The sequence below is a fragment of the Microtus oregoni genome, unplaced genomic scaffold (genome assembly GCF_018167655.1).
Source record: "Microtus oregoni isolate MIOR12 unplaced genomic scaffold, Mior012 000026F_ref0000081, whole genome shotgun sequence".
NCBI classification, from domain to species: Eukaryota; Metazoa; Chordata; class Mammalia; order Rodentia; family Cricetidae; genus Microtus; species Microtus oregoni.
This window is the reverse complement of record NW_024543085.1, coordinates 32,736,983-32,881,161: the sequence shown is the minus strand read 5'-3', so window position 1 is coordinate 32,881,161 and position 144,179 is coordinate 32,736,983. Positions and strand designations below refer to the sequence as shown.

The 144,179-nt window shown below is 41.3% G+C and overlaps 1 protein-coding gene across 4 annotated transcripts; it reads right to left on the bottom strand.

The window, feature by feature from the left end:
* Positions 1 to 52,785: 52,785 nt before the first annotated feature.
* Akr1d1 (aldo-keto reductase family 1 member D1) lies at positions 52,786 to 111,479 on the bottom strand. 4 transcript variants are annotated; one of them, XM_041675544.1, is made up of 10 exons: positions 111,339 to 111,479; positions 106,682 to 106,846; positions 103,559 to 103,675; positions 91,693 to 91,770; positions 78,042 to 78,164; positions 77,815 to 77,924; positions 76,894 to 77,059; positions 73,710 to 73,792; positions 53,314 to 53,337; positions 52,786 to 52,897 (listed from the first exon to the last, which is right to left on the bottom strand). In XM_041675544.1, the coding sequence occupies exons 1-10, from the start codon at positions 111,429 to 111,431 to the stop codon at positions 52,885 to 52,887; spliced, it is 972 nt and encodes a 323-aa protein (XP_041531478.1). In that variant the 5' UTR covers positions 111,432 to 111,479; the 3' UTR covers positions 52,786 to 52,884. The 4 variants fall into 4 exon arrangements, with proteins under 4 accessions (XP_041531478.1, XP_041531479.1, XP_041531477.1 ...); XM_041675545.1 differs by lacking the exons at positions 52,786 to 52,897; positions 53,314 to 53,337 and adding an exon at positions 63,720 to 64,457; XM_041675543.1 differs by lacking the exons at positions 52,786 to 52,897; positions 53,314 to 53,337 and adding an exon at positions 69,911 to 71,417.
* Between the last annotated feature and the right edge of the window lie 32,700 nt (positions 111,480 to 144,179).

The following is a 144,179-nucleotide window of genomic DNA, read 5'->3' as shown; positions in this document are numbered from 1 at the left end:
GACTTTCCTGATTTATTTGCATCAGTATAGAATGTAGGGGCTCTAGTTATTGGTGCATCCCATACAATGTGAAGATGTATCCAGATAGTTCTCTTTGTAAATTGAATTCTCTTGCTTTGGGATATTTGCTATTAATCTCTCCCAAAAATTACTACAAGCTCTTTGCCAGGATTTACTTTCTTCTCATAATTTTTCAATTTCATCATTATTAATAGGACCATAATTTCTGCTGGATTGATTCCTGCTAATTGACAAAGTCTCAAATTTCCTTTTAGAATTAACTCAGAGACCTTTTCCATATAAGTTTTTTAATTTTTTACTTGGTGTATGTGGTAAAACAGATCTATTCTAACACAATATCTTCCCTCTGAATTAAAATTCCTATAGGAAAATATTTGGAGGGTAATATGACCAGAATACAGTTAAGATTCAGATCCACATGATCTGCATGTACTTTCTGTAATCCTTTTCTATCAAAGTCAACTCTCTATCAGTTTCATCTAATAATTTTCTGGGACTATTTAAGTCTTTGTTACAATCTAAGGTTTTGTTAAATTAATCAGGTCTTCAAGTTTTATTCCAATAGTGGGGTGTAGATGATAAATGTCTCCTAGCAATCTTTGAAAGTCATTTAAAGTCTGCAATTTGTCTCTCTTAATTTGCATCTTTTGAGTCCTATTTTTTGTAAGCCTATTTTAATAGCATTAATAATTAAAGAATCTCCTTTTTGTATTTTTTTTTCAGGAGCAATTTGTAGTGACCAACAAGGCAAAAATTTCTTTACTTCTTCCAACATTCTTTCTAAACTATCTACATTTGAATCAGATAGTAAAATATTGTCCATGTAATGGTAAACTATAGATTCAGGAAATTGCTTATGTAACATTTCCAATGGCTGGCATACAAAATCCTGGCCCAGGATGGGGTTATTCAACATTCCCTCTGGGAGGACCTTCTATTGATATCTCTTAGCAGGCTGAGTATTGTAAGTAGGCATTGTGAAGGCAAAATCTTCTCTGTCTTTTTCTTGTAAAGATATAGTGAAGAAACAATTTTTAAATCAATAAGAGGCCATCCTTTAGGCAATAGAGAAGGCAGAGGAATGCCAGACTGTAGAGAGCCCATTGGCTGAATCATCTTATTAACAGCTCTTTAGATCTGTTATCAGTATCCATTTTTCCAGATTTCTTTTTAACAACAAATACAGGAGGGTTCCAAGGGCTGGTTGATTCTTTGATATGATGAGCATCTAGTTGTTCCTTTACCAGCTATTCTGAAGCCTGCAGTTTCTCTGTTGTTAAGGGTCATTGCTTAACCCATACAGGTTTGTCTATCAACCATTTTAAAGGTAGGACTGCTTGTGCCTTTGAAAGGTCGGCAGTTGTTGTGTCCGTTTCCTGTAAAACCTGAATCATCAGGGAATGTTTTTATAATATCTTGTAATATTTTCCCCAAAAACATACATTAATTTATGGTTTGTTTCTAAGATGGGGGAATATTAATCTAAGCATTTCATTGCTGTAACAAATCACACCACCACAAACTCATTGCTATGTTGGCTAGATATGGCTTTAATTTTTCTCTCTGTCCTTCCACACCTATACAACTGACACATCTCTTGCTCTGTTTTACCTGAGATGAAGTTTCGATTCCTAAAAACTAAACATTTAACTCCTGAAGAGGCCAATTTGGATACCAAGATTCTGGTGAAATTATTGTTACATCTGTACCTGTGTCTATCAGACCTCCAATGACAGTGTCATTTATTCATATTTTGAATTTTGGTCTTTATTCATTTGTAGAAGTTTGCCAACATACTCACTCTATGTTTTTTCCTGAATTTTTTCTTCTGTCTTTCTATAGTTGTTCTGTTATCCAGAGCAGTATAGTTTTTTACAATAGGTATCAGGTTCTAGAATTGCTCAGGGAAGACGTTTTCTCTACAATGGCAGAAAACAACTGAACCAGATTTGGCATAGGGGCCTGCAAGAGGTCCTTCAAGGAGTTTCCTACAGGCAAAGGATTACCTTGAATATCTTTTGTTGACATACTTTCTTTAGTCCAATGCCTGCCTTTGCCATAACTTCTGCATAAGCTAAAAGCGAGCATTCTGTTTAAGTTATGCTTAGAAAAAACAGTGTTTCTAGGAAGGCCCTTTTTTTACAATCCTTATTAAGGTGACCTTGCTTGCCATAGTTGAAACATTTGACATTTTATTTTTCTTCAAACCTCTGGAAATCACTTCTCCTATCCAAGTAGCAACATGGTCATGAGATGTAGGGCCCTGGTCTCTCTTATTTTTGTGGTGCATTTGTGGGGACAATTTATGATCAACTAACTAAGCTTTTTGTGTGTTTTTGTGCTAACCCTGCCCCTCCTGGTGATTAGCTGTAGGGCATTCACTCCATTGTTAATATGGTAATTTCCCACCTGCCTGGGCAGAAATCCTTGTGCTGCAGTTAGGTAGATAAGGACTTCCCAAAGGCTGAATAAAGTCAGCTGATCTCCTTTCGAATGACCCTGGTCTCTCTGTGTGTTCTTTTCAACCTCCAGGCCTTTGCCCCACTCGTGTTTGGTACAGTGGCTAGCGAACTGTACCAAGGGTGTAACACCAAATCGGGTGTTACAATGAGATTCAATCTCGCATCCAGTCCTCCAAGGGTGCTTACCTTGCCTTTAACAGCCTAATTATCCTCTTGCTGGTTTGTCTCATCCAACCTTGATATTGAGGTGGTGTCTAGTCTTCTTGTATCTTGCTAGGCCATGTCTGGTGGATATCCATGGGAGGCCTGCTCTTTCTTTGAAGGGAAAAGGAGGAGAAGTTGAGGGAGGAGAAACTGTAGTTGTATGAGGGAAGAATAAAAGTAAAGAAGAAGAAGCAAAAAAGGAGAAGGAAGAGGAGGAAGAAACTGATCAGATAAAACATGGACCTCACATTCACGAAGGTGGTCAGGACAGTCTGTTTATTTTAAGTGAGGTTTCTGGCAAAAGTTCTTGGGCACTTCAGGTTTACAGCAGGGAAAGGCACAAGGCCTTAAGCAAATGTTAACTCTATTGGCTCTATTGGATATATATATATATATATATATATATATATATATATCCCTGTAGGAATGAGCATTCAGGACATTAGAGTGGCCATGGCAAGGATGTCAGTGTCTTAGATTCAGGTGAATGGCAAGGCTTCCTTTGGTTCAAGTATAGATATTGACAAACTTGATCCTTTCCTAAAAGCAATATGTGCAGGGGACTCTCACCGAAGCTTCCTAATACCTGAAGACCTTGTGTCCCTACAGAGAATTCCTCTACAGAGATTCCCTAATCCTCCTCCGTGTCCGTGCCATTTCTAACAAATGCTCTGAATGTCTACCCTGCTGCTAGTGCATCTCCATCCGAGTGCACAGTCTGCCTGAGACCAGCTTTGTGTTACTTGTGTCTGTCTTTCTTAAGCTTCCATCCTTGCCAGGCAAGTTTCCAGGACCCAACCCCACAGGGCTCAGCAGAAACTCCTGATTCTCCTCTGGTGAAAGGCTGTACCCAGGGTCTAGGGTAGGAGTCTTCATTTGTTCCACATCCAGCCAGGTTTTCCTTTTTTTCTGCCTTAGTCCACAGGTGCCATCACCAAACTTCCACATATATGAATGGAGAGTTGGGGGTAAAGTCACACCAAAACCAAAGCAACTTCTTTGGCATATTTTGAGGCTTTTTTTTTTTTCAGAGTGCTTCCAGACATTTACAGAGATAGGGACTGGCTTTGGAAAACTGCCCTTCTGTAAAAAAAATAAATAAATAAATAAATAAAAATACTTTTCTATATTAATAAGGTAGCAATGATTACAAACAGAGATCAGCAGGTGAAGGGCCCAGGTAGTAATTATCGTTGGCGGCCTTCTGAGAGTTGCTTCTTGGAGAAACCACTTCTGTATAAATAATGGCCTTTGATGACTCCCAGTTCTTTGAGGAAACCTCACCTTATATAACCATCTCCCCAACCCAAGTCCGAGACTCTATTCTTTTATGTAATGCTCGACATTATAAAAACAACCAGAGCCACCCAGCCTTCCCCAAGTATCATTCTTTGTATGTAACTCTTGGGCATATGCTCATATTTGCATGTGCCATATTTCTGTGGCAGGGTACTTGAACTGCATGCATGCATAAGGCCCTGGGCTTGATCCCTAGTGCTACAAGAAAAGAACAATTTTTGAAACTTTTTTTATTGTTTTTATTGAGCTATATATTTTTCTCTGTTCTCCTCTCTTCTTCTCCCCTCCCTTTCTACCCTCTCCCATGGTCCCCATGCTTCCAATTTACTCATGAAATCTTTTCTTTTTCTACTTCCCATGTAAATTAAACCCATATATGTCTCTCTTAGAGTTCTCATTGTTGTCTAGGTTCTCTGGGATTGTGGATTGTATGCTTTGCTTTGTTTTTCCTTTTCATTTTTACTTGCTTGTTGCCAGCTTCTGTCAGGAAACTCACATACTGAACATTCCCAACACTTAACTTCCCAATAACTATCTAATTAAGTAATATTTGAGTCAGGGCCTCAATATATAGCCCTGACTGCCTGGAACTAGATACATAGACCATGATGGCCTAGAAGTCACAAAGATCTTCCTGAGAGTGCTGGGATCAAAAATGTGTGCCACCATGTCTGCCTGTTAACATTGTAAACAAAAGCTACCCAGGGAGGCAAGGGTTCATTTGGCTTACATGTCAATCACTGAAGGACATCAAGGCAGGAACTGAAGCAGAGATGGTACAGGAATGCTGCTCCCTGGCTTGCTTTCTCTCAAGGCCTGCTCAGCTTGCTCATCTACCCAGCAGTGATACTGCCCACAGCTCCTCCCACATCAATCAGTAATCAACAAAACATGTCACAACTTACTGGCAGGCCAATCTGATGGAAACATTTCCTCAGTCAAGCGTCCCTTTTCCAGACATCCTGAGCTTGTTGTGTTGATAGGAAACTCAACAGCATACCTGTGGATGCTTTTTGCTTTGGGTTTTGAGATGGGGGGACCTCACTAAGCCACCCAGGTTGACCTTGAACTCATTCTGCAGCCCAGACCGACCTTTACTTTGTGATCATTCTGCCACAGCCTAGTGAGTAGCCAGCCTCTGCACCAGACTAGTTTAGAAAAGAGAATAGAGAAACATCGGTTTTCAAAAATATACTTTATTGCTTGAATGGTTTAAAATTTGAATTTAATTAAAAGTTCTGATTCTCATATAGCAGGGTCCCAAGTATCAATCAGGCAGGGTTCCTTGCAGAAATTCTTATTGAGCTCCCATATTTCCTTGCAGTGAACACCTCATGAAAGTGACCCGCTGCAAAAATAGAAAGATCTGTGCCTCCTGACTCAGCTCTGGCCCATAGCTAAGGCCACATGTGCTCATTTCCTGGCTTTGTGTCATGGTTTCTGCAGCCTCGGCACTGCTCTAGGAAGGAAGGAACAGACAGGAGTTTCTGTTTTCAATCTTGGTCAAAAGTTTGAGCAAGGTTATTTTAGATATATTATAAAAGATATATAGATAGCGCGGGCCCCTTGTTCTGTCCTGCCCGGCTAGCTTATGCCCAAAATAATCACACAGAGATCTGTATTCATTAAATTACTGCCTGGCCCATTATCTCTAACCTCTTATTGGCTAACTCTCACATTTTGATTTAACCCATATCTAATAATAGGCCGTGGCTTACCGGAAAATATTCAGCATGTCTATTATTACCACTGGCGACTTCATGGTGGCTCTCTCTGACTCTCTCTGACTCTGCTTTCTTCCTCCCAGAATTCTGTTCTGTCTTCCCTGCCTACCTGAGTTCTCCCTATCAACTAGGCCAAGGCAGTCTCTTTATTTAACCAATGAAATTAACACATAGACAGAAGAACCTTCTACACCTGATATACATATGAGTGTTCAGTCCCAGAGCTTGGCATTATGGCTTGGGGTTCTGTTGGCCTTCTGCTCTACCCTCATTTCCTTCAGTCCAACTAGTGCTCAATGGCATTTATTTCCACATTTTAAATAACATCCAATGAGGCTATTCTCCACCTCAGCTTGTAGGTATGATTTGCAACACCCTTTACTGAATAGGGTACTGGAGCCTCTATAACCCGTCTACCTTTGTACTTCATGTTGCCTCTGGGAAATGAACAAAAGAAAAGGGGGGAGGGGAAGGGCAGTTCCCAGGGAGCTCCAGTTGTGCCTTTTGCTGGGCTGGTTAGCTGTCTACAACTTCAGAGACAGCAGAGAGGTTAGAATGTTGCAGATTAAGAAGTGAGTTGCAGTTTATCTTGGCCTATCTTTAGCCCCATAAATAGCCATTCCTGGCCCACTTCTGTGGGTGACTTAACAACCTGTGACTAATATATCAAATCCTTTGGAATGTATTGACCTAGCTGACAGCAGGTTTCTGCCTACCCAAGAATCCCATCAGGTAGCATGCATCTGAGAGCTACCTTTTCCCTCGGCTAGAAGCTGCTGCTTTGATCTTTTAACAAATGTAGTTGAAAAGTGCCTTGATTTGTGATCTTCTTTGTTCTGTTACTATATATATATATATATATATATATATATATATATATATATATATATATATATATATAAACCTCCATGAAATGGCTTCTGTGTTGGCAAATGGAATCTGGAGTGACCTAAATCTATGTTCCCTTACTGTCTTAATTACCCTTCTGTTGCTGTGAAGAGACATCGTGGCCAAGGCAACTTATAAAAGAAAGGGTTTAATTGGAGGCTTTCTCATAGTTTCAAGGCATCAGTGACAGGACGCATAACAGCAAGTAGGCCAGCGTGATGCTTTAGGGGTAGCTGAGAGTTTATATCTGTCCCATGAGCAGCAGGCAGAGGGAGACTGGGCCTGGCATGGGCCTTTGAAACCTCAAAGCCCACCTCCAGTGACATACATCCTCCAACAAGGCCACACCTCCTAATCTTTCTTAAATAGGTCCACACACTGAGGACTAAACATTATTTCTATGGCACCTATTCTCATGCAAAACAGCACATGGGTGATGACCTCCCATAACTTGGTTCTAGAGCAAACAATCTCTTATTCCCTTTGAGATTTTAAGGGTGGACAAAGGAAATGAGATAGTTCTACAACACAAGTTTAATCCGGGAGAACCTGCAGAGGAGAGATCTTTAGTTCAGAGACCAGAGAGATGGCTGCCAGTTTCCAGACCAGAGATGGCTACAGAGGAAAGAATGAGGAAAGGGGGCCTAGACTGTGTCCTGTGGCCTGAGATATGTCCTTTCTAGGAGTGAGCAGAGAGCAGGAGCAATGAACGAATGAATGGCGGATGCATAACTATCTCTCGTGGTCGCCATTGCTAAGACTTTGAAAAGTGAGGGATAGTAAAAATCCAGGAAAGCAGGTACTTTAGTTCTGAGAATGCTAATTACTGTGGTTTCTAGGAACTGTTGCCATTTAACCAAAACAGAGGAACTTTTAAAAAATGGCGTTATTACTGCCAATCTTTGTTGTTACAGGATATTTGTTTATACTGTGTGAAGATGTGTCACTGTGATTGATTTAATAAAGAACTGAATGGCCAACAGCTAGGCAAGATAGAATAGGTGGGACTTCTGGGCAGAGAGAGGACCCTGGGAAAAAGAAAGGTGAAGACTCCAGCGAGACACTGGAGAAGTTGGACATATGTAATTCCTGTGTACAGTTCACGCTACTCTACCTTTTGTGAGCTGGGCAAGGGCCTGGAGATTAAAAGAACACACAAGAGACCTGGGTCATTTGTGGGGAGATAATGCTGAATGTTGTTTATTCAAGTTTAGGAAAAACATTATATACCTAGCTGCTGCACAATGGAATTCCCCTCAGGCAGGTGGGAAATTACCAATCCCAAAGTGGCCCTATAGCTAACAACCAGGAGGGCAGAGCACAAGAACAAACAGGATGTTTAGCCAGAAAATGCAAGAAGATGTTTGGCCAGAAACTGTCCCCAAGCTGAACCCCGGGAGGAGGGGTAGACTCATGGGCCCTACAGACATATGGTACAAAGGAGAGGAAATCGAGCCCCATGGCAGACTGTAGATTAATCAAAACAGGTTAATTTAAGATATAAGAGCTAGCTGGGAGAAAAGCCTAAGATAAGGACAAGCTTTCACAATGAATAAGTCTTTGGGTTATTATTTGTGAGTTGGTGGCCCAGAGGAAAGTCCGATTACACTTTCTTTTCCTCAATAATATAGAAATTCACACACCCACACACAGAAACAAGGGCAAAGAACACGAAAAGATATTTCACAGGGGGAAATATAAGTGTGCAAATATGTAAGAGATATGTACAATTTAAAATTACTGCTTTCACTGCTCACATTAAAAACCTTTCTTTGACACTACCTACCATGTGCTGGCAAACCTCAGGAGAGATGGGTACTCTCCTTTTCTATCAGAATGATCGTAAGACAATAAAACTTATGGAGCCATTTGTCATTATCTCCCCAAGTTATAAATGCATTTATTCTCTGATCTGGAACTCCTGTCTGTGATAATACACACACAGAGAGACACACACAGACACACACATGTGCATGTGTGCATGTGTATTAGTGGCACACAAAATATCCTCAGAGCTCCCACTGTAAAGGGAATAAGAGGTAGTTTATTCTGGAGTCAAATTTGAGTGCCCATTATCTGGGAACACAGATTTGGGCTACCCAAATTCCATGTTCCAATATGGGAACAGTGTTAAGAGTTTTACAGAAGAAAGTCATAAATCAAGGCATCTTTAAAGTATGTTGGTGGTTACAACAAGATGGGGTAAGCTCTCTTATAGGCCTTAGATGTTATCTGATGATATTTTTAGCTTTTGGGTTGGTGGAAGCCGGTGCTCTGTTAAATGTGTAGATTCCAGGGGCTGGAGAAATGGCTCAGTGCTCTAAGAGCTTTGAGAGCACTGACTGCTTTCAATTTCCAACACACCATCTGTAACTTCAGCCCCAGTGGATCCAATGCCCTCTTATGGCCTCTGTGGGCACCAGGCATGCATGCGTACACAGACATACATGTAGGCAAAATACCCATACACGTGAAAAAAGTTTTGAATAGCTTCCAAAGGTAAGGGTTTTTGTTTGTTTGGTTGGTTGGTTTTGGTTTCGGTTTTTTGAGACAGGGTTTCTCTGTGTTGCCTGCCCTGGAACTAGCTCTTGGAGACCAAGCTGGCCTTGAACTTACAGAGATCCTCCTGCCTCTGCCTCCCAAGTGCTGGGAATAAAGGCGTGCACCACCACTGCCCAGTGTTTCCAAAGGTTTTTATCTACAGTCATAGATGTTAGTTCTGACAGAGGCAAGCAAGAACTGACTATTCAGGGGGCTGATGCCCTAGGTAAGGTGATTGGCCTCTGGACCTGCAGCATCCCAACCTTTCATATCACTGCAGTTTTAGTAAGTCTGTTGGTCTTTGCAGACACAGTTGCTTTCCATTTGTTCTCATTGACAAGGACTGTGTGTGTGTGTGTGTGTGTGTGTGTGTGTGTGAGAGAGAGAGAGAGAGAGAGAGAGAGAGAGAGAGAGAGAAAGAGAGAGAGAGAGAGAGAGAGAGAGAGAGAGAGTTTGCATTCCTTGTTTAGTGGGCTACAACCTGGAGCTGTCTGGGAAGCATCTTAAGAAATTATCTAGATCAGTGAGCATAGAGGAAGCTATCTGATGCAAACGCAGCAGACAGATCCATTTCTCTCTCCCCGGTTGTCTATAGATATGGTATGCCAGCTGCCTCAAGTTACTGCTTCTGTGACATTGCTCTACCAAGAAGGACCTCAACCTGGGTTTGTGACCTAAAGTAGACACTTCTAGGTTGCTTTCAGTCACAGTATTTGTTAGAGGGACAGAAAGGAACAAGAGTAGTATCCCATGCTCCCACCCCACATACCCATCCCACACATGCATGTGCATACACACAGACATACACACATACAAATCCCCATATGCATACCTTTTTACTTACACATAAATATGAATACATATGCACACACACATGTACACACATGCTTACACATGCACACACTTCTGTTGGGGGCCAGCTTCAACAAAAATACCTTTCTCCAGGGTAGAGGTATGGGATTTAGAAATATAATAAAAAAAATTATGAAGATGTGAATGAAAATAATAAAACAGAGAAACATATAGGATAGTATCAGGAAGGAATTCCAGTGAGTACTGAAAATTCGCCCATGTTTAATTTTCAAATACTTAAAATACCCTTGACCCCAAAAGGTAGGTAAGACAAAAGACTGCATTAACATGATACAAGGAAATGAATACCAACTGAAAGTCATGGGCTATATCCACAATTAAGCATTCTGTTGCTAGAACAAAATAAGTCATGCTTACATCCTAGACCAAAACATTCTGTAGGCAAACCACTTCCTTGGTGGAATCCCAAGTCATCTTCATAAAGAGAACTGGAACTGGAACTTAGTTGGATCCTTAGACTCTTGTTTGAGGTAGGAACAATCTACTTGGCTATTCCTGGAGCCACACCTGTTGACAATAACCTTGAAAGAGCAGAACTCTGTGCACAATGTCTAGCTGGAAACTTTGTTTGAAGTAGAAGCACAATAATCTTGAAGGAACTAGAGGAAAGTTCCAACTCTCTGACCTTCGGTCAACATGGAAACAGGCTAATATTTTTAAGCCTCCACATTCTTCCACATGCATACACCACACACATGGACATGCAATCACACATACAAATGCACAAACAAACACATGTGTGTAAAGCTATGAAATGAAGGATATACAAACATTTTCATATGAACACTGAACACAGAAACAACATACAATAAACCAATAAGATGTGTGTTTGCTGATCAAGATGGTTGGGGACATAAATGGAAACAGATTTTTATGCATGTTTTGAACCATATAACTATAATATCTATTATAATTCATTCACAGTACATTCATTTGGAAAATCAGAGCTTGCCTCTTGGAATGACACTCCATAAATAATCTCCTCACACCATCTCTCTGTATCCTCCCTCCCCCTTTTCCTCTCTCCATTCCTCCCTGTGATGTTGGAGGCTTTACAGACACCTGCTCTGGATTCTCTGGCTGCTTGCTTCCTTCTGCATTCTGCATGACTTGTTCACAGTTGTTTAAGGTTGTCTCATCTGATTTACAGCACCCTTCCATTCTCTGGAGCTTATCCCTCTCTGCTTATAGAGATAAGGAAAAGTTTTCATTTAGCTTCAGGAGTACAAAAATGGGTGGTCCCTCTGTGGCGATCTGAGAATGGCCTCAATGAGCTCATGTATTTGAATGTTTGGCTTCCATTTGGAGGACTGTTTAGGAAGGCTTAAGAGGTGTGGCCTTGTTGGAGGATGTGTGTCACTAGGGGAGGTGGGTTTTGAGGTTTCCAAAGCCCATGCCCAGTCCAGTCTCTCTCTGCCTTCATCTTGTGTATCAGATGTAAGTTTCCAGCTATTTTTTTTAGTGCCTAGCTCACCAGCCTGTCTGTCACCGTGCTTCCCACAATGACGGTCATGGACTCACCTGAAACTGTAAGCAAGTCCCCATTATTATATTATATTATAAAAGAAATAATGTTTTCTTTTATAAGCAGCCTTGGTAATGTTGTCTCTTCACAGCAACAGAACAGAAACTAAGACACCCTCTTCTGCCCATCATAGAGGGGCATGGTTAATACCTCTGTAACAAAAAATTGGTTAGTAAGAGAAACATATCACAAGTCACTAAAGTGCACATGCATAGTATACAGGCCTCACACAAAACGTGAGTATTCAGCTGGACTTTCAAAAACAATCAAATAACAAGATGTGAGAACTTGAAGACAGAGTTAGATAAAACGTAAATATCCTCTTCACTAGAGACAAGGAAAAAATGAACCCAGAAAATATTCAACAGCCCGGGTCACAACTCCTGTGGCAATAGGTGTGGGGTTTGATCTCTTTCAGTTTTCCCTCTTAGCTAAGGGCTTAATCTTTCCTTTCTTAATTAGTGAGATTTCAGACAGGAGATTTGAAGGCAGCTGTGCTCCTTTGTGGACCTGGGCTTCAGGTAAAAGAAAAAAAAAAAAAAACTGAAAGCTTTCCCTGCACCCTGTAGAGAAAGAGGATGGGAGGGGGGCATCAGACAAGCCTTGGTGCTGAGACTTTGCCTTACTCCGCCATCTAATTACCATATTTCCTGAGCTTCAACAGTATGGGAGGGGGTGGACAGAGAAACAGAGATGGGAGGGGTTCCTGTGCCCGTTGAAGTGTGTGTGATACCACCCGGATTACCAATGTTTGTATCTGTGGACCCATTCCTCTGCCAGGTGCTGGGATCCTCTGAATTGGTGGCCTTCAAAGACCATTTCCTACCAACACCCTGGCAGTGAAAAGGAACGGCTGCTGTGGAAATGTCACGCTAGTGAGCCTGGTGCTGTTTCCTCTCCACAACCACTTCCTCCATTGCTGGGCCGGTTTTAGGGCACAAGGTAGGGGTTTAGGATGTGGGGTATGGGGTGTGGCGTGTGCTCACTTCAAGTCCAAGACCTCTTTTCCTTAGCTAGGAGAATTGTTTTGTTATTTTCAGCAGCACTTCCTCAGGCTGCTTCCTGAATTGATCTTTGGATATGTGTATCTTTATTTGTTCTGTTTCCTCCTCTTTAGTCTTTTGTTCTGCCTCACGGGAGAATTCTTTGGTATTGTTTCAACCTTGCTATTAAAATATTTACTTCTATGATCATATTACTGATTTTTAACAGCTTCTAAAGGGCTCTCTTTATGTCACCTGTGAGTAAGGAGTTAGCAGCTGGTCTCCAACTTACTCTACCTGGCCTGAAAGGGAAGAGACCAAACATAAGAAAGATGCAACCAACTCAATCCTTAAAACTTGTAGATACAAACGAGATAGCATCTCTAGGCAAAAACTGTTAAACCTGTGTCAAAGCAGGGCACAGCTGGGTTGGAAAAACTGTTGGATACACAGGTCTGGAGCGTGACCCTTTATGGAGGTGTGACCCACTTGAAAATATCAGTATCAGCTATACAATTGTTGGAGCATAAAAAGGGAAATTGTGTGTGTGTGTGTGTGTGTGTGTGTGTGTGTATGTGTGTGTGTGTGTGAATAGAATAACTTCTCTGTATAACTATTGCCTTTTCTATGAAGCATAGAAGTATTTGAGTTTGTTTGCTCATTTAATTTATTTGAGATAAAGTCTCACCGTGTAGCCTTGGTTGGTCTGGAATGCCCTTTGTAGACCATGTTCGACTTGAACTCAGAGATGTGCTGCCTCTGCCTCTCCAGTGCTAGGATTAAAGATGTTCCTGCTACATCCTGTTTGTGTGTTAACTTTGAAGGACGGATGTCCTATTTTTTTTTATGCGTATGGGTGTTTTATCTGCATGCATGTCTGTGCACCCCATGAGTTCCTTGTGCCCACAGAAGCCAGAAGAGAGCACCGGATACCCTGAAATTGGAGATACAGATGGTTGTGAGCCACCATGGGCATGCTGGGGATTGAATGAGGTACTCAGGAAGAACAGCCAGTGCTTGCTATTGATGAGAGATCTCTCCAGCACCAGTAAGAATATTCTAAAATGGCAAGAAAGAATCCAACAATCCAAGGCAGCCTTATCAGACTGTCCTGTTTTCCATGTCAAGGTCACCTAGATCTTTTGAGTGATTAATAAAATGAATAGATTTTGATATAGTCAAGGTCTCTGAGTTTTATGTTTATTCAGGGTATCACTTTATAGATTCGGTATCTCCCCTCGTCTCTTAGAAGATAACAAATATATTTTCAAAAGGATTCCTCTCTCCAATTCTATTTCTCTCTAGGTTTGTTCTCTCTGCTGGGATCTCTCACACTCAAAGCATTTCCAAGTATTTAACGGACAATAGCTATTTATTTGTAGTATAGATTTAGGTACTGTGTGGATGAATTTGGCTTTTGAGAGTGGGATTTCATTGTAAGATGAGCACACAGGCCCTTAAGAGTGGATGTAGTCATTTGAATGAAAATGGCTCCTGTAGCCTCATAGGGAGTGGCATTATTGGAGGCGTGGTCTTGTTGAAGTAGGTGTGGTCTTGTTGGAGTAGGTGTGCCCTCATTGGAGGAAGTGTGTCATTGAGGGTGGGGTTTGAGTTTTCAGCCAATCAAGCCAGGCCTAGTCTCTCTCTCTTCCTACAGATCCAGATGTGCAACATCTGCTGTACATTCTCCAGCACCGTGTCTACCAGAATACCACTATGCTTCCTGCCATGATGATAATGGACTAGACCCCTGAATTATAAGCCAGTCCCAATTAAATATTTTGCTTTATAAGAATTGCCTTGGTCATGGCGTCTATTCACAGCAACTAAACCCTAACTAAGACAGTCAAACTTCCAATTTCTATATGTTTCCCTTGGGCATGGTCTGTGATGATCAAGAGGAAGTCTAAACTGTCAGGAAAGGGGACTCTAGTCATTTTCGGTTGTTACTATCAACATTATTGTGTTTCTGGAAAAAACAAATCAGGAATCTGTTATTTTTTCCAGTCTCAGAAGTCAGAGGTTAGACACAAGTGTGGATCAAAGTGGTGTTACTGCAAAGCACATTCCTTTCCAGAACTACAGAGGAAAATCTGCTTCTTGCCCTTTCCAGAGTCTTGTTCTTAGCACCCAGGCACACCCTAGCCCTGCCCCTTGGGAACTTGGCACAGTGTGTCACCCCTGACTGCACGCAGCTGCAAAGGTCCCTTTAAGAGACAAGCCCTGACTAGTCTCACTCTTTTCCTGCTGCTCTTCTGAAGAAACAAGCAAATCTCTGCCTCTCTCCCTTTCTTTGTCCCTCCCTTTCCCCTGTCTCTCTCTTCCCTTTACCCTTTTCTTAATAAAATCCACACATTGAACTTCCTTATTTGTTTTCTAAATCTTTCTTCCCCACCACAGGGCTTCCCAATGCCATGCTGAAGGCTTCCATGCTGGTAGCTCAAGCAACATGGCTTTCCCCCTCTCCTCCATCATCCTCCTACAGACAGCTCCCCTGCTCTGTGAGTTTTCTTTTAAATTCTGATTAAAGTTTTCGTCAAGCTTCCCTTTGATTCAACTTTAAATCATCTTAATTAATGAGACTAAGAACCCCAAGAAGTGACCTGTATTTCCCTGATATGATTATGGGGACACTGAAGAAGATATCTGCTTCAAAGGTATACCTCTGGTAAACCCCTCACTCCAACATGATCCATCTCTTATTGTGACCACACTCTAATGATGCCCCCAGATTCAAAATTCCACTGATTAGTTCAGAACCCTAATGATCCAACCATCTTTTGATGATTAGCCTACCAACCGGGGATCAGGCATTCAACACTTGAGTTTTTGAGGGACACAACCTATCTAATCCTTCTGTCTTCAAGGCCATGACAGTCAGTGGAGACTTTCTTCTCTCATCATTCAGATCCCAGTATTACTACCCCAATATTATTTTGGACCTGTGTGCTTACACTGAACTCACCCAGGCAATTCAGAGTTTATTTATAACATTATTTTTCTCTTACCATGTCATGTAACATAGTCACAGGTTCTGTGGATCAAGATAGGAGAACCCTTTTAGCTATTCTTCTGCCCGTAAGACATTTCTTGAATTTTATGTCTTTTTGTAAGGCAAGGGGTAGGGAGATGGGAAGTACTACCAGTTAGATAATATGTGGAATACTACTTATTTCCCCTTACGTAGATGCTGCTGTCTCTGCCTGCTGTCCCTAAGTGCAAAGTTCAAAACAAGATCTCTAAAGAGTGCATTTCCATTCTCTACCCACAGCATAGGAGAGGTAGTGCCCAGCTTTTGGGAACAGAGAGGCTATCTGGAGCTCCAAATGATTTTTCACTTTTGTTTGTTCCAAATACTTCAACATTTCTCTAGTGAAATCGCCTTTGACCAGCTTCCTACTCCGAACTTCACTGTTTAGTACCAGAACACTGTGAGATCTCATTAGCTATTTCCTGTTACTGGTTTCTTGCTTGACTGCACGCTCTCTGAGAGCGTATTCTGTATCACCCCATTGTTTTGAGTTTGTTGGAGCATGCTTTATGACCCAGAAGTGGTTCGTACTTATATTCTGTGTGAGCCTGAGAAAATGTGTGTTCGCGGATAAAGTTGCCAGTAAATGTCAATTAGATCCCGTTGGCTGATGGTGTTCTGTTCTGCTGTGCCTTTCTTGGCTTTCTGTCGGCTGGATTTGTGTGTTGCTGGACAGGGATGCCCAGTGTCCACTCACAGTGAGCTGAGCTATGTCTCTTGGCAGTTCTGTGTGTTTTGAAATGCAACACATCAAGGCATGTTAAATCTTGCAAAATTAACCCTTTCATCATTAGGTAATGCTCCTTTTGGTGTGTTAGATAAATTTTCTTTTCTTTCTTTCCTTTTTAAAAATTTGGATATTTGTTCTTATTCTGAAGTAGTCTTTACATGATTGGGGGTGGGGTGTTTCTGTGTACCTCTGGCTGTCTTGAATCTTGCTTTGTAAGACAGGTTGGCCTTGAACTCACAGAGATCTGCACGCCACTACCTCCCAAGTGAGTGTTGGGATTAAAGGCCTGCATCGCCACCACCAACCAGCTCTTTTTAAAGTTTTTATCCAAAGACACATGAGTGTTTGTTTGTTTGTTTGTTCTTTTAGCCTTCAAACAACGAAACCCTGCTCTACCAACCCCTCAACCGACAGGCTTGTGAATTTTGACAAGAGACACATACCATTTATGTGCCAAGAGAAAACACTTGCTTGGCTTTGACTTGCTGGTTCCACACCTCACCTATCGATGTGTCTACCATCACTTCTAACTAGACCTGACCTGTGCACATAAATCTCAGGAAACCTCACTCTCCTACTTATATGGCTTCTAAAGTATGTGTAGTTTTTTGTGTGTTCCTGCCCCCGCCCCTCACCTCTGACTCCTTTTAACATTATTTTCTTTGCTTATCCTGCAGTTTGAGCATGGCATATGTTCCCCTTGGATGATTTTTAATGTTTTGTTTTCCCTGTATCGCTTGCCATTTTCTGAGCTTCCAGGATCTGTGGCTGCTGTTGCTGTCTACCAATAATTTCAGAAGGCTTTTCAGTCATGCTGTCCAAGCTGCACATGTATGTCTTTTATGACTGTTCTTGGAGATTTTAAAAGATCATTCTGCATCCCAGTTTCTGAAGTTTTGTGTTAATACAACTTCAGGCTTCACACTTCTTTCCCAACTGTGTCCATTCAACGGTCAACCCCTCAGTGGCCATCGGAGTTTGGTTTGGTGCTGGAGAACTAACCTAGGGCATATGCAGGGTAGGTAAGCCATTTTACCGCTGATGTACACCCCCAGTTGTGTGCAAGATATTTTTCATATCTATTACAATGTTTTAATTTTTTTAATTTTAAAATGACATTTATTCTGTGTGCATGTGTGCATGCAGAGATTGGAGGATAGCTTGTGGGAGTCAGTTCTCTCCTTCTCTCCCCAGGGCCCCAGGTATTGAACATGGGTCTTCCGTTTCAGGTGTAGGCACCCTTACCTGCTGCACCATCTTGTCAATGCTCCCTTTGCTACCTCTTTAGGGATTCCATCCACTCACACTACCCAGATGTTCTCACATGTTGCCTGCCATTTCCATCAGAGCCCTTTAATGGAATTAGCACATACTAATTTCCATTAGTTAACATTTCTGACTTGGTTACTTTTTGTAGTTGTTGAAAGCTGACCAGGACAAATGGACTAGAAGGATGAGATAAAGGGCTCTTGTTGGAGGCTTTCTGTTGAGCTTTCAATAACTACAAAAATTTACAAGACAGGCTTCAGGCTTTTAAAAGAAAAGCGAAAGACATAGTATCAGAAACAGGCTCAGAATGACAGATGTTGAAGTAACCAAGTCAGAAATGTTAAGGGAGCATATGACAGAGAGATGAATGGCCAAGGTCTCCTATTTTTGTCACTCCCAGAAGAGATATTATTCCTAGAAATTCTGTTCCTGCAATCCCTTTTCAGATGTCCTAATTTACCACAATTAAAACACCTGGCAGTTTGATGTCTCCTCATTACTTTCGAAATTGCTTCTCCTACCCAAGATTCATCATTATAGCTAAACGTCTCAACATTCATCGTATGCTGAATCCATTCATCCATAGGTGCTGATCTAGACTTTAAAGGCCCAATTATCTTTTTGCATTCTATGTTTGCATTCTCAAAAGCTAGAGATTCAAGAAGTATTCGTCTAGCTTCTGGGTCTGTTACCCCTATGTCCAGATCCTTAATTAATCTTTGCAAAAAGTCAATAAAGGGTTCTCTCTGTCCCTGCTTAATTCTGGTATATGATTCAACCCTTTTTGCTGGATCTTATATTCTATTCCAAGCATTTAAAGCTGCTTGGTGACATAGACACAGTACTTCATCGTCATAAAGAGCTTGGACCTGTGGATCAGCATATTCTCCTGCACCAAGAATTTGATCTTGGGAAACCTCCACACCTTTTGCTCTTCCTTGCTGTTCCATATGTTTGGATTCTTCTCTGAAATAAATTCCAAACATCAAAGAAGATCCATTATCTAAAAATGCAGACATTAACTGATGGAAATCATGGGGGGTAGCTCTAGCATTAGAAGCCCAAGTCCTTATCATTTCCTTTACATATGAGGAGTGCAAGCCAAAATTAACAATAGCTTGCTTAATTTCTTTCAGATCATTCATTGCTATTGGCGTCCATCTAGCTTCTCTGACTCCCTTTGAGCCTTTAGAAGTTGACGCTTTGTCAGAATTAAGTATAGGGTATGTCGCTAAAACCCTGGGTAAGCCAGTTCTAATAGCTGGTGGAGGCATTGTATCCTGTCCTTGTGCCTTCTTACTCTGTTCACCAGCTCCAATAATTTCTTCAAGCATTTCAAGTCTTTTTTTATTGTCTCTTTTGAATCCTGAATCTCCTGACCTGCATGAGTTTCTAGTAAAGATTGTATGGTTCTTAGGAGTGCCATATTCTTCCTAAATGATAGAATATGCAAAAGAATACTAAAACCTAGTAACCAGTAAATTAAGTTATCCCCATAGTCATATAAATCTTGCATGATATAACCCATTGTATTGGTAACCAAAACAGTAAAATTTGTGTTGGAAATGAAAACTGCCATATTACCTATTATCCAGCAGGTGGCGCTGTTGCCAAGTCACAACGAAAATGGGGTCCTGTTTCAGTGTCCTCCTAGTATTTGTTAAAAACTGGGAAATGCAAGTTGCTCAAAAAAGTAAATGTAATTAAATCAATTCCGTACACGGAACCATAAACCCAGAATCCAGGGGTAGAGAAGAGCAACCTGGAAGCCGCTTATGCCTCCACATGACAGAGTCGCCCCGAGGGGTTGCTGTTTCGGCAACTGGCAACCGCGTGCTCTGGTTCGCGCCGCTTAAGAGCTGTGCTTGCAAGGGAGATTTGAAAACCACTCAGAAAAGAGCAAACCACGTGGGCAGAGACTACGGGGGCCTGTGGAGAAATCCACGTGGGGAGGCAAACAATACGTGGGGACTTGAAGTCAATCTGAGGTATCTAAAAGAAAAATATAAAGAACTGCAGCAAGAAAAGCCAGTGCGTGGTAATTTATATTAAACTTCTGGCTCCACACACAAGGCACAGGCCTCAAGGCACAGGCCGCGGCTGAGGAAGGGAGGGCTCGCGCCAAGCCGAACTCGCAGCCGGCAGCCGAGCGGGGGAAGGAGAGGTCCTAAAACCAAACGTTGGGAGCCAGGTAAAGGTGTAAGTCACAAACAATTCCACAGCAGTTTGGAATTATGATTAATAAGGTGATATTTATTTAAAGGGGAAAAAACTTACAGATAACCGTCCCAGACAACAGCCCTCTGCGCAATCAGGAAGGAGTCTAGTCGCCGGAAGCAGAGCAGGAAGTAAGAGAGAGCGAGGAGGGAAGACACCACTTTTTTAAAGAGAGACACCACGCCCCAATGGGCTGGTATCTCAGCGGCTATTGGCTGGAGGAGCGGAAGGACCTCCCGCAACAACATTTAAAAGTTAAGTTAAAATAAATAGCTTATTTTCCCTGTCTTAAAGAATTTCTTATTGTAAATGAAAAATATTGAAGGTTTATTTATTCATATGAGTATGCGTGTGTTTTGATGTGAGTATATGCCACATGTGTGCTGGGTTGAGGACGCCAGAAAAGGGCCTCAGATATCCTGGTACTAGGGTTCCAAACAGTTATGAACTTTCTAGCATGGGTGCTAGGAACTAAACTTGGGTCCTCTAGAAGAGCAGCAGAGGCACTTCTAACCATCGAGTCATCTTTCCAGGTCCCTGAAGATGAAATTGTAAGGTAATTTTATGAGCTGAGCTGTCTAGACTTCAGACTGAGAGAGGAATGGCACTACAGTAAAATTCAAGTTCACATTTTGGCTTTAAGTAAACATAGAGGCCATTTATTGTTTTTTGAGCTGTATTTAGGCAATTTTGGTTTTATCAGTTGTGTTGAAGTTTCTTGACTTTCCAGCAATAAGAGAGACCAAGTAGATCTCAGGGTGAGGGGAACTATCCCTTTCCAGGCCTTCTCAATTTTCTCTCTTTCCATCTTATCTCACTTCCATCCTTCCATAGTCTCTGCTGGACTTCTTGTAAGCCCTTTAATTTCAGAACCGTGAAATGATAAACAAAGGCATATTTAAGTTTTGATGAATTTATTAAAGGAAGATGCAATTCATAAATTGGATAGTAGATACCGAAGGAGTGCAAGGGTTAGGCTTTGCAAAATGTGAGCCAAAGATTCTGAGTTACACAGTGAAAGTTAAGAACCTGCAGACGGACTGATCTTGGTGAACTAGACCATCACATCTTCAGAGCTACGTGATATTGTAAATCAAGAGCTAAAGTGATCTCGGTCTGTCCTTAAGTCCCCTTTATAGCTACCCACCTCTCTAACTGACTTAATATCCTGAGAATTGCTTGCCTCCAACAGTATTGAACTAAGAATGTAGCACTGTTACGACCCCGAGGTTATGCAGGACTTCGCACCTTGCTGCAGCCCACCAACAATGTGCATTTTGTAAACATACTGATTCATATCTTTCTTTTCTGTGATAATAAAAGTTCATGGACTGTTGACACGGTGGAACATGTCATTCAAAGTAACTTGACTCCTTGTTCCAAGACTGTGACCTGTGACATTTGACTTAGAGTAAACCACTTGTTTCCTTAAAGCAGAGTTTTGTTTTACATCAATACTAGGTAAATGTGGAAGGGAGGCAAAGGAAATATTTGGTTACAGTGGGGCAGTAACCTTCTCTGGATCATTTCAGATGAAGGTCTCTAGTTAGAGGTTAGTTGGCAGTTTCTGACTGGCTAAGGTTAAGCTGTTTTCCATTTAGCTAATCATTTGCAAATAGAGTATTTGCGTTAGGTTTTGTCTTACCTTCACATGGACCCAGGCCATTAGAACCATCCCATCTATTGCTGTCATATTTAATTATCTTAACAGTGTCCTCTGGTCTAGCGTGCCCATTACTGATCCTGTTTTCACTCTGGCTCCTGAGTTTTGATTGGTACCTTTTGTCTTTTATGTTTTATTCCTTTGGCCTTTTGGATTTATTGTGGCTGAACTTCAAAAGTAATAGATCAAACAGTGCCACATAAGTGTGCTCAGTACTTTGAACTAAATGATGATGTAAGACCTCCCTCACTGGGCCTCTCTCTGACTTTATGGGTCCTCCTTTCTCTTGCTAAGCAAGTTACGAAAATCAAAATTTTTCTTCTCTACAGCAGATCGTAAAAACAATACTCCGCCTCCCCCCATACACAAAGCCACATAACCAGGAGATATTACTCTAACGTGGGCATTGTGACTCATGCCTGCAATCTTAGCAATGGGGAGACCGGGGATTAATTGGAGGTAGGCTTGAGGTACATAGGGAGACCCTGTCTCAAAATTTAAAAGTAAGGATTATTGAAATTACCTGGCACAAGTAAGAAGAAAACACAGAGCACACAACAAACCCACTTAGGAGTTTATCGGGGAGGGTATACAGGCCTGGTGAGGTTGGTATGCAGGGAGAGAGAGAGCTGAAGATGGTGTGTCCAGCTTTTAAGGGCTGCCTAGTGCATGCCTACAGGGGGATGACGTGCTTATGTCATAGGCAGATGACGGAACTCATGCATGCATGCACACAAGAGCTCAGGTAGTTATGACAGATGTAGGTGATGCAACCATGCAGGGTCCTTTAAGATCCCTGGGGCCATAGGCACTTCTGCCTGAGGGCTTGTTTGCAGTTGCATGTGTGGCCCTAGAACCCAAAAGTATCAGCCATGTTGTGGCTGAATCATAACAATTACTCTAACCCAGTGTTTCTCAACCTTCCTATTGTTCTGACCGTTCATTACAGTTCCTCATGTTGTGGTGACCCCAACCATAAAGTTATCTCATTGATACCTCATAATTATAATTTTGCTACTATTATGAATCATAACATAAATATCTGCTATACCGGATATCTAATATGTGATCCCCAAAGGAGCCATAACCCACACACAGGTTGGAAACCACTCCTCTAACCCTTCCCACATCCCTTACAAGAGGCAGCTATAATAAAAGTCCTCTGACTTAGGTTATGGAATGTAGGTCATAAGACCCTGAGGAAGGGTTCTGCCTTGTACCTCGGAGAAGGAAAAGCTTCACAGAGAAACTTGAAGTGTTTGAACAGGTCTTGTCCGAGGTCTTAGTCTGGCACTAACTGCATCCTTTCCATCCAATTCCATTTCTTCACATTTATTTATCCTGATCAAATGTAAGCACACACTGAACCTTTCCCCCATGGATCTTTGTGCCTTTGTCTCTAAAGTCTCTTGTGCTGCTTTCATGAAATGAATCCATTATATTTTTCTCTTGTTAATGTATCTTTTGTTGTAGAAGTGTCAGCTATGGCCCTTATGATGGCAGGAAAAGGATGGCATCTTTCTGCCTGTCATGTGTGTGTTATGTCAGAAACATAGATGAACACTTTCGTGTCCTCCCATGATGTCAGAATCTATTGCATGACAATAAATTCACAAGGTATGTTTGTTCTGTTGGCAACATTAGTGGCACTGTTTCCATTGATAGCCACTGAGGGTATAAAGGTTCTTTCATTCTCTCTCTCTCTCTCTCTCTCTCTCTCTCTCTCTCTCTCTCTCTGTCACACACACACACACACACACACACACACACACACACTCACACACATGTGCGCCAGAATGGCTTCAGAAGCATTAAAGATGCTGTGAATTCAAGGATTTTCGAAGAGCCTGACCAGAGGCAGACTGAGAACCTGACGGGGTTGCCTAAACAGTTTCTGTGGGAAACGGCAGATAAAAATCAGGGCAGAGTGGAGATCTGCTGGAGACTCCTACTGCTGTAGAATCAGGCTGCCAACTCAGCTGAGATGAACCTCAGGGTCAAGTTGAACTGTCAAAGCAAAGTGTGGCACTATGGGAGCTATAGAGGCAAAGAAAAAGACTGAGCCCAGATGAACAGGCAGGTGGGTGGCTGGCAATTCAAATAGGCGGAACGAACAGTGGGAACCAAGTGGGGCTGCTGCCCCTGGACAGTCGGGAGTTCTCTGCCCGTCAGTCCTCAGACGCACACCATTTGGTCAGATGGTAGGCAGGCTGGTGGTGCTGCCATCACAGTGTTAGCTACACTCCTCTTTGGGGATCCTGGTGAGGGAACTGCATCTTTTCTTTTGTCTGATGTGTCTCATAAGTTAGTTCTTGGAGCTAGTTTTCCTGCTATGATTTTTAATATTGCGTGTGCTCCTATAGTCCCATATACTATGAGAGATTTATTGACTCGTGCCTTTTGTACTTTAAAAGAATTAGTTATTTCAGTCTGTACATTATAGGTGTTTGTGTGCCTACTGAGTTTCAGGGTCATCCTGCCTCTGTATTTGCATTCAAAATGGAGTCAATCTATTGGTTTATACAATTTGGAGCAACTTTGGCCATGGTGCAGCTTGATGTCCACATTCCTCTACATGACTCATGTTGTTTGGTTTAATTTCCTATGCAGGCTTTGGATGGTTAGTGAAAACATCTGCATGCAATTGGAAGCCTTACTTGTCCTACCTACTTTTTCATAAAAATAATGATTAGGATTGAAGACATGGCTCAGCAGTTAAGAGCACTGGCTGCTCTTCCAAGGGACTCAGTTCGATTTTTGGCACCCACATGTTGGCTCACAATCACCTGTAGCTCCATTTCCAGGGCACCTCCTTTTGTCTTACTTGGGCACCAGGCATGCATGTAGTACATATGCATATGTGCAGTCAAAACACACATACACAGAAAATAAAAGTAAATAAATCTTTATAAAATAATCTAAAAATAGAGATCACTAGAGGGCTCTCCATTGCATGGAGAGAGAGGATGAACAGCGCAGCGGTTAAAATTTTATCAAGCTTCTTGTTAAATACCTGCATGTACAACATGACTATCATGATTGCTTATCTGATAAAAAGCACAACTAATCCTGTCTGACTTCCTCAGAACTCTATCCTTAGCAGGCTTTTGTTGAGGCCCAAGGCTGTTCTTTCGTAATGTGCTTGATGATTGTGCTTGAGGACTCAGGAGAGTCTTCAAGTAGAGGTGGTGCTGTGGCCGGGTGGCAGACGAGGGGGCTCAGAGAAGCTCTTGAATCTGTCAAAGGGAAGCTGCTGTCTTATTCAGGGCTGTAGAATCCCTGCCGCCTTTATGTGCGGAATTTAACACTGCTCCCAAGGTATGCATGAGCATTGCTCGCTGTTCGCAGCCTCGTCCTCCACAGTAAAAGGATCCCTTGCAGCCCATGATGTGTAAATCATATGTACACACACATGTGCTATTATGATTTTGAAAGACCCCAGTGGTGGGCAGTCTTTCAGGCTAAGGAGACCCTCCCAAGGAACAGCGAGATCACTCTTCGGATGCAAACAGCAAGAGGCTTTATTCAGTACACAGGTACCTGGGGCGACTTAGTCTCTCGAAAGACAAAGCGAGTCTGCAGACTGGGGGAAGGTCTTTTTATAGGAAAGAGGGCAGCAGAAGCAGATTACAGAAGCAAATGCATTGTTAGTGGTCAGTTGGAATGGGGCAAGGGGCACAGGTGGTTTTTCCTTTCCCAGCACAGATGTATGGGAACAGATATCCTGTTTCCCTTTTGTTCTTTCTTTCCTTTTACAGCACAGATGTATGGCAACAGATTTCCTGTTAATTGATGTCCTGTCCTAATCTATGGATATAAATATCCTGTTTTGCAGCCAGGGACCCTGACCTTACTCTGCACTTACAGTCGTTCGTCAAAAGCTTTGTGAAATGACGTTACAGCAGCTAAGCTGGGATCTTTCATAGGGGGAGTTGTCTCTTCTGTGAATTACTGATATTCTAAGTTGGGCCATATGTGCTGACTATAGGCATCTGGGTTCCCTAAGCAAACGGGATGTTCTCATGGGAGCAGGCCAGCTGCGGGTTCTGGGAGGGGGTATCCAGAGGGCCTTCCACTTTTCCTGTTTCTAGTTTGGCTCCTTATCGCTTGGGGCCAGATGGCTGACCGGCTGACCGCAGATATCTTGCCTGGCTTCTCCGCCCTTGTTCTCAAGTCGAACTTCCCTGCTCTAATGTTACTTGTGTTGCTCCAAAGTTTAAGCCTGGCATTGCTGCTGCTTAGCTGTTTGTCTATACTGTGGGGGTCTTTCAATTTTGATTTTGCTTCTGTTCCATGTGTTGTAATTTATGCCTGCTTTTCTTTCATCTTTATTACCTCTTTACTTTATCCATTTCAGTTCAGTTGCTATGTATTTTGTTCTATTCTTTCTCTTAGGACAGTCTTCTTTGGGTTAATAAAGGAGACTGAGAACAAATTACATGTGTGTTTTGAGCATTCTTTGATTTATGAAGGAAATCGGTTGATGGAGGAGGCTGGGAGGTTTTCAGTTTAGATTTATTGCTTTTCTTGGCTTGTTTGTAATACTGGGTTAATTCTGTTTGTAATACTGGATTACACACACACAGACACACACACACAGACACACACAGACACACACAGACACACACACACACACACACAGACACACACACACACACACAGACACACACACACACACACACACACACAGGACTATAAGAATAGCTGGATATTTTTGTTTTCAAGATGAGAAGGATGGCGGTTTAAAAACCGGTGACGTAAAACCCATTTGCAGAGAGAGCTATATAGAGACAGTGTTGGGATGAACAGAGCCCTGAAAATTCTGCTTTTGCTTTCCACTCACTTAGAGTGGATGAAGGGTGGTATTTTACTGCAGAAGTGGCCACCATTCATTATTTCCTAGTTCCCTTTATAGATGCAAATGATCCTTCAAATCATCTACACAAAGAGAAAAGGCCTTCCCAAGTCTAATCCTTGAAGAAAATCTCCTTGAGAGGTAAATCTGAGTTCCTTCAACAAGGAAAGAATAGACCAGGCTTATTTATCTTCTCCTGCGTGGAGATTTCTAGGCAGATCAGACAGACTTGAAAGCAAGCTCAGGGCTAGACATTCTTTCCTCTGCTTTTTGTTTCTTCTTCTTTTGTGAGGTGCAGTGGACAGACTTGCCCAGAGGCAAGAGAGCTCAGCAGTTTCTAAACTTGCACTTGAGGGCAAAGCCTGGTAGTATTGTAAAGACCTTTGTTCTTGATTGAGATAAGAATAGAATCCAGACAAAACTTTGTGGAGTGTTGAGTGCAGGAAACTGAATAGTGATTTTTTTTCCTTGTGGGAGGATTAGTAGCAGGAGGAAAGCTTTCCTTTAGGAGATTGTGATAAATCAAACTTGAGAAGCATCCTTTCCCAACAACCTCTCTCCTTTGGAAAGAGGGTGCTTTGTTATTCATGAGCAAGTTAAACAAAGATAGCTTCGGCTCCTTTAGTGGTGTCCCCTGACCTTTATTTACTATTGCAAGACCCCACCCCAATCAAAGGTGGCTAGCCTGCTAAGGACCAGTATTCCATAAATCTCTCTTGTGAAAATGTTCATGCAAAGGAGTTCAAAAATTTTTATCTCCTCCACCTGGTAAAGCTTTCGTTTATGCACAAGCCCTGCTGCCTCCCTGGAGCTTGATGCCCCACCTCCCCCAGCAGAGTGGTCCATCCATCCCTTTCCTCCTTCCTTCACTTCATGCTGCTTTCCAAATTAGCCAATCAGAAGCAGACTGCGAGGTTGAACCTCGGCCAGTGAAGAATGGCCAATTGTCCCCTTTCATTAGGGATAAAAGACAAGACAGAGGGCCATTTGTGCTGCCTGCTAGTCCAGTTTGGGTTGTGGTGCACTCTTTTCGCAAAAAGAAATCGCCTTGCTGAGTTCCTTCCTCGTCCGTCGTTCGTGTGTTTCTCTGTGCCACCTTGAGATTATTCTTTGCAGACTCTCAGTCTTTCTTAAAGTCAGATGAGGAGCCTTCTCCTCAGCGACGATGGAAGCAGTAGTATCCCATATGTCAGAATGGAGAATAGAAAATAATAACCCTGAGAAATTGCCATGAGCAAATGAGGGTATCTGTGGATTGGATTGTCTGTCTTGACATTCAGATAAAATGTTTCAGTATAGGTAGTGTTTTAATTACTTTTATTCTTTACTTAGAAATAGTTAGTTGACATTTGAAGAACTATATTTGGGAATGCTTTTAAGCATGCCATGTCAGAAACATAGACAAACATGTTCACGTCTTCCCATGCCAGAATTTATTGAGTAATCAATCGATTCAAAGGTTCAATGACAGGAATTTGTGATACAATCCCATCTACATTAGTAATCTGGTTGTGGCAAATGTAAGATGTTTTATTCCCAAACTTAGTGACTAATATTAACTATCATGTCTCACAACACACAGTAAACACATTGTTGTGCCCAGTTCGTAGGGACCCCAAAAGACCACCAGGAAGAACGACTCACCAAAATGCAAAAGCAAGGTTTATTGTCTGCACAATACAAGCTGGCAGGAACCTTGTCAAAGCAACTGATGCAGCAGCGGCAAGAGGAGGTCCCCTGCCCTTCTAGAGGGCATTATTTAAAGGCAAAACCTAGAAAATTCACATTAGCAGGGTGTGGGGTGATGAGTTCCTAAGGTTTAGGACTTCTGATAAGCTGACACTTGTCTAGGAGTGTTCTGGTGAAAAGTGATGGGTGTGTGCTGGCAGGTGATCCTAGCTACAATGGTTGGAACATTAGCAATTTCCTTTGGATGGTCTGATCCTGGGTGGTGCCTGGGTAGTCTCAGTTTGTGGTCTTATCCGAACCAGGTATTGCCTCAGGGTAAACTACTGAGACTCAGGCCTCTATTCAGCATGTCGTGACTGGGTCCTACAATATTTGTATATGTTTTAATATATATGGTTTAATGAATGAATACAATTGAAGAGATTGAATTGGATCAAAGAGTTTCAGAAGTGGTCCAGGAAAGAGTCTGTATTGTTAAGATAAAGAACCAGACCAATTCAAGGAAGAAGGCGCTGGAGCTGCCAGAACTGTGGTGCTGCTAGAGTTGCTGGAGCCAGGGTTTGAGAGTGGAGCTGTGGACTCCACAGGTAGAAAGCCCAGCTGGGTTTGAAGCAGGAAAAAGCATATCTAGCTACAAGTCTAGACAGGGAAACAGGTAGACAGTTGAGTAGCCTGTGTCAAGAAAAGGTGACAGAGCTGGGTCGAAGCTTCAGAGACAATCAGGGAGTTCTCTGTTTATTGGTCATACACACACACACACACACACACACACACACCAGGTGTAAGGTGATAGGTTGATATGGGGCTCCACACCACACTCTTTCCTTGTTCTGGTGTGTCTGAGAAGTTCTTAAACCTAGTTTCCCCGATATGATTTTAATATGCCTGTACAGTTCATCCCAACAAAGAATAAATAAAATATGGTGTGGCCCCCTTTCTCCTCCCAGACTGAGTTATTTATCAGACTTTGCTGGGTTGGTGGTACCTGACTGGTGGCATCATTTCTGTCCATCCAGGGGCTGCCATCATCCATGTCCCTCAAAATGAAGTCAACTGTGCTTGAAAACAATATAGTCTTCAAGGACAAGGCACAATTTCAAAAAGAAAAACAAAAATCAAAAGAACAAAAAAAAACACTTGTCTTGTACAAGAGAGCAGTTTAGAGCAACAAAAGTGCACATCTCATTTGAGACTCAAAACATTCTCTTAGCGGTGAGAGGCTATAAAATAAAAACCAGGTTACACATTTCCAACACACAATGACACAAAATATATATTCCCAGTTTAAAAAAATTGAAGAAGAACAGAGTAGCAAGGAATGATTGGACCAAAGCAAGACTAAATCCAGCAGGACAAACACGGAATCCTACAACTCCGTGTCCAGCATTTATTATTATTCATGATGAAATTGGCCAACTCCAAAGGGATTCCATAGTCCGTTTCTCACAGCATACAATGACCTTTTGGGGCCTCTCTGTAGTGACTCTGACCCTGCCCTAAATTTCCTGGTCGAGATGTTCTCTGAAACCATGGAACTCCATGACCCCTTTAATCTTACATCTATCATGCCTACAAAGCCAAAATTGCAAGGGTCTCTGCGACCACCATGGCCAGCAGGAGGCAAGAAGGGAGTTTGATTCAAACCAAGTGGTGTCGGTTTAGACTTTGAGAATCTGACCCCCAGAAGTTTATTTTAGGCATATTTAAGTATAGCACAATTTGGTGAAAAACTTCCTGGTGATAATGAACTTCATCTCATAAGCACAATAAAGCTAAAGACATGACTACATAGAAACTCTTCATAAATAGGTTCCATCAAAATGGTTCTATAGATTGAAAGCTCATGTTGAGAGTCTGGGCAAAGATCTCGTGTGGTCTCAGCCATACAGATGGTATAAAGGTTACCAGGCTATTGACCATATCTGCTTTCAGCCTTCTGGACAGATAACAGGTTATGTGTTCCTCCCTTTGAAGGAACAACCCTGTTTGACATTCCTGTTTCCTCTAATGCTGATCTGTGAACACAAGAACCCCAGTACACCCCTCTGTACATGGATGACATTGCCAAGCTACACTGCCAGTTTGACATGAGTCTGACCCCCCAATCCCCTGAACTACAGTTGTGATGGCCTCTATATGATGAGTCCAGAAAAAAATTTCTCATGGAAGAGCAGTGAGCCCCTTTAATTTAAGCCTTCTTCTTTCAAAAGAATTGGGATTTTTCACAGGATGGAGGGAGCATCCAGTGGGTAGAGTTTTTTGCCTTCAAGACACTTTTCTTATTTTCTCATTGCAGTGTAGGAGATTTTTTTTTCCAATAACAATTATGGCTGTTTTTTCAACACTAGCCAAAATGTTCTTCTGTCTTGAAATTTCTTCCGCCAAAAAAAAAAAAAGTTTAGTCTATTAACTTTCAATTCAACTTCACTCAAGTTCTCATTACATAGGCAAAATTAATCCGAATTCTCAACCAAAAGATCACATGGGTGGCCCCGTCCTAGTCCCTTTATTTGCCTCAAACTTCTTATGAGCCGGCCCTTCCAGTGCCCTCATTTCTCTCGGTGCTTTTGTCCTATAAGTTCCCACCAGAAGAGACTACTAAGCTCACCTTACAGTGTTTGAGGGACTTTCTAGCCTGAAGTTCCAAATGCTTCCATATTCCTACCATATACCAGCCCCAAGAGCTTCAGAACTACATGGGCCGGAGAGATGGTTCCTGGTTAAGAGCACTGGCTGCTCTTCCAGAGGTCAGTTCAATTCCCAGCAACCACATGGTGACTCACAACCATCCATAATGAGATCTGGCGCCCTCTTCTGGCCTGAAAGCATACATGCAGACAGACTACTGTATTCATAATAAATAAATCTTAAAAAAGAAGAAAAAAAGAACCACATGATCAGGTTCGTTACAACTGCCTTGTTCCCCAGTACCAACCTTTTACCTTAGTTACTTTTGCTGTTGTCTTAAAATATTCTGACAAGGACTAGATAGATTACTCAGTGTTTAAAAACACTTGTTGCTCTTGCAGAAGACCTGGATTTAGTTCCCAGCACCACATGTTGGCTCATAATCATCTGTGACTCCAGTTCCAGAGGATCAAAAGTCCCTTTCTGGCTTCCAAGGGCAGTGGACATACATGGTACACAGACAGACAGACAGGCAGAACACCCATAAACATAAAATAAAAATAAATCTCTTAAAGTACTATGATGAAGGCAACTTGTGGGAGAAAGGGTTTGTTTTGGCTCACAGTTCAAGGTTAACCCCTACATTTGGGAAGCTGAGGCAGGAGGATTGTCAAAAGTTCAGCTGGGGCTTGATTGCATAACAAGAGTGAGATTCTATCTCAAAGGGAAGGAAAAGTAAACACATTCATACATCTTAGGTCAGAGCAGAGTTTCGTGGAATTGTTTCTCTCCACCTCTAAGTGGGTCCTGGGGATCAAATTAAGGTTACCATGTTTGCACGGCAGGCTCCTTACCCATGGAACCATCTTGTTGCCTAAAACTGTTGTTAAAAGCAATGATTTGTCAGAAAACACTGGAAACAAATAAAAAGATTGGAGAATGTATTTGGTCTAATTGAGAGACAATAGAGGTTATGATTACAAATTACTGGACACATCTATCCATGGCAACACTCAGTATTACAGCTCCCACGTTGTTACATATCCATTACCTCGCTTGGTATAACAGCTCCCACGTGGTTACATATCCATCACCTTGCTTGGTATAACAGCTCCCACATGGTTACATATCCATCACCTTGCTTGGTATAGCAGCTCCCACATGGTTACATATCCATCACCTTGCTTGGTATAGCAGCTCCCACATGGTTACATATCCATCACCTTGCTTGGTATAGCAGCTCGCACGTGGTTACATGATTCGAGCATGTTCTCATATTACTGCCATGCATCTTCTATAATGCAACTGATAATAGCTCCTTGGAATGGCTTACACATGGTTCAGCTTTTCCAAATTCAATTTCTCCTTCCCTTCATCTCCTTCCTCCTTTTCTTTTTAAGCAGAAGATGAAAATAAAGTGAAGGAGCTGGGGCTAGGGGTGGGAATTATATGTTGCAATGAAACGAGCATCTTTATAATCGGCTTTGTCAGTGAGTGTACATACATATATATCACATACACGATGTTCCTCCTATTAATAGCTTTTTCATGAAATAGCGGGAAGTTGAGTTTTGTATCATATTAAATGTGACATCACTCCCTTCCCTTAAATAACGCTTGCATCCCTGGAAGATCCCAGATAAAAGCTATTTCCACAGGAGCCTCCTATTTACAGATTTTGAAAAAGGGTTTTCTTTCTACTCTTTCTTTCTGCAAGCATTTGGCAAAATAGTTAGCAATCAAAGTGAATTAAAATAGTTTAGATCAGGGAGCTCATGACTTAAGATGCTCAAGGGCTCACATCTGTAACGCGACACGTGGAAAACAATGGAATCGTCGTCACAGGAATAAAACCGTGTTTTCGTATGTCCATGTCTCTGAGAGTAAAAAATTCTGACTAGAGTGGAAAGAGGAGAAATCCACTCACTTCCATACAGCCACTAATAGCATGGAGTTTCTCTTCAGGCCATTTTCCAAGCAGGCAGTCTCCCTTCCTTCTTAAGAAAATTGATGGAGGAGGGTCATCTTTCTATCTGTTGATTTCATTGGTTAAGCAATAAAGAAACTGCTTGGCCCTCATAGGTTAAAACATAGGTGGGTGGAGTAAACAGAACAGAATGCTGGGAGAAAGAAGCTGAGTCAAGGAGTCGCCATGATTCTCCCACTCCAGGCAGATGCAGGTTAAGATCATTCCTGGTAAGCCAGTTTGTGGGTTACACAGATTATTAGAAATGGGCTAGTCCAGGTGCGAGAGTTAGCCGAGAAAAGGCTAGATATAATGGGCCAAGCGGTGTTTAAAAGAATACAGTTTGCGTGTAATTATTTCGGGTAAAGCTAGCCTTGCGGGCGGCCGGGTACCGGGGACGCAGCCCCGCCGCTCGTACTACAACAGAAAACTGTTCTACTACACATACGTGACAAAGTTGGAGCTTCTCAGGGGACTCCAAACCATAGCTGTTGGGTGTTTTAATTTATCATTTTCAATCTCTAAGCAGGATCTTTCACCCAAGCAATGCTCTGACTTACAATATGGCCCAGCTAACAGACAGTGAGAAAACACTGACTCAGAAGTTGAGTCTCAGTTCAAACCCAAAGCCTGTCTGGAACTTAAGGGTAAGTCTGGAGAGAATTCACTTCCATCTTCTTAACAGCAAAGAGTGCCTTTGGCAGCCAGACTTGTGATATACAGCCAGTCACCACGGGCATCAGCTGGCAATTAACGTAAAAAAAAAATCTCAGAGCTTTTGACTAGCATGAAAGGAAAAGGCTAGTTTCTGGTTGATAAATATCTGGTTTATTATCCACATGGCAGACAAAGAATATGCTGCAAGAAAATGCTGCCTATGTTAAATATTATGTATTGTTTGGAAGGCTGATGTGAACAGCCATCTTTGGTCTATAGATCCATGACGCTTCTTGCAGAATTCCCCCAGGCAGTTTTCAATATCATTGAATTGCCAACCATCTCAGGCCCTGAGCCAGGCATTCACATTTCCACATTTGTTCTTCATTCTGCTGAAGAGAAGATTCACACATTCCACCATGTATCCCCACCCCCTCCCCCAGGAAAGGTTTTTTTCCCTAGAGAAAATCAGCAGTGGGAAAAAGATATGGCCCTCTCGAGGATCAGTATCCGGAGGACTTTATGCACACAGTATGAATAATACACAAGAAATCAAGTTGATGCACCTGACCCAGGGCGTTTTTCTCCCTCCGACACCCGAATCTCCCTTCTAGAAGAAGGGATCCTGACGGTCTGAAGGATGAGAAGCACACTGTACAGCCATTTCAAAGCAAACCCCTATTGTGAACAAAGCCCTCCTTTGGATAAAAGATGGCAGCTGCAGAGCTGGAATGGTAGCTGGTTGCCATAGTTACCAAAGCTCTGATTTAGCCATCATATGCCACCTGGTGTTCTCAGCCTGAAAACGCAACTCTGGAGTGGCCTAGATTGGCCCTAGGACCATGGTTGTGGCTTTTCAGTGATAGAACCGCTGGGGCTCGCAGGTGTTCTATTGTTAGATCTGCCGCTAGGAAAGCTGGGGGTCATCCAGCATTATGAATCAAGCTAAGGGTTCCGCTGGGGAAAAAAATGACAACCGTCTGCTCTTTCTCTTTCCCTGTATGCGTATCTTCCCTCCCTTCCCCCTTTCACTTTTTCTCCCTTCTTCCCTACCCCCACCCACCAGCCCTTTCTGATCTAATTAACTCATGGAAAATTACCATATGGATATTTATTTTCCGAGGTCAGCCTCGGTGGTAGAGCCTCTTCCTGGCATATGGGAGGCTCTGAGTTCAATCCCTAGCACTAAAAATTATATATATTTATATAATTATATATATTTATATATATTATATATATATATAATTAAAAATAAGAAAAACAAACTGCCTTCTTTTCAGAGTAAATTTGCTATTCCTAACCATATAGTTCATGGGGTATAGCAGCAACAACAACTTAAGGTGCTGGTAACTTTATTTATTTATTTATTATAGAGCACAGATATGTATCAGTTTTTACAACCAACTCTTCTCTTCCTTTCTTCCTCCCCCACACCCCCTCTAGTGTTGTCACGCACCCTTCATTGAGCTACACCTCTAGTCTTCCTAACCTCAAAATGCTACAAGGCAAGCAGCATCCATGTGACATGTTTTAAAATATACAAAGAGGACACTGAAAATGCTTACTTTCTATTTTATGTGTATGAATGTCTTTCCTGCATGCATGCCTGTGCCCCGTGTGCATGCCGGGTGCCTGTGATGCCAGGAGATAACATCAGATTCTCTAGACTGGAATTACAGATGGTTTGAGCTGGAATGTGTGGGTTGGGAACCAAACTTTGGTCCTCTGAAAGAATAAGAACTGATTTTAAGCACTGTGCCTCTCTCCAGTCCCAATATTTTAATATTTGTATCTTTTATTTATGTTCAGATAATATCTAGACATATGGCTATCCTTAATGTAACTATATTTGACAAATCTTTAAAATGGAAGGCAGAAAACAGCCACTCATCTTGAGACTCTTTGGAAACACTTGCAGGTGTTGGTTGTCATTGCTTAGTGGTATCTGCATATGTAGTGTGCTGTAGGGTAGCAACGCTACAATGTCAGTCCTGATGGTACGTGTGGGACTTTGTGTGGATTTTCATGCTTATGGGAAGGATAGCAGTCAGAATTAAGTATGGTGGGTGATTCAGCACTGAAGGAACATGAGTTGAAGAAGCAGAACAAAAGCACTGTTACTCCCTGTAATTATTGCTGTTGTTTCAGAATGTATAACAATGTGCAAATAAAGAATATAGAGTTGCCTTTGAGATGGGTTAGGTCTGTCTCATCCTTCTTCCTTTTCTCCTTCTAATTATCACTTTTGTTTTTATCTTTGTATCTGCACGTATCTAAGTGAAACACAGGCATGCAGTGCCTGCAGAGGCCAGAAGAGGGCATCAGTTTCCCAGAACTGGAGCTAACAAATGCTCGTGGGCTGTCATGTGGTAAACCTGATAGGGAGCTTACATGGAGCAACAAGAGTTGTTAAGCACAGAGCCATCTCTCCAGCCCCCTAATTATGTATATTCTTAATTAATTAATAACTAATTAATTTGAGATGGAGTCTTAGTATGTTGTTCAAGCTTGTCTCAAACTTTTGGGTCAAGTGATTCCCCTGACTTGGCCTCAGCCTATTCAGGAGTCATATCACATTGGGCTTTACTTTTTAAAAAAATTTGTTGTTCATCAAAACCACCCATTGTTTTAAGTAATTGATTTGAAGTAAGTACATGCATTTTAATGTACAAAATGCATGTTGATATGTAAAGTGGGAAGGGAAAGAATTGAAAATCGCTCTTATTTCTCCCATATTTGAGATTTCAGGTGTAATTTTTCCTTCGCAAAATTTAACAATCTGTTGCTAAGAAGTCCAAATCAGTAGATTTGGTAGTGTCAGAACCCCAGCCAAAACCAGACGGTCCCTAGCTGATGTCCATTCTACGTGGAATCTCTCAGCGTCTAATGATGTAAAAGCCATATGCACTCACTGGTATCTCCAGTTTGCAGCTTCCCCTCCCTCGTGTGTGAGTTTTCCTGTTGCTGTGACCACCATAACCCAAATTGTGTGTAAGAAAGAGTTTATTTTGGCTTACAGTTCCAGAGGGATGAGAGTCCATCACGACAGCAAGTGATGGCACCAGGCCAGTGATAGGAGCAGGAAGCTGAGAGTTCTTGGCTCAGCTACAATCTCTAAGCATTCAAGTCAATTCAGGGAGCATTACCATTACTGCCGGTATTGATTGGACCAGAGAAAAATGAATCACATAGCTCACTGTTGCTACTGATGAACTTTGAAGACAATGCAACCCACTCTGTCAAAAAGACTTCAAGTTCAAGCATGTTTTGGTCGGTCTCATGGTCACAGGAACCAAGTGCTTTAAAGTCTGAAAGATTTATTTGTGCTTACAACTTTAGACTCTGTATGCTTGCAGGAGCTTATAGTATGGACAAACATCCAGTTCTTAAGTCATGGACAGGAAGGAGAGATGGTGTGGGGAGGGAGAAAGGAAGAGGGAGAAAAAGAGAGTGAGAGAAGGGAGAGGGAGAGAGATATTACTGGGGGCCCTAGTATAACCTTCAAAAGCACAACACCTACAGTGAACAGTGACCCACTTCCTCCAGCTAGGCTCCACTCACTTCCTCCAGCTAGGCCACACCCACTTCCTCCAGCTAGGCCACACCCACTTCCTCCAGCTAGGCCATACCCACTTCCTCCAGCTAGGCTCCACTCACTTCCTCCATCTAGGCCCAACCCCCAAAGTTTCCCTAGCTTACCTGATAGTGCCACCGTCTAGGGACTGAGCATTCAACTAGAGCTCGTGAGGACATTTCATATTCAAACCATTTCTTTTTGTCAGCTGGACTTGAGCCAAACAGGTACCACATCAATTCTGGCATTCCTAATCCACTCATGCTCTGAATTCCACCCAGTCTTGTTATAATAGACTATTTCTAGCCTGAAAAAAAAAAGATCCCAAAAGAAAATTTGCATTTACATCCTTTAAACAGAGTAATTTTCTCTCTAATAATTCGCGTACATAAAGTCATTAAAATTACACTTGTGTAATTTCGCAAGGGTTCCGGTGCTCCAGTGGTTCACTCACGGGCAGTGCTTGTAACATGCAGTATCCTTTACAGACCTTTTCCCTTGCTTTCAACCACTGTCCTTGTTTCCACCCCCACCAGGGAAGAAAACAAAACAGAGTGATGAAAACCTTTCAGTTCAGGGGATGGTGGCTACCAGAGGCTGGAGCCGGTAGGTGGGTGTGAGGGACAGAGGGCCCGCAATTACAATTACACAGGAGGAATGAGTAAGAACGTAAGGTGATGGCTATGTTAATTGGCTTCATTCAATTTTTCCACACTGCATATATATTCATTTCACTGTGCTCTACCTAATTATGAATGATTATACTTTATCAAAAGAAAGACTTCCACTCAGAGCATGAATATTGGTAGCTAATTTCTTCCTCTTCTGTATCCTATTATTTTGAGCAAGGTGAAATGATGACCCTTCCTAGATTTTTGGTTTTTCTATCTTTGTGTGGGTAATCTATGTCTGGGGGAGTTCCAATCTGTATAGACTAGCTGCCAACTTCTAGAGATCACATTTGGGAAGTGAGGGAGTGTCCATTACTCAGGAATTGCAGGCCAACAGTAGGGGAACAAAGATAGTAGTATTAAATTTCATTTGAGGGAGACTTGGACTCTTTTGGTGTAGGTAAAATTTTGCCCTTAATTTTTATTCTACTTAATACTATGTTACAAACATTTCCTGTGTTTTAAGTCTTAATGGTATAATTTATTTTCTAAGGTGACTTCTGTGTTATTTTGAGATAGGGTCTCACTGTGCTGCTCAGGGTAACCTTGAACTCATTATGTAGTCCAAGCTGACCTTGAACTGTGATCCTCCTACCTCTGCCTCCTTCAGATAAAAATTGTAGTGAAATGTTAATGACTATATGTTTCATTGTGATTTTTTTATAATTTATAATTTTCTTTTTTTCCTAAGCATTTATCAGCTTCCTACGGTCTTGATACATACTTTCCCTTCCAAGGACAGTCAGATTTGTTTGATATCTGCTTTGTTAAGATATAACTCATAAAACATATACATACTGCTTTAGCAATGTGAAGTCCAGCAGCTCTTAGCTATGAAGAGTTAAACAACCATCATCACAGTAGGTTTTGGGACATTCTAATCACTCTCTAAAGATATCTCATCCCCATTGGTGGCCAACCCTTTTTTCCCTGAGTCTCCCAGATTTTGCCTGACGTTAATCTGCTGTCTTTCTATCAATTTGTTTCTTCTAGATATTTCATGTCAGTGGAATCACTGTTATAAGTATTTTGGCCTGCCCTGTCACCTGGGTACCATATTCCTTTAAGAGACAAGCTCTGCCTACTCCCAATCTTTCCCTGGCCTCTGCTCTTTCCCCTTGGTGTGGGATTCCCCTTTGTATGCTGTGAATATGACTGGTTAATTAATAAGGAAAACTGGTTTGGCCTGATAGGGCAAAAGAATAGAGGTAGGCAGGGAAAACTAAACTGAATGCTGGGAGAAAGAAGATGGAGTCAGAGAGAAGCCATGGAGCCTCTGCCGGAGACAGACGTGCTGAAACTTTGCTGGTAGGCCATGACCTCGTGGTGATGCACAGACTAATGGAGATGGGTGAAATTAAGATGTAAGAGTTAGCCAATAAGAAGCAAGAGCTAACGGGCCAAGTAGTGTTTTAAATAATAAAGTTTCTGTGTGATTATTTTGGTGTTGAGCAGCCAGGAATCAACAAGTGGCCTCCCCACAACATCCCCTTTTCTCTCTCTGTCTGCTTTTCTTCAGAAGTGCCAGCTCTCTGCCTCTCTCCTCCCCCTTCTTCTTCCTTTTCTCTGTCCCTCTGTTGATTGCTTTTGGGTGGGCTACTCAGTCTAGGGTTAGTAACCCCCCCCCCCCCCGGCAGTTAGTTATTCCAGGGTCACGGAGAGGCACTATCTGTAAGATATGAGCTGAGAGAGAGGAAGGAGGCCATGCTAAGTTTGTCAGAGCCTCAGTTTATTAGAGACGGGGTACAACTTTTATAGTGTAAAGAGTTGGGGGATGGGCACAGGGGCCTGGGCTCTTGCTGCGTGGTTCACGTTGGTCACATGGTCCTCGTTGGTCACGTAGGCAGGAGGTTATCTTGGGTCAGGTCACTGTAGGCCAAGAAGTCACGAGTTGACACACCTAGTTCTCTAGATAGTTTGGAATGTGGGGTGGGTTCCGCTAACAGATAGCTTTCCATTAACAGCCATTTTGGGTGTGGGGTAGGCTCTGTCAATAGAATGATTCCTAACACAATTATGGGTGTGGGGTTCTCTGCAGACTCCTCAGGGTGATGGTTCCTGTAATGATTTTAGGAGGAAATTGGCTCCTAACAGATCCCCCTTTCTTTTGTAAAGACAGGCAGCTATTAAGTGAAGGGCATCAGGTCAGAGTCCAACCATGGTGTCAGATCTAAAGGAGAAGGGACTGGGACAAGGAGAGACCCTCCTCTCGAATGGTGAAGCAATTTACCTCTCCTGGGAACAGAGGGGTGCCTTATGATTCTTAGATCGAGTGGGGACCAGGTCTTTATCCCCCTTACCCATCCTAGGATTCCCAGTATCCTGTCTTAGGTTGGGGGATTTCCTGCCACAAGTCACCCGTCCTTGGAGCTACTCAAATGAAAGGTATCTAGCGAGATTTAAAGTAAGCAGATCACAGGGCACCCTGTCTTAGGCCATGTGGAGTGCACCCCTCGTGCCTGGCACCATGCCATTTTGAGCCGGTTTCTACAACCTCTATATGGTCTACTGTTCAGGTGAGGATCCACACTAACTCCCGTCATTGGGCCCCTGCGTCTATCATTAATGGAAAGACTGTGAGGAGCTCCTCAAACAAAATATAATGATATAATTTTGGGCACCAATAACTCCAACTTCCAGACAAGAAGAAAGGGCGTTTTCCAAACCCAGTATTCACCTTTTAGTCTGGCCTTTGGTATATCTCCTTCCTAAATGCCTACTCCACATAAAATTACGTGTGCTGCCTGCCAACAATTAGGGCAGTGTAAAAGGGTTCTAAATCTAAAATTTTTAACATATGCATTAAACCCAAACACTTTACAGCATGTGTCAATCCTTTCCCAACATCTATAAGCAGTTATAAGTATCAGGTCAATTGTAGTAAGAGCACAATGACATACATTGTTGTTATTAAATACTACCAGTTCCAGTCTCTGAGCAACAGTGACAGGAACCCCCAATCTTTCCCTTTCTTAAGTGAAGAGAGGTTAGTATTTTAATTAAAATGAGTTCTGTGTCCCAAAGATTAAAACTGTCAGATGTTTAGTCTGCATCAGAAGCAGCTTAGCATCTGTGCTTCAGGGCAGGTGGGATTCCTGAGTGAGGTGAGCTGGATTCAGCTATCTGAAGCACATCCTGGCACTTATCTCAGGCGGGTCTCCCTGAGATAGGGGCAGAAATGACACCCTGCAGAGTGGCCTAGCAGCTTCTGTTATCAGGCACTCCTCTCCTTGGGGGCAGGAAAGGCCGGACCAAGGACCTCTCCCCAGTCGCCTCTGGAACTCCTCTGTGGACATCTGCAGCCTTGACATCAGATCCAGCTTTTATTTTCTTTCTGTGAAAAAAGCATAAACATATCCTCGACCCCAAATATATATAGGTCGGTTTTTTTTTCATAATGCATTGTAAGGGCTTTTCCACCTTGCCCTAGCAAAGGTTATCTTGTTGTTATCATGCCAGATCCGTTTGCATCAGGATCTGCTTGCAACTTTTTATGAGTTGCTTTCAAGGAGCCTTGTTATGCTCCATAATTTTTTTTCTTTATTTTTAACCATATATGCAGTTCTTCCATTGGAAGAGCCATTTGTAAAATTTAGCATAAAATCCTTTAAGGGATTTTTTTTTTGCTATAACATTAGTAAAATACAGTTGTGTGAATTGTAGCAATGATCTGGGAAAAGATTATTGTTTTTTGGCCTTTGAATTGAGCAAAGACAATTGTCCAGGAATTAATTTTAAAATTATCAATGAATCTATTGTTTAGTATAAGAAGTATTGATCATAGTCAACATTTTGTCAAACCATTTTTCAGCTTTTATCCTGCCCTTTTGTATCAGACAGGCTACTGTTTTAAATTAAGAGTTTAATATCTTAACTGGCAAAACTGAGAAGGTTTAGCCATAAACAGCATTTTTTATAAAACTGTTGTAGAATAAGTTTTATATTTAATATACATATTTGTCATAGCTGAATTATAATTAATATACTGTATTTGTTGATTATTGTATACTTTACCTGTTGATTTATATTTTACCTGCTTGAGTACCTGTCTGGCAGCTTTCTTTAAGCTCTCTATTGGAAACTGTCTTTTTGTAAGAATTTTACCTAGCGGCTCAAGGTCCCTTATAAGAATATTATAACTAGAGCTTTAACCATTGGACATCCAACCAAAAGTTTGTAAGCTATCCTCCTCTTAAGTTTTAAGTCTGCCTTGCAGATAGGAAAATGGAAAAAGGAAGCATTTTTTAACTAATAATGCTGGCCTCATTAGACACCAACATGTAGAAAAATGAAAATAGATCTACATCCATCTCCATGTACAAAACTTAAGTTTAAATGAGCCAAAGGCCTCAGCATATAAAAATTATGTTGAACCTCACAGAGAAAAATTTTTGAAGCGCATTTTGCCACGTCTCAAACACAGCCTCAGTGGCACAAACATTTGGAGAAACCATAAATCTCCTGAACTGAGAAACTTTTGTATAACAAGGCTATATAGTGGGAAAAGATCTTTACTTATCATAAACCCATTTCAAAAATATATGAAGAACTCAGGAAATTAGTTATTAAAAATTTAATCCAAAAAATATTTGTTACAGACCTAAACTGAAAACTCTCAGACGAACTTAAAAATGACTGAGACACTTAAAAAATGTTCAAATATAACATCTTTAGCCCTCAGAGAAATGTAAACCAAAACTCTGAGATTTTTATCTTATCCTTGTAAAAATGACCAAGATTAAAAATTATTGCTAACAATTTATGCTTAAGAAAAGGTGGGTAAGGAAAAAAACCTATTGTTGGAAGTGTAAACCTACAGTCACCTTTTGATCACACATAGTATTGAAAAACCTGGACAAACCAGACTCCCCCAGCAGGAAGAGAGAATCAAAAATCCAGGACTAGCCACTTCAGCAACCCTGCACCAGGAACTAGTTGAAGGCAAAGCCAGACCTTAACCTCGAAAAACAGGTTTTTCAGCTGCTATTATCACAGTACTGTTTTAGGAACTAGCGGATTAACAACCTTGGGAGTGGTCCCGAGGCAGGGAGCTCCCCTGAGACCACCATTGGATTTTTGGAATTTATGACTCTCCCTACCATTGGGCTGTGGCCTCTTTTTTCAAAATTTTTTTCTCCCGGTCACTCAGGGCCGAACTCCTCCTGCACCAACCAAGGCCACGTGCACGACCTCAGCAAGGATGGTCTCCGGGCACGCGCCATCCCTACACCCGAGTGAGAGTCTCTCCAGCACTGAGGGACCCTCATTCTGTCTATTTTTTAAAATTAGGCAAATATCTACCTCAAAACTTAGCAATACTCCTTTTGGGCCTAAATACAAAGTTGTTTAACCATAAAAACATGTGCTCAGCCTTGCTTACAGCAGAATTACTTTATCCTTTATCATAGCCAGAATCTGAAAATCCAAATGTATCTCTTTTACATCTAGGATAAATGAGACATCATCCTTTTAAATATCCATGAATAACACAAAATATCTTGGAGTAACTTAAAGCAAGCAGAAGTTTTGGGTCCTGTCATCTCTGCCTGTGAAGGCGGAAATGTTTTTTTTTTTTTTAAACCATTATCATTTGTTAGAGTATAACTCTGGCCCTTGATAAATTTAAGAGGCCTGAGGCCTGAGTCTCAGCATTCCACCCTAAAGCCACACCTGGCAGCAGGAAAGAACCTCAAGCTGAAACAATACAACTCCCACCCAAGAGCGGGCCATACAAATGGAAAAACTTGTATAAGAACTTTAAATCTTGAAAGATCCCCTACTTTCTTGGGAAAGCAGAAGAAACACAGCAAAAATGGCAATTTCACTGAAAGCAATCTACAGATTCAGTGTAAATGTCCATTAAAAATTATAGCAACATTCCTCACAGAACTCACATATAGATTTAATGTAAATGTTTATTAAAATTATAGCAAAACTTTTCGTAGAACTCAAAAGAACAATATAGAACTCAAAAGAACAATCCTCAACTTTATACGAAAGAAATAAAAACTCAGGATAGCCTAAACAATTCTAAAAATCCTCTGAATGTATCATAATCTGATTTAAAAATTTTTTAGAGAAACACAGTACTGAAATTAATCTACCTTAGATATAAACTTATACACCTACAAACTAAAGATTTTTGACCAAGAAGCAAGATTTTTAAAATGGAAAAGAAGCATATTTACTGTCCTGAATGAAGCTGCAGCTTTTTGAGTCTAGATTTCTGTATAGCAAACCTGCCTGTCAGCTTTGGCTCCATATGGCAGGGGGTTAAAGACATAGGCTCTCTAGCCCTAGCAGCCAGCCTGCTTGGCAGGCGTAGCTGTGTGGATTGTACCCTAACTTCTCGCATCCTGAGGGACTCCCTTTTGAGTCCGCAAGCAAACACATAAGGCAAACATATAAGACTAATGGAGATGGGTGAAATTAAGATGTAAGAGTTAGCCTATAAGAAGCAAGAGCTAACGGGCCAAGTAGTGTTTTAAATAATAAAGTTTCTGTGTGATTATTTTGGTGTTGAGCAGCCAGGAATCAACAAGTGGCCTCCCCACAACATCCCCTTTTCTCTGTCTGCTTTTCTTCAGAAGTGCCAGCTCTCTGCCTCTCTCCTCCCCCTTCTTCTTCCTTTTCTCTGTCCCTCTATTTATCTCTCTTTCTCTCTCTTCCCCTCCATATTCCCCTGACCCTATACTCTTCCAATACCCACTAAATAAATTCTCCATACCCAAGCTCTCTCTGCATGGTGTATCTGTCTGTCCCTTACCCACCATTGTCCTTCACCCACCATGGGATCCACCAGGGCCACTCACACCGTATATCATAGCATTGGTGTGTGACTCGCCCAGGTTCCCTCCTGCCTGTGGGTGGACTGGTTGAGGCATGCAGGGATCCTGGACCAGAACTTCTTTCCAAACTCCCTGTCAGCTGCATCACAGTACATAACACCAGCTACAAATGGTAAGGTTCCCTCCTCCAGATCAGCCTTCACTGGCGTTCACCTTTGGCAATTCACCACTGCTGAGGAATGAGATCTCATTTCTTGGACTGTTGTCCCTCAGACTACTTGGCCCTGGTCCCAGTTCCCTATGCTGATGAGCCTCAGGGTGGTTTGAACCAATCACTCAACCCTCGCTGTGTCTCAAGATTGCTTGACAAGTTAGCCATTGGGTCTCATTCATTTTCTCTCTCTTTACCTCAGCTCTGGGAAATGGCCTAAGTGTCCCTTAGATACAACCTAAAGTGGCTGCCTAATGGTACCTTAGATCCCGATATTCTGCAGGAGCTTTCTAATTTCTGTCAGCGAACAGGCAGATGGAAAATTTCTATGTATCAACCAGGCTAAACTCTGCCCCACTGGCGTCTTCCTCCTGTCCACTCTTCCCTCCTCCAGGCTACCTTCCACCATGGCTAAGCCGGTCCGTGGAGGAATCTGTCTACCTGTCCTATCCATTCATGGAGCCACTGCTTTGCCGCTGTGGGTCCTGAAGGAGCTGGCAAGGCTTCTCGTGTCTGCGCAATAGCTGTTCCAGTCCCATCTCTGCTGCCCTTGCTGCCCGCACCTGCTACCGCCTCCACACTGGCGATGGTGAGGAATTTTCCTATCTATTTCTTGTATGAAAGAATGTGTGAATGATGTGTGGCCACACGGATGTGATTCTGTTCTAAATATATGTTTTATGCATCCTGTATTTATCCCTTGTTATTTCTGTTTAAAATCTCTGGGGTTTCTCCATGCTTTGCATCACATGACTGCCACCATCTTGACTAAGGGCAAGGACAGCTGGACAGATGACCTCAGCACCATCTTTGCTATAGGTGACCACATATCTGCCACCATCTTAACTAATGGCAGGTCAGATGACCTAACTGCCATCTTGGCTATGGGCTACTGTCACCACTGCCTGCCTGCTCTCCTGGTTTGATGGGAACCTGCCAACCTCAGCTGATCTGTTCTCTTCCACCTGCTAATAATCTCCGACTTTAATTCTCTGTTCTTTCTTTCTTTTTCTTTCTCTCCCTTTAAATGCCCTGCCTGCTTGTTACAAAGTGTCAGTCAGAGATAAAAAAGTCAGCGTTCTCTAGCTCACTTCTCATTTATGTGTAACTTAAATTCAACTGTGTATATGTGCATGCACTTACTGTTCAAAAAAATGTTTTAAGTCATCCTAATGAGCTCTGTTCATTTTATCTATTTCCAGACTAAGAATAAGTCTCAAATATTTTAAATAGATTATTTAAATTTTAAATAATGATAAATATATGGTTAAAACTGTTATATCACACTATATATGTGATTCAACTCTGCTGTAAAATATATTCTATATAATGACAAAAATTATAGGTTATAAAGATCTATTTCAGACTAACAAAAGCTAGCCTACAGCCTTTCCTGTAAGCTGTTCTTCACTGTTGTCAATTGCATCATTAAGCTTCTATTGCAATCTTTTCTTCTTTATCCTTCACAAGTATAAATATGTCCTGCTAAGTTAAAAACCAGCACCGCCAAGCTTGGACCCAGCTCTCCAGGCAGATCCTATACTATAGTCATAATTTATATATTCCCGATAAACGGCCCTCACATGCTCAGAGATCTGGGGAATATGGTATTTAAATGTTTAATTATTAAAAGGCTTTTTGTAACAGAGAGACAGGTTGGCTCCTAGCAGCACCACTCCATTTCCTCCAAAGAAGACAAAAGACAGATGGGCACAAAACAACACCCAGCCATAATTTGCCACAAGTGAAAGCACTAACCACTGGGAGAAACTGCCTTTCATCTAATCTCCTGAAGATCTCCAGACAGTGGATGGAGGAGAATTGGAGTTGATGCCTGACTGCTCAGACAAGTATGCCTGTCTTCCTACAGATTCCTAACCCATACAGTTTTCTGAAGCCTGGCAGGCCCTGCCCTAACCGCAGAAGGCAAATGTGACCCTAAAGCCCCTGCCCTCAATGACCATGGAGGACTCTGAGGCGTGGCTCTAGGACAGCTGTTAAAGGGAGTTGGTCAAGAAAACAAATGCAGAGTTCGAGACCAGCCTGGTCTACAGAGCTAGTTCCAGGACAGGCTCCAAAGCCACAGAGAAACCCTGTCTCGAAAAACCAAAAAAAAAAAAAAAAGTAATGAGAATGCTTGGAAAAACACTGGAATCAAATTATCAGTGGAGTTATGGAAGAAAGCAGTGTTGGCAGGAATGTCAGAAAAAACTGCCCCTCAAGAGACACAGCCTGAGGCGTTTGATGAAGGTGAACTGATGGTTATGAAGAGGAAAGGTACCTGTGAAGAAAAGAATGGGGATGTCGTGTGTGTGTATTGCACATACTACACACATACACACACACACACACACACACACGATTACACATGCACGCAGGTGCATGCAAGCGGAAAGTTTCCCATTAAAACACTTTGAGACATTGCATCCTTCTGCAGGCAGAGAGGACAAGATGTGGCTGTCTGCTTCAAACTCAGAGAGTGTGATATTTCCCAAGGATACTTGCTCTGAAGTATGAGTGACTTAACAACAGACGCAAAATTGTTGACACCATGCTTGATACTTTTCTTAATATATAAAGAAACAAAATCATTTCAGTATTTCTAAAAATTTTAATGATAGGGCACTAAGTAAATGTTCATTTTGTTTTTGTTCTTTCTGTATATATTTATAGTCAAAAGTAATGTATTTTTCAGTGTTTTAACAAAATGTTAGCCTCACAGTTACTCACACTTTTGCTTATTGTTGCTATGGTTACCATGCATGGTTTTAGCTTGCTTTTCCTTCTGTGGTCCTATCCTGTCATACAGAGAGATGAGTTCTTATAGTTGATGCAGTGTTGGTTATTGGCATCCTTTATTTGCATTCATCCTATTTAAACTACTTTGAATTGCTGAATGTGGGGGTACACATCTGTAGTAAGGAGCAGGGCCCCTTGTTTGTCCCGGCCATTCCACTAGCTTACACCCGAAGTAATCACACAGAAATTGTATTAATTAAATTACTGCCTGGCCCATTATCTCTAGCCTCTTATTGGCCAACTCTCATATCTTGATTAACCCATTTCTATTAAATCTGTATATCACCATGTGACTGTGGCTTACTGGCAATATTCTAACCTACATCTGTCTCAGGCTGGAAATTCATGGAGTCTCCCACACTGCTTTCTTCCTCCCAGAATTCTATTCTGTCTTCCCAGCCTACGTGAGTTCTGCCCTATCAATTAGGCCAAGACAGTTTCTTTAATAACCGATAAAAGCCACACAAATAGAGAAGGACCTCCTCCACCACATTCTAGCATATGGGGAGGCTGAGGCAAAGGTGAACTCAAAGCCAGCATGAGAAGCTTAGTGAGAGCCTATCTCAAAACAAGGGCTTAGGTAGTAGATATGTGGTAGACTAGGTTAGCACAGGAAGCCTGAGTTTAATACCTGGTACTGAAAAATTATACATTACTGATGCTGTTCAGCAATAAAATTTAATCTCTTTTGTCTAGCCCATAGAACGTGCTTAATTATATATAAAAGTTATAAATACATGTATGCACACACATACAAATTATACATGTATTGTTGTGTATATACTTATACGTACATATGTGTGTAGTATCTACATATGTGTATAAACTTGTATATTGTATATGAATTTTCTCCAGGTATCTCATTTGCTTATATTTACTCTAGGTCATGCATTTACACATTACTGAAGTAAATTTTAAATACTTTTTTTTTAGCTTGTAAATCATTATGAGGAACCAGGCGGTGGTGGCACATATCTTTAATCCTAGCACTTGAGAGACAGAGGCAGGCAGATCTCTGTGAGTTTGAAGTCAACCTGGTCTACAGAATGAGTTCCAGGACAGCACAGGCTACACAGAGAAACCCTGTCTCGAAAAACAAAACAAAACAAAACAAAACAAAAAATTGTCACTAAGCTGGCCATGGTGTGCACAACTCCTGCGATGGGCTAGAAGCAGAATTGGAATCAAGTGTCTCCTTAACAGGGTAGTTCTGGGTATACCACACCAGGCCATGCGGGGCTTAGTGGAATGATGAGAGCAAATGGCACATAGCCAATGCCACCTCCTGCCCTTGTTGTTACCCCTATAGCTGTCAAGGAGGAGCTACCCTGCCCCAAGAAACTCAGAGAAGAGCATCAGAGAGAATGGCTACATCTTTGGTACATGGGCCCTCACACATCCATTTCTACTACCAGAACCTTTAAAGAATTATTTGAAGATCGATTCAAGATGGTAGCCACCAGCACCCAAGGGACCACAAAACAGATCATAGTATGGGTCCTTGGTTCCCAGGGAGGCTGGGCCAATGAACCTGACCTACAGCATTGTGCTCCCATTGCTCCAGCTCATGTTGCTTGCTTGCCCTACTGGGAGAGGACTGTGGGCTGCAGGCCAAATGGTCATACCCAGTGAGCCAGCAGAACTCACCGAGGGCAGAGGGGGATGTGGCAGCCTGGAACTCTAGAGATCCTGCTCCTGGATACCCTGACCAGCCAGAAGATCACTCTGACCCTGGGCAACAAGAGAATATCCTACGAGAATCAAATAGTCTAGTATTTATGGTGCTTCAGAAACTAGAGACTTTGAACCAGACCACTGACTCACTGAAAAGGTATTTGCCTGGAAAGCTATTTGGACTATATACATATACATGTCCACTGAGGTGGACAGGGAGCCAAGTAGGGAGACAGGGTGGTGAGCAGCAGCCTGGAGCTCACACAGGCTCTCTAGACCCTCAATTGCCCTGGCTCTGAGCAACAGAAGGATGTCTGAGATGGAGAATTGTTCTTTTTTTTTGAATTAGATACCCCCAAATAAACCTCTATGGTCTGTGCTGCTGACAGAGGCCATGTTGCTGTACATGATGCGCTCTACAGTTGGGGCCGTGTGATGGGGGAAGCTCTGTTTACCAATTACCTTTAAGAAGTGGAATCTAGTTAAGGTGTGGCTACCTGGAAGAAAACTGGGGTGAACCAGGTGCGCCCTGCTCTCTCTCTCTGGGTGATTCCCACTGGATACGGCGGAACTCGGACTTCCCATTCTTGTGGCGTGAGTTCCCCCTTATAACAATTAAAAACACAATTGTTTATCTTTAAGCTGGCCTGGTTATTTCCCGAATGGAGCAAACAGCTACAGTTGGTGCCCGGTTCATGGGGCCGCTTGATTCTTTGGCAGATCTGGTCAGCTGTGGCATAGAATTCCTACACAGTGGCCCTGTTTAGCCACTACTGGCTGATTTTGGGGTCTAGCTTTTTCTGTGCTCGTGAAAGCTTAGGCAGTGTGGGGATGTGGGAGGCCGAGGCAGGAAAGGCTGAGGAGCTCACATCCAGTGCAGCCACTGCGGCCGCTGGCAACGGTCAAGGAGCGCGCACCCATCCCAGCTCTGCCACTGCCACTGGAGTGGAAGGCACCTGCCTCCCTCTGCCGATTGTCTCACGTGGCTGTAGAACAGTCAAGGACCTTCAAGGAGCACACAGTCTGTGATTTATACTAAAAAACTTCTTGATTTAAGCATATTTTTCAGCATTTAACCTAAAATCATATCTAAACCAAGCACATGGCTTCAAGTGCACCGTGACACCTACTGGCAGGTAACAGTTATTGCACCTACCCCAGCTGTTTAAACCATAGGTGAGATTTATTATTCTAAATATAATTCATAAGTTACTGATTTAAAAATGGCAATATGTCAGACAATCTAACTGTCCGAGGTTTCAATAGCCTTTTCACTTACACCGTGTGTGAGGTCTTACAAGATTCATATGAGGCCTCTCTACATCTCTGTTCTTATTTCTAGGGCTTAGTTTTGTCCTCGATATTTTTTTCTTAAAAATATGGTTTGACAATGGGAAAATGATGCAGTCGTTACAGACTGAATCCAGGCTTCTTAGGAAAGAAGTTGGAAATCTGAAGAAGGACAAAACCACCTTAACTAACAATTTTCAATCAGCTGAGATACTTTTAAACATGGTACAGATTGGTACAAAACTTCTTGAAAAGGAGGTCATACATCTAAAGGAGAATACAAACACTTTGAATAACAAAACTCAGTTGAATGAGGTGCTTTTAGAAGTGGTACAGATTGGTAACAAACTTTTTGAGAAAGAGATCGCACATATGAAGAAGGATACTAGGACTTTGCTAATAAGACTCGGTCAACTGAGATATTTTTGGAAAAGGTTCAGACTGATAATAATTTATTTAAAGAGATTCAACATGCTGGAGAAGGAAACAGCTGATTTGGCACATAAAAGTAATTTATTTACAGAGAGATTCAACACTCTGGAGAAGGAAACAGATGATTTGCCACATAAAACCCAGTCCAGGCAGTGGGTGCTGAAACATTAGTTGAGAGAATTCGCACTGTTGAATGTATTAATCAGACTCTGTCAAAGGGGTATGACAGATTGACTGATAGAATGTCTCTCCAAGAAGGTAATATGCATGCCATGAAGATTATGTCCAAGGATGAGACATTATCTCTATTGAACAGACTTCATATCTTGGAATCCTCAATGAGGGCATTAGAGCAGAATACTGGACAGGAGGTCCAGACATTATAAAAGGCAGTGGTAAACAGATTTGAAAAGATTGAGGAAGTTATCAATTTTGATGACCAGGAGCAAAAGGTAAAAAGGCAAAATTTAATCTTGTCAGTACATAAAACTCTCCGGGATAGCTTCCCCAGATTTTTACCCGCCTTTCCAGTAATAACATCAGAAAAAGTATCTGGCTCCAAATACCCTAAGGTTGTCAAGGAATATACATGGGAGCCCATATGTATGACTGATCTAAAAGAAATTAAACAAGCAATTGTGGCTTATGGACTACATTTTTCCTTTGTTAGGTAGATGGTCAAAACCTGGGCTTTCAGTAACAAAGCCACACCTCATGATTGGGCTCAATTAATATCAGCAGTATTAAAATGGGCCACAATTGCATTGGAGATGCTTTCTTAAAGAGGAAGCAAGAATTTTAGAGCAACCAGAAAAAGAGAAAGGAATTGAGATTTCCTTAGATCAAATTCTAGGTGAAGCACTTTACTCTTTATGATGACCACACCCTGCCCATATGTAGCACAGCTGCTTTAAAGGCTTGGGGCAGAATTCAGGAACCAAGAAAGAGAGTTGAATCATATCTTAGGGTTAAACAGAGTCAGAGAGAAACTTTTAGTAACTTTTTGCAAAGACTAACTATGGCTGTACAAATAGGGGTAACTGACCCAGAAGCTAGACATATAATAATTGAATCTTTGGCTTATGAGGAGGCCAACATAGAGTGCAAAAGGATCCTGGGCCTTTAAAGATCAGCTCAGCACCCATGGATGAATGGGTCTTACATACAATGAATGTCGAGACACTTGACCATGGTACTGAAGCTTGGGTAGGAGAAGCAATTTCCAATGGTAAGAGAAGAAATCAAAATACCAAATGTTTTAATTGTGGTAGAATGGGACATATGAGAAGGGATTGTAGACAATGGATTTCTAGGAATAATGGCTCCTCTGGGAATGACAGAAATAGGAGGAATCAGCCTTCAGGTATATGTAGGAGGTGTGGCAAAGGCCGACATTAGACCAATGAATGTAGGTCAACTAAAGATAGAAAAGGCAACCTGATAGCATTGGGAAACACCATGGGGGGGCCTCTCACAGGCCCCAGTGATGAATGTGGTCCAGTCATTCCAGGTTATACATGTCTCTCCAGGAAAATTAAAAAGTCCCATGCCTGCTGTCAAAATCAATAATAGTCTGAATGATGAGATAAATGTGGGGATGAGTCAAGAACTCTGGTAAGACAGAGGAAACATATATTCTGGGAGACTTCTATAAATGAACAAAGATCAAAGCTAAGAGTGTGTATAAATGGCATTTTTATTGAAGGCTTATTAGACACAGGTGCGGATGTAAGTATCATTACTCCAGAATCTTGGCATCTGAACTGGCCTCTTCAGGACGTAGATGTTCAATTCCTGAAAATTAGAACCCTATCTCGGGTAAGACAAAGCACAAGATGGGTTGAATGCATAGGGCCAGAAGGGCAAATAGGAAAACTAAGGCCATATATAGTCAATATTGCAGTGAATTTGTGGGATCATGACCTATTGCATCAATGGAATACCCAGATTAACATTTCTGCAGCCCCTAAAGCTTATGTTTCTGGGGAAAATATTAGAAGATATTACAGACAACAAACACCAGCCATTCGGGCTGTACCGAACACAAAGCAATTGATAGATTCCTACCTTTAAAATGATTAACTGAGAAACCAATATGGGTTATGCAGTGGCCTCTAGATGAGGAAAAGTTTCAGGTTTCAGAACAGCTGGTACAAGAGAAACTAGACGCTCTACAAACAGAAGAATCTACCAGACTTTGGAATTCTCCTGTATTTGTTGTTAAAAAAGAAATCTGAAAAATGGAGAAAGGTGACAGATCTTAGAGCTATCAACAAGGTTATTCAACCTATGAGCTCTCTGCAATCTGGAGTTCTTCTGCCCTCTCTGTTACCAAAGGGATGGCCTCTCATAGTTATTAATTTAAAGGATTGTTTCTTTACTATATCTTTACAAGAAAAAGATAGAAAAAAGTTTTCATTCACAGTGCCTACTTATAATAATTCTCAGCCTACTAGGCGATACCAGCGGACTATCCTCTCACAGGGAATGCTCAATAACCTCACCCTGTGCCAATATTTTGTAAGTCAGCCATTGGAAATAATATGTAAGCAATTTCCTAAGTCTATAATTACATGGATGACATTTTGTTATATGATTCAAACACAGATACTTTAGAAAGAATGTTTGAAGAAGTAAAGATAGTTTTACCTAGACGGGGATTGCAGATTGCTCCTGAAAAAAATACAGAGAGGAGATTATGTCAATTATCTAGGTTATAAAATAGGTTTACAAAAAATCAGGACACAAAAAGCACAAATTAGGAGAGACTGGTTATGGACTCTTAATGACTTTCAAAGATTTTTAGGAGATATTTCTAGTCGATGACTGGCTGTTGAGATAACACCTGATCTAATAATTCATTTAAACAAAATCTTAGATGGTGATAAAGATTTGAATAGTCCCAGAGAATTAACAGCTGAAGCAGAAAAGGAACTGACAATGGTGGAGGAAAAATTACAGGAGGCACATGTGGATAAGGCGAATCCAAATCTTAGCTGTATTCTAGTCATATTGCCTTCCAGAATTTCTCCTACAGGAATTTTAATGCAGAGGGATGATATTATTTTAGAATGGATCTTTTTACAACATAAACCAAGTAAAAAATTAAAAACTCATGTGGAAAAAGTCTCTGAATTAATTATAAAAGGTAGATTGAGACTTTGTCAACTAGCAGGTATAGACCCAGCAGAAATTATACTGCCTTTCGCTACTGATGAAATAAAAAAGTTATGGGAAGACAATGAACCAAGGCAAAGAGCTTGTGCTAATTTTTTGGGAGAAATTAATAGCAACTCTCCCCAAAGAGATAGACTTAACCTTATAAAGAGAACTTCTTGGATTCTTCCTCGAATTGTATGTGATGCTATACAAGTATAACTGGAGCCCATATATTTTATACTGATGCTAATAAATCAGTGAAGGCAGGTTACAAAGCAGACAAATTGAGTAAGGTGGAACAAAGCCCTTATAATTCTGTCCAGAAGGCAGAATTCTTTGTCATTCTTATGCTACTAAGAGATTTTAAAGAATCTCTTAATTAAATAGTTACTGATTCACAGTATGCAGAAAGAGTTATCATGAATATTGAAACCACTGAATTTATACCAGATGATACAGAATTGACTTCATTGTTTATCCAGGTGCAAGACATGATCAAGAATAAGCTTTGTGCTATGTACATAATGCATATCCGATCCCATACAGGTCTTCCAGATCCTCTAGCACAAGGTAATGCAGAAATTGATCAAAATATTGATTGGAAGTGTGTTGCAGGCTTCAGAATTTCATAAAAATCATCACGTCAATAGCAAAGGTTTAAAGAAAGAGTTTTCTATTACATGGCAACAAACTAAGGAGATCATAAAGAGATGCCCTACTTGCTCTTTCTATAGCCAAACACCACTACCTGCAGGGACTAACCCAAAGGGTACTCAAAGGAATGAGATCTGGCAGATGGATGTGTACCACTTTTCAGAATTTGGCAAATTAAAATATGTATACCACACCATTGACACTTATTCAGGTTTTCAGTGGACAACTGCTTTAAGCTCAGAAAAAGCTGATTCAGTGAGCACACATCTTTTAAAAGTTATGGCCATCAAGGGTATACCTGCACAAATAAAGACAGATAATGGCCCAACTTATGTCTCTAGGAAAATGAAACAGTATTTTGCCTATTAAAATAGTAAGCATGTTACAGGTATACCACACCATCCTACAGGTCAAGCAGTTATAGAAAGATCAAATAGAACTATAAATGATATGTTAAACAAACAGAAAATGCCCCCAGAAATAGATTACATAATGCTTTTTAACCTTAAATTTTCTTAATGCTAATGAGCAGCAGAAGGATATTAGATAATGAAAAAGTCTGCTGAATTAAATCAACTGGTTTATTTCAAGAATGTGCTGACATCACAATGAAAGCCAGGAAATGTGCTGTGTTGGGGAAGGGGTTTTGTTCTTTCCACAGGAGAAGAAAAACTGTGGATACCATTGAAATTAATAAAGTGATGGAGGAAGGTCATTGGTTAATTAATAAAGAAACTGCTTGGCCCTGATAGGTTAGAACATAGATGGGTGGAGTAAACAGAACAGAATGCTGGAAGGAAGAGGAAGTGAGCTCAGATGCCATTTCCTCTTCTCTCTGGGGCAGACGCGATGAAGCTCCAACCCAGGATAGACGTAGGCTAGAATCTTCCCAGTAAGCACACCTTGGGGTGCTACACACATTAATAGAAATGGGTAATCAAGATGTAAGAATTAGCCAGTAAGAAGCTAGAGCTAATGGGCCAGGCAGTGTTTAAATAAATACAATTTGTTGTTATTTTTGGGCATAAGCTAGCCAAGAGGCCAGGAGCCAGGCTGTGGGAAGAGGCCCGCAGCTGCTACTACAATAAAGGTTTGGTTTGAAGTGGAGAAACCTCTTGGAAAGGATGAAGACAGGGTTCTGTTCTTATATTTGCAGAAAAACACTCATCTTCCAAGAATTCAAGGGACCCTGGATGTTTGACTACTGACATTTGGAACAATAACTTCCCAATAAAGATCATCAAGAAAACCAAATATGTTCTGTAAGCATAAATATTGAGAATATATGTTTATATATACATATATATGTATGTATGTATGTATTTATATTTATAAATATATAGAGCTGGTTTTGGAGTTGGACACTGGCTTGGTCCCTCTCTAATTCCCAGTCTGTTGTTATGAGAAAAGTCCAGAATTTCTGTCTCATGTCAAGAGCCATGATATAGGACAAAAAGGAAAAAAGAATTTAGAACAAATCTTTACTTTTTTATGTCTATTTCTGTCTTTATCATACTTTTCATTGAATATGTATGTCTGTGTGTCTATATAAATAATGCTTAAGTTTTCCACAATGAACAATGAATTTTTCTGCAGCAATCTTTGAAGTTTCCAGGAAGAAGAAACAACAACTCCACCTGATTGATATGATGTCATGATACTGATAGAGCTACTTCAAGACCTGTTTTGGTACCAGCTGCACAAGATGGTTCCAACTTGATTAACTGAAATGGTGCACATCTTTTACAACATTCTGGCCAGACTGCCACAAAATACTCAGAGACTATTTGCAATCTTACCAGACAATAATCTTGAAACCTAACCATCATTTTACTTTCACAGGATCCCGTAGAAAGAACGTCACACCCATGACAGCTGGAAGTAATTCTAGAAGACGATGTCCCTCTCCCAGCAAAGTTTGTCCTCAGGATTAGAAACTTCATTTAGGGGTTGATTATAATTGGTATACAGTTGACGGTTGGAGGAAAATTTTAAAAGCTCAAAGATCTTTTATTTTTTTTTTTAAAAAAAAGGGGGGGGGGAGGAAATTGGATGATGGGATAATAGATTGGTTTGTGAATTATTATTTATAGACAACTACATTGGCATAGATTCTTGTACATTGATGCAAAGTTAAATAATATTGAATATTGTATGCATGCATGCATGCTTCTACCTCTGTTTAAAACATTTTTTATATATTGATATATATTTACAATATTACAGTGTGCATTTCTACCTCTAATCAAGATACTTATACATTGTTTACATTTGAAGGTCATTGTCCTCATTTATTGCACAGTTGTTTATTGTCTTAGTCTTTAAGTTATATAGGTATTAAGAATTATAGATCAATAGCCATCTATGTTTGTCATACTTATAGTTAGACTAATCAGGTTCTTTAGATACATAGAGATTATATTCTGCATAGATATATAATCTTCAACCACTTCAAAGAACTGTAGAAAATGGCATTTAAATAGCTTAGAGTTCTGTTGAATTGAGACATAATTGCTTCTGGCAGCACCGATCTATTTCTGAAAGAATGTTGAGAACGGAAGACACTCCACCTGGAGCTTATTGCCTTCTTGGCAGAACAGGCCTTTGGGAAAAGAAATGCCCATTCAACCGCTGACAAAGATACATAGTATCCATAAATGGATAAAACAGGACTGTCAAATCCTGCCAAGACAGGGTAAGATAGTTGTGAAAAGTTTCTTGCCTTTGAAAATGATCTGTCAGTCATTTTAGGTCTTAGCCAAAGTTGGTTGCTTCAGCATTGCAAATGAGACTTTGGGTAATTGTGCAGGCAGCCAGTTGTCTCTGTCATTTGCTGCACATTTTGGAAGTTGCTTGATTGCACTTCCTGATTACTCAAGTAATATTGTTTCCCTTCTCAGATCTTTGATGGGGTTGAAGATTAGATAGCCGTAGTTACCTTCCTCATGATTTAGCCAAGCTTAATTCTGATGAAAGATTTATACTCCTTGAAATACAATGTTTAGTAAAACTTTTGTTATGTGTTCCTTGCTTAATATTGTTGATATTGTTTGTAATTTTATATTTGGTATCTGTTCCTATTGTATATAGTTGTATTGGGTTTGGATCAATCTTGTTTAGACAAAAGGGGAAGGTGATGTGGGAAGCTCTGTTAACCAATTACCTTTAAGAAGTGAAATCTAGTTAAGGTGTGGCTTCCTGGATCCCAGGAAGAAAACTGGGAGGGACCAGGTGCTTGCTCTCTCTTTCCGGGTGATTCCTACCAGACTCAGCGGAACTCGGACTTCCCATTCTTGTGGCGTGAGTTTCCCCTTATAACAATTAAAAATATAATTGTTTATCTTTAAGCTGGCCTGATTATTTCCTGAATTGAGCAAACAGCTACAGCCATGGGGTTGTCTATGATCTTCGCTGTTGCTGCACACAGACATCATGTTGATGTCCAGGATGCAAGCTGCCACTGAGGGCCCTGAGGATGTCTGTGTTCCTCACGACTACCAGAGACCATGTGGATGCCTGTGGTCTTTGCTGCTACCTAAGGTCATGTGTATGTCCACCTTCCATGCTGCTGCTGGAGGCCGTGTAGATGTTCAGGGTCTGTGCATGCCACTAGCACCATGTTAGTATTTGTGATCCTTATTGCTGGAGAGGGCCATGTTAGATGTGGATGTCCGTGGTCTTGCTGCTACCAGAGGTCATGCTGAGGTCCATAGTCCATGCAGCTTCCAGAAACCATATGGAAGTCCATGACCCCTGCTGTCGCTGACTGTTATGGGCAAAGAAGCTTCTGTTGTTGTGGTATTGATGACCCCAGACTCATAATTAAGAATGAGAGACATTGAAGGTTTCTCCAACATCCTTCCCCCAAATCCCCCTCCTCCACCACCACCACCAAAAGAAGTAGTAGTCTAGACAGGAAGCCATTGAAGAGTCTTTAAAAATTGTGATAAAGATGCTGAGGTGTAGCTTTTCACAGTTGATGGCTTCTGGCAGAGTTGGAGTAGGATGGGTTGGAAAAAACTCAGTCATCTTTAAGGGGCTGACATTGGGAGTTTGATCATGCTCCATTGAGTATATGGGCAACACAAATTGTGTTTGGTATATTTAAAAAAAAATTGGAGGTCAGGGAGGCAATAAAGGTGGAGGGTGGACCTGGAAGGAATGGGAATCAAGTTTGATGGGGTGCATTGTACTAAATTCCCAAATAACAAAGGAATCATTGCAAATATCTTTCTAAAATGGGGCTAGAGAAATGTCACAGAGATTCAGAACATCTAATGCTCTTCCAGAGGATCCAAGTTTGGTTACAAGAACCCACACTGGGCAGCCTACAACTATATGTGACTTCGGCTCCAGATTTTCTCTTCTAGCTTCTTCAGGTATCTGGACTCATGCACATCCTCCCATTTTCACACAGACACATATGCATATGGATATAAATAATTGAAAAAATAATACGAAATATTTTAAATATAAAATATTTTTAAAAGATTATTTCTATGGAATAGTTCTTTTGTACACTGTGAAGATTTGCCACTGGGATTGGTTTACTAAAGAAGCTGACGAGTCAATAGCTGAACAGGATAAAGCTAGGAGGGAAGGGCAGAGTCAGGAGTCACCAGCCAGATGCAGAGAGAGCAGGAGATGAATGTGCCATGCTAAAAAAGATACTGACACATGGCAGAGTATTAATAAGGAATATGGGTTAACTTAAAATATAAGAGCTAGCTAATAAGCTGGAGTGGTTGGTTGAGCATTTGTAATTAATATTAAGTCTCTGAGTGATTATTTGAGAGTAGTTGCTGCAGGACAGGAAAATTCCACCTACAGATCATATCTTGCAATGTTGCCTAGGCTGTTCTTAGATTTCTGGATTGAAATAAAAGAGCCTCCTGATTCAGCCTTCCAAGTTGCTGGGACTATTGGCACATGCCAAGATCCTGAATTTTTACTGTATTTATCCCTTCAGATATGAAGCCTGTCCATCCTGATTTCTATAATGTCTGGGCTAGTTCACATACCCCCCAGCATTCATTCTTATTTGTTTTGTTAATGGCTGCCTTTGGGGAGGTGAGGGTAGGAAGGAATATAAATGCACTTTGGATTTGCATTTCTCTGATTGCTAGTGAGGTTAAACATATTTCCCAGAGTTTCTTGGTCATTTGTCTTTTGAAAACTGACTGTTCATTTCATGAGCCCATTCACTGAGTTCTTTTTCTAGCTATTACTATTGTCAGATAGGTGGCTTAGAAAGATTTTTCTACCGCTCGGTGGCTGTCTCTCCACTTGATTGATTGCCTGGCTCCTTTATTGTGCCGAAGCTTTCCAGTTTCATGAGGTCCCATCTGTCACTTGTTGATATTTCCTGAGCCACTGGATCTTACTACCAAAGCCTTCTCCAGGGTCTCTATCTTGAACTGTTTTTCATATTTTCCCCTGGTAGTTTCAGCTTGACATTAAGGTCTTTGATTTATCTGGCATTGGCTTTTTTTTTACAGAGACAGAGAAAGGGTTCTAGTTTCATTCTTGTACATGTGGATACCCAATTTTCTCAGCATAATTTGTTGAAGAGGTTGTCTTTTCTCTGATATATATTTTTGACATCTTTTTGGAAAATCACTTGGCTGTATATCTGGGTACCTCATATCTGGGTCCTCTGTTCTGTTTGATCAATCTATGTATCCATTTTTTGCGTTAGTACATGCTGATTTGTTACTATGGCTTTGTAGTATAATTTGAAGGTATCATTGGGACCAGATAACTTGTTGAACATTATCTAAATAGGGGAGTGAGGATTAAGAAAGAAAGAAAGAAAGAAAGAAAGAAAGAAAGAGACAAAAGACAGAAGATAGAATCGGGAGGGCTCTCAGTGAATACTGCAGTGGCCTCGAATTTATTTCTTATACCGCGTTTATACCCAAAGGAAAAAAGGGAGGGCAAAAGACTTCCCTATGATTGTTCAAGGAAAAAATAAGTGTAATCACCTCCTTAATTCTCAAAACATCTAGTAACCATGCCTTTTGCCAATCATCCTGTTATTTGGCCTTGAGGAGCAAGACATTTAGGTCCATGTCTTTGGCCAAACATTCTGTTAACTGGCCTTGAGGATCAAGAACAAATTTGAACTCTCTGACTTCAAGGTAAGTGGAATAGAGTCATTGTGGGCTCCCACAAGGTACGGTGATACTTCCAATACTATTCAGTGTGTGCGTGTGTGCATGTACATGCAAGTGTGTGTGTGTGTGTAAGCATACATAGGCACATGTGCACGTGTATGTGTTTGTATGTGTATGTAGGCCAGACTTTGACATCAGGTACCTTTCTGTGGGCCATCGTGGGTATACCTGTACAAATAAACACAGATAATGGTACAGCATATGTTTCTAAGAGAATGAAACAGTTTTTTGCTTATTATAATATAAAGCATATTACAGGTATACCAAACAATCCTACAGGTCAGGCAGTTATAGAAAGATCAAATTAAACTATGAAGGATATGTTAAACAAACAGAAAGGGACGGAAAATATCCCCAGAAATAGATTGCATAATGCTTCATTAATCTTGAATTGTCTTAACACTAATGAGAAAGGAACAACAGCAGCAGAGAGACAGTGGATAATAGAAAAAAAACATCTGAATTAAATCGGCTGGTATATTTCAAGGATGTGTTGACCTCACAATGGAAACCAGGAGATGTGCTACATTGGGAAAAGGGCTACTCTTGTTTTCACAGGAGAAGAAACGTTATGGATACTATCAAAATTAATAAAGATTCAGTTTGAAAAATAGAAATCTCTCAAGAAAGAGAAATGATAGCTGATCCACAGAGGTGACAACCATACAGGTGGTAAGGAAACCTCATAAGGGTTGGGGCATGGTTCTGTTCTTGTCTTTGCAGGAAAGTACTCATTCAAAAAGTCAAGAGACCCTGGACATCAGGATGCCTAAAGAGGAAAAGATAATTATCCAGATAGGATCACCAAGCAAAGAGAATTATGACTTATGAGGATAGGTCATCTGAGGGTAAGAATCTCTGAACATAAACTAGAATAATAGTCATGACTCACTTAACAATCAAAGCTGCCTTTGGAGTTAGACAATAGCTCTGTCCTTCTTTAAATCCAAGCATGTCGTTAAAAGAAAAATTCAGGGTTTCTGTCTCATGTCATTTTTTAGTTTCACAGGATCCTATAGGAAGAACATCACTCCCATGAGAGCTGAAAGTAATTCTAGAAGATGATGTCCCCTCTCCCAACAAAGTTTGTCCTCTGGGTTAGGGACATTAATTAGGAGTTCATTATAATTGATATAGCATTGTGGGTTGGAGTGGAAATTATGTAGGCTCAGGGATCACTTTTTTAAAAAAAAATAAGAGGGAAATTGGATGGGATGATAGATTACTGTGAATTTACAATAATAATAATAATAATAGTGAGTAATAGAGTGAATACTTGTGAGCTATTATTTATAGGCAATTTACATTGATATAGATTCTTGTATATTGATACAAATTCAAATTATATTGATTATGTTCCTACAATATTTGTACACCTAGGCAAAGTTATTTCATCATATTATATGCTTGCATGCTTCTACCTCTGCTTAAGACATTTTGTATATGATGCAATTTTAGGATATATTTATTATATTGCACTACACATTTCAACCTCTGATCAAGATAATTATACATTGTTTTATTGTTCTCATTTGTTGCACAGTTGTTTAAAGATTGTTTAATATTATAATATGAAGTCTTAGTCTTTAACCTATATAGGTATTAAGAATTATAGGTCAACAGTCATCCATTTTTGTCATACTTATAGTTAGACTAATCAGGTTCTTCAGATCGAGATTGTATTATACATAAATAGGTAATCTTCAACCACTTCAAAGAGCTATAGAATATGGCATTTAAATAACTTAGGATTCTGTTGATGTGAGACACAATTGCTTCTGGCAACCGATCTATTCCTGAGAGAATGTTGAGCACTGAAGACACTCCAATTGGAGTTTAATTTTCTTCTTGGCAAAACTGGCCTTTGGGCAAGGAACTGCCCATGCCATGACCACTGACAAAATGCATGGTGTCCAGACTAGACAAGCAGGATACAAGAAAAAAGACTGTCAAATCTTTCCAAGACAGAGTAAGACAGTTTTGAAAAATCCTTGCCTCTGAAAACGATCTGTCAATTACTCCAGGCCTTAGCTAAAGTTGGTTGCTCCAATGTTGCAAATAAGACTTTGGGTGATTGTCCAGGTAGCCAGTTGTCTCTGTCATTTGTTGCACATTTTGGAAGTTCTTTGATTGTACTTCCCGCTCACTCAAGTAATATTATTTCCCTTCTCAGGTCTTTGATGGGGTTGAAGACTAGATAGTTGTAGTTACTTTCCTCTCATGACTTAGCCAAGTTATTGATAATACAAGATTTAGACTCCTTAGGATAGGATAATTATTGAAACATTTATCCCATGTTTCTTGCTTGATATTGTTTATGCTGGTTGTAATTCTAATTTTTATACTTGATATTTGTTCTTATTGTATGTAACTTTGTATTAGGCTTAGAACTCTCTTATTTAAACAAAAGGGGGAGGTGCTGTAGGAAATCCTTCAGTAGGTAGCCTTGAAGTTGCCCACCCACTTGGGTGTGGCCTCTTATACTATAAATACTTATGTAAAGCACGGCTTCCTCTCTCTCTTCCTGATGCTGGATTTGGTTGCTGTTCCCAGTTTGAGCAGAGAACTGTGATCTGTGAGCGTACCTACCCCTAAATAAATAACCCTTTATTATACTCAGTTCTGAGCTAGTGTGCAATTTCTTTTTAGCATCCATATTCATCCTCCCTAGTTGTTCCCTATTTTCTAAGACAAAGTCTCTACACAAGGAGTTCACAGGTTCAGGTCAGCAGACTGGCCTGTGAGCTCCAGAGATTGGCCTCTTCTACCTCTCCAGCACTGGAATTTTTACACGGGGGATGGGGATCTGAACTCAGGTCCTCATGCTTGCACAGCAAGCACTTTAGAACCCAGCCGCCTCCCTAGGACCTCTCTGCTTCCCAGCATTATTCCTTTGGCTTAGGGCTATGTTGAGTATCAGAGTTCTTCAGTGCTGTTTTTCTAGCTCTCTTTTTTACTCCTTGTTGGAGACAAGGACTCTCTAATTTGCTGTGGAATTGTTATGGAATAGTTAAAGCAACATTGGTGTTTCACTGATAAAATCATGAAAAAGACAACAATCTCTGATTCCGAGTATTAAAACATTTTAATTTACACCAAGAGTTATCTTGTTAGGATTGTAATATAAGCCTTTTCCTGTGTTTGTTTGTTCTGTCACTGGTTTCTTTGCTTTCCTCAGGCCAGTGTTAGGAGGATAATAATGCTTATGCATGACAAAGTCATAATGGACTGGCCCTTTTGTAGCTCCACAAACCTCTTTAGTGATAGATCTCCTTGTTTCTGACTATGATCATTGCCTCCCTTTCCTTCCCTCTGTAATTGCATGCTTGCAGGGAACTCTGCAATCAGCTTCCCTTTGTTGTTGTTTTTCTTCTTCTTCTATCCTGTGATTCTTTTTTTAAGGTTTACTTATTATGTGCATAGTATTCTGTCTGTATGCCAGAAAAGGGCACCAGATCTCATTATAAATGATTGTGAGCCACCATGTGGCTGCTGGAAATTGAACTCAGGACCTTTGGAAGAGCAGCCAGTGTTCTTAACCCCTGAGCCATCTCTCCAACCCCTATCTAGTGGTTCTTTAAATTTACCCCAGTGTTTTGTTTGTCTATCAGATTTAGCACTTTATTTTCTCCAGGTATTCTGTTCTCTTACTTGTATTTTAGGTATATTGCTGTGAGCTGCCATGTGGATGTTGGAAATAAAACCCAGTCTTCTGAAAGAGCAACCAGTGCTCTTAACCACTGAGTCATCTCTTCAGCTCCCAGATGGAGTATTCTAATTGATTAGAAAGGAGGAATTTTTACCCTGCAGAACAAAAAAAAAAAAAAAATGAATATCAGTACCCCTCAGAGGTGTGTGTGTGTGTGTGTGTGTGTGTGTGTGTGTGTGTGTGTGGTGGGACAAATGTTTTTGAATGCAGCTCTTTAATAAATTATCTGTTCTCCAGCAACGCCTTCCCCTTCTCTTGCTTTCAGGACATTGTCTCATGTAGCACCGGCCAGTTTAAAACTCAGTTTATAGCTAAAAGCAACCTTCCTGATCCTCCTGCCTCTACCTCCCAAGTGCTCAGATTACAGTTGTGTGTGATCATTGTTATAATTTTAGAAAAGTGCCAGGAGAGAGAAAGACACCATGCAACAGAACTCAGGTAGAGAGGGTTTTTTGTTTTGTTTTGTTTTTAATGGGGGGAAGTGAATAGGAAAGAGGAGGGAGAGGAGAAGGGAGACCAGCCTCTGGATACAGGAACAGCAGAAGACAAGGGAAGGAAGAGAGACAGAGAGAGAGAGAGAGAGAGAGAGAGAGAGAGAGAGAGAGAGAGAGAGAGATGGGAGGTGGGCAGGGTCCTTTTAAAAGGGAATGTAGTGAATGTGCACTGCAGATGCCTTTAGTGGCTGCAACTGAGGATGGATCCTGTCAGAACCCCAAGATCAGGCCAGTACAGGTGCCTGAATGCTCACAATCATGTCTTGTTCTATGCAGTTCTGAGATCCAACCTGGGGCTTTATGCATGCTAGGCAACCAATCAACCCTCCACCCCAGCTGCCTACCAGTGCTTCTAGTTGACTGTAAGGCTGGAGCATGTCTAATCGTGCCCTTATATTTGAAGCAGTGATTCCTGTGCATTTTAGATTACAGTTTCTTTCATTTCTTTGCCAATTCAGTTCCTTTAGTCCTTGAAGTTCCGAATGGCAGCACTCCCTTTTTTAATTCAAGAGGTGACATAGATTTGACCTTCTTAATTTGCATAGTTATTTCAAGGAATCTGTGTGTGGGGGTGAGGGGAGTAAATCTTCATCTAAATGTACTCTCTGTCCCCATCTTTTGATAGCATCCTGCTATTCACTACAGTAATTTGCTCTTAATGTGCCAAGGAAACACTTTATAATTTTTTCTTTTTGCATTTACTATTTTTATTGGGATTTATTTATCCATCTGCTCTAAACTCATATACTAATGTGTGAAACCCATTGTCTTAGTGAAGAGTTTCGGTTGCTGTGAAGAGACACCACGACCATAGCAACTCTTATAAAGGAAAACTTTTAATTGGGCGGGGCTGGCTTACAGTTTCAGAAGTTTAGTCCACTGTCTTCATGGTGGCATGCAGTGGACATGGTGCTGGAGAAGGAGCTGAGAGTTCTACATCTTGATCTGCAGACAGCAGAAGCAACTGTCTATCACACTGGGCATGGCTTCAGCGTATATGAGACCTCAAAACCCACCTGCACAGTGACACACTCCCTCCAACAAGGCCACACCCACTCCAACAAAGCTGTGCCTCAGAGCAGCCCCACTCCCTAAGGGCCAGCACTCAAACACAGAAGTCTATAGGAGCCGTACCTATTCAAACCACCACACCCACCGTTAGTTTAATAACCTGCGAAAAGATAAAAGGCACAAAGAGGCATGGATAAACAATGAGGGATGTTAGTTTTCTTTTGTTTGTTTGTTTGTTTTGTCAAAGTTGTTTAGTCTGACAAGTGCTCATTTTTCTTGAACTTCCTCTATCCCCTGTGAACTGATTAACCAATCCCCTCAGATGTGAAATTGTGCTTCCATCAAAGGGATGAGATAAAGTCACCTCCTACATCAGTGATAAAAAAAAAAAAAAAAAACCAAACTATATAGGTTGAGTGTGCTACTCAATAGCCAGATTTAGGTCATAGCTCACCTTTTTTTGCAGAAAAGGAATTGTCTTCCTTTCACTTTGTGTGTTCCTTTGTGCTACACTGATATTATTCTTTTGCAGAAGATGGGATGTTTACATTAAGCACGGTGGCAATGAGCCTCAGTGGACTGATGTTCACTTACATACAATTAGCTGAAATCACGGCATGGGAATGAGTGTATTTTAACATCTATTAAGAGCTTGTGTTAGCAAAGCGTCACAGCCTCTGCCTGACTGGCATTTGGGGCTGGATAATTGTTGTAAGAACTGATAACTGAAAGGTATTTAGCAATTCTTTTGCCTCTGCCTCCTCATTCCATTTATATGTGCCCCCAGCCCCAGTTGTGACAAGCAGTCACAGACACTGCCAAATGTCTTCTGGAGCAGGCTGGGACATGACTGCCCCTAGTTAAAACCAGGGCAGTAAAGGAATTAAATCACTCAGTGTGGCTTCTCCAGTCTCAGAGGTAAAAACTGATAACACATGACAATACGTCCACTCTATCCAGCTCAAGACTTTAGGACATACTTCAAATTGTCCCGACCTCACAGTAAGAAGACTAATTCATGTTGTTATCTGAGCTCAGCATGACTATGAACCGAGGAAGATAAAACTTTCATATTGGAAATTAAAATAAAATAGCTTGCAAATAGCTATTAAATATTTACTACTTTATTTATTTTTATTATGTGTATGTGTGTATATGTCTGTGTAAGTTTATGCCATTTGTGTACATATGCCTGAGGAAGCTGGAAGAGGGCACTGGATCTACAAGAATGGGAGTTACAGGTAGTCGTGAGCTATCTGATGTGGGTGTCATCTGGAAGAGCAGGAAGTGCTCCCAGCCTGTGAGCCATCTCCCTAGCCATCAATAAACATTTATTAATCAAAAATTAATTAAAATAGGAGTTAAGGAAATGCCTAGAAAGAAAACGAAACACTACATTTGTAAAATCTTAACCACAACAGTACTTAGAAAAATTCACTGTGTTCAGTGTCTATATCACTAAACAAGAAAGAAAACCAAACTAAAAACTTTGGTCAAAGGGGTACTTAACCTAAGAAGTGAGGATACTGTTGGTAAGCAAAGAAAAACGGGAAAAATATGAGAATAAGAAAATTAAGTATGAATGAATGGAAATACAGAACAGGTTATATTTTTTTTCTTTTCTTTGTAAATTTATTCTAGGTGAAACCCAGAAAAAAAACAAGAAGGAACAAAGAACTTGATTAACCGCAAATCAATTGACAGCAAACTTGTAAGACTAAGAATAGAAAGAAAAAAAAGGCTATGGTGTAGGAAAATTAGCAGCCATTAAGGAGTAACAATGGAAGTGCTGAAGTCAGATCTTTGTTGTGTTCAGTGAGGCAGCCCAAGGAGCCAGCCAAGCACACAAAACATGTGTTGCATAAATTTGCAAATACACGTTTCCTATACCATAAAATAGTAGTATATTGTGAGAAAAACATGAATTTGCAAAATTGGTCTTTGATGAAAAAAATATATAGACTCTCAATACACAGATACAAAATTCTGAGGCAAACATCCATAACATGTTTTTACATTTATTATTATTACTTTACTTATTTATTTTTTGTGAATATGTATCTTTGTATGTGCATGCTTATATTTGTATTTGTCGGAGGTCAGAGGTCATTGTGAAGTACCATTCCTATTCCCCAGTCCTCTACCTCATTTTTGAGGCAGGGTCTCTCACTGAATCTGGAACTTGATAATTCAGCTAGATTAGTGGCTGGCCACCAGCCCTAAAGATCCACTTGGTTTTGCTTCCCCATTAGCAGGATTTGTTCTGCAGGTTCATAGTGCTATGGTAATGGAAATTGAATTCCAGTCCTCATGCTTACCTGACAAGCACTTTACTAACTGAGCCATTTCCTCAGCCTTGAAAATGCTCATCTCTTGATCTCAAGGTCCTGTAGGGTGTGATGGTTTGAAAGAAAATCACCCCTAAATGGAATGGCACTATTAGGAGGTGTGGCCTTTTGAAGTAAGTGTGGTCTTTTAAGGAGACAGGTCTGATAAGGATAGAAGAAAGGGGCTATGGAACCTGCCTCTTCAATTGAGGAAAGCCACTAAGTCAGGCATGTCTCAGGAGTATTGTAATGGTTTAAGTAAAAATGCTGCAGGTTCCCTGAGGGGCACAGTGGCACAAATGCTGCAGGTCCCTGAGCAGTGGCAGGTGGTGACAGGCAGTGGGTAGTGGGTCCCAAGACCACACTGTATGTTCCCAAAGTGGTGGCAGGCAGCAGGCAATGGGTCCAGAGAACAGTGAGTCCCAGGCAGGGTTGGCTGCAGCAGGCCATGAGTTCCAGGCAGGGAGCTGCGTGGTGGGTGAGAGACCTTGACTGGGCAGACAGTCCCATAAGGAGAGACAGATGGATGGGCATGCCATGAGATCATGCTGCAGGTCTCCGAAGATGACTGGTCCTGGGCAAGGAGCCATGGGCAGGTGAGAGACAGAGACATGGATAGGCACACCATGCAGAGTGAGGTTGGATATTTATTCAGTGGATTACAGAAGAGGAAGGGGAGAAAAGCAAAGAGAGAGAGAGAGAGGGAGAGAGAGAGAGAAACAGAAGGGGGAAGGGGAGAAGTGGGGAGGGAGAAAGAAGATACCAAAAACTGCCTCTTTGAGAGAGAGATGAAAAAGAAGAACTCAGGTTGGAAGCTGAAGATCTGCTTGCCTTGGCAGACAGGGAAGGGAAGTGGACGTAGCTTGTCTCTTAAAGGAACAAAGCAGACCATTACAGGCATCCCTGAATGAAGGCCTAGAGAGGCCATTGTATAAAGCTGTGAAGTTGAAGCTTAGATTTTTTGGAGACCCCAAGATGCTGCAGATGCCAGAGCTGTGGGATATCTGCCAAGGAAAGCTGCTGGCAGGGAATGGAACCAACCCAAGAGAAAGCAGTGTGTTGCTGTCAACAAAGTTGAAAGGAGCTGGAGATCTGAAGAGCACTTTGATGTAAGACATGGAGATGCAGAGTTTGGAGTTTGCCAACTGGTTTTCAGTTTTGCTTTGGTCCAGTGTTTCCTCACTATACTCCCTTCCCTATGTTTTGGAATGTTAATGTATATCCTGTGCCTTTACGTGCTGAAAGTACATAATCTGCTTTTTGATTTTGATTTTACAGTGGATTACAGTTATGAAATCATCACATGAATCTCAGAAGAGACTTTGAATTTTAGACTTTTAAATAAGTTTGAGACTATTAAATGAGACTACAGGGGACTTTTGAAGTTGGACTGAATGAATTTTTTGTTTTTGCATTATTATATGCCTACAAGACTTTGAAAAGGGAATGGAATCTGACAGTTTGAAAGACAGTTTGACAGGTGCAGGCTTCTATTGTTTTTTTCCAGTAAAATTTCACAGATATTGCTTAATTGCCCCTTGTAATCATGTATGACAATTTATCTACAGTACTGCCAACCAGGAAAATCGACCCAAGTTTTGAGTCTTGGTCTGATTAGCCACTTAGGCAGAGTAAAAACTCAACCTCAGGCCCTTTTCAGTTTACTTGGATGAAGATGCTTCCTCCAACCTTAGAAACAGAACAGAGATAATGTAGTAGAGCAAATCATCATACTTTATTAATTATTGTAGATAAAATATTTTCCACAGAACAGCATTGTTGACATTTACACTGAAAAAAAGTGGTTCATGAAATCACATTTTTAACTCATAATTTGTCAAAAATGTTTCTCTTTGGGCAATTTAATTTTATCTATTGTTATTGGAAGAATATGATATTTGAAGAATTCTACCCATTGAAAGTGATCTAATATAAACAAATATACTATATTTTTCTAGTTAAATTAAAAATAGGTACAGTTGTAATTATTTAATTTGCTTCTCAAAAATTTACATATAGTAAAATTATTCATATTCTTTTAGAACTTGCAACTTCATCAAAATTCAGAGAGCTACCCCAATATATTCTTAAGCCCTTGTAAAAGTAGTTTTTAAAGACCATATCTTCTAATATTTCTCAACTCCTCCTTTAAAACTTCATTCATTCAAAATCACCATCTCTAGGCCATTTAATGACAAAAAGCTTGAATTGTATCTGTTGGTTGTTTCTAGTCACCTTACATAATGGTTTTCTTGATGAGTATGGGCAAGAATGATTTATAGTAGAGTACAGTATGACTTTCCAGTCATGTGGTGGCTCAGGCCCTTAAAAATGTAATAGAGACCAGGGGTTCAGAATTAAAGTCCAGTATTGGTTGCACAGCATGTCTGTGGGCAGCCTGGACTACATGAAACCTAGTCTCCACTCCCCACAACCCTGAGCTAGAAAGAATTGAAGAAAGAATCAGTGCTTTCTATCCTTCAAGCATAGTAAAAGCTGATTGGGCATACTAGGTGGGAACAAAGGAGAAAACAAAATCATTATGGCTTTGCTGATCATTCCCATTCCTGCCCTCACCAGGGTCTCCAACATGCCAGGTAAGCACTCTAGTAGAGCCCAACAGCCCTTGCCCAACCTGCTATATGTTTTTTCTTTAAGACTTTTCTAGACTTCTGGTTCTCTCTCTACTCAAGGTGCATTAATCATTATTTGCATGTGGATTTCTGTCTTGGGTGTGTCATCTTGCAACCAATGACCCAAACCGGGTCAAGATCATGGTCAGCACCTGGAAGCATGCCAGATACAAACTTCTTTGTTGTCCTGCTAAAGGCTAAGCAATGCAGACTTCCTATGATAGTTTCATATTCATGAGTCAGACTTTGCTCTTATATGCCACTTTTGAAGTAAAGTTTAATGTTCTCCATCAAAACCTAGAAGACATTGATCTAAAAATATTAGAAAAGCATTTTTCAAAGAACTATTCAGGCAGATTTAAATCTTTTTTTCTTCTTCATCAGAGCCTATTTGAGTTCATACTACACAAAAGTTAAGCATGGTGTGTTTTATTCAGCTTCATCTGAGGATAGCCAGACCCCATTTATTTCCATATTTGGAGAGGAGGATTACCCAGCTCAAGATCCTGAATGAGGGAAAAAAACTGTTTTGAAGAACTGTCTGTGTTCAGTATTCGTCATAAAATGGGTATTCAGGATGGTTCTTCCACCTGCCAAAACAATTCCCCAAGAGGAAGACAATTTACTCTAATGGTGGAACAGCTGGGTTGCCAACATCCTTTGAGAGGATCATTCCCTTTCCCTTTCTGTTTCTAGTCCTTTACCTTTTGTTCCCTGTGTTTCCTTCTCATCTCCTCTTAAGGCAGCACCTTACCATGATGTGAACACACACCCAACAGGCCAGGAAAGGTTAGTTGCAGCTACATTATTTCACCAGAACAAAGCAAGATGAGAGTCTTGTCTGCCTGTACTTAAATTCTGTTACTATTTATAATAATGATGATGATGGACCTATCTCATACTGTTTGTAATAATGAACATGATGATGATGATAATGATGATGATGACCCTACCTCTTAAATAACAAAGGCGAAAATGGCCATAATAGTCAGGAGTGCTGTGCGTTTCTGTCATAGAACATAAGCAAGATTTAGCTCTCTGCAGCTACCACAAAAATATAAAACAAACAGGGCTCTTCAATATCAGAGGTCAACAAAATAGCATCAGGGAAATATCATAGCCCAGGACCTTTCAAAGACACATTTTTAAAAAGTTAATGGAGCTTAATCTTGTATCACTTTGTTGATTTTCTAATTGTTTTTCTGCCCAAATGAGTCATATTCCCCCTAGTATTGCTGAAACTGGTATTAACTATTTCAAATGTGAATCAAACGATGCTGTTAGTAAAAGAAAATCAATAGGATGGTAGATTCAGTCCATATTATTATCTCTTCTGAACTTAATGATATTTTTTAAGTAGACTAACATATCTTCAAGAGGTATTGATTAGCTTACAGCTTAGTTTCCAGCAAACTGTCATGTGTATTTGTGTTTTCTTACTGTGCTTTGAGGCTGGGTGGTATCTTTATAGACTAAGCAGTGTTCTCCCTTGGAAATTCACATTAAGGAGATGTTTTATCACAGCCATTCAAAAAATCAATACCAGGCCATCCAGGATACTTTCTGACTTATGAAAAGTACCGAGATCAATTGTGTTCCAACTCTATGCATTATCTTAATGGGTGCTAAGGAGAAGACCAAATAAAGAAAGTGATGGCCAATATGATTTGAGAAATCAGAAAAAGTAATGGGAAATGATGAAGAACCAAAAAACATGTGTGCATACATATACACATTTGACTATCTGTGTGTAAGCCACACCAGTTTTAGTTTAAAAGGCCTACAATGTTTAGGTAACAGAGGGTTACTTTGGTGTCTTGGCTGAGCTTGACAACATCGTTACATGGTGTACAAAAGTCTCATAGATAAGGTAGCTGATAGACATAGCTTAGATAGCTAGCTCCTTTTTAAAAGATTTATTTTATAATTTTTTATGTGTACGGGTGTTTTCACTTCATCTATGCCTATGTACCATGTGCATGCCTAGTTCCAGAAGAGGGTATCAGAATCCCGAGAAATGGAGTCACAGATAATCATAAGCCACTATGTGGATGCTGGGAATTGAACCCAGGTCCTCTGGAAGAGCAACCAGTACTCTTAGCCACTGAGCCATATCTCCAGCTCCTATTTGTTTATGCATTTATTTTTGAAGACAGGGTCTTCAGTATGTAGCCCTGGCTGGCCTGGAGCTCATTAGGTAGCACTAGCTAGCCTTGAACTCACAGAGATCCCCTTGTCTCCTGAGGGCTGGAATTTAAGGTATGTACCATCACACTCAGATTATTTATTTAGTTTTATTTATGTGTATGTGTGTGTGTAAGTTTATGTGTAGCGTATGCATGTAGGTACCTTTGCAGGCCAGGAGAGGGATTTGGATCCCTTGGAACGGAAGTTGTTGGTGATTATGAGCTGCGTGCTAAGGGTGCTGACTGAACCAGGTCCTCAGAAGAGCAGCAAGTGTTGCTAACCACTGAGCCATCTTTCCAGCCCCAAAGCCCTAAATTTTACAGACAACAAAGTATTTGACTAAAACTTCAGGTTTGTGCTCACGACCTGATATTCCTTCTACACTATAGGAGCGGGCCTTTCCCAGAATTTTTTAAAAATAAATTTGCTCCAATTTGCGTATAGCTTTGATTTTTCGTCAGAAGTAAACAATATTCTTTCAGAATTTGTGTTGTGGCTGTAGCAGGTGTAGCATGAAGGGTTAACTCTCCTTGTCTCCACATCATGCCTTAGCTAAGACCCAGGTATGTCTACTATTCAGAACACACTGCTTATCCCTCACTTTGGTGATCTATGGGCTTGGGTAAGGGTGCACAGGAGCCTTCTTGGTTATCACGTGACAAGCACTACCTGAGTAGTGGTCCTGGGACACTTACATGAGCAGCTCCACAAAGCGGACATTTTTATTCAAGGCTTCAATGTCCTTCATTTCTTCTTCAGTGAGAGAAAAGTCAAAGACCTGAAACAGCAGGAAGAGAAGACAGAACCTGTGATGATGGGTCAAGCTTGGAACCAGGGAGTGAAGACAGCGAGGGTGCCCCTCAGGTGGGGCTCTCTGTAGGAGAACCAGCACCTCTGAAATTGTGCATGTGGAGTGCAGCAGAGCGGAGGATGGGGGGACAGCTTGGCCTTCTGCTCTGACCGTTGTCTTGGAGGCAGTTCTGCTTGGGATCACTCAGACTTACTGAACAGTGTGCGTTTAAAACACCTATTGTTCCATGTGTGAAGAATTATTTTTTCACATAAAATATTGGATGCTTTTTATTCTAGACTATTGCCATCTCACACACTGAAAAAGTATTTCCTAGTATTTAAATCTGCTTATTCTTTTAATAATAATAATAATAATTTTTTGAGACAGGGTCTTGCTTTGCAGCTCAAGCTGGTTAGGGACTTGCTAGGTCTCTCAGGTTGGTCTCTGCCTCACAATCCTCCTGCTTCAGCCTCCTGAGTGTGGGGATCATGAGTGTCTTCCATTATTTCAGCTTCTCTCGTCGGTTTCTGTTGCAATCATTTCCTTTCTCTATTTCTCAGACGTGTTGATCGAGTGTGTGTATGCATATGTGTCGGCACACGTGTGTCAAGGTTCACATGTGGAGGTCGGAAGATAACCTGCAGGAATTGGTTTTCTCCTTCCACCATGTGGCCTCTGGGGACTGGACTTAGCTTGTCAGTCAGTATTTATTTCTTTATCTATTTATTTCTGTATTTTGGTTAACACAGGGTTTCTCAATGAAGCCCTGCTGTCCTCAGAGATTCACTTGTCTTTTTTGTTTGTTGTTTGTTTTTTGAGACAGTTTCTTTATGTAGTCTTGGCTAACCTGGAACTCACACTGTAGACAGTGAACTGGCCTTGAACCCAGAGTTCCACCTGCCTCTGACTCCCAAGTGCTGGGACTAAAGATGTGCACCACTACTGCCTGGCATTTTTTTCCTAGATTGCATACTTTGTTTATATTCTCATTTTATAATTATTCTATAGTAGCATTTAACATTTTATTTTCACTTTGATTTTTAATATTTAATCTGTTTAAAACTTGTAATTTTTAATCATGGGCGTAGTATGTAAATCTATGCTCTGTAAATAGATACTTAAGATAATGGCCATGCATGGGATGGAAAGGGGGCGGTTTCTCTTCACTCACTACCCGACTTCAGTTCTCTTTCCAGGTCTAAACGTGTTAGGATAGAATGCAGCGTAACTCCCTTCCTTATCTATGACTGGTCCTTGAGATCTGTTCTATGGACATATAGAGGTTACCTCATACTTACTCATCTACTTTTTACAGAATATATTAAATACACTTACTTAATTGCTCCTCCATGGATCATTTCCAAGTATTCTTTTCAGAGAACTCCTTTCTTTGATTATTTATTATCCAGATATTGAAGTTCATAAAATAATAGAAGGAACTAAAGGATTGAGTTCCAGGGTGTTGGAGAGATGGTTCAGTGGTTTTTAGAGCACTTGTTGCTCTTGCAGAGGATTCAGGTTCTAGTCCCAGTTCCCACATGGTGGCTCACAAGCACCCATAATTCCAATTCTAGGGGATATGACAGTCTCTTCTGGTCTCTGCAGGCACCAGCATGTAGATAGTGCACATAAATACATACATACATACTTACATACATGCAGGCAGGCAAAAAAAACACCCTGATACATGTAAATAGGATGAAAAAAATCTTATAAAAATTTAAAAGTTGAATTACAAAAACCCAGTCCCGACAAACTATTAGCTCAAAAGGAGTCCTTCCACAGATTTTCTCTGTTCACAACAGGCCAGTCTCTACTCCATGGCTCTGCCATGGATCCTAGTGACAGGTGGAAGCAGGTTGTAAGGACACAGATTTCATGACATCAATAATGAGAGACGATCTGAAGATTTATTTTAATTGTGGGCACAACATTTCCCAAATAAGGACAAGGACAAGTTTAAAATTCTACAATGGCATACACACACACATATATGCACACACACACCCCCACACACATATGGAAAGAACAGCCAAGATTAAAATTCCCCTTCAGATGAAATTTATTCTCTTTAAGATCATTCTATAAAAGTCTCTATGAAATATAGGATTCTGGGCTGTACGTGACATAAATTCGTCAAATATCTCTTAAAAAGCCAGCACTGATTCCGTTTCTTCTAGGATTTGGTGCATGTAGACAACTAGAACTTACATTTTGCTGTGGACCAAATAAGTCCATGTATTTTTATAAATTTTGGTTTTTAACTTCAAGATAAACTTCAAAATTCTCCCTTCCTATGTTGCTTCTAACAATTTTCCTTGTTCAATGTGGTCTTTTTTTTTATTTCATGGCACAAACTATCTTATGTGAATGAAGACGTCATACTATGAAATTAAATTCTTAACTGCCAGGTAACCGTGTCTATAATCTCAGAGCTTATAAGGTGAAAGTAAAAGGATCAAGAGTTCAAAGCCATCCTTAGGTAGATAGAGGTTTGAGGTCAGCATGGACTGCAGATGACCCTATCAAAAACAGAAACCGACAAATCAAACTCTTGCCATTGTTCTCAAAGCCTACATGTCATAGAGGTTCCCATCAGAGCAAACATTCCCAGAAGGAGAGAATGCCAACAGGAAGAAATGGGTCTGAAATCTCTAACCCACAAGGACTGAGAACGAAGTACCGGAGTTACTCATGCAGAAGTCCCCGGTGACCAGAGAAAAGCTGCCTCGTACAGTCTACAGGGAATAATCCCAGTTTTAATGGGTCTAAGGTAGTAGGGGCAGTGAGCTGAGAGCAGATTTCCCTTTTAAGAGGCTGATGGAAAACAGAAAGAGAACACTGGAAATGGCCAGAGAAAATGAGTCTGCATTGGCTTTAAGTTTCCAACATCAGAAGTCTGTCTGTTGATGGGAGTTAGACAGGCAGAGGAGTGTTTGATGTGATGGACACTCAGAAGGGGGGAATGTGAGACAGATGACATGAAGGATCTACTAGATGTAGGTCATCACAGTTTCCAAGAACATTCTCCAGGAGCGAGAGCACACACTGCCATCTTCCCTCATTTCCAAAGGTCGTTCTCTTACCTGAAAGTTTTCTTTGATCCTTTTGAGATTAAAGCTTTTGGGAATGACAACCACTCCTCGCTGGATGTTGAAACGTAACCCAATTTGAGCTGCTGTCTTATTGTGCTTTTTCCCCAGTGAGTTTAAAAGCTCGTCATTTAACAGGGATGGGGATGATACATTCACCCTTGGGGGGAAGAAAACAGACAAGAGGCTAGAGTTCATCAGTCACCCTACTGTTGTCCCCAGCGACTTGGTCACCGCCAGGACACTCAAGTCACCCATAGTGAATTATGGAATGAAGAGTGGCATTTAGCATGAGATCAGGAAAGGCAGGTGAGCTGATGCAGAGGACAAATAACATACACATATATATGTCTATACATACATGTGCGTGCATGTGCGTGTGTGTGCGCGCGCGCACACACACACACACACACACCAAGCTCTCTCTCTTCATAGTGTGGTTGTGGGATCAAGAGTTTTACAGGAAGTTTGATCTGAAGCAGACACAGAGGGAAAGGCAAAAAAGACTGAAGTAGAAGAAAGTAGCTCAACTCTTGCTACCAGGGTAGACATTTTCCTAAAGCTCCTTGGATTCCCTCAAAGGTGTTGCCACTGTGTACTGAATTCAACAGCTTACAAGTTCGCAGAACACAGTCACGGAGACTCTATCTAACGACACTTCACCATTTACTGAGTTTCTTACAGATCAGGCGGCAACAGGAAACATCATACGTTTAATACGGTCAATGGGTAACCTTTCAGTGAGGAAGGTATGGTGAGTTTTCATGATCTTGGCTTGAAAAAGCCATTTCTTGAAGATCCCACAGCCAGAATCCTTCTGCTTAGCTAATTCCCTCTGGTTGCTAATTCCCTCTGATTGTGTGTCCTATCCACATAGAAGGGAAGACTTCTTGAAGAGAATACAGCATTACTTACCACATTGGGTTCCGGCAAGTCCCCAAAGGGCTGTATGCGACAACAACAATGTCGTGCTGCTGGCAAAATTTCAAGAGTTTTGGTTGGGTGAAATAGGGGTGGCACTCCACCTGTGCGGTTCCATTACAGAGCAGAGAACAAAATTAAAGCCTATAATCAAATGTAGTTGTTAAAAATTCTACTGGGTGCCTCTCCCCACACAGTGAGAGCCAGCCTCTCTGTTGTACCTGGTTGGTGACTGGCTTGTACTTGAGTCCTGGCTTGTTCAAGATGACCTCCAGCTGCCTGCGGTTAAAATTAGATACCCCAAGGGATTTCACCAAGCCAGCATCCTTGCAAGCTTCCAGGGCCTGTAGGGTAATGGCAACAGTCAACAAAGGCACTCTCAGGAAGGGAGAAGGAATGTGCACACTGCACACCTGTCACTCTCAAAGAGATACATATAAACACTCAAGCAAAGACAATGTATTTTGACAACTTCTAATATATACACATGCTAGTGAAATAATTTACCCTACACATTTCTAAACACCTTCAGTGGAATGCCAATAGATGTGTTACATCTGGCTATACAAGACAAGAAAAATAGTAACAACCCGATTATTGGCATTTGTCAATTCCTGTGGTGTCACTTTACCACCAGGCTGTATTCAAGCTAGCTGAGTGATATCCCTGACTGTGGAATTAGGGAGAGAGGCAGAGGCAGGCGGATCTCTGTGAGTTCGAGACCAGCCTGGTCTACAGAGCTAGTTCCAGGACAGGCTCCAAAGCCACAGAGAAACCCTGTCTCAAAAAAAAAAAAAAAAAAAAAAAAGAGAGAGAGAGAGATTTGCAAAGTCAGAGTTTGCAAGCTGGCGTGAGCTGGTTTCAGCACACCCTTGGCAAGGCAATCTCTCCCGCATCAAGGTGCCATATTTTCCTATTCCAACTTGGACATTCTATTTTATGGATCAACTTCAGCGTTCCCAGATCTGATAGAGGTGTTGTGTTAATGCAGCACTATACGATTTCTGTAATTATGTAACAATTCTAAGTTTATTGTAACTCCTTCCTCGTCTTTTTCTAGTTAGGATTTTTAAGTTTATGTTTTGATGGGGCTCGAGAGATGGCTCCTGGAAGACCTAAAGTCACTGCCCAGGACCCACGTCTCACAACTCACAGTTGCTTGTAACCCCAGCCCTCTTCTGGCCTCTGCAGTCACCCATTCACACAGCACATGCTCATGCAGAAACAAAAAAAAATCATTAAGAAATTATTCTTTGAAAATTTCACATATACACACATATATGTTTAGCTTCATCATCGTATCTACTCCCTTTCTTTTTTCTAAGTTCTTTGGGGCATTATAGATATTTGTATTTCCATATAAACTTTAGCAATAGTTTTTTATTTCAGTGAGTTTTTCACAAGGATTGTATCGAGTCTGTAGATGAGTTTGGAGAGAATTAACATCAAAATATATTGACTATTTAGAGATGTGTTATATTTCTCCACTCCTCTAGATCTTTGATTTCTTTTAGTTATACACTATAGTTTTTAATGTTGAAATTTTATGTTTTATCAAATTTCTATATAAATATTTAATATCACCTTTTCAAAGATCCAATTTATAATTGCTTGAGGCTAGTATATGTGTAGGGATAAGTCCCGCCCCTTAAGGGGCGTGTTCGCCTCGGGCTAATGTCTGCCTATAAATTTGGCGAGCAAGCTCCGAGCTGCTCGCTTCTGCTTTCCTGGTCTCCGCGGGAACGGTGGTTCTGTAAGTCTATTTCTACATTAAAGCTATATATATATATATATATTTACACTCTGTCTGCATTCGTTTACGCCGCTACATTTTGGCGTCCAACGTCGGGCTATTTTGCCCCCGACTCAAGCGGGTAGCCCGCTAGCTAACACAGCACCCTCCCGGGTGCTGTTTTTCAGTTCGTGACTCCGGCCCCAGTGCCGAGTCCGAGACACACTCTGCGACACAGGCCCATTCTGCCTGCCTTGGCTAAGTTTTGCAGCGGAACCCCACTGCCTGAATTAGCAGAAGCTCAAGTACTTGCGGTTTTGCAACAAAAGCTGCCACAGTGTCAGATTTGGTCTGTTACAAAGTGACTTGGCCGGTTGTGGTGGCGCACGCTGGTAGGATTTGCTGAAGGAGGCAGAGGCAGGAGGATCACAAGTTTGAGGCCGGCCAGGCAGTGGTAGAGCACGCCTTTAATCCCAGCACTTGGGAAGCAGAGGCAGGCAGATCTCTGTGAGTTTGAGGCCTGCCAGGCCTTGGTAGTGCACGCCTTCAATCCCAGCACTTGGGAGGCAGAGACAGGCGGATCTCTGTGAGTTCAAGGCCAGCCTGGTCTACAAGAGCTAGTTCTAGGACAGGCTCCAAAAACACAGAGACCACCACTGGCAGGAACCGATCTTTGCAGGTAAAAAAATTTTTCTTTTATAAATAAAATGTCTGAACACATTACTGTTCAAGAATTTAATGATTTTTTTAATTGTACCATGTGGGAGATTTTACAAGAGGTGTCTATCACCCCACATATATGGATCCTTCTGGGAGTCGTAGTTTTCATTGGCACCAAATGGTTTGATAATAGAAATATGATAAAGTCTTTACGAGACGAATCCAGGATTCTTAAGGTAGAGATTGAACGCTTAAAAACAATTGAGAATGACAACAATCTTCTCAAGAATCAGTTTGAAGTTCTCCAGGCTGATAACAATCTTATCAAGAATCAGTTTGAAGTTCTCCAGGCTGATAACAATCTTCTCAAGAATCAGGTTGAAGTTCTTCAGGCTGATGTTAAGGAGAAATTCATTAGTATGGAAGAGGGAACAGCTGATCTGGACCATAAGATTCAGTCCCTTTCTGTTGGAAAGGAAACATTAACTGAGAGAATCAAAACTGCTGAATGTGACAATCGGATTTTGTCTAAAGCTTATGACAGATTGACGGAAAGATTGTCAATACAAGAAGGCACGGTTTATGCCATAAAAATTATGTCCAAAGATGAGATGTTATCTCTAACGGACAAACTTCATACATTAGAATCCTCAATGAAGGCTTTGGAACATAATTCTGGACAGGAGTTTCAGACATTGCAGAAGGCAATGGTGAACAGAATTGAAAAGATTGAGGAATTTCTAAATTCTGATGAAGAAGAGCAAAGGGTAGAAAGGCAAATTTTAACTACATCTGTGGGTAAGTCTCTCCGGGACAATTTCCACAAAGCTCTACCTACAGCTCTACCTGCCTTTCCAGTAATAACAACAGAGAAGGTGATTGGTTCCAAAAACCCTAGGGTCATCAAGGAGGATACATGGGAGCCTGTGCGTATGAATGATCTCAAGGAAATAAAACAGGCTGTCATGACTTTTGGGATGCAAGCCTCTTTTGTTAAAGAGATGCTAAGATCTTGGGCCACGACAAGCAGAGCAACCCCCTCAGACTGGCTCCAGCTGAGCTCTGCGGTACTCGAGAGTGGACCGCAATTGAAATGGAAATGCTTATTCAGGCAAGAGGCTAGACTCTTAGAACAGCAGGAAAAAGCGAAGGGAATTGACATTTCCCTAGATCAAATTCTAGGTGAAGGGCCCTTTTCCGATCCTCAGGAACAAGCTAATTTGGATGAAAACACACTCTCCATGTGTACTACAGCAGCCTTAAGGGCTTGGGACAGGGTACAAGACCCAGGACAGAGAATGGAATCATTTGTCAGAGTTAAACAGGGTCAGAGAGAACCCTTTAGTGACTTTTTACAAAGATTAACTAAGGCTGTACAAATAGGAATATCTGACCCAGAAGCAAGACGTATAATGATTGAGTCTTTGGCTTATGAAAATGCAAATGTGGAATGCAAAAGGATTTTGGGTCCTTTAAAGCTCAGATCAGCGCCGTTGGAAGAATGGGTCTTGCATACACTCAATGTTGATACATTTGATTATGGCACTGAAGCATGGGTAGAAGAAGCAATTTCCAATGGTAAAAGGAGACACCAGAATACCAAATGTTTTAATTGTGGAAAAATGGGTCATATTAAAAGGAATTGTAAACAACGGGTTTTCAGAAATAATAATAATAATAATAATAATAATGCATCTTTCAGAAATAATAATAATAATGCATCTTCTAGAAATAACAGAAATAGGAGGACTCAGCCTTCAGGTTTATGTAGAAGATGTGGAAAGGGCAGACATTGGACGAATGAATGCAGGTCTACAAGAGATAGACAAGGCAACCTGATACAGCCGGGAAACGTGAGAGGGGGGGCCTCACAGGCCCCCATGGCAAACATGGTTCAGTCATATCCAGTTTCTGCAGAGAACGTGCCTCATCAGGACAATTAGGAAGCCCCATGCCTACTGTTACAAGCAATAATGATCAGAAAGATAAGTTACGTGTGTTTTGGCAAACTTCTATAAATGATCAAAGACCTAAACTGAGAGTGTGTGTAAATGGCATTTTTATTACTGGCCTGCTGGACACAGGTGCTGATGTAAGTATCATTACCCCAGAATCTTGGCATCCGTATTGGCCTCTTCAGAATGTAAATGTTCAGCTCCTGGGAATTGGAACCCTATCTCGAGTAAGGCAGAGCACGAGATGGGTTGAATGTATAGGGCCAGAGGGACAAATAGGAAAATTAAAGCCATATGTAGCCAATATTGCAATGAATTTATGGGGTCGTGACCTATTACAACAATGGAATACTGAAATTAACATCCCTGCTAAATCTAGAGCCTATATTTCTGAGAATAATATTAAAAGATATTACAAACTGAGAAAACCGGCCATTCGGGCTGTAAAAGAACAAGCAATTGATGTCCCTTCAGAGATACCAACAGCCTTGCCTCTAAAATGGTTGACTGAGAAACCAATATGGACAAAGCAATGGCCTTTAGCTGAGGAAAAGTTACAGGCTTTAGAACAGCTGGTACAAGAACAATTAGATGCTGGACATATAGAAGAATCTACCAGCCCTTGGAATTCTCCTGTATTTGTGGTTAAGAAAAAATCAGGTAAATGGAGAATGGTGACAGATCTCAGGGCCATCAACAAGGTTATTCAACCTATGGGCCCTCTGCAATCTGGAATTCCTTTGCCCTCTTTATTACCAAAAGGATGGCCTCTCATAGTTATTGATTTAAAGGATTGTTTTTTCACTATACCTTTGCAAAAAGAAGATAGAGAAAAATTTGCCTTCACAGTGCCTAGTTATAACAATTCTCAACCTTCGAGGAGGTACCACTGGACCGTTCTCCCCCAGGGTATGTTAAATAGCCCCTCCCTGTGCCAATATTTTGTGAACCAACCATTGCAAATAATACGCAAGAAATTTCCCAAATCTATAGTATACCATTACATGGACGACATCTTGTTATCCGATTCAAACATGGATACCTTGAACAGACTGTTTGAAGAAATAAAGATACTTTTACCTAAATGGGGATTGCAAATAGCTCCTGAAAAGATTCAGAAGGGAGATTCTGTTAATTATTTAGGTTATAAAATAGGTTTGCAAAAAATTAAGACACAAAAAGCACAAATTAGGAGAGATCGCCTACGGACTCTTAATGACTTTCAAAGACTGTTAGGAGACATTTCCAGTCTACGACCAGCTATTGGAATAACACCTGATCTAATAATTCATTTGAACAAAACCTTGGATGGTGATAAGGATTTAAACAGTCCCAGAGAATTAACAGCTGAAGCAGAAAAGGAACTGACAATGATTGAGGAAAAATTACAACAGGCACATGTGGACAGGGTGAATCCAGAGCTCGATTGTATTCTCGTCATACTACCATCAAAAATTTCTCCTACAGGAATTTTAATGCAGAGAGATGATATTATTTTGGAATGGATCTTTTTACCACATAAACCAAGTAAGAAACTGAAAACTTATGTGGAAAAAGTCTCTGAGTTAATTATAAAAGGCAAGCTGAGACTTCGTCAACTAGCAGGTATAGACCCAGCAGAAATTATAGTGCCTTTCACTGCTGATGAACTAAAGAAATTATGGGAAGATAATGAACCATGGCAAAGAGCTTGTGCTAATTTTTTGGGAGACATTAATAACAACTATCCAAAAAGCAAGCGGCTTAACTTCATAAAGAGAACTTCTTGGATTCTTCCTCGAATCGTCCGTGATGCTCCAATAACTGGAGCCCGTACATTCTATACTGATGCCAATAAATCAGGGAAGGCAGGTTACAAATCAGAAGACTTGGATAAGGTGGAACAAAGTCCATATACTTCTGTCCAGAAGGCGGAATTATATGCCATTCTTATGGTGCTAAGGGATTTTAAAGAACCTATTAATATAGTTACAGATTCACAATACGCAGAAAGAGTTATTTTACATATTGAAACTGCTGAATTTATACCTGATGATACTGAACTAACCTCATTGTTCCTCCAGGTTCAAGATTTGATCAGGAACAGGCTTTGCCCTATGTACATAACACACATCCGATCCCATACGGGTCTGCCAGGTCCTCTAGCACAAGGTAATGCAGAAATTGATCAATTATTGATTGGTAGTGTGCTACAAGCCTCTGAATTTCATAAAAAAACATCATGTTAATAGCAAAGGTTTGAAGAAAGAGTTTTCAATTACATGGCAACAAGCTAAGGAGATTGTAAAGAAATGCCCTACTTGCTCTTTCTATAACCAAACGCCACTGCCTGCAGGGGCTAATCCAAAGGGCACCCAAAGGAATGAAATCTGGCAGATGGATGTGTTCCACTTTGCAGAATTTGGCAAATTAAAATATGTACACCACACCATAGACACATATTCAGGTTTTCAATGGGCTACTGCCCTGAGCTCAGAAAAGGCTGATTCAGTAATTACACATTTATTGGAAGTTATGGCCATCATGGGTATACCTGCGCAAATAAAGACAGATAATGGTCCAGCATATGTATCTAAGAAAATGAAACGCTTTTTTGATTATTATAATATAAAACACATTACAGGTATACCAAATAATCCTACAGGTCAGGCAGTTATAGAAAGATCAAATCGTACTATAAAGGATATGCTGAACAAACAGAAAGGGATCGAAAATACCCCCAGAAATAGATTACATAATGCTTTATTAACCTTGAATTTTCTTAACGCTAATGAGAAAGGAACGACAGCAGCAGAAAGACATTGGATAATGGAAAAGTCTGCTGAACTAAATCAACCGATTTATTTCAAAGATGTGCTGACCTCTCAGTGGAAGCCAGGAGATGTGCTACGTTGGGGAAGGGGTTTTGCTCTTGTTTCCACAGGAGAAGAAAAATTGTGGATACCATCAAAATTAATAAAGTTTCGATTTGAAGAGGAGAAACCTCTTGGAAAGGAGAAATGACAACTCATCCACAACGATGATATTCATACAGGTGGTAAGAAAAACATATAAAATGGGGGCAGGGTTCTGTTCTTATCTCCACAGGGAAACACTCATCTTTGAGAAATTCAAGGAACCCTGGTTGTTTGGATACTGACAGATGGAAAAATACCTGCCCAATAGGAAATATCAAGACAACTGAATGGGTTGTGTAAGTAATATTAAACCATATTTCTAAATTTATAAAGCTGGTTTTGAAGTTGGACTCTGGCTCAGTCCCTCTCCAATTCCAAGCCTGTTGGTAAGAGAAAAACCCAGAGTTTCTGGAATTTCTGTCTCATGTCAAGAGCCATGATATGGGACAGAAAGAAATATGAGTTTAGAAAACATCTTTGCATTTCTTCATATCTATCATACTTTTCATTGAATATATCTATCATGTCTTTCATTGAATATATATATATATATATGTCTATATGATTAATGTTTAAGTTTTTCATAATGAACAATGAGTTTTTCCTGAAGTGACATTTGAAGTTTCCAGGAAGAAGATGGGGCCCCATAACAACAACTCCACCTGGTTGATATGACGTCATGATACTGATAGCGCTACTACAAGACCTGCTTTTGATACCAGCTGCACAAGACAGTTCCAACTTGGTTAGCTGAAATGGTGCACATCTTATACAACATTTTGGCCAGACCTGCACGAAAATACTCAGAGACTATTTGCAATTTTAAAAGACATTATCTTGAAATTTAACCATCATTTTACTTTCACAGGATCCCCCAGAAAGAACGTCGCCCCTATGACAGCAGGAAGTAATTCTAGAGAACGACGTCCCCTCTCCCAGTAAAGTTTGCCCTTGGGTTTAGGGACATCATTTAGGGGTTGATTATAATTAGTATATGATTGAGGGTTGGGAGAGGAATTTTATAAGCTCAAGGATCATTTTGGAAAAAAAAAAAAAAAGAGGGAATGATGGGATAATAGATTTATAATTGTGAGTTACTGCTTTTAGACAAATATATTGGTATCAATTCTTGTATAATGAAACAAAGTTAAATTATATGGACTATTGTACGCATGCATGTTTCTACCTCTGTTTAAAACATTCTTATGTATTGACATATATTGTATTGATATATATATATATTGTATATATTTACCATATTGCAGTGTACATTTCTACCTCTGATTAAGATACTTATATAATATTTGTGTATTGATATATATTTACCTACTGCAATGTATATTTGTACATTGTTTATATTTGGAGGTCATTGTCCTCATTTGTTTCACAGTTGTTTATTGTCTTATTCTTTAAGTTAGATAGATATTGAGAATTATATAGACTAATTGTCATCTAAGTTTGTCATTTATAATTAGACTAATCAGGTTCTTTAGATATATAGAGATTATACTCAGTATAGATAGATAATCTTCAACCTCTTCAAAGAGCTGTAGAAAATGGCCTTTAATCTAACTCAGAGTTTCGTGATAGTGAGACACAATTGCTCCTGGCAGCACCGCTCTATTCCCGAGAGAATGTTGAGCACCAAAAACACTCCATCTGGAGCCTTTCTATTTGGCAGAACTGGCCTTTGGGCAAAGAAATGCCCATACCTCAACCACTGACACAGATACAGAGCGTGCATCAATGGATAAAACAGGACTGTCATATCCTGCCAAGACAGGGTAAGATAGTTTTGAAAAGTTCCTTGCCTTTAATAATGGTATGTCAGTTATGTTAGGCCTTAGCCAAAATTGGTTGACTCAACGTTGCAAACGAGACTTTGGGTGATTGCCAAGGTAGTCAGTTGTCTCTGTCAATTGTTGCACATTTTGGATATATCTCGTTTGTTGAGTAGTGTTTATTCCCTTCTCAGATCTTTGACTGAGTTGAAGATTATATAATTGTAGTTACTCTTTACATTATTTGGACTTCTTGAGATAGAATGTTTAGCAAAGCTTTTGTTCTCAATATTGTTTGTTGTATTTATTATTTGTTGTTATTGTATGTAGTTGTATTTGGTTTAGTTCTGTCTTATTTAGACAAAAAGGGGAGATGTAGGGATAAGTCCCGCCCCTTAAGGGGCGTGTTCGCCTCGGGCTAATGTCTGCCTATAAATTTGGCGAGCAAGCTCCGAGCTGCTCGCTTCTGCTTTCCTGGTCTCCGCGGGAACGGTGGTTCTGTAAGTCTATTTCTACATTAAAGCTATATATATATATATATATATTTACACTCTGTCTGCATTCGTTTACGCCGCTACATATATGGATTGCATATAGTTGGTTTTTTTCCTTTTAGTCTTATGAATTATTTATATGGGTTTCTCTGTTTCTAAATATTTGATGTTTTCTCAGGCATCTTTTTGTTCTTGGTTTCAGCTTTCATTCCAGCTTAATAAGATCACACAGTTTGCATAACTGGGATACTTAAAGACACGGAAATGCTTTGTGGATGAGAAGACATTGTGTTGGTTTCCACTGGGTCTAGAAAGGTGGCATTCTGTTTATGTGTGTTTTATGTTCCTTTTTTTTTAAAGACTTATTTGTACCAGGCTACCAGATTTTTTTTATGGGGGAGGGGCGGCACTAACCAGCTCCCAAACCATGACTTTAAGATGTATTATTAGTTATAAATATTTGGCTTAGTTTAGGCTTGTTTCTGGCTAGCTCTTTTAACTTGAGTTAATCTGTTTCTCTTTATCTACCCTTTGCCTCAGGGCTTTTTATATTTCTTTTCTTCTGTATATCTTACTTTCACTGCTTCTCATGTTTTCTGGCTGGAGGCTTCCTGGCGTGTCCCGCTCCTTCTCCCGTGTTCTCTTATCCTTCTTATCTTCTTCTCACGCAAACCTAGATTTCTTCTCTTACTTATTCTCTCTCTCTCTCTCTCTCTCTCTCTCCCTCTCTTTCTTAGCTCCGCATATTCTTTCTCTGGTCTAGCTATTGGTCATTCAGCTCTTTATTAGACCAATCAGGTGCCTTAGGCAGGCAAGGTGAAGCAGCAACACATCTTTACAAAATTAAGCAAATGCAGCATAAACAAATGTAACACATCCCTTACACAGTTAAAGCAGTATTCTGTAGCAGAAACAAATGTATCACATCTTTGTTCAGTTAAAATAATATTCCACAACACTCACTTTTATTTATGAGTATATATGTGTGTGTGTGTGTGTGTGTGTATGCATATATGTTCGAGCAATGCATTATGTGCAGTGCCACAGAGGCCAGAAGAGAGCATCAGATCTTCTAGAATAGGAGTTATAGACAGTCATTAGGAGCCATGTGGGTGCTGGTGTCCAAATCTGGGTCCTCAGCAAGAGGAAAAAGTGCTCTTAATCACAGAGCCATCTCTCCTGTTCCTCTGCTGTATTTTGCTGGAGTGTTCTGTGAATGTAAGTATGTCATAAGGTTGTGCACGGATCTCATAAATCCTACAGATTTTATGTATAGTTATTGTCTTAATTAGTAAGAGGCTTTGAAATCTTTAATCATAAACATGGATGGCCCTCTTCCTCTTTTATGTTGTTTAAGTGTAGGCATCATGCCAAAACTTATTTTTAGAAGTTGAAATAGCCACCCAAATTTCTTTGGATTAAAGTTAACTTGATATATTTTTTTCTACAGTTTCTGTCTATTGACATACTTTTGTCTTTTTACTTAAAATTGTGTTTTATATGCAAATCTATCTATATGTATATACACACACACACACACACACGCATACACATATACACCATGTAATAGGCCTTCAATTTTTGCATTTGGAAAACTATCTTTTCATTGAGGAGCTTATACTACCCATATTCTATGATTATTGATATCACTAAGATTTCCAGATGGGCATTTACTTTTTTTCATCTGTTTATTTTCCTTTTTTCCTGCCTTCTTTTCAACTAATTACTTTTTATTTTTTTAAATATTTATTTATTATGTATACAATATTCTGTCTGTGTGTATGCCTGCAGGCCAGAAGAGGGCACCAGACCTCATTACAGATGGTTGTGAGCCACCATGTGGTTGCTGGGAATTGAACTCAGGACCTTTGGAAGAGCACGCAATGCTCTTAACCTCTGAGCCATCTCTCCAGCCCCCTGATTACTTTTTATTATTCTAGTTTTTCCCTTTACTGCTGTATTTACTATATTCTGGAAGGTTTAATTTTAAGTATTTTTCTTGATATTCTGAGATCTCATTATAACCATTGTGAGAAATATGAAAGAAATGTGTTGCCTTTTCTATTAGAGGGTAAAGTAAGACAAGGGAAACACTATTTTTAAAGACAACCATAAAAAAATATCATTTAGCAAAAATCTCTTCCCAGGTCAGCATTTTCCTGAAATCAAAACATGTGTTCAAGGTTACATTCTGTGTAAGGGTGCATTCTGATTATCAATTGTTCCCTAAGATTTAAATCAGCGAATCACATAAAAGTGTGAGGCTGGGCCTGACCGAGTCCATCAGATGAGGTACAGGGCCCTTTGAGTTGTGGATGAAGCTGGTATGACTGCTTACTTGGCTTAACACCAGCACACCCCTCTGCAGAAGGAAAATTTTCTGCATTGATGAATATCTCAGATTATGTGGTAATTTTCTTGAGAACCCAGACCCATTCCCAGCACCCTGCAGGCACAGGCTTCTTTCTTCCTCTTTTGTACACTATGACCTGCTACTCAGCGTCTTTTTATCTTCAAATACTGCCATTTTATCTACTTCCTCTTAGCCAGGAAGTTCAATTTTATTCTTTCTATTGCTTAACCTTTCCTTTCATACTGAAGTATTTTCTGCCTCCCCCCACTTCTTCATACTAGGGGATTTCCTCATTCTGATACTTAAAATTTATACTCTTTCTAATTATTGGCTGCTTCTAATATATATTCTCATTTTTCTTAGTGTGTTCCTAAATGTTTCCTTGTTAGTGTTTTTGCTTGTTTGCTTCCTTGTTATTCATGTAGCTGATTTTTCTTTTTAATGTCTTTTGACACAAAGCTTCTTGGTTCTCTGTTCCGTTTATCTTGGGATATATTACAGAGATAAGTTTTCTTCTGATGCAAACATCTTGCTACTTTGGGGTCATGAACCCATTTTCTTTTCCCTGGCAGCCTCTTAGAAAGAAGTGCCAGACGCCCAAGCTCATCACAACAATGAAGTCAGTATTTGGCCTTTGGATATAGGCTCCAGGTATCAAAAACCTTCTAGAGTGCTGTGTGGTTTGGACCCTTAGCTGTGACCCCCTAGGAGGAAGTAGACAGGATCCTTACTCATCCTCGCTCTCTTGGCAGGGGAGGCGGGTGAGGTGCAGATGGAGGCAGGTGAGGTGCACATGGAGGCAGGTGAGGTGCAGGTGGAGGCAGGTGAGGTGCAGGTGGAGGCGGGTGAGGTGCAGGTGGGGGTGGGTGAGGTGCAGGTGGAGGCGGGTGAGGTGCAGGTGGGGGCAAGTGAGGTGCTGGTGGGGGCGGGTGAGATGCAGATGGAGGCGGGTGAGGTGCAGGTGGGGGCAGGTGAGGTGCAGGTGGGGGTGGGTGAGGTGCAGGTGGAGGCAGGTGAGGTGCAGGTGGGGGTGGGTGAGGTGCAGGTGGGGGCGGGTGAGGTGCTGGTGGAGGCGGGTGAGGTGCTGGTGGAGGAAATGCTTGCTTCAGTGCGAGGCTTCTGCACTAACCCATCCCCAGACCAGCATAGTGCATCCCTTCCCTAAATGTGTTCATAATAATTTTCTTATGTTCCTCTATTTCTTCACCCTGGACTCCCAGGGAAAGAGCCAGTAGCTGGTCCAGAAATGGAAATGGGCTATTTTGAGTTCATTTATTTTAGATATCACATTAATTTTTAAAACTCGGTTTTAAACTAGTGAACTATACCATTTTGCTTTAAAGTGCTATTTTAGTAGAACACGGTCTCTGTATTTCTCTTTCCATTTCTGGAAATTACTGTCTTCAAGAAGAAAAATTCAGAACTTTTCTCCACGAACGGTGGCTGGCTTGGCTCAGTGGATGAAGGCACTTGCTGCCAGGCCTGCGTACAATCTCCAGGACACACATGGTCCCAGAAAATAGGCCTTGACCTCCACGGCATATGTGTGCAAACACACACACCACATACACACACATACACCCCACACCCCACATATACCACACACATGCATACACACACACACCACAAACACCACACACATGCACACACACGCACACACACACCACACACACACCCCATACTTCACACATACCACACACAACACAAATACCACACACATGCACACAAACATACCACATACACCCACTATAAACACCACACACATGCACACACACATATCACACAGCACACACACTACATACCACACACACCACACACACAGAGCACCTACAGGTGGAGGTTTACATCTGCATGTGTGGCTAGAAAGTCTGTCACGTATTATTGAATGTAAAGGTTTTAGCTATCCAGGCTTGTGCAGCACTGATAGAAATCATAAGTAAAAATGTAGACCTTTTACAATAGATGCCCACCTTTTACAACAGATGCCCACATGAACTCACCTCCCAAGTGGCGCACAGATCTGTTTTGTGGTATACCCACTGACCGTTTTCGTCTTTAGGATAAAACTCCTTTCCAGGCTGTAAAATGCAAAATATTTATTAATATCTAAGATTTAAAAATACATAATTTAAGAGGTTGTCAGCATGCCAATATACCATGGCCCTGCAAATCAAGCTTACCAATTTATATACTTTCCTAAGAAATGTTATATGTCTATATAATGTTGTGATATCATATAGAACATATGTATATTTTCAGAAAATTATATACATAGTTTGCATTATGATATCTTATTAATAACATGATATATAGCTATTCAGTCACAGAATATATTTTATAATTGTGGGGGGTCCCTGTGAGTGTCACAGCAGGCAGGGAATTGGTCCAGGTGAGGTAAGAATGAAACTTAGTTCAACCTGACTTAGCCAGTGCTAAGACAAAATTTCTTGGAGTCTGACACCAGCCATATTTAATCACAGAAAAATTTTAGAAAAAAAAATTTCCTGGTGGCAATGAACTCAGTCCAAAGTTGCAATAAAGTTAAGAAATGTTTACATTGAAACTCTTTACGAAGAACGTCTGGCTTCTTCTATAAAGATGGGTTCTGTTGATTCAGAAGCAATGCTCAATATTTAGCGGGGAAGGGTCTGGGATAAATGAAACATAAATTCTGGGGATACGGGTGAAACCCAGCTCTATGGATAGCAAAGGATCACCAGATTGTAGATGGCATCCTTTCCCGGCATGCCTGGAGGAAGACAGGTAAACATCTCCTTCCCTGAAGAGACGAGTTTGCATGCTGACCCTTTCCTAGATTCTCCAGCTTATTGGTGTGTGCAAGGACCTCTTGCCCTTGACACATAATTAGTATAATGTAGCTAATACAGTCTCTTTTGTGGTGCTCTCCAGGTAGTCTCATTTGTCCAATGCACTTGGCACATTACTTCCCAAGATAGGATAATTTCCCAGTCTTTGACAGTAGCCATGTGGGCTATTGAGGAAAAAATGGTTGCTGAGCCTGAGGACGTTCAGTGTCAGTGTTCTGGCAATCTATTCTATCTGAAGTTTAAGGCAACAAGGTTCTTACTCTCTGAAAAGAAAAAAAAAACCCAATCAGGATGAAGAGAGAGGAGAAATGTAACTGGAAGTTTCTCTCTTACCCACCAGTTCCCAAATAACCACTCTGAGGCTTAATATTAATTACAAAATGTTTGGTCTATTAGCTCAGGTTTATTATTAACTAGCTCTTACATCTGAAATTAATTCACTTCTATTATTCTGAATTTTACCAAAAGACTCATGGCTTGTTACCTTACATCTTGCTTCCCCGGCAGCTGCTGGTGTCTCCCTGACTCTGTCTCCTTTCTCCCTGTCTTTCTGTTTAGATTTCCTGTTTGGCTTCATTCTGCCTGGCTATTGGCTAAATCAGTTTCTTTATTAACCAATGGTAATAAGACATATTCACAGCATAGAGAAGGGCATCATCTCCCCTTTTTTGTCTAATTAAAAAGGAAGGCTTTAACTTTAACATAGTAAAATCACATATAACAAAACAGTTATCAAGCAAGAATTATAGTAACAATATTTAGAAAATATTTAAAAAATATTCTATCATTTATTTATATTTGTATTTTAACTATATATTCCATTTTAAATGAGCTGCAAAAATGCAATACCTTAAACAAGAGTAGAAATATGTATAACAAAATTGACCTTAAATTTGTATCAGTAAACCAAAATCCATACCAATATAAAGTATTTTGAGATTAACAGTTGTTTTTTGGATTAAAATAGATTTAATAATCCATATTTTTCATCATTTCTATATTGTATCCTCCTTTTCTCTTTAGAAAGAGATTGACTATGACCATTAATCATTTATAACTGACCCCTTTTAAATGAAAACAAATATTTACAAACAAAATTTTGGGAATTTGGGTGTAGTTTTCTATACTATTTCCTGCTGATTGGTGGTACTGGTAATCTTTGGAGATTCTGAGAAAATTTAGAACTATGGTTAAATCTTGTCTGTAGTAGTCAGTAAGGCTACATAGTTTCAGCCAGTTGCCTTGAAACTGTTCTGGATGTTGGATCACCTGGGCCATCACTCACATGGAGGCTTCTCAGGGGGGTCTTGCTAGATCAAATCATAATAGCCTGGAAGGAATTCATGGTTTCTCACCTTCTGTGGAAACAAAAGCAGGACCTATCTCTATCCCTTCTCCTCTCTCTCTCAAGCCTACACAAATTTTTTAAAAACACACTGTGACCTGTTTAGAGTTTTGTTTTTGTCTAAATCTAGCTTTATTGTGTATCTGTAATCATTTTTTGACCAGGAGAGATTTTAAAATGTTAAGTGGGCATGGCTAGGACCAATGCTGTGGCTTTGGCTGTTGACTCCACCCCATTTGGCTTTCCAACATGGTGGAGGCATGTTCACCACCAGCTCTGGGAGTCGTGCCTACCACTCCAGCTCTAGGGATGCAGTGGGTCCATGCCACCACCAAGCAGCTTGTAACACGTTGCTCACAAACTCCACTCAAGTGAGCCATAGCAGGACTCTTGAAAAAGTTGTCTGTGTTGCCAGCAAGATCAAGGAAGCTGTCTCTTAAAGGAGTCACACATCTGCTGCCACCAGCAAACAGAGACTATCTGAAAAAAAAATGTGGCTACCAAGAAGCTCTGCTTGATTCCAGTGTTTTTGAGTTTTGAAGCCCTTTTTTTTTTTAAAAGCTCTTTTAGGTCTTATGTGGATCCATGCCAGATGGTGGGCACCGTTAGTTATTATTAGTTATGATAAAAGATAAATTAGGTATGAAACTTTAGACTCACAGAAATAAAATACATAATGTAATACTTTTTAATTTTGTCAAATACAAATAGACTAAATATTGTAACTGTAATTCTTGCTTGATAACTGTTTTGTTATATGTAATTTTACTATGTTAAAGTTAAAACCTTCCTTTTTAATTAGACAGGAAAGGGATGATGATGTGGGATGCCCTTCAGTATGCTGTAAATATATCTTATTAACATTGGCTAATAAAGAAACCAATTTGGCCAATAGCCAGGCAGAATGAAGCCAGTGGGAAATCCAAGTAGAGAGACAGGGAGAAAGGAGGTGGATTCAGGGAGATACCAGCAGCCACCAGGGAAACAAATGTGAAGTAACAAGCCACAAACCTTGTGGTAAAATATAGAATAATAGAAATGGGTTAACTTAATATATAAGAGCTAGTTAATAATAAGCCTGAGGCCAAACAGTTTGTAATTAATATTAAGCCTCAGAGTGGTTATTTGGGTACTTGCTGGCAGGAGAGAAACCTCCAGTTACAGAGAAATTCTTCAGCTAAGAAAAAGTATAGTTCTCTATAGAGGATCTGCCAAGACCAGACCAGTCAACACTCTGACATGGATGGAGGAAGATTTCCCAAGTCCCTACCAGTAGACGAAGAGCTATCGGAAGGTAGTGACTACTGGGAGGAGAACCAGCTTTTTGTTTGTTTGTTTAGTGATGAGCTCACAATCCTAAGTGATCATCCCAAAACTCATGCAAGTAAAGGCAGTAATAATTGGACTCAGTAGGTTTTACAAATACACAAACACAGAAATGTATATATACATGAATGAATATATATATATATATCCTGCACACACAGAGGAATGTATATACATACAAATTAATATATACATATTATGTAATATATATATATATATACACATTGTCTGCACACACACACACACATATGAATGATGAGATCATGAATTTGAGAACGGGTCGATTGGGGATATGGGTGGAGTTAGAGGTAGAAATAACGCAACTATAGTGTACTCATATATGAAATCCTCTAAACAAAAGAATTTAATACACTAAAAAAGAAAGAAAGATGGAAAAGCCTGGCTAGAACAGCTGCTAGGTCCTAGGCACAGATAAGACTCCAGCCCTGCCAGTGACTCTGTTCTTTTTTTAATCTTATAATGACTTGTTGTTATTGTTTTGAGATAGGGTTTCTCTGTGTTCTGAAACTCCTTCTGTAGACCAGGCTGGTCTTGAACTCACAGATCTGCCTGTCTCTGCCTCCCAAGTGCTGAAACTAAAGATGTGCATCACCACCAACTCGCTTAATTACATTTTTAATTAAAAAATTTGTGTGTATGTATATGTACCCAATCCACAGCATTTCTGTGAAGATCAGAGGAGAGCGTGGGAACTGACTCCTCCCTTCTACCCTGTGGATCCAAGCAGCAGGTACATGCACAGCGATCTCACCTTCGGCTTCTCAGCCTCCATTTTCCAGAGGCAACAAACTTTTGTTCACTTTAACCACTAAATCTCAGATATTGTCATAACCACACAAAACATTTGAAGAAGGCGATGAAGCTACAGCACAATATCCATTTTATTCTTCAATTTGTTCCTAAATTCTTCCTTCGCCTTTATAAGGCATTCTTTGAAAAAAAAAAAACAACAACAACAAACACTTTACCCATTGTTGTGGCTTAAGACTTGGGAGAATTACTGGGACAGCAGTGGCTTTGTTGGTCTTTTTAACAACCTTCTGTGGAGTGCTCTCAAAAAGATAAATGCATTCATTTGTGGTTAGGCTTTTAAGATGAACACCAAAATGAGCTTTTGCTAAAGCTGAGTCTTTCTGCTTTTGGATACAATGGAAGATGGCAGAAGGTCATAGACGAGCCTTGTGGCGTTAGCAAAGTCAGTGCCGCCCAAAATAGAGAGGTTAAGAAACAGTGGGAAGTTAAATTGGTATAGGGCCTCACTAAAGGGCAGTGTCTGACTCAGCGAGGTCCCCCTTCCCATTCGCGGTTCTCAAGAATAATTGCAGAATGTGGAGAGACTGCAGCAGCCTGAGATCAGGAGGAACGTTCTGGAATAACCTTCACCATGATTGTGCATAGTTCTTCTTAAAACAGAGTGTCCTATGAGGTTTTAGCTCAGCTTGGCTTATTGTCCCTGGGGAATAAAACACAGCGTCTTGAAGTTTCCCAGCTGCAGATGTGCCTATAGCAGGCTTGTGCAAATTGAGCGTGCCATAAATGCTATGTTGCCTCTGTCCCCTCAGGCCTATGCGTGAGTGATACAATTGCTTCCTTTTGTAAATATTCTTTCTCTCCCCGACTTGCACAAGTAATGGAAACTGCACCTCAGAGTGCCCTGGGTGTCACAGTACTATAGCAGGCCAGTGTCTGGTGTGTCTTGAACTTGCTTTGCAGCTGGGTCTGAGGAATCCTAGTTCTCAGAATGTAAGGTCTTTGGTCACCGATGCCTGGCTCAGCAATGGTGTATACCATCCAGGGAGAGGCCAACAGACCAGGGAATGTGTTATCGTTGAGCCAGAGGCCAAGATGGAGGCCGCTAGCTGAGGGATGATCTGATGAGAAGAACGAGGAGGTTGCTGCACTCCCAGGTGGAAACACCCTCTGCGACTAGATACACGCACGCTGACCCTGTGAGAGTTCTTGTTTTCCTTCCTCATGGAGCTGACCGAATGTGAATTTACTGAGAGCCTATCAAACTTAAACTGTATGGTCTTGTCAAATCCTCATCTGACCAAAAGCCTATGATTATTCAATGCTTGCAAAGTCACCAAGCCCATACCTCCATTCCAAAGGGAAAAGGGAAACTTTCTCAAAGTCCGACTCTGGCCTTGGCCTCAGAGGAGAGTCTCAGTGAAGCAGAACCTGGGCAGCATGACTGATTGTTTAAACCACTTTAGACTCTGTGACACTTGGCGCCAAAGTCGGGCTTTTTTGCCCCGCCCCAGCGGCTCTGGACAGAGGCTTGAATTTTAGTTTGAGGGAGCTACACGTGTAGCCCTCTGCCTGGGTCCTAAAAACACAGCACGCTCCGGGCCCAGCTGCCAGACGCCCTGCTGTTTTTTAGTTCGTGACTAGTCGGGCCCCAGTGCCGAGTCCAAGATACACTCCGCATCGCACGCTATAGCCTGGGGTGGGGTGGGGGGGGCATTCGGCCCTGCCCGCCAGATCTACTCTCTGGAGCACATTAAACCTTCCCTGCAGCGGAACCCTGCTGCCTGAATTAGCGGAAGCTCAGGTGCCTGCGGTTTTGCAGCACCAGGGCAGTTCCCTATTTGCGCTGCCACAGCAGCAGATTTGGTCTGATACAGAGGGACCGCTTCTGTGACCACTCTAACTCCTCAGGCAGAACAATCCACATCTAATTCAAGGCTGAATCCAGCCTTGGCTCTGCCGGGCTTCCTGGCCCTCCCCCCAACGCTATTTATCAGCTCGGTGTCTGCTCTAATTCACACAGTACACAGTCTACTTTAACTTTCGGTTTTAATTGTTTCAGACCGGTTCTGACTTAGGCCACGTGGACTGGATACCTTGGACAGACTGTTTGAAGAAATAAAGATACTTTTTCCTAAATGGGGATTGCAAATTGCTCCTGAAAAGATTCAGAGGGGAGATTCTGTTAATTATTTAGGTTATAAAATAGGTTTACAAAAAATTAAGACACAAAAGGCACAAATTAGGAGAGATCGCCTACGGACTCTTAATGACTTTCAAAGACTGTTAGGAGACATTTCCAGTCTATGACCAGCTATTGGGATAACAATCTAATAATTCATTTAAACAAAACCTTGGATGGTGATAAAGATTTGAACAGTCCCAGAGAATTAACAGCTGAAGCAGAAAAGGAACTGACAATGATTGAGGAAAAATTACAACAGGCACATGTGGACAGAGTGAATCCAGAGCTCGATTGTATTCTCGTCATACTACCATCAAAAATTTCTCCTACAGGAATTTTGATGCAGAGAGATGATATTATCTTGGAATGGATCTTTTTACCACATAAACCAAGTAAGAAACTGAAAACTTATGTGGAAAAAGTCTCTGAGTTAATTATAAAAGGCAAGTTGAGACTTTGCCAACTAGCAGGCATAGACCCAGCAGAAATTATAGTGCCTTTCACTGCTGATGAACTAAAGAAATTATGGGAAGATAATGAACCATGGCAAAGAGCTTGTGCTAATTTTTTGGGAGACATTAATAACAACTATCCAAAAAGCAAGCGGCTTAACTTCATAAAGAGAACTTCTTGGATCCTTCCTTGAATCGTCCGTGATGCTCCAATAACCGGAGCCCGTACATTCTATACTGATGCCAATAAATCAGGGAAGGCAGGTTACAAATCAGAAGACTTGGGTAAGGTGGACCAAAGTCCTTATGATTCTGTCCAGAAGGCAGAATTATATGCCATTCTTAAGATGCTAAGGGATCTTAAAGAACCTATTAATATAGTTATTGATTCACAATACACAGAAAGAGTTATTTTACATATTGAAACTGCTGAATTTATACCTGATGATACAGAACTAACCTCATTGTTTATCCAGGTTCAAGATTTGATCAGGAACAGGCTTTGCCCTATGTACATAACACATCTGATCCCATATGTGTCTGCCAGGTCCTCTAGCACAAGGTAATGCAGAAATTGATCAATTATTGATTGATAGTGTGCTACAAGCCTTTGAATTTCATAAAAAACATCATGTTAATAGCAAAGGTTTGAAGAAAGAGTTTTCTATTACATGGCAACAAGCTAAGGAGATTGTAAAGAAATGCCCTACTTGCTCTTTCTATAACCAAACGCCATTGCCAGCAGGGGCTAATCCAAAGGGCACCCAAAGGAATAAAATCTGGCAGATGGATGTGTTCCACTTTGCAGAATTTGGCAAATTAAAATATGTTCATCACACCATTGACACTTATTCAGGCTTCCAATGGGCAAATGCTTTAAGTTCAGAAAAAGCTGATTCAGTAACCACTAATTTATTAGAAGTCATGGCTATCATGGGTATACCTATACAAATAAAGACGGGTAATGGTCCTGCTTATGTCTCTAGGAAAATGAAATGGTTTTTTGATTATTACAATATCAAGCATGTTACAGGTATACCACACAATCCTACAGGTCAGGCAGTCATAGAAAGATCAAATCGAACTATAAAGGATATGTTGAACAAACAGAAAGGGGTGCAAAACACTCCCCAAAATAGGTTACATAATGCTTTGTTAACCTTGAATTTTCTCAACGCTAATGAGAAGGGAACAACAGCTGCAGAAAAACATTAGATAATGGAAAAGCACTGAACTAAATCAACCAGTTTATTTCAAGGATGTGCTGACCTCACAATGGAAGCCAGGAGATGTGCTGCGCTGGGGAAGGGGTTTTGCTCTTGTCTCCACAGGTGAGGAAAAATTGTGGATACTGTCAAAATTAATAAAAGTTCGGTTTGAAGAGGAGAAGCCCCTTGGAAAATATAAATAACAATTCATTCACAAGGATGTCGAGCATCCTAATGGTAAGAAATACAGATAGGTTGGGGGCAGGGTTCTTTTCTTATCTCCACAGGAAAATACTCATCTTCAAAGAATTTAAGGGACCCTGAATATTTAATTACTGATGGATGGACATGTTCTGTAAGTATTAATTTATATATATATGTCTTATTAAACATTTCTTTATAAATATGTAGAGCTGGTTTTGTAGTTGGACTATGGCTCAGTCCGTCTTCAATCCCAAGCCTGTTGATAAGAGATATTTCAGAGTTTCTGTCTCAGGTCAGGAGCCATGAAATGGGACAGAATAAAAATAATTATATACTTGATAAACTTTCTTTGCCTTTCCTCATATCTGTGTCTTTTTTTACATGTCAGTATATGTCTTTGTAGTTAATGTTTAAATTTCCCATAACAAACAACAAATTTTCCTACAGTAATCTTTGAAGTTTCCAGGATAAAGATGGGGCCCCACGACATCAACTCAATCTGGTTTTTATGACGTCATGAATTTTTTTTAAGCGCTAAAATTAGACCTGTTTTTTGGTACCAACTGCAGGAGACAATTTCGAATGATGCACATTTTTGACAACACTCTGGCCGACCTTCTCAAAATGCTCAGAGACTACTTACAGTTTTCTTAGGTCAAGGGTTAATTTGGAAATTTTACCATCATTTGCTTTCACAAGACCCCCTAAGAAGAATGTCGCCCCCTTGTCAGCTAGAAGCAATCTTAGAGGACGACGTCCCTTCTCCCAACAGAGTTTGCCCTCAGGGTTAGGGACATCATTTACTGGTTGGTTTAGGGTTGAGGGGATGGAAGATATATTATGGAATTAGGGGTATATATAAAAAAGGGGGGGGAGATTAACTGGTTTGATGGGATGATTGGTATTTGTGATTTAGTGTTTTTAGAAAAGTGTATTGGTACTGTTTCTTGTATATTGATATATTGAATATTGAATGTGAGTGTTCCTACCTCTATTTTTATATAAGAATATGCTTATAACTTTGTCTATATTGTATTGATACATCTACCATATTACAATGTACATTTCTACCTCTGATACTATTTATATAATAACATTGTTTACATTTGATATGTAATGACATTGTTTGCAATTAAAGATCATTGTCTTCATATATTACACAGTTGTTTATTCTCTTAGTCTTCAAGTTAGATAGGTATTGAGAATTATATGTTTGTCATATTTATTTTTAGGTTAATCAGGTTTTTTAGATACATAGAGATTATATTTAGTATAGATAATATGATCTTCAGCCTCTTCGAAGAGCTGTAGAATATGGCCTTTAATCTAACCTAGAATTCTGTGCCAACGAGACACAATCACTCCTGGCAACGCCACTCTAATCCCGAGAGAACGTTGAGCACCAAAGACATTCCACTGGGAGCTTGTCTTCTTGGCAGAACTGGCCTTTGGGTTAAGAAAAGCACATACCTCAACTACTGACAAAGATACAGAATATCCATAAGTGGATGAAACAGGATTGTCTTATCTTGCCAAGACAGGGTAGGATAGTTCTAAGAAAGTTCCTTGCCTTTAATAATGGTATGTCAGTTATGTTAGGCCTTAGCCAAAGTTGGTTGACTCAACATTGCAAACGAGACTTTGGGTGATTGCCCAGGTAGTCAGTTGTCTCTGTCATTTTTTGCCCATTTTGGATATCTCTTGTTTGTTAAGTAATATTAATTCCCTTCTCAGATCTTTAACGGAGTTGAAGATTAGATAATTGTAGTTACTCTCTACCTTATTTAGACTCCTTGAGATAGAATGTTTAGCAAAACTTTTGTTATATGTTTCTTGCTCAATATTGTTTGTTATATTTATTATTTGTTACTATTGTATATAGTTGTATTTGGTTTGGCTCTATCTTATTTAGACAAAAAGGGGAGATGTAGGAGAGACTCAGCCAATCACCTTACTTGTAGGGCGGGGTCCCCCGAGGATATTTTTTACTTATAAAGATTGCGGGCGTGCTCCCAGCCGCCCCTTCTTGCTTTCCTGTTCTCCGCGGGAACCTCTGGTTCTGTAAATCTATTTCCCAATTAAAGCTGTATATATTTATTAAATTTCTGGCTGCATTCATTTACGCTGGTACACTGTCTCAACCTGTTGTGCCATGCTTTGTTGATTCTCATGGGAGGTCTTATCTAAATAGAGCCAGAGGAGGAGTGTATGGGGGGGGTAAGAGAGGAGCAGGGGGGAAGGAATCTGTGGTTGGTGAAATCAATAAAAATATTATGTAAAATAAAAAACATGTATAATAGAAAGTGCACTGAGTTAAGTGGTGTGGACCACATGGTGACAATTGCTGCTTGGCAGGGTTCCAGTATTCCTACATTGCAGACCACAATTCTCCAGGACCTTATTGCTTTAATTTTACTGATTCTCACCATGTCTTATGGGAGTTCCCTTCTGCCTTTTCCTTTGGGAGATTTTGTGTGGGCTTTGAAGGATGAAATGTATAAGATGTCAGCCTCTTTAAACAAAATAATTATTTGGAAAAAAAAACCCAACCCTACCACCATGATCCCATGGAGGTAGCACGATGACTCTGGTCATGGTGCCCTCCTGATTACACCGGGAACAGGAAAGTTAGAGATTTATCGACCGGATACACCTGACCCCAAGGATGAAAGGTCCATAGTCCAGATCCAGAGTCTGAGGCCATTGACAGCAGGAAGTCAGTTAGTAAGTGTAGGGAAATCAGAATGGTGCCTTAATACGGGAAAAGAGTGAGCCATCAGGCCCTTCCCTTTTGGGAGCTTCTGAGGGAAGCAGACCCATATAATAAGACTAAGTCACAAAGGGACACATTAGGGAACAGCTCAGTGTTTATGTGGTATGTCCCTTGAGGAATGAAAATTGTTCTTAAATTGTAGTTGAGTGTCTGGTCCCCAGAAGTCCTTTCCCAAAGTCAGGCATTTGGATGAGGGCCTCCGTTCCCTCGGGAGCTGGAGGACAGTTCCTGCTTGCTAAAGGGAGTCGATTTCCTCATCTCTGACAGGAGGAACCTGTGGCTCTTCCACTGGTGTAAGAGGGCGCTTGGTGGATTTACTGAATGTTTGAGAACAATAGCATTTAGACACTTGCTAAACTTATCAGGTCTGTCTCAACAAGAATGCTGTAATGAAGTCAGTGGCTGTAATGATTTCTCCTTGAATCATTGAGCCCGTTTTCAGTCTTGCCTGTGGCTAAACTATGGAGTATAAAAGATAAAGCCTTATTTCAACAAATGCAGTCATCCTGAATCACGCTCAGCTGTGTGACCCGCACCCCCTCTGCTTCCCCTGGCTAGCTGCGCACCTCCTCTTTAGGACCCTAACCCAGCTGGAGCGGTTCTCTTGCAGTTAAGAAACTTGGGCCCAAACCTGTTAACATTATTTGTTGGGGTTGTGTCAGGCAAGACCGGCATCCTCCCATCTCCGGTCACAAACACGGTAGCATTCTGTGCTCCTAAAGAAAGAGCAATAAGGAACAGCGCTCGAAGCGGTACGCGGGTACTTGAGCTTACCTTAAAAGCCATGGGTAACTCAATGATATAAAGGTCCACGTAGTCTAGCTGGAGGACCTTTAGCGTCCTTTCCAGGGCTGGGCGGACCATTTCGGGGATGTGATCTGTAGACCACAGCTGGAAAGAAAGTTGAGGAGCACAGTGAGATAATATATACATACTTCCACCTTCTCATAGTGAATCCCTCATACACATGTCATCTGCTCCTCTCACATCCGAGCAAAGGAAGAGTTGATGAGACTTTTGACACCTCTATGACACTCCTCTGGTCTTCAGTCTCATGCGGTCTCATACCCCAGGGCAATCCTGCCAATTCTTGCTAAGGCTTCACTCCACACCCCAAGTGTTAGATGCTGGATGCAGAAGGTCTGGTTTTCATGCCAAAGCGTAAAACAAACAGCAGTGGTCACATATGTTAGTACATTTTTCTGGTAGCATAACTTTTGTTCCAAGGCTTTTCGGTGGAAGGGTGGGGGGAGAAGATTGACTTTTAAAACCCTATCTGTGACAGGAAATAAAATTGGAAAGTTAGGCTCCCAGTTTCATTCCTGTCTTGAAAGCACAGAAAAACAGACAAACATAATGGCACACACCTGCAATGTCAGCTACTTGGGAGGCTGTGGCAAAAGGGCACAGAGTGAGCTCTAGACCAGACTAGACAATTGGGCAAGACTTTGTCTCAAACTAAAGGTTAAAGAAGAGTTAGTTGGTCAGGGGGACGGTCAGGGGAATGGGCTGGTGAGGTCTTTCAGTTAGTATAGGGCTTGACATACAAGTATGAGGACCAGAATTCAAGCCAGTCTTGGTAGCACATGCACAAAGGCTATGCATAATCAAAGCACTAGAGAGGAAGGTGGCTTGCTGGAAGCCAGCCTCACCTCATCAGTGGTCCCCAGTAAGACCCTATCTCAAAAAACAAGATGGGTGACTGTTGAGGAATGAAGTTGGCTTCTGGCATGCGCATACACACACTACACACACCTGCACAGACACCCACATATACATATACCACTTAAAAGGTGGGGAATGTAGCTTGGGTTAGTCAGTGCCCGCCTTGCATGCACAAGGCCCTGGGTTCAAACCCTAGTGATGGTGGGGAGGGAGCATAGAATAGAGAAAAGTAAAGGAGAGAGAGAATAGTAGAAAAATGCTTCTGTTACTACTGCGGGGTCCACTGGCATCACCGCTGCCTTCCCATCCAAGTTAAATCCCATTTTCCATTTTAATTCACTTTTTCTTTTCTTTCTGTGATATTGGGGATTGAACCCAGGACCTCATTCGTGCTAGGTAAACACTCTACCACTGAGCTACAGCCAAATTCCTTTTTAACTATGAAGATGAAGGCTTGTTAAGTTGTAGTGGTGTTTTACTTGCCTGAGGATAAAGCTTGCCTGAGGATCAGAAAAGTAAACAGCCACACTGGCCAGCCTTATAGACCAGTCAGGAATAACACACACCTTTAATCCCAGCAGCCACACTAGCTTGCCATAGAAACCAGACAGTAATGGTGCATGCCTTTAATCCTAGAACTAGAGAGGAATATAAAACGGGAGGAGACAGCTCTCAGTCAGTCTCATTCTGAGATTCCTGGAGGCAGGATCACCCTTTCGGACTGAGGTAGAGGTAAGAGCCAGTGGCTGACTGCTTTGCTTTTCTGACCTTCAGGTTTAAGCTCAATTTCCCTCTCTGAGTTTTATTAATCATGCTTCATTAAGTTATTTAGGCTGTCTTTGAACTCTACCTGTAGTCCAGGCAGGCACTGAGCTATGATCCTCCTGCCTCAGCCTCCTGAATAGATTAAATCACAGGACCTCTTTAACATTCTTTTGCTCAACAAAGATGTAAAATGTTAGTTTTTTGCTAGGTACCATTTAAGTGCTTTGTAAATGCTAATTCATAAGTTTATGAAATGCTTGGCTTTATGATTCCCACCTTAAAGAGGGAAACCAAGGTCTGGAAATGCTAAAACTTCCCAGCCAGGTCAAGCAGCTAGCTGCTCTATATATTCTCTTGTATTATGTTGCGGTAGCGAATGTTTTCTGACCCGGGCAATTGTCTTAGTCACTATTCTATTGCTGACAAGAACACCATGACCAAGACAACTCTTACAAAGGAAAGCATTTCATTGGAGGCTTGCTTGCAGTTTCAAATCATCATCATGGCAAGCAGACAGACAGACACTGGAGCAGTAGCTGAGAGCTTTACATGATCTACAGACAGTAAGCAGACACAGTACTGGGCTTAGCTTGGGCTTTTGAAACCTCAAAGCTCACCCCTAGCGACACATCTCCTTCAACATGTACGCCCCTTCTCCAACAAGGCTACACCTCCTAATCCTTCCAAACAGTCTACCAACTGAGGACTAAACATGCAAACATATGAGCCTATGGGGGTCATTCTTATCCAAACTGCAACAAAAACCAAGCAGCAAAGTCTGTGCATTCACCCTCCGCCACACGCTGCCCTTGGATGTTGGCTGTGCTGCAGTGGAAAGAGATCTTAACGGAGCAAGGCTGTGGTTATATCTTGTTTGTACAAATAAAGTTTGCCTGAAGATCAGAGGGTGGAGTTAGCCACTAGCTAACCATAGAGGTCTGGAGGCCTGTGCAGACAGACAGGAAGTGAGTGATATGGCTGGGCGGACAGAGGAAGTGATAAGGCGGGAGGAGACAGGAACTCTATCTCTTTTTCAGATGGGAAGTTGAAAGGTAAGGTGGTTGTGCTTTGGTTCCTTCGACTCTCTGATCTCTCAGCGTTTCTCCCAATATCTGACTCTGGGCTTTTATTACTAAAACCTATTAGAACTCGTGCTACACAAAGTGACCAGCCTTTCCATCAAATCAGACATAGTCTTTCTGTTCACTTACGGTTGTATTTCAGTATGTGTGCTTTATTAGGCTTAATTGATATGTATGCATACACAGGTATGTTTTTCAGCAAATTAAAGGATTTCAAATGATAATTTGCCCATTTTCTCCTCCCCTTTTCCCCACTCTTCTTCTTTCTTTTATTGTGTTCCAATATTTGAGATCATGTCTAGGTTCTGTGCATGCTATTCTACTGAGTTGCCTCCCCCAACCCTAGGCCATGTTCACCATATCTACATAGAAAGAAATGATTCACCTTTCCGCAGTAGAAAATCTCTTCTCTCTTCACCTTCCCTTCTGCTATCTTTTCTCTGATGGCCTCACCAACTTCATGTTCATTGTGGTAGACGTAGGCCCCGTCAAGGTGCCGGTACCCCTCATCAATGGCCATTTTCACCGCCTTATAGGTCTCCCTAGGGACCTTATGTGATAAAGAGGAGAAGTGGAGGGAAAAGAGAAATGGATTTTAAGTTCGTGTTAAAAAAAGGACATCCCATAATATATCATTTTATAGCCCACGTAACAATTCCCAATTCTGTGCTGTCATGATTGGAAGATCATGGCGCTAAAACAAACTGTAGAGGACTGCCCCCTTCAGTACTCCATCTATCCACTCCAGATTGCCCTTCATATTGTAGCTTCAGAAACGTGATTTGATCGGTATCCCCAAAACAGTGTGCAGAGTCTGAGGTCTGGACGTAAAACGACGTGGGCTCCCATCTCAGTTCAGGGACTCGGCAGCCTTCATCTGGAGCAATGTGTTCAATCTTCCTATGTTTTCTATCGGTCAGAGGGCCTAAGTGGCATTGGCTTTGTAATATGAGAATTACATTAGAAAGTGCGTGTAGTACAAAGCATGGTCAGAGATCCTGGCACATAGTTAAGTGTCTGGAACACTTTTAGCTATTATTTTTTAAGCTCTATTTATCAGTGCCACACCAACTCCAGTGTCGTCTGTGTGACATGACATATGTCATTATGCCGGACGGGAGCTACGTGTCCCATGGGATTAGGCTTCCTGGTGTTCAATGGCAGACAGCCTGGTATTAGCCACAGCTGAGGCATAGACGGGTTTCTCGATTAGCTGGCTATGTGGGATATGAGCTTTGCACAATCTCTTTTATAATAATGATAATATATATATATATATATATATACACACACACACACAAGACAAGGATCATTCTCTTCAGGAATAGCTCTGGGACAAGGAAGCACAGTATGGGAATGTATAAGACTACAGCAGAACCTTTGTCATACATGGGGTGTATGATGAGCAAGGGAATAGATGGGTTAATGTTGATGGACAAAGACTGTTATATTATACTTTCAACTTTATGGATAGGCTTGCTAGATCCCAACCCCCATGATGTCTGCTGCATAAGAAGGTACTAAAAAGTATATATCAACAGGTGCAGAGAACTGATTAGGCATATTTGGTCACTAGATGAAATAAAGGGTTAGGAAGAGGAAGGGCCATGATAGCGATAATGAGACAGAAACTTTCTATTCATAAGAAGAAACCACTTGCCTGAGGTTTACATACCCAAGGACAAGATTTCCTCTTCTAAGGATGCTTTATGTCTAACACCTGTTCCTGACAATATACCTTTCTTAAATATTGCTGATGTGACTAAAAGCAGCTTTCATACTGTGCCAACTAATGATACATGACCTTCTAATTTGTTCTTTGTTTGAATATTATATAATGAAAACATGAATTCAGTAAAATTGCAGCAGATTCCAACCACTCTCTTGTGTGTTGTGTCTGTCTGTCATTCGCCTAACTTGTGCCTTCCTGTTACCAAGACCCTGCTTTTCCCATGGTCTGAGTGGCTCCCCTGAGCCGGTCCGTGGCATATCAGAAGTCCTGTGTTAATTCCCAGCAACCACTTGGTGGCTAACAACAGTAATAGGCATTGAGGCCCTGTTTTGTCATGCAGGCATACATGCAAATAAAACACTCATATGCATAAATAAACTCTAGTTATATCTCCATAACCTCTGATGTGCACATCCCTCTGACAAATGTTTCCATTAGATTAGTAAGTGCTATTTAACTGTGCACCATATACTAGACATCAGGAGACTCTAGAGTTGAACAAGCAGTGGTCTTTTCTAATAGACATCTCAGGCAGCTGAGAAAGATTGCAGGGTGTTAGTAGCGACCTTGTGATAAGTGCTATAGAGTGGAGAACAAGGGGCTGGTGTGAACACATATGTAAGTCATGTAATAAGAAGGAAGAGGGATCCTTTGACATTCTTTGACTTGAGCCTTAAACATTTTGTAGAGGGGGCTGGGAGATGGCTCAGCTGGTAAACAGTATGCCACGCTAGCGTGAGGGCCTGAGCATGCATGTAAAAGCAAAGCATGATGGGGTGAGTCTGTATCCCCACTGCTGGGTTGAATAACAGAGATGGGCACGCAGATCTTTGAAACTTTCTGGTCTACCAACGTAGCAGCTGGTGAGTTCTAGGTTTTTTGAGACTCCCACTGTCTCAAAAAAATATGGTGGAGAGCAGCTGAAAAAGGCACCCAATGTCAACCCCTGGCCTCCACAAACAGTTAAACACATGTGCACAGGTACACATCTCTGCACATCCACTCACACATACACTCCAAGTTCAGTGGGAGACAAATAAGCAAGTCCAAAGACAGGGAGGTGTAGGTAGAGAAAGAGAGGACCGTGTGTTCAAAGGTATTGACACGAGAGAGTTCCTATGAAACTCAGATCATATTCCTTGTTTTGTTTTGGGTCTGTATTTGTGTATATCTTTGTGTGTGTGAGTACACTCACCGGTGGATGTGTGTATGAAGGCCAGGGATCAATTTCAGGTATAGTCTGTGGTGCAATTGTGGAAGACAGAAGATGACCTGTGGGGTCAGCTCTCTCCTTCTACCGTATTGGTTCCAGGATTTGAACTCATATTATCAGGCTTGACAGCAAGTCCCTTTACCCACTGAGCCAAATTTGCTAGCCTCATACTCTTCTATTGTTTTTAATTGTTTGGTTTGGTTTGGAGACAAGGTCTTTTGTTGAATTTGTGTTCTAAGTTTTGTCTAGATTGGCTAGCCAATGAGGTGTTGGGAATCTGCCTGTCTTGCTCCAACAGTACTGGGGTTAGGGACATATACCACCATGCCTGGCTTTTTATGTGGGTGCCAGGGATCAGAAATCATGTTTGTGAAGCAGGCCCTTCACCCGTCTGGCCATCTCCTCAGTCCTGGATCATGCTTTGCTCATAGGGAGAATGATAAGAGCTGGTTGGCTAACTGATGAATCCGCTAATGTACAAAGGCTTGGAGTGCAGGACTGTGGAATTTGTGATTGATAGGGTATGGAAGTGTGACATGAGCTCACACGGGCTTCAGCAAGACCCCAGTGCTGCTTCTCTGACACCCTCACTTTGTGTCTGCTTCCCAGTCACCATGAAGAGGCCAGTTTGGCCCCTTCCCTTCATGCTCATCACCTTGACAGTCTGCATTACCACGTGGTCAAAGTGACTCTGATAAGCAATATCAGCCCCAAACTTCACTGAGGGAAGGATTATTCTATGCAGATCCTTTTCTGTGCAGTGATTTTGATTCTTCTCCTTCCTGAGTCTTCAGCTATTGGACCAGACTCTACCTTTGCTGCTTCTACAGTTGGTAAGGAGTCTATGTTTTCTCTTGGAGTTGAAGTGCCTACATAGCAAGACAATTCTCTTCACACGAGAAGTTTCTGCAGACTCGTGTGTACAGGTGACCCCTGCTGGCAGCCTGCAGGCCACATCTGGGACTTGGGTGTCTGTGAATGCATCTCTACACAAATTCACAAGCCTACTTTGTTTTCAGTCCTTTAGAGCATGAACTCTGTAGCTGATGACACTGTGTTGCAGTTCAAGAAGCTTGGATATGCCTGCGTGGCAGGTGTTCCTTAGATGCTTGTTAGACTGCACTACAAATTTTTGGATAAAAATTAAAAGGAGCTTATAAATAATACACTCACAAATTCCATGCCCCTCATTTCACCCGAGTTAGCCTTCTGCTGACTTTCAAGGAAAAAGAAAAACAAATCGATTTCTGTAATGGGACGATGTTAAGCCATAAATTGATGGAGTTCAACCTTTGATTTAAAGTCTACTCAGGGCCGGGTGGTGGTGGCGCACGCCTTTAATCCCAGCACTCAGGAGGCAGAGGCAGGTGGATCTCTGTGAGTTCGAGGCCAGCCTGGTCTACAAGAGCTAGTTCCGGGACAGGCTCCAAAGCTATAGAGAAACCCTGTCTTGAAAAACCAAAAAAATAAAATAAAATAAAAAATAAATAAATAAAGTCCATTCAGGTAAACAGTAGTCACTGATAGTAGTCACTGGATCTTGCTTTTATTATTATACACACATGCACACACACACACACACCCCATACCACACACACACCACACATACACACACACTCCACACCACAATACACACACACACCCCATACCACACACACACCACACATACACACACCACACACACACACCATACACACACATCCCACACCACACATACACACACCACACACACCATACACACACCACACACCACACATACACACACCACACACACCATACACACACCACACACCACACATACACACACCACACACACACACACCACACACACCATACACACACCCCACACCACACATACACACACCACACATACACACACCACACACACACTACACACACACACACCTATATATATATACACACACACAACCCATACCACACACACACACACACACACACACACATATATATACACACATACACCATACACACACCACACACACACTACACACACATATATATATATACACACACACACACCATACACACACCACACACACACCACATACACACACACAAATGTAAGTATGTACATACCGGTCTAGGATCTGAGTAGGTACCAAGGCCAATGACAGGAATACTGTTCCCATCACTTAGAGGTATTCGATGATTCGTAGCAGTGAGGTTCATTGTGGAGAAGGGAGTGGAAGCTTCAAGTTTCTGGTAGTGATTCTGAACAGGACAGAGACACATTATTTGAAAATATATCCTAGGACCTATTGCATAAAAGAATTGAGTAGTAGGAGGAGGAGCTTGGCAGGGAAAGAAGAAAAATAAATAGATTTCCCAATACCCTCACCCCTCCCTCAAGCCTTCTCTGGAGATTGTAAGCAGTGCTATTTCTTTGCCCTTCATCAGGGCCTTGAGATAGCAAACATGTTGATGGGCTATGCTTAGTCTTCCAAAAAAAAATATATCTATCTAGCTTCTGTCAGGAGGTTATTCTACTCCCTGGCTCCCAAAAGCTTATAAACATATCCTAAGACAAAAATGTTTTCAGCCCAACTTCCAAAGTTCCCATAGTCTATCACAGTATCAAACTTATTTAAAAGTCCTAAGTACAAAGTCTCTTCTGAGGTTCTTGCAGTCTCTTAACTGTAGTCCCCTGGGGGGGGGGGGGAACAAAGCTAAAAAGCAGGTCACGTACTTCCCACAAATAATGGGGTATACCAAAAGGGAAGCAAAGTGAGGAAATACTGGGCCAAAGCAAGACAAAAAACCAGTTTGGCAAACACTAAACTCCATATCTCCATGTCTGATGTCAAAATGCTCTTCAGATTTCCAACTCCTTTCAGATTTGTTGACTGTAACACACTTCTTTCTCTTGGGCTGGTTCCACCCCTGCTAGCAGCTCTCCTGGGCAGGTACCCCATGGCTGAGGCATCTGCAACATCTTGATGTCTCCACCAGGCTTCAGCTTCATAGCTTCAGGCAATGGCCTCTCTAGACCTCTATTCAGGGGCACCCCTGACACATGCCTTGACCTCAGTGGCTTTCCTTAAGCGTGGAGAGAAATTCCATAACCCCTTTCTTCTGTCCTTGACTCTAAAACCAATACCACCACTGAAGCCGCCAAGTTCTACTTCTTGCTAGGGCTGGAACATGGATTAATTACATCTTGTCTAATTACAACTTCACCACTTTCTGTTTTCCATGGCTTTCTTCACTGCCTAAGCTTGTCTAGTCTGGAACTTGCTCTGTAGACCAGGCTGGCCTCCAACTTTGACATCTATCAGCGTCTGACTTCCCAGTGCTGGGATTAAAGGCATATACCATCACATCTGGCTCTAAGCTTTTCTTTGATTCCTTTTTACAAATTGGATATTTAGCTGGATAAGCTCTTGCTCCGAGGTTACTACAACTCTCTTTATTCTGAATATGTTTATCTCCTTGAACACAGGATTTAGCTCTATTCTATTTCCTGGTGTCCCTTTTCTCAATCTGTACTTTTTTGCATTTTTATTTTCTTAGTTTGCTCCTTTGCATTGTAAGTCTTCGTCAGAGTTAACTAATAAGCACATGACAGAGTCTATATTAGCTTGTTTGGGGATTTCCTCTGCCAATGGAATTAATCCAAAGTTCTTCACTTTCACTTCAGGCAGACTTTTTGGACAAGGGCAACATTCTTCACCAAAATATCACAAGAACTATCTCTAAGCCACATATTAAAATTCTCTGAAACCTCTTGAGGTAGCCGCCCCGCCCCCCCCCCCCCCCCCCCATTCATCAAATCACACTCAGCACCACTGTCTTCCATGCTCTGATCAGTATGGTCCATTACGCAGTGCTTAAAGCATTCCACTGTTTTCCAAGCCCAAAGTACCAAAGTCCATATTTTTCCAAACAAAAACATGGTCCAGCTATTATAGCAATACCTCAGTCCCTGGTACCAGCTTTTGTCTTAGTTAGGGTTTCTGTTGCCGTGAAGAGACACCATGACCATGGAATCTCTTATAAGAACATTTAAATTGGAGTGACCTGCTTACAGTTCCGAGGTTCAGTCTTTTATCATCATGGTAGGATATGGCAGTGTGCAGGCAGACGTGGTGTTGGAGAGGTAGCGGCTACTTGTTGATATGCAGGCAATAGGAAGTAGACAGAGTATCACATTAAGCAAAGCTTGAACAAACACTAGACTTCAAAACCCACCTCCACAGTAACACACTTCCTCCAACAAGGCCATACTACACCCATAAAGTCACACCTTCCAACAGTGCCACTTCCTGTTAAAGAAAATGTAAGCCATTCTCATTCAAACTACAACACATCCCCAAGAAAGAAACAGGCCAATCATAAAGAGGCCAAAGCAGCACTCATACCCAGCAAGGCACAAACTCAGTCTTGTAGCTCCGTGTTTGGCACATGTTGTGACACCAAGAGCTTAGAAAGCTGCAGCTCTCAGGCCTTTCTGGTTACAGCCCACATAGCAACTCTCTCAAGCTGACCAGCTACAACTTTCCTTAACAGACTGCTACCATAGCAGTCTGACTTGGGCTCTCCTCCGTTTGTATGTTCATGGGTGAGTAGCCACACATAGACTTACTTCGAGAGGGTGCTTCTCCAGCACAGCACAGGGAGGGCCTGTTAATTGGGAGTTAAGGTTTAACCCTAACTACATGGAAGAATCACTTGGAGTACTTAAAAAACATATTCTGGTGCCCAGGCGCCATTCACTGACTTAATTACCTAAAATAAACACTACGTACAGTCAATGAGAGAATTGCTTATGAATTATACTTTCTCAGCAGCTCCAACTTCACAACTGAAATAATAATATCAAAGAGGTTTATTTTTCAGTTTACTTATTATGAACTTTACATGTTGTCTCTAATTTAATTTTCAAAACAATTTTATATGGTGGAATGTTCTGGGTCATTGGTGTCTATTCCAAACTACAGCACATGACCTCTTTGGAAAGAGAGTCTTTACAGATATGATTAGGTAAGATCAGTTCATATTGGGTTAGAGTGGGCTTTGATCCAATGACTGGTGTCCTTAGAACATGAGAAAACAGAGCCTGAGAGAGGAAGATCAGATGCCAGGCGCTCGAGTATGCAAAGCCAAAGAATTTGAGAATGGGTGGCAAGCATGCTAGCTGGAAAGAGGCAATGTGGTCCCCCCTGGAATCTGTGTGTGTGTGTGTGTGTGTGTGTGTGTGTGTGTGTGTAGATCAGAGGTCAGTGCTGAGTATATCTTCCATAATTACTTTCCTTCTTCTGATTATTATTCTTTTGAAATAGGGTCTCTTATTGATTCTAGAGCTCAGCAGTAGGCTGGACTGGCTGGTCCGCAAGCCCCAGGGATTCTCCTGTCTCCACTTCCTTGGTGCCATTACAGGTGTGCACAGACACACTTCACTTTTTTCCTTGAATGCTGAGGATCAGAACCAAGCTCTGCACACTTTCCCGGCAAACATTTTCCCGACTGTGATAGTGAGCTTCAACTGCCTACTTAGCATGACTTGGAATCACTGAGAAGAGAGTTTGGATTAGGAACTGTCTATATTAGGTTGGCCTATGAGTGTCTCTGTGGGAGACTGTCTTAAGTTAATTGATGTGGGAATATCCAGTTTACTGTGGGAGGCACCAGGCCTTGGGCAGGGGGTTCTGAAGTGTGTATGAGCAGAGCAGATAAGCTGAGCGCAAGCGAGGAAGCATGCCCGCATTCGTTTCTCTATGCTCTTGACCGTGAATGTGGTGTGGCCAGCTACTGTAAGTTCCTGCCTTGCCTTCATGGCAATGAACTGCAGCCTAGGACTACAAGCTAACATAAGTTCTCCCTTCAGTTGTCTGTGGTTGGAGTATTTTATCACAGCAACAGAGATGGAACCAGGACTAGAACTGAGACTCCTTCCTAAGATTTTCAGAGGGAGTGAGGGCCTGCCGATACCATGATCGCAGACTTCTAGTCTCACAAAAGTGACAAATTGAAACTGGTCTTAGGACAATCCATTGGCACCTCTATGTATAAAGTGCTTGAAATGCCAACTAGATGCCCTGGCCTCCGCAGATGAAATGCTGGAAAAATCTTCACTTTTGAGAATGTCAGAGAGAAAACTTGATTCAATTTATTTGGTAGTTAGCAGCAACAATAATTCTAACAAGGAAAATGATAATGAGAAGTTTTAGGGTACATCTTACCTTAGGAATTTTAAATAAAAATATTGTTAATACTGGGGGATGGGTGATGTGGGAGTGTCATAGATCAATCTGTTGATTTCATTGGTTAAGCAATAAAGAAACTGCTTGGCCCTGATAGGTTAAAACATAGGTGAGAGGAGTAAACAGAACAGAATGCTGGGAGGAAGAGGAAGTGAGCTCAGAGACGCCATGCTCCCCTCTCCCGGGCAGACATATGTGATGAAGCTCCGACCCAGGATGGACGTAGGCTAGAACCTTCCTGGTAAGCGCACCTGGCGGTGCTACACAGATGATTAGAAATGGGCTAAATTAATATGTGAGAATTAGCCTAGAAGAGGCTAGATAGAAATGGGCCAAGCAGTGTTTAAATGAATACAGTTTGTGTGTTGTTATTTCGGGCATAAGCTAGCAGGCGGCCGGGGTGCTGGGGACGCAGCCCCACCACTCCTATTACTACAGATGGACATATGTACGCACATGTGGAGGTGAGAGGACAAATTTGAGGAGTCAGTTCTCTCCTTCCACTTTCATGTGGGTTCCGGGACTTGAACTCAGGACATCAGATTTGCACAAGTGCTTTTACCTGCCGAGCCGTCTCTGTGGCCTATGTCAGGTCTTATAGATGGCATTCGGATCCCATTTAGTCAGTAATTTGTAAATACTGTCAGCCAACACCTGTGAAGAACATAAAGGGAGGGGCGAGAGAGATGGCTCAGGGGTTAGGAGCACTGACTGCTCTTCCAAAGGACCTGGGTGGTTTAATTCCCAGAACCCACATGGCAGCTCACAAATGCCTGTAACTCTGACCCCCTCACACAGATATACATGCAGACAAAACACCAGTGCACATAAAATAAATAACTAAATAAATCTTAAAAAGAAAAGAAAAAGAACAGACATGGAGCCAGACAGTGGTAGTGCACGCCTTTAATCCCAGTACTCAGGAGGCAGAGAGGCAGGCGGATCTCTGCGTTCAAGGCCAACCTGAGCTACTGGAGTGAATTCCAGGACAGCTGGGACTACAGGGAGAAACCCTGTCTTGAAAAAGCAAGAACAAAAACAACAAAACAGAAACCAAGAACAAAAACAAATACCCCCCAACCAAACCAAACCAAGCCAAACCAGAGAACATACGTGGAACCAATGAGCTCTGTTCCTGAAACTTCTGGAAGTCAGGCAAATCACACTCCATAAGGAAGCCTGAAGGAGATGGAAAAGCTTTTTGTAAACAGGGAATCTGAGTGATGTTGAGGGAAACTCACAGATGCAGGTCTCTTTTGCACACCTTGTGCCCTCTTAGTGTGAGGACAAAACAGTACTCGGGTATTTTAATAGTTTTTTTACCCTAGGAATTTGAAGATGCAGAAGTAGCCTCTGTTATTGGAGAGAAAACAGCTGATCCAGTTAACAGATGATGTAGTTTTGGTAACTGTGTTTACATATTGTATCTGTCCTCAAAGAAGGAGAGAACTTAGGGTGTTTTCATCTTGTGGTTTTGATGAACTATCCTCTTTTGACCCTGGTATTCTCTTATATCAGCACAGGAACCCTTTGCCTAGTGCTACCTATGTAACCCAGGTTTGAGCTATCAGGGCTGCCACTGAAAAGTGACCCATTGTCTTCATCTGTTGGTGCAAACCTGTAATCCCACCACCGGGGAGCTTGAAAAGGGGGAATCTCAAGGAGTTTAAGCTCAGCTTGGACTGAACAGGGAAACTTTTTCTCAAAAGCAAAATCTTAGAGCTTTGGTACCACGTCAGCCATTCATCCACAGTGTCTGAAAAAAGTCCAGTCTGTCAACACTCGAGGCGAGTTGTCTTTTGTTCTTTCTCCAGGTTTCAGGGATTTGAAAGGTTGCTTTGGTATCTACTTGGGAAGACCTGCTTGTGCCTGTTTTGATGACGTGGTCGCCAGTACTTTGTCAATAGCACGTGTTAACAGCCTGGTAGAGACTGGGCTTAGAATGGGAGCGTCTTTTGAGGCGGGGCATGCTTTTACAGATAGTGGGACTGGAGAGAGCCAGATCATAAACGGTAATGGAGGATACAATATGGGATTTCTAGAGTCTCTGAATTCCTTTGTCATTATTGCATCTTTTCTCCCCTGAGGATTGAAAAAGAGTAAAGAAGGTTTGGACACAAAACCTTCAAAGTTCTTTGATAACAGCCTGATAAAAAAAAAGGTTTGGATCCATCCTAAAAATAAAATTATGAAAAAAAAGCTTACTAGAAAATACTGATTATACCTACAGTTTCTTTTTTTTTTTTTAATGTCATGTAACTGGCAAGTGCAGTTAGGGACAACGGTCTTCAGAAGTAACTTAACATGTGTGCCAGGAGTCAGTGTGGTTCAATGTATCACAACTTCCTATCTTCAGTTTGGTGTGAAGTATAAATTATCAATTATTTTAAGAATTTTTTTGTAAAAGGATTTGCAGGACTCAGTTTGAACTCATGGGACCATCCTATTCCAGGTAAAGGGTAAAGTAGCAATGGAGAGGAGGTTGCCTCTAGCAATCTCAGGAGTAGGCTCTCTCCCCTCCCACCACCTGAAGCTCTCCTCTCCCACTTCCACAGGCTGCGGAACCACCACGGGCTGACATGTATAAATATCTTGGTACCAAGAAGCCCAAAACTTGCCCTGGCTTCTTAGAATGAGCTGGCATATTTTAATGTATGACCAACCTTAGTTCCTCCAAGTTCCACCCAAAGTCTGGGCAAATTATAAATGTAGTTATTACTATTACATAGTCCTGATAGACAATTAGTACATGCTACCATGAAACAGCTCACAGACCAATGGTTAAAAAACATTGTTTAACTTTAGTTGAGGGTCAATACCATGTCCCAGGCCATTTCAGAGATCAAACATTAGGTCAGCTCAGCCGCATATTGTAAATAGAGACTAGTCAAAGGTAATACAGGTTACAGGTCATTTGCTAGCACAGGTAAATAATCAAGAGGCCTTTTGTGCTCAGGTAGAGAGGGAGAGTCCACAGATTCGAGATGTGAAGGACAGTGATATAGAAGTAGAGATAAGCCATGCCTCCAGGCTCTTCTATTTGCTTCATAAAGTATATTTCACTTTCTTCTGATTGAAATACATATTTAAATCTGAAGTTCTTGGGAGTTGGCTGGAATCCTTTTATTAAACATGGGAACCCTAGCACTTGGGAGTCTGAGGTTAGAAGGCTTGACACATGACTGGGCAGTGGTGGCGCACACCTTTAATCCCAGCACTTGGGAGGCAGAGGTAGGCAGATCTATGTGAGTTCGAGGCCACCCTGGTCTACAGAGCTAGTTCCAGGACAGGCTTCAAAGCTACAGAGAAACCTTGTCTCGAAAAACCAAAAAAAAAAAAAATTATAATGCCACTATTAATTTAATAGGCTTATAAAAAAATCAAACTCCGGCAAGGGAGAGAGAAGACGTTCATGAGAACCTCTCCTCTATTAAAGACATTATTTTACACACTATAAAGACATTATTCTGTAGCATTCTAGTACATAATTAGTACTGAATGGATATCAGCTAGACATATGAAGCTCCAGCTACCTGTGTCTGGGGCTTTCTCTGCTGTCAGGTAGAGATGTGTGCCCAGAGTGCACTACAGGCTTACACAGTGCCTCTCCCTAGCTCGTCCCCTGCGGAGCCCAGCCTCAGACATGGCATTGGGCCCTGGAAGCTCCAGGGAAATACTGTTGTATCATATCTGAAATTTAACTTTGACAATAGCTTTTTGTACATTTCCTTTTAAGGACCCATTACAGTTAATAGTAACAATGGTTCTGGTTTTGTTAGCAAATGATCTGAACAATTTTTGTTTGTTTTTACATGCTAACCAAAGTTTCCCCTCCTTCATCTGCTCACAGTTCCTCTCCCTATCTCCCCTTATCCCCCTCCCCTCCTCTGTTTCTCTTCAGATACAGAAGGGCCTCCCAGGGATATCAGTCAGCCATGGTATATCAAGTTTCAGTGAGACTAGGCATCTCCTCTTCTATCAAGGCTGGATGAGGCAATCCGATAGGAGGAATAGGTCCCAAGAGCAGGCGACAGAGTCAGAGACAGCCCCTGCTGTCACTGGAGTTGAGGAGTTTTAATATTAACCATATTACTAAAATCCTGTATTATCCACAGGGTCAAGCTATTGTGAAATGACACCATCAAATACTTAATTGCAAATTAAAAATTAAATAAATAAAAGGTATTTATACCCACCTAAATCCTCACATACTATTTAGCTATACTAATTTTAAATTTAAAAACATAAAAGTTTTTTTTTTCCCAGGCAGTAGTGGCACATATCTTTAATCCCAGCACTCAGGAGGCAGGGGCAGGTGGATCTCTGAATCTGAGGCCAGCCTGGTCTACAAAGCGAGTTCCAAGATATCCAGGGCTACACAGAGAAACCTGTCTCCACAAACAAACAAACAAACAAACAAATTCACTTTAAAGGCTAATGCATTTTCTGCTGCCCCAAAGCATTTTTCCCTAATTGAGATAAAAACCTAAGGAATATGTTATATGAAACAATCTAGAAATTTATCAGTGAAAAAGACCCAATATTAACACAGGGACAGGGCTGTGCTTCTGTCTTTCCAGAAAGTGAACAAAGTCCTAGATGGCTCCTTTGCACAGCCATATCTGATGGGCGTGGCAAACACCATACAGTCAGCTGAGTTGTCTGGCAAAGATCCAGCAAGGCGGAGCCACATGATGGCCGCCACCTTTGGTTTTCATCTCCACCTGTTGCATACTTGCGACACTTTAATATTTGTTTTATTTGGGGATATTGGATTGAAGGAAAATTTCTTATGAACCATTTATGCGCTCTCCCAAAAATGCTGCTTTTCAACTTCCCCAGACCAGCCCTGAACATACTATTGCCCCTGCTTTAGGGAGATCTCCTTATCTACTTGAAGGTCGTCCTTACAACCCTGGAGGCTGTGTCACACAGAAAGAATCCAGAAGTCTCTTTATGAGGCTATGAGATATTCTTGAAACTCTGTCCCTGTGCTTATACAGTGTTGTATGAGGCGAGCTGGCCGCGTCCTGCTGCCCCGCTAGCTTAACCCCAAAATAATCACACAGAAATTGTATTAATTAAATTACTGCCTGGCCCATTAGGAGTTGACCTCAGCTCGGATTGCAAGCCGCTTCCCACTCTACACTCAGGCTGTTATGTGGCAGATATGGCAACAAAGTTAGATCCGCTGGAGTTGCCTCTGCCCTGCACAGAGCCTTACATTGATAGGCAAAGAATGATGTAGAAGGATGATAAAAGAGCGAGATGTGAGGACCTTCCTTTCTTAGCAAAGTCAGCACATGCAGAGCCACTGTGGTGTCATGTGACCAAGGAACAACAGAATGCCAGGATTAGACATATAGACACGTTCTATAAAAGTATAAAATACAAACATTGTATTATGCCAGAATTCGAATAACAACTGCAGCAGCTTTGGCCTGAGGACCATCGTTGGGCCCTCTGACCATTAAGAGTTAAGAATGCAAAGCTTGAGATATGGAACTAAGCCTGGACAAGCTTGGAGACTTTGTCTTTGTCCTTCTAACCACAAAAGCAACTATCCTGAGAACAGGCTGTCATATACCTATAGATTCTTAAAAATTGGGTTATGGGCTTAATGAGTAAAAATTATTATAAAAGTTCTGTTTATCAATGATGCCAAATTTGAGGGAAAATGATTGAAAATGATAACTCTGTTCTGTCATAATTTATGAATAATGACTAAAAGATGAGCAAAAGGAAGTGAAACACATGTCTAAAACAAAAAATGATACGATCTATATTTTGGAATAACATGAATATATCCCTGCTCACTAAATTCTGTATAAATAAAGAAGCACTCTGGCTGCCATCAGTCAGGCTGCAGGATTCTCCTGACCACCGTGGCCTGGCTCCCTCCCTCCCCAACCCCTTACATCCTGTGCTGGGACCTGTCCACCACCAGGGATGGCTCCTGGCAGCTCCTGATCTGATACTTCTGACGAGGACATCCAGAGACCACCGGACAAATGAAACATCTGAAGGCTAATGACAAACCTACCAAGAGGAGGTGTCGCAAGATGAGGGTAAGCTGTTCACTTGGGGAGATTCTCAGGGGCAATAAGGGACATACCTGAGATAGGAGACGGTATTTCCCCCGTATTATTGATGGCTGAATTAATGATTTACTTAAAGAGCTAGACAAAAAATCTCTCAAGTGACCTTTGAATGGTTATCCTGCTTATGGTGGTGTTCCCCTTTCTTCAGTCCTCTTGGAATTCTCTTACATGTGCCTATATTAATCAGAGTAGCTAGACAATGCATTCAACCTTGGCCTCTGTTACAGTCACTATTCTTTCTTTAAATAAAAGGGGGGAGATGTTGGGAAGACAAGTATGATGATCCTTGCACCCATGGACATCCACAAAAATCAGGAATGTTAATCATCTGAGGTGTCCCCTTGAAAGAGGAAATACCTACTTTTCCATCCGGAAAGCTGGGAATTGGAGGTGGTTAACAGCCTGGTGATCTGTGTTATCTGTTGAGCCAGGCCATATCAGGCTCCTACAAACAGAATTGGAGGTGACTAGTCCTTTAAATGACCTTTACAGTCAGGGGCTCCCCAAGCTTCTGCAACAGGACGGGAGATGCCAAATAGTCTAATTGACCTTTACATTATCTGTGTAGCCAGAGCTCCCCAAGTTCCCACAACCAGACCCAGAAGTGGCTTATAGCCCAAATGGTCTCTACACTGTCTGATAATGGAGAACAGGCCAGAGCCTCCCCTAGGCCCTTAAGTGGATACAAGTAGCCTATCTCTAGAACCCACCTTCTTGGAAGACATGACATGTATCCCAAGTCTTGTTTTGATGTAATCGTGCTTTCTTCTGCACCAGGGATTGTAGTGCACTAGGAAATGTCTTTTTTTTTAAATTATATGTGTTTTAATTTGTTGGGAATAGTAGATGGGCAGTGGTGACACACGCCTTTAATCCCAGTATTCAGAAGGCAGAGGCAGGTGGATCTCTGAACTCAAGACCAGCCTGGTCTACAGAATGAGTTTTAGGACAGCCAAGAACACAGAGAGAAAAAGATTGTTGGAAATAAGTTACCTGCTATTCAACTCCTCAAGTCTGATCCAGGTTGATGAAGTCACTCTGAACTGAGTCATCATCCTCACCTCCTCGTGGTTTGCTTCCCTGCTTGGACACTTACAGGTCAACAACAGTATACCAGCAGACAACAATCAGTATAAACTCTTACTCCTCCTCCTTCTCTTCTTCTTCCTCATCCTTCTTCTTGAAGCAAGCTCTCTCTATGTAGCCCTGACCTGGAACTTACTATGTAGAGGAGGCTGGACTTGAACTCACTGAGATCTACCTGCCTCTGCATTCCAATTGCTGGAAAACATATACCGCCATGCCTGGCTTCAATTTGATATTTATTCAAGCTTCAAAACCAGTGAAGGATCAGGAAACCATCGTTTTATGTAGCATATTAAACATTTATGAGTTGTAGCACTTTGAAATGTTCAAAATAGTAAATATTTAAAAAGATTCTGGGGCCTGGAGAGATGGCTCAACAGTAAGAGTACTTGCTGCTCCCCTAGAGGATCCAGGTTCCTCTCCTAACACCCATGGTGGGAGGCTCGCAATTCTAGCTGCAAGCATTTAATACCCTCTTCTGGCCTCTGTGGGCACTCACACCTATACATCCACACACACACAACTAATATTATAAAGCTTTTTAAAGAAAAGATGTCTGTTTTTATAATTCCAATTAATTGAATGTCCTTTAATGGTTTTGTCATCTTGTGCTTATTTAATCAACTTATGGAGTTTTGAAATTTATGTCTTGTAAATTTAACTTCAGTCTTGAACAAACTAAAATATCATGGTAGAGGGTGGCTAGAGTTTTTGAGTTTTCTCTCCAAGGCTTTTTTCCCATGTCTGAACTTCTGGCTTCTCTTTCCCACTGCAGGCATTTTTATACCATGATATGAACAGTAGGAACATCTGTTGGAAACCATTTACTTTCTAGCTATGCCTGAGGGCATGATGTTTTCACCATTGGTCTGTTTCCTCCTTCTTCTTAGAGAGCTGGGAGAAATGTCACCCTACCCCTATACAAGGGGATTTGGAGGATACTCATCACAAATATGCTTGGGTCTAAAATGGTGGGGGTAAAACCCTGCTTTTAAAGCCAGCTTCTTAGTTCTTAGTGAGCTCAAACAACATATGACACTTTACAATATAATTGATATTACATTGGAGTAATCTTTTATATTAATGACAAGTTAAGGGAATTGCAACAAGGACTCTCATCAGCTGTTATGGTAAGGTTAATTGTATGCCATGCTCTTAAGAACATTCAAGAAGGAAGTATTTAGTCTCTTTCTTTTTAATTAACATACTGAGTGTACAAAATCATGGGTGTTGTTATGACATTGAATACACATATATAATGTCTTCTGATCATATGCATCCCTCCTATTACATTTTCTTGTCTCCCCTCTCTCCTTCCACTGGTTTCTTCTTCCTCCCAAATTTTCTTCCCTCCCACTACTCTCACATCAACTTATTATTATTAAAAAGATATTTTAGGGGAGTGGCCAGAGTAGACGACATATGGAAACTTACACTAAAGTGGCTAAAATAATGCCACCCTGTGGTGACTTAACCTTCTACTCCCCAACACCCAATGGTCAAATCACATCTGCCTGGACACATTTGATGCTTCCATGACCTTGACCATGGACCGATGTACTAGCCAAAATATTTAACAGGTTATATCTAAAATAATTACTATGTTCTGCCAGGAATTTCGAGGTTATTCTGACACTCATCTAACTTTGATGTATCTTTTGTGGATTTTGGCATTAAAATCCCTGAATTTGGGCACCAAGAGAGTTTTCAGAGGCACAAGCTGCTCTTGGTCTGGCCATCAATAAGAAGGACTTAGAACTTTTAATGGGTTTAATCAGCATGGTTGCCAATAACTCTTTTGTGGATCAGTGTAATACTAGTTTGGGGGGTTGTTCAAGACAACCCAGGCTCTCCTGCCACCTGTTCTGTAGACCAGGTTGGACTTGAACTCGGAGAGCTGCCTGCCTCTGTCTTCCAGGTGCTGAGATTAAAGGTGTGCATTCCCATGCCTTGCTGCAATACTAATTTTTATAAACAGAGACGTGGAGATTGAACAATTTGGGTTATTTTTCTTCCCTTTGGTTCTTAGGAATATCTCAAATGAATAACCTTATTTGTATAATAAAATTCTAAGAATGGTCCTTCAGTTATGGATAACAGCCAGAAAACCACAAGGAAACTTTAAAAGACTAGATGTCATTTGTTACCGGCGAGCAATAAAAATTCAAGCAGGCCAATGTCACAGAAAACTATGATGGAGCCACTTTAATAAATGACAAATGAAGGGTCTTGCACAAAATAGTCTCACCAGATTTCTACTGTGAGCTTGTATTCATGTCCTGGTCTTTAAATCTCCTCACAAGAAGTGTGTGCATTATGATTTATTATTAAAAATACAAATAAAATCCAGCACCAACTTCAACCAAATAATTAGAGGCTCTAAAAGAAAAATAACAACTCAAAGGTTTCTAAAAGAAATTTTAGTTAAAAATCTGTAGTGCCATGTTACACAGGATGGCACTTAGAAGATTCTCTACAAAAGACATGGGGAAGCTTTATTTACTCAGCTAATCCATAAAAGTTACACTTTAAAAACAGCTGGGGAGGGAGAAAGAGAGGGAGAGGGAGAGGGAGAGGGAGAGGGAGGCCAGAGCTTGTGTGGAGAGTTTTTATGAGGGGGTGGTGAAGGGAGGGGCACAGCACATGTGCACAGAAACCACACAGCAGGGGCTAAGGTACTGCCTGCATACTGGGCATGCACACAGCAGTGGTACACTCTATAAAGTCCCCATGGGGCAGGCCAGGTATGCCTGAATGCCAACACTCCTCCATTTTTTTATTGTAAAAAGGTGACGAGTTACGGGTGGCAGGTTAGGGGAGTGAGGGTGTCTAGTTCTCGAGGCTGCTGAAGGCAGCTGATTCCCCAGTGTCCTGTTTTGTCCATGGTCTGAAGAGAGTCTTGGCAGTAGTTGAGGTGAAAGGCATTTTTTTTTTTTTGGTAGGTGGGCTGGGGTTGCCACTTTTGAAGTAAGTTCTGGTTGGAGGTTCTTCTGTGTTCATACATCTGCTTTGGAGAAAATCGGGGTGCTGCCAAATGCTATATTCTCAAATCTCTAAAAGTGTTTGAGGATCAGGGCAACAAAATCTGTAACTAGTTGTGATCAATTAGTTGTAAACGTCACTACCCTTGGGAACAAAGGGGAAGCATCCAGTGGGCCAGAGCCCAAGTCATAGGTCTCCCAGGCTACTGGGAGAGGACATCAAACAGGACAGACAGCCAAACAGAAAAGGGAAGGAATGGGAGTGCATAGCCCAAGAATCCTGGGTAAGGTGTAGACAGAAGTTTCTGTCCCACCCAGTCCCATAGCCGTTCAGTCCCAAATAAACACACATAGGCTTATATTAATTATAAACTGGTTGGCCTGTTGATCAGGCTTATTACTAACTCGCTCTTACAACTTAAAGTAACCCATAATTCTTATCTGTGTTTAGCCATGTGGCTTGGTACCTTTTCTCAGTAAGGCATTTTCATCTTGTTTCTTCTGTGTCTGGGTGGCAATTGCATTCCTGCCTTTCCTCTTTCCAGGATTCTCTTAGTCTGGTTGCCCCACCTATATACTTCCTGCCTGGCTACTGGCCAATCAGCATTTTATTAAACCAATACAAGTTGCAAATCTGTACAGGGCACAAGAGCGTTATCCCACAGCAGTAAAAGATAAAGATAAGAGAAAGCTTGAAAGCAGGGTACTCCCTTGTATCTACTGCTTTGCTGGTAGAAGCTGGAAAGGTCCTGGGAAATACTGGGATATAGGGAGCCAGTAAGTGGCCATTTGGGTCGATAGCAAAGGGGTATCTGGGTTAGATCTGACTGCAAAGGCAGATGAATTTAAGGTGAAAGGCACAGATCCATGAGTGAGGTGGAGAAATAAGACACAAGCTTCTCGGTGATTCATCAAATACAGAGCAGGGGTCGAGGGACAAAGGAAAGGATACCTGGGTCCAGGAGATGAGAAGGGCACAAATCGCCCTGTGAGTCGTCACTCAAAGAACGGGACCGAGGTGCTAGGCCTGAGGAATGTTTGGGTCTGAGAGACGAGAAATGAGGCCTCACTTGTGAGTTATGACCAGAGGTGAAGGAGTGGCTTACTTATCATGACTGTATTGGCTGGAGCAACCAGTGATCCTTCTGTTCAAAAAGTGATGCGGATAAAGGTTCCAGGGTCCCAGAGCGTCTCACACTGTCAGGAGAACCTAACAACTTTCATGACATCAACATTATGTGTGTGAGAGAGAGAACAGATGCCAGAGCTCATGTGGAGAGTTCTTATTGGGCAAAGAGGAAGAGAGGGGGAGAGAGAAAGGGAACATAGAGTGAGTGGCCTTGTGAAAAGATAGAGGGAGGGAGTAGAAAGAGAGGAAAAAGAGAGAGAACGCAGGCAAGGTTCTGCCTTTTAAAGGGAGTGGCACTGAGCATGTGCACAGAGACCTCGCCAGGTAAAGGTACTGCCTGCATACTGGGCATGAGCATAGGGGTGATGCACTCTGCCAGGTCTCCAAGGGGCGGTCCAGGTATGCCTGGATGCCAACAAAAAATGCCAATCAGAGATGCTGAGAAAAGGTTGTGCCTTCCCCTAAGTCACTCTACATTGTGTAAAACTGGATGTTTGAGGCCATGCCTTATCTGGAGAGACTCCCCACCTCCCTTTTCCCTCCCCCTCCCCCACTCACCACGCGCCACTCCCCTTCCCCTCCCTCTCCATTCCAAAGAGCAGTCAGGGTTCCCTGCCCTGTGAGCAGTCCAAGGTCCTCCGCACTCCATCCAGGTCTAGGAAGGTGAGCATCCAAACAGGCTAGGCTCCCACAAAGCCAGTACATGCAGTAGGATCAAAACTCAGTGCCATTGTCCTTGGCTTCTCAGCAGCCCTCATTGTCCACCATATTCAGAGAGTCCGGTTTTATCCCATGCTTTTTCAGTCCCAGTCCAGCTGGCCTTGGTGAACTCCCAATAGATCAGCCCCACCGTCTCAGTGGGTGGGTGCCCCCTTCGCTGTCTTGACTTCCTTACTCATGTTCTCCCTCCTTCTGTTCCTCACTTGGACCTTGGAAGCTCAGTCCATTGCTCCAATGTGGGTCTCTGTCTCTATCTCCATCCATCGCCAGATGAAGGTTCTATGGTGATATACAAGACATTCATTAGTATGGCTATAGGATCGGGCCATTTCAGGCTCTCTGTCCTCAGCTGCCCAAGGACCTAGTTGGGTACACCTTTCTGGACCCCTGGGAACCCCTCTAGAGTCAAGGCTCTTGCCAACCCTAAGATGGCTCCCTTAATTAAGATATATACTTCCTTGCTCCCATATCCATCCTTCCATTATCTCAACCATCCCATTCCCCCAAGCTCTCCCCATTCTCCCCTTCTCACTTTTCTCTCCCCATGTCCCCTTTCCCCCATCCCACCCCACCCCCAGTTCCCAATTTTTGCCCAGCAATCTTGTCTACTTCCATTATCCAGGAGGATAACTGTAATGTTTTTCTTTGGGTTCACCTTCTTATTTAGCTTCTCTAGGATCATGAATTATAGGCTCAATGTCCTATATATATGGCTAAAAACCAATTATGAGTGAGTACATCCCATGTTCATCTTTTTGGGTCTGGTTTACCTCACTCAGGATAGTGTTTTCTATTTCCATCCATTTACATGCAAAATTCAAGAAGTCATTGTTTTTTACCGCTGAGTAGTACTCTAATATGTATATATTCCACACTTTCTTCATCCATTCTTCCATTGAAGGGCATCTAGGTTGTTTCCAGGTTCTGGCTATTACAAATAATGCTGCCATGAACATAGTTGAACAAATACTTTTGTAGTATGATAGGTCATCTCTTGGGTATATTCCCAAGAGTGGTATTGCTGGGTCCTGGGGTAGGTTGATCCCAAATTTCCTGAGAAACCGCCACACTGCTTTCCATAGTGGTTGCACAAGTTTGCATTCCCACCAGCAATGGATGAGTGTTCCCCTTACTCCACATCCTCTCCAGCAAAGGCTATCATTGGTGTTTTTTATTTTAGCCATTCTGACAGGTGTAAGATGATATCTCAAAGTTGTTTTGATTTGCATTTCTCTGATCACTAAGGAGGTTGAGCATGCCCTTAAGTGTCTTTTGGCCATTTGAACTTCTGTTGAGAATTCTCTGTTCAGTTCAGTGCCCCATTTTTTAATTGGGTTAATTAGCATTTTAAAGTCTAGTTTCTTGAGTTCTTTATATATTTTGGAGATCAGACCTTTGTCTGTTGCACGGTTGGTGAAGATCTTCTCCCAGTCAGTGGGTTGCCTTTTTGTCTTAGTGACAGTGTCCTTTGCTTTACAGAAGCTTCTCAGTTTAAGTAGGTCCCATTTATTCAATGTTACCCTTAATGTCTGTGCTGCTGGGGTTTTATGTAGGAAGTGGTCTCCTGTGCCCGTATGTTGTAGAGTATTTCCCACTTTCTCTTTTATCAGGTTCAGTGTGTTCAGACTGATATTGAGGTCTTTAATCCATTTGGACTTGAGTTTTGTGCATGGTGATAGATATGGATCTATTTTCATTCTTCTACAGGTTGACAACCAGTTCTGCCAGCACCATTTGTTGAAGATGCTCTCTTTCTTCCATTGTATACTTTTAGCTCCTTTATCGAAAATCAGGTGTTCATAGGTTTGTGGGTTAAAATCCAGGTCTTCTACTCGATTTCATTGATCGATTTCTCTGTTTTTATGCCAATACCAAGCTGTTTTCAATACTGTAGCTCTGTAATAGAGTTTGAAGTCAGGGATGGTAATGCCTCCAGACAATCCTTTATTGTATAAGATTGTTTTGGCTATCCTGGATTTTTTGTTTTTCCATATAACGTTGATTATTGTCCTCTCAAGGTCTGTGAAAAATTTTGATGGGATTTTGGAGAGACTCCATTTTCAAAGCAGCTTTTGACTCCATTTCAAAAGCAAACACTGAGGCAGGATGACTCTGCACCCTGCTGGACTTGTAAACATCATCTGTCCGGCACCACTCATGAGGCACAGACTGATAAATAACTGTTCTGTAAAGCTAGAAGGGTGCCACCTCCTATACTGATCAAAGAGAATTGGGACTCTGTGAGCACATGGGCCTATTAAAGTCACATCAGGAAATCCAGAACCAGATGAGGAAATGTGAAATACCCTGACCTGGACCCTACAAAGAGTAGGATACCTAATGTTGCCACAGCAACCATTCCCACCAACCTGCCATCTAATCTCCTGGTGTGCATTACAAGGCACTGATTGGTATGCCATAGGCAGAGACCTCCTGACTGTCCTGCGGCTGTCAGTTTATTTCAGTCACTGCTGATGACATGGCCTCCTCAAATTGCTGCCTGTCTGCCTACCTATACATCCATCTAGACCCAGTTTGCCTGTTGCCTCTATGCACCTCACCTGGGTATCTCAATCTGACCTCAAGGCTTGACTCTGTGGTGGTGATTCCAGTAGGGTTAATTACTTAACTGCTGAAAAGATTTTCTCTTTTCCTTATCAGCCTTCTGACTCTGTCTGCAGCAAGGCCTCTAGAGCTCTTTGCTTCAGCAGCCTCTTTAGCCCATTTAAGGCCATTCCATGTATATACATATATAGTTGTATTTCCTGTGTGATGCATAATGGGTGAGCTCAATGGAAAGAAATTCAAAGCAAGAGGTAGAATTGATGTTAGGAAGGACTTAGTAATAGATACTTAGGAGGCATTAAGTAGAGTCATGCAAAGTAGAATTCAGCTAAGGGAGCCCTACCTCCCAAGTCAGTAGTATACTAACCAGGCTTATACTAACCTGGTTATACTATATTATCCAGATAAACAAATTTTAGGATGCTAGGATGTTAATGCTGCTTTACCAGGGTTAACCAACCGTTAGGCTCCATTCCCATAAGTAAAGAGACAGTTCTGGCTTACAATGAGACATTAGGCCCATCCCACTATCAAAGAGATATCTCTAACAAGCAACTTACAAGGCTGCACCGGGTCACAGCCCCTGTTAAGTTCTGACCTGCCATAAAACTCCTAGTTCTTTCCCAGAGGAAATCGTAATTTTGCCTGGTGGGCAAGATGACCGTGGGTAGCTACTATTTGGGAAAAGAAATCAACAACAACATTGGTGTACTTAAAAATAATTCTGGTAATATCTTTGCTGTATATTCTCCCATCTGCCTAAGAAGCCAGATGGGAGACTCATTCAAAATGTCACCTGGATCTGGAACCTGAACGAGGTTTAAGGATGACAGCATACATAAGATACACATGGCTAAGGTGTACATAGGTTAATAAATCTTCTATTCAAGGCCACGTCCTCTTTGGGCATTAAAGCTTTTTCTGTAAAGAGCAGTCTCCTTATATGTGTGGAGTGATTTCTCATTGGGGGACGCGTATTTTTGTAGCAATCTGAGAGTTAATATTATTAGTTAAGATTGGAATAAAAAACTGTGTTTGTCAAGAGTCAGAGAAATCATGGCTCCTTGGCAAATTGCAGCAAAGTGAAACTAGCATCGCTATGGATTTCTTATTATTAAGCAAATTCTGACATTGTGTAAAAACACAAATATGTCTGTATCTATTTCTAACATAGCATACTCCTAACAAGAGATCTTTATAATTTCACAGTTGATATATGAAATGGTAGCAGTTCTCATAAAAAAAAAAATTTATTTTGGAATTAAACTTTCTGAAGCATTGAAAATTGTGGGGAGTTATGTCCATACCTTCTATGTCGTGGGCTACTGCAATTTTGAGTGAGAGCTTAGAGAAAATATGGGTAGGCTGCATTGACAGAGTGTAGTAGGGTGGGAGGATCCCGGTGATGAGAATAGGGACACCTGGCCAAAGCTTGAGATGGGAGAGGTTAGGACCATTTAGTATGTGAAATAACCTTTAAATAAAATGATACAGTAGCAGGAAAAAAATAGGGCTGGAAATATATAGAACATCTGAAGTTTGCTAGAAGACAACTAAAATGAATGTTGAGTTATTGTGGACCCGTAGCTAGTGAGACATCCGTAAGCTGGAAGCTCAGTGAGGATGGACTTCCACATCACAGTCTGCTTCCGTCCTATATCCTCTGTCTCTAGCAACGCACTGATCTGAAGGAAGAGGAAAGTATAACAATTGTCCCTCCTCATCACCTGAAAGGGTAGTTACGAACACAAAAAGGGAGGCAGGTGCACATAACACGGCTTTTTGAGGCCCATTAAAAAAATGCTATTTACACTTGTTAAAGAATGGTCCTTTTTATACATTTATTTTTATTTGTTATTTCTTTACTCCTTTTGTAGTCAGCATTGTTACATGATTTGTGGTCCAAAGATTAAATTCTGAGTTATTTCTATGACCCTGGGTGAAAACATGACTTTTTGAACAGCCTGGAAGATTTTTAAGATTGCTATCTGGTAAGAGGTTTTTTGATAAGAAATAAAGATTAACTCCAATGAACCTGTCAATCATCTGGGCATAAAAATGCCCTCCCAGGAAAGGTATCTGTCCCAGAGATTTTGGAAAACATTATTAAACCTGCCTAAACATGGAGGCCAGCCCAACGGTCTTTTGACTGTGTCCTTTCTCTCCTGAGTGTTTTCCTTCACAGCTACCCTTCTGGTCAGGGTCTACTCTCACCCCGTTATTTACCTCCAGGATGGCCCCATTAGTCATTTCCTACTCTTGAGAGGTCCAAGAATAAGAATATAAAATGTAGATTCCAGAAATAGGAATGTAAAAATAAAGAAATATAAAGTTGTAAGCCTAGGAGAATGAGAACAGACTGTCAGCAGCTTCATCAGTAGCTTAAGGATTAACTATGAACAATGGGTTACTCCACTTTACAACCCGTAGCTCTGTTTACAAGGCCAAAACATCTCTCTGCTAGCCTATAGATATGACCGGAGTCAACTTTTAGGCAATAGATATATGACTTCTCGGTTACGCATTAGCCCTGCTGTGTGAAACTGGCAGCAGCAACAGGGAGAGCACAGGGCTTCAGTAAACACTGCCTGGAAGTACCAAGAAAGACATTAGATTAAGTACAAACACTAGTTTAATTGAGAAACTCTGTTAATGGAGATTGTAAAGTAAGGCAATCTGTATCTGAGTTTTACCCTGAGATTGTAAAAATTCCTTTGTTCAGACCTAATGCTTGGTGCCCCTACTATAAAAAGGTGGGTTCAGAAACTGCCTTTGCCATAGCCTAACAAAGCCCATCTCTGGCTGTGGTCTCAGCTAGCTGATAAACTTTTTGTGCCCCATGGAGATTATTTTGTTTTATTTTGTCCTGGATTCTGGTTTCTGGAATAAAGTTTGTTTCTGGTTTATTAGACTTTGGTGGTCTATCCCCATCTTTGCGTGACCCCCCTCCCCAGACCCAGAGTGCCTAATTTTATTCTGTAATATATCTGCCCATTTTCTGCATTAGCTCTGTGTCTCATTTGAGTTCATTACTCATATGGAAATATGCACATACTGTCTTTCAGGAGTACTTTAAAAATATGATTAATCACAGTAATCAAACTGATTATTGAGTTTTTCAGTTTCTAATAAATGTAGTTATGACATTTTAATCCAAAAGCTACTAAAATAAATTGAATTTCTAATTCTTCAAAAAATTTCCTTAAATATCAAGTTGGGTGAAAGTATTATTGGAAAATAGAGTTGCTTAGTGTCTTAGGGTTTTTATTATTGTGAAGAGACACCATGACCTCTGCAGCTCTTATAAAGAAAATGTTTACTTAAGGGTGGCTCGCTTACACTTCCAGACGTTCAGTCCATTACCATCAGGAAGGGGAGCATGGTGACAGGATACTGGAGCTGAGAGTGCTACATCTTGCAGGCCACAACAAATCAACTGACTGCCACACTGAAGGGAGCTTGAGAAAAAGAGGCCTCAAAGCTCCCCCACACAGTGATGCGCTTCCTCTAACAAGGCCACGCCTCCTAGTAGTGCCATTTCCTTTGGGCGCCATTTTCTTTCAAACCACCACAGCCAGGTAAAATTGTCCTATATTTAAAAGAGAATATTAACACTAATACTAACTATCACTAAATTGTTTAACTGAATTTTGGAAATCACACTTATGTTACATATGTTGTTTTGCCATGGCTGAATGCTAAACACTGGCACATTAGTGTTGAAGCCAATGAGTGGCAACGCCCTGCCGATTCTAGAAAGAGGGTGACAGCTGGGAAGTGGTGGCGCACGCCTTTAATCCCAGCACTCGGGAGGCAGAGGCAGGCGGATCTCTGTGAGTTCGAGGCCAGCTTGGTCTACAAAGGGAGTTCCAGGACAGGCTCCAAAGCTTCAGAGAAACCCTGTCTTGAAAAAACAAAATAAATAAATAAATAAATAAATAAATAGAAAGAGGGTGACTTACTTCTTTCTGCTGCTGTATGTAGGGGGAACAATGCTCAGAGTCCTCTGGGCACAGCATGTTCGAGTTTTTTTTTTTTTCTTTCTTTCTTTCTTTTGACTCTGCTATGTTGTATGATTTGTGGTTAAAAGATTGGGATATGAATTGTATCTCTGGTGTTGGGAAGAGGCATGACTTTCTGAACTCCCAAAAAGATTACTATCCAGCAAGGTTCTTTCTGATAAGGGATAAAGTTAAACCACAGTGGACCAGTCAATCATCTGGACATAAAATGCTTGTCAATCAACCTGGGAGGGAAAAAAAATAGCCTTGGGAAAGAGGTATGTCCTGAGACTTTGGAAATAGTCTGAGGCCTGCCTAAGCATGCAGATCAGCACAATGGTCCCTTTATGTCCACTCTTACCTGAAGAAGTCTTGAGTAACGAGCACAAAGATAGAGGAATCATGTTACCTGATCTCAGAACAGACCACAAAGCCATAGGAGCAAATCAGCACAACACTGACAAAAAAAAAAAAAAAAAAAAAAAAAAAAAAAAAAAAAAAAAAAAGACGTATAAACCAGTGAAGCAGAAGATCAGGACCAGAAAGAAATAGATTTGTGCATTCCTCACTGATCTTCTAGTGCCCAGAATATACAATAGAGAAAGTACGGTCTCTTCAAGACATAATACTGGGAAAACCAGATGTTGACATGTTAGAGAATAAAAGTCAAAAGTCAACTATTACATAATAAACAAATATCAACTCAAAAAGGAATAAGGGTGGATGTAGGACTTAAAGTTGTTAAATCCCCACAAAAATATATGGAGAAAGTTTTTTGATATTGGTGTAGGCAAGGATTTTTTTTTAATATTACATCCAAAAATCGGCAATAACAACAACAATAGACACATGAGATTACATTAGGCTCTCAGGCTTTTGTACCACAGGGAAATAAGCAACAGCATGAACAGACAACCCAAACAAGAGTGGGAATGCATGTAAACAATATCTCAATAATATGACAATAATCAAATGTGTGTTTATATGTTGGCTTTATGTGGCTGTCATCCTTGGCCAGAGAAGTTTCTTGCTAGAGTGATCATCAGCTAATGTGGAGATTCATAATTAACCAAAGTGCTGGGAATAGGATCACTGGCTGCTCAGCCTCAGTGGGACATCTAGAGCAACCATTGTCCATGAAGGCTTAGGGAATAGAGCGGGAGGATAGCAATGATTGATGTGAAATGCAGTCTTTTGGGACACAATATCGCTATTGCACCCATGAAATTACTGCGTCTTTGATTACCTGCATAAGATCAACTGCATTTCAACAGGCAACAGTTATCCAACTCAGTGGGTTTCAGCAACAACAGAAGGAGACATGAAGAGGGGAAGGGAGCATGTTGAGGGTGCCTACTGGAAGGAAAAGGGAAAAAGCTGGACTGTATATGATCAAGACATACTTTTAACATGTATGAAATTCTCAGAAACAATAAAATTTATTCTAGTTTAAAAAAATATGTAATTAAAAAATGGACAAAAGGCCAGGCATGATATAGCACACGTTTAATCTCAGCATCAGGGAGGCTAAGGCACGCAAATCTTTGTAATCCCAAAACCAGCCTGGTCTGCATAATGAGTTCCAGGACAGTCAGGGCTCTTATATAGAGAGACTTGCCTTGAGCCCCCCCCCCCATGGAAATAGACAAAGAACCTTAATACAATGACCAACAGGAATACTCAAAATGCCTGACATCATTAATGGTCAAGGACAGGTAAATCTAGATCCAAATTAGATATCAACTCGCACCAATTAGAATGGCTATTAGGCTGAAGATAATAGTATAGTTCCATGTTAAAATATTTGCCAGAATGAATGAGGTTTTCATATTGATCCTAGCATTACAAAAACCAACATCCATGCAAACAACAAAAGATAGCATGTGCTGGAGATGATGGTGTAGGTTTCCTTGTACTTCGTTGCTGGAAATGAAAATTAATACGGTAATTGCAGAAAATAGTAGGAACATTGCTGAAAAATAAGGAAACTTCTCTTTGCAACAGATGGAAACCATTATAAAAAAAAAACCCACAACCAATCAAAATGCAGAGTTGTGGAGCCTGGTCCTAGTGGACACATCTACCAAACAACTCCCACATTGAAGGCTCAGAAAACATTGTGGAAGAGGAAGCAGAAAGATTGTAAAAGGCAGAGAGAGCAGGAATTTGTTGTGAGATTGTGTCTCATAGTAATGTCAAAAGCTACACCCATAGTCTCACTAACATGATGGCTTAACAAAGGCAACAACAATAGACTTGCTAAAACAAACAGAGAAAGACTATGAGGTCACAACTCTACACTCTAAAGGCAGTTAAGGAATGCTCAGAGAGGGAGAAATAGTCTTCTCACCAATTGGTCACCCAGCACCAAATGATCTGCCCTGAAAACACATATACCGGTAACATTATACAGACTGAGTAGGTCATACTTAGGGACATATATGCATGTAACAATAATGAAAGAAGAGGCCATGAACTTGAAAGACAGCAAGGCGGAGTCTGAGGGAAGGTTTGAAGGGAGAAAAGGGAAGGGGAAGGTATAATAATATATCTCAAAAATAAAATAAATAATAAAAGCATTACTGTAGAACTACCTGTGTTTGAGTCTCGCTTCAGGTCATCAACACAAAGGAAGTAAATCCTGCATCTCAAAGAAAACATGTGCACTTCCATGTTCACTGCATCATTATGCACAGCAGCTAAGATACAGAACCAATCTAACCAAATGCCTGCTAAAGGTTAAAGATAAGGTGGCATAGGCATATAATATTCTTATCCCTTAAAAGGAAGGAAATCTTGTCATCATGATAATGTAGATAAACCCAGAAGACATGCTAAGTGAAATGATCCAGGCACAAAAAGGAAAATCCTCAATGACCTCAGTTGTAGACTATGAAGAGTTAAACAGACAGTTGAATGCTATGACTATGACCAGGTATGAAGGATGGAGAAGACACAATGACATCAGTCAGGGAAACCATGTTTCATGTATGCAGGATGAATAACCAAACATGTGGAGTCGTGGTTATTAGTACCAAAAGAAAAGCAGGCCTTAAATGCTCTGACCATACAAAAAGAAAATATAACTATGCAGGGAGCGGGATATGTCAGTTAAATTGACTGTGCTAATCCATGCAAAAAATGGTGGATACATCTTCAATATATATACAGTTGTGGTGGCTGATCAAATCATATCTCTGTGAAGTTGAGTGTCTCAGCAAGTCATATTGCAGTAAAACAATGCTAGAAAGAAACCAGAGACGTGTAAAGTACATGGAAGGAGGACAGGCAGTTTGGATGAGCCAAAATGTATTTCTGCTTTGGATGTGACATAAACAGAACAATCCACTAAACCAGTCCTTCCGGGAGTGGGAAGAGCGGAAAGGAAGTCCGTGCCACGGGAGCAACGATATTTGTGCAAGTGGCACAGCAACGCGGACCAACAGTTTCAGCAAAGCATTATGGGGATTCTCTAAGATTTGGAAATGAAGTAACACACGATGGGACTCAGGGCCTCTGTTTCAGAAGCACGTCCAAGGGTTATTTAGTTTGTTATTGCCTCTCACTATTGGGTGAAAATTAGTCGCCGAGTTTACATACTAACTTGTAGATCTCGTCTGGCAGAAAAGATAATCTCCAAAGTGTAATTGTATTGCCAGTGGGGCACTAATTACTTTTAAAACCTGTTATTTTCTTCTTTCCAAGATTTTGAGAACGCCTTCTTTGATGTATCTTTAGATTTTTGTAAACCTCTTTAAAATACTCTCGAAATGGTTACCTTGCCACTTCCATTTTGTTTGTTTGTTTGTTTGTTTGTTTGTCTTTTATTGAACCCAGTGCTCTAATGTTACAGTAAAGATAGAGGTCAGGGTCAAAGGGGATATTAGGGTTAAAAGAGGAGGCGAGAAACATTTAGGATGAAAAATAAAAGAGCTTGCAACTGGGTGTGGGCTAACCACAGTCGCTGACTAGGAAAGAGCAAGGGCAGACCGTGGAGCCAGCGTTGGCAGGATGGCTGGCTCCCTTGAACCCCAATCCTGAAGAACATAGGCAAAGCGCTGTACTCTTTTCCTATATTCTGACTTCTGATTCATCCAACTGTAAGAGACTAACTAGTAAATAAAGACACTTCTAAAACGTCTCCACCCAGTTCAGTGAACAGATTACCCCAGACTGCCCTTTAGACATGGAGTGAAATACAAAGATAACAGAGATAATAGCAGCTATGCCTTGACAGGATGATGGTAGGTAGCTCCACAATAAAGCAACACTGGGCACAGTGTGATTAGCATCCGGCAAAACACCTGCCAGGTCTGCAGTAGCAACATCAGCCAGGGCAATTAGCTAGCAGAAGGCCAAGGCCAACAGCTGTCAGAGAAGAACAGGGGTCTCAACATCTGACCTCTCCCCTAAATTCTGTGAGTTCCTTCTGCTGGGAACGTAGGCAAACATGCCTGTACCTTTCCCTAAGGTCAGAACTTACTGAAAACTAACCAATTCACAAGGCTTAGTGGGTTTAATGACAGCAATTTGTCATAAAATACACCTACCTGGGTGACTTGGCTGAGGCCAAGCAAGTTCTTCCATTCCAATCTTATTTACTAATTTCAACACGCATGGCACACAGCGCACGGTGTGTCTCATCTATATATAAGGTTAGAGAATGAGTCTACGTGAAAATAGCTGTAGCAGAGTTCAAGAGGCTTCAGACAGGGCTTGAGAAAAGGCCTGTGGAGATAAGATAACTAACCAGACCAGGGCTTAGAGGGAGCCGCGAGGGTCAGCCTTGAGAACAAGGTTGCAGCGTTCAAGATGAAAAGGCCAGGTTGGGTCCAGAACAGGAAACAGGTCAGGTCCAGGTCCAGATGGGAGAACAGGTGGGACGGTAGGGGGTTGAGTAGGCTGTGTCAAGTACGGGTGACCAAGATAAGCTGGGAGCCTTCGGTCCTTGACACACATACCAGGTATCAGATTCTAAGTAGGTGTGAAGTCATACCTTCCCAGTGTCTATCTCTTTATGGGGCCCAGGCAAGGGAGGTGTTTCTTCCATTTGGGGTGTCTGATGAGTTCTTGGGGTCTGGTTTCTTTGATATGATTTTAATATACCCATGTGCATATTGTCTCCCCCCAATAAACTTATAGGGTGGCCCCCTTTATCTCCCTAGGAATAAGTCATTTATCAGTCCATGCTGGGTCCACCCAGAGGCTGTTATCTTTCTTCCTCAGAATGGACTCAAAAGCTGCTGGTAAAATGGAGTCTCCTAGGACAAAGCACAGCCCGCAAAGCCACTGTTTTAGACAACATAGAGCTACTTAGAGCAGGCCACGGCTCAAGTTCAACATAATTAAAAAGCTGTGTGTGAACAGATTTTATCACGTCCCTGGCTGGGCCAGGGGATCTGCCAGGAGCGGTGGACTCTACATTGGTTTGATCTGTAATCTTCCCAGAAAACTAACCAATCTCTATAAAAATCAACTCAGTGTTGTCTAGTTTCAACCATAAATCCTAGAAGAGCCCCTAGATAAACAGTTTAACATGTCTTCCCTCTCTTGGGGCCTTCCGGGGCTTTGCCTGCCTTCTGGATGAGCCTCTTATTTTTTGAGATGAGGTTTCTCTGTGTAACAGCCCTGGCTGTCCTGATCTAGCTCTTATACACCAGGCTGACCTCAAACTCACAAAGATTCGCCTGTTTCTGCCTCCCAAGTGCGGAGATTAAAGGCGTGCACCACCACTGCCCACCTCCAATCATTCTTTAAACGTTCCCTCTACAACACAAGCTCCTTTAAACCTCTTTCTGACTGCCATCCATAGTTCATCCTTCGAGTTTGTGAGGCAAGGAAGGACCCAGAGCAGAGAGCTACTGACCCCACGAAAGTTCTGTGTGACCATGAGTAACCAGTACCGTAAGTTCTGAGTCATGCACACGGGCGATGAGAACCTTCACTCGAAAGCACACCTGCTCTCTCCTGGTTCACTACCCGCGAGCTGTAGCCTCAGCCCTTACTTCCTCCTTCTTAATCAGTAGGTTAAAGAAACCCCTGGCATTTGTGATATTGTATGAATTACGTTTTCACTGCATGAGAAACATTGACTTTGAAGGGCTATTTTCGAAGTGAGGTCCTACTCTACAATAAGGTGGCAGGGTAAAAGAGATGCTGGGGGAAAGGCAAATGTGTTTCAAGGGATGAAGTCCAGGCAACTCTGTAACAGAGGTCCATGAGCCTTGAAAGTGCTCCCTTCACAGAGTGCTTTCAAATCTGTGGAGGGAAGACTAGAAAAAGAAAGACAGCCGAGGAAATAGAGTTTCTGGATCTCTCTAGATGTTCTCATGGGAGATGGATTGGGGAGCGAGAGGGAGAGACTAGGAGACAGAGGAACAAGATGAGACATATTAAGTATTCTTGGGAATGGAAAATCCTCCATGAACCCCACAACAGTGGTGAGTAGGATAAGTCAGCCTGAGGAACAGGATTTAGTCACAGTGGAAGCGACAGAGAGAGCCTTAGGTCCAGCCTACCTCAGATCACAAAAATCAGCCAGGGTCCAGCCTCGGCTCCAGTTCAGGTCCTGAGACGGGGAGGGGTGTTGACACAAGGAAAAATTCTGACCACCAAATGGATCACACTCGAGTGGCCCCAGAAAGCTCAAGCCATCTTTATTTATGTTTTGAGGTTTTTTTTTTTCCTATGAGGCTTACGTGAACAACTTTATTATTGGTTCCTATTCTTGACTTTAAAAAAAAACCATCATAATCTTTATAAAAGCCCCCACTGTTCCCCTTTATGCTTCCCCAAATACACTTTTCCACCCCTTACATAACCTTATTTTAGACATAGAGTTTATCATTTTTCCCAGCTTAACTAAACATGGAGCCAGACACATCCTGTTCTTGCAACACTGATGCCAGCAGGCAGCTACCTGCAGTTACAAAGTTAAAAAGTAATAGACATGGGTACAATGTTTTAAGGACAACAATATTCAAACCCAAACAATTCTTTGATGTCTGCAAGATATGCAGTTTCCTTTTCTACAAGAGGGTCCCATGTCTCAATCTCTCTGTGAAAGGCAAACTTTGCCAAGGCACTCTTTCCCCTTCCTGCTATTCCATACTTCTTCCACCAATATAAGCTCCTGTGTATGGTAAAGATGAATCTAGCATCCCATATTCTGCATTGCATTTTCCCCATTGGATCACACTAGATTCTATCACTGACTCTACATGCTTGGTGTCCAAGGAATTTGCTCCCTACAGTTGGCACCTTGTGTACTCCTGAGACTTTTTCCCTTTTTGGTGCATGCAAGCCCTACTCTCCTTCCCAGAACTGTGAGACGTGGCTAGTGTTAACCGTGCTGTTTTCTTATATGTGCCTAACTGTCTCTATTGAGTCAGAAAAGTCCCCAGGATTAGGAGCTGTAGTTAGTAAATTCAGATAAGAAATTAAGAAATTTGAGAAGCATTAAGCCTCCTGTTGAATCTTAGGAGGAAATATTCAGGAAAGAACAGAATTTCCAGGGAAAACGACAGCTGCTGCATGTGTGACTGACAACGTAAAACTAAAACCCTCCCGAAGAATCACCAATATAACGAGGGAGAAAAGAGCCTGCAACCTGCATGAATTTCACAAAGTCCTGTGTTGTCCCTTGGACTACTGGTCTTTGTCAAGTGAGACTCCGTTTCCATGGATACCCTGCCCCAAGGAAACCCATATATGGATATGCTGATCTGAGACTAGGCTGCATGGCTCTCAACATCTCCCTCTTTTTTATTTTTTAAAATAATGAGGTGGACGGAGGTCATGGGTCACAGCATGCAAGGCAAAACTCAAACATTTGATGATGATTGGAAAAAGATTAACTATGATCAAATATAATCTGTAATGTCAGATTAACAATAAAAGACCTAAAATCCTCAGCAGAAACATAAGACTACCTAAGAGAAAGGAAGGAGGCAACAATCTCTTCTGGAGGGGACATTTGTAAGTGAGCATATGAAATAGTAGAAATCTGATTATTTAAATCATGAATATTAATATCTAAATCAGAACTATTCCAAATTCCCTTAATATGTGCCTGAATCTGCTTCCAAGTACAATCAGTGCCATTATATGGCAAGGGAGTAACACAAATCCATTTATATGTTGCATGGCAGGAGACCATGAGTCTGACTTTTCCGAATTTGAGTACCCATGTATAATATAGCGTCTTCTAAAACATTAACCCATCCACTAACCTGTAGTATTAGGGGCGGTGGGGCCTCGTCCCCATCACCCCAGCACCCCAGCCGCCCGCTCGGCTAGCTTATGCCCGAAATAACAACACACAAACTGTATTCATTTAAACACTGCTTGGCCCATTCTCTTCTAGGCTAATTCTCACATATTAATTTAGCCCATCTCTAATCATCTGTGTATGGCACCCCAAGGTGCGCTTACCAGGAAGATTCTAGCCTATGTCCATCCTGGGTCGGAGCTTCATCCCGGGAGCAGGGCATGGCGTCTCTCTCAGGCGTCTGTTCCCGAGAGGAGAGCTGTGAGTCTCTGACCTCACTTCCTCTTCCTCCCAGCATTTTGTTCTGTTTACTCCTCCCACCTATCCTCTAACCAATAAAATGGGCCAGGGCAGTGCCTTTATTAGCCAATGACCTTCCTCCATCACTAACCCTTTATCTATACCTGTGTAACTAGTGCCAGTGAAGTACCTTTGGATAAATTACTAACGTGATCAGCTGTATGTGCTCGTTGTACCGAGCAGTGACAGATACTGCCATAGAAGTTATAATAGATATTAGTTCAGTAATACCTCAAATCAAAGCTGCAACAAATCACTTGGGACAAGAAAGAGCTTGGGAAACAGTCTCCAAGGCATAAATACCAGGATCCTCAAACCAAGGCAACGATAAGTTTACAGGCAGCAAAAAAAGGAGGTTGCTTAACAATCAGGAAATTACCTGGAGTAAGAGAATGATCAACACAGTTAGCAATAACACTATTAACAAAGGAAATATTGTAAGTAGAATTTGATCTCATAATATGTAAAGTCCCAAAATCTCCACCTCTCAGTACAGTGAAAGGAGCAGTAACAGAGAGAAACCTAAAGACCACTTATGACTGTGGAGGATTGCAGAGGTCTTTTGATCAAAGTAGAGTTGGTGGCAAATAACTTATATAAATGTCCTTGAAGATCAGGATGAGATAAAGCTTTGGCCAAAAACATAGGGACAGCCCATCCAAGTGAAAAGCAATGAGTCTTGCTAGAAATTGTTTATTCTATGGAGGAAATTCTTGTTTATTGGCAGTCAGATATTGTGCATAATCAGAGCAGAACTAGAAACAGACCAGCCATTAATTTTATCGCGGATGTCCTTAGGGGAATAAATAATACCTTCTTCAGAAAACAAAAACAAAACATAAGGAAACCAACTTGGGTACCCCATAACAGGACCAACAGACTCTCATGATGGTTGTATTTGCCCAGAAGCAAGCGATCAGGAATCCCTTGGGGTGGTCTCTCTTTAGAAGTAGCCAATTGAGTCAGGAGGGTTTCATCAGCTCCTTAGACAAAAGAGAAAAACCAAAAATCCCTTTATCATCCTTAGTTCCTCTAAGAGGAATCAGCCCCCAATGTCCCACAAGAGAGGGAAACACATCCAGACTCAAGAGTGCTATCAGTCAAGAAGTAGTTTAGGAGACCAGAAATCTTTTGATGATCCCTGCCCCCCCCCCCCCCCCATGAACTTAGAATCATTAACACCATTCTCACTTCCTCAAAATTCCAAGTTGCAGGGTGAAATAGAGGTGGCTCTGGGACCTAAGTCCAGAATTGTTCCTGAGCAGGACAACACATATTGGTAATAAAGATAGCAGTACCTGTTCTGAGAGTATAGAAGTCAGGCAAAAATAGGGAGGGTGGCGTGTCTTCCTTCACCACCTGAATCAATCCCAGGATCCTCAGCTATGTCCCCGATTTGTACTTAGCATCTCAGCCCTTTTATTGAATGAGTGACAAGAGGTGATGTAATCATCTATGTCTCCTTCCTGCTGACATTGGGGCAGCTTTGGGTTCCCAAAAGGTTGGTGTCTTGACCAAGCCCAGGAGGAGCAGGTTGCTTTATTCACTGTCCAGGTTCTGTGAGA

Bases quoted from the DNA above. Each gene is read 5' to 3' on its own strand.
- Akr1d1 (XM_041675543.1), bottom strand. From the start codon at position 111,431: ATGAACCTCACTGCTACGAATCATCGAATACCTCTAAGTGATGGGAAC. The intron at 103,676-106,681 runs GTGAATCATTTC...CTTTCTTTCCAG, and splicing joins AGATTTTCTACTGCGGAAAG to CTGTGGTCTACAGATCACAT. The intron at 77,060-77,814 runs GTAAGTAATGCT...CTTCCCCCCAAG, and splicing joins ACTTGCCGGAACCCAATGTG to GGTGAATGTATCATCCCCAT.